At 41.9% G+C, this 144,179-nt stretch overlaps 1 protein-coding gene across 3 annotated transcripts; it reads left to right on the top strand.

Annotated features, from left to right (window-relative positions):
• The first annotated feature begins 26,173 nt into the window (after positions 1-26,173).
• Positions 26,174-138,765, top strand: TMEM131 (transmembrane protein 131). 3 transcript variants are annotated; one of them, XM_061626917.1, is made up of 42 exons: positions 26,545-26,634; positions 41,669-41,758; positions 53,842-53,903; positions 58,628-58,668; positions 72,340-72,408; positions 75,637-75,760; positions 78,741-78,857; positions 79,861-79,983; positions 81,254-81,334; positions 82,989-83,139; positions 83,230-83,286; positions 86,837-86,898; positions 100,202-100,310; positions 101,727-101,835; positions 107,036-107,189; positions 107,286-107,456; positions 108,457-108,567; positions 108,650-108,784; positions 109,143-109,247; positions 110,610-110,696; positions 112,413-112,565; positions 112,684-112,759; positions 112,845-112,962; positions 113,352-113,490; positions 113,588-113,697; positions 114,079-114,145; positions 114,988-115,139; positions 116,161-116,303; positions 116,517-116,703; positions 117,813-117,998; positions 121,726-121,884; positions 122,865-123,454; positions 125,775-125,950; positions 127,602-127,729; positions 128,181-128,305; positions 128,450-128,608; positions 131,295-131,454; positions 132,215-132,336; positions 132,426-132,522; positions 132,716-132,813; positions 137,209-137,372; positions 137,832-138,765. In XM_061626917.1, the coding sequence occupies exons 5-42, from the start codon at positions 72,347-72,349 to the stop codon at positions 138,111-138,113; spliced, it is 5,349 nt and encodes a 1,782-aa protein (XP_061482901.1). In that variant the 5' UTR covers positions 26,545-26,634; positions 41,669-41,758; positions 53,842-53,903; positions 58,628-58,668; positions 72,340-72,346; the 3' UTR covers positions 138,114-138,765. The 3 variants fall into 3 exon arrangements, with proteins under 3 accessions (XP_061482900.1, XP_061482899.1, XP_061482901.1); XM_061626916.1 differs by lacking the exon at positions 41,669-41,758 and having other exon boundaries at positions 26,174-26,634; XM_061626915.1 differs by lacking the exon at positions 41,669-41,758 and having other exon boundaries at positions 26,174-26,634; positions 58,613-58,668.
• Positions 138,766-144,179: the final 5,414 nt, after the last annotated feature.

The following is a 144,179-nucleotide window of genomic DNA, read 5'->3' as shown; positions in this document are numbered from 1 at the left end:
CACATTAGACAGTATAGGCCAGAACACTTCGTCCAGAGAGATTTCCTTGTGTAGGGATTTTATTTGTGTATGGAGAAACATTCAATAATGGATGGCCATACTAGCAGTCTGAAGTGGGGAAGGGCTGTGGCTCAGTAGCAGAGCATCTACCTTGCATGCAGAAGGTCCGGGGTCCAACCCCAGCATCTCCAGGTAGGGCTGGGAGAGATTCCCTGCCTGAAAACCTGGAGAGCCGCTGCCAGTCAGTGTGGACAATACTGAGCTAGATGGACCAATGGTCTGACTCGGTATAAGGCAGCTTCCTATGTTCACACATGCAGACATGCATCACCTTAGCTGCTTGTTTGTGAGAACTAGGCAGAGAGAGTGGTGATGAAGTAATCAGAACTGCAACATAGGAAGCTGGCTTATACTGAGTCATCCTGTTGGCCTGTCTAGCTCAGTATTGTGTGTACTGACTGGCAGTGGCAGCAGTTCTCCAGGGTTTCAGACAGGAGTGTGTCCCAGCCTTACCTGGACATACGAGGGACCTTCTGCATGCCAAGCACGTGCTCTATCACTCAACCATGGCCCTTCCCTGAGGGCGCTTGCGTTTCTTCTGCAATGGTTATGTGTTCTCTACATGTACAGAAAAACCAACAGAGGTTAGATGCAGGGTATATAATTTTGGTCATCTTTATACATGTCTGTCTACATGCACACATGCACACTCATACCTACAGATATATAGATACCTTTTTTGCTGCAGGTTTCCCTGTTGTATTGCATTATTTTACTGTAATGTTTTATTGATGTTTGTTTAATTTAATAAATAAAATGTACTGGCCTACGTTTGTATGTGTTTACGTGCAATCAACACTTGTATTTGCCATTAGTTTCATGAATGAAACAAGGGTTTCACTAATTAAATTACATACCTATGGCAGCCACTGCCTTAAACAATTAAGCGGTAAATTTTAAAGCCATTCAAAAAGATGTGTGCCTCTTGCGCAGCTCCTAGAGGCAGGAAAAAATTATGCTAATGCTAGAAGAATTACTAGCATTATTTAAATAACAAATGTGTATAGATAGAACATTTGGGGAGAAAGCATAGCGATAAGTGCTCCTCCTGAGCTACATGCATTTAGTTGGCCTTCTGTGTGGACCCTGCATATGTACAAACTGTGCACACTGGATTTTATTTTTCTTTTCATTTCATTTCTAGACTGTTCTTTGTCAAAGACCACAGGGTGGTTTATATTACACTGCTCATATATGAAGTCAGGAGTTGTGCTTTCTGCACATATGGGGAATGCATGAATGTGGGAAGCGGAACTTGGAACGTTCATCTGATATGCTTTCATCATGTGAATAGTTTCAGTGTATTTTTAAAATGCCAACTATGTAACAGCCTACACATGTCTGCAATAAGAGGAGATGGCTTCCAGGTGAAAAGGTTTGATGCTTCTACAGGCTTGAGCTCCCATTGCTTGTCCTCTTAGAAGTCTACACTGGACGGGAAATTACTAGGTGGCATGCTATGATGTTTTGTGTCAAACTGTACCCATAAGGGCTACATGGCCACAGAAGACCATTTCATAAAGCTTCATATTCCAGATAGAGTAGTTCATGTATGAAGAGACAATCCTATTTAATGTAGCTAGGGCTGTAGTCTCACTGAAAAAGCAATAATCTGTGTTCCAATCCTGAAATACCTTGGGGCAAGAATGAGGTATGACTGCACTGAGTGAGTAATTCTATTGACTGTGATGGGAATGTTTACCATTTGCCATAATTTACCATAGGTTTCAGCATAATTGTGCTTCTGCAGTTTACCCCTTGGATAGCAATATAAAGTCAAGAGCAACAGCACCAGGTATACCATTTTAGCACATTACACTGGCTGCAATACATGGACCCAACTTTGAATTTAAGAGCTAATTGAAGAATTTGCACTACTTATGAAGCTAAACAAGTAAGAGAGATTGCCGCTATAACATTTATTAATAAATTTATTTATTTTTAGAGTTCTGGATTAGTCCTGAAAGTTTAAAAAAATATTTCTAAAACAGGGTCAGTTTGGCTTTGAACAACTTGAAACAGGATAAGTATGGACATCTACAACAGTGGAGCTGCATTTTAATGCAGTAATAATTCATGCCCAGAGTTCCAGGCCTCAAGCCAAGAAAATTATCATTAAAAAAAAGACATACAAACATCACATTTTGTACATCCCTAAAAGGTACTTTGATTGCACACATTCTCTTGTACCTTACATATGCTCCACATTATCAGTGTAAGCATTGCACAAAATTACTGAGAGATCTTTGTTTAGGTCATTCCCAGATGCAAGTATTTTGTGGTATTTTTTTTTTTCCTGCAGCGCAATGATTTCGGTAAGTGGATCTGCTGAAATAGTCTTCCTGATATTAGATTGCCAGACAATGACTGTTTTAGTATCTTAACCAAACCGTTGCAGTGCAATGTTTTGACAGAGTAGTTTTGGACAGTAATACTTGCAAGGCTTTTCCTCTGCAATTCACATGCATTTGTTGTGATCTTTTGAAAAAAATGGAAATGGACTGCCTTCAAGTCAATTCCGACTTATGGTGACCCTATGAATAGGGTTTTCATGGTAAGCAGTATTTCAGAGGGGGTTTACCATTGCCTTTCTCTGAGGCTGAGAGGCAGTGACTGGCCCAAAGTCACCCAGTGAGCTTCATGGCTGTGTGGGGATTCTAACCCTGGTCTCCCAGGTCGTAGTCCAAGACCTTAATCACTACACCACACTGGCTCTCTGTGATCTTTTACATATATATAATATAGCACCTCATTTACAGGATTGTGTACACTGGCCTAATTCACACATCATATTAAACCATAGTTAACATAGACTGTGGTTTAGTATGAACAAGCAGCGTGCTAGTGTATGTTGCTCAAAAGTTTCCAGGGTGCTCCTCTCTGACTCCTGCAACATTGGAAAGGAAACAAACTATAGTCTGGTTTACTATTATGCTCATACCCAGATTTGTTTCTCTCCAAAGAAGCCACCAGCAACAGCCAACGTTTGTTCTTATCTTACAAATCATGGTTGGGGGGGGGGGAGGGACAGGTTCACATGACATGAGAAACCAGACTTAAAGGTCTTGTTTTCTGGTAGCTCAGAAGAAAGAGGAGCAGGAGAGGAATGAGATGGAAACAGTCATGTTAAAACATAAATTATTTTCACTATTGTATGGTAACATTAACATGTCATGTAAACCAGGCTACTGCCCTTTACATTTGATACTTGAACAAATATATTTCATATATGAATACCTTGTGAACCAAATATATGTTTTAATATTCATATGTACATCTTTTTAATATATTTTCTAAAAAAATGTTTTTAAATAATTGCTCTTGTATTCTATATTTCCTTCTCCAACATTAGTACTGTAAAGAAAATCAAAGTCAGTTCTTGTTAAATACTGTAGCATAGCTACTTCCTCTCTGTGGTTTTTACTTTCATATCCTCAGGCCTTTTTTCAGTGGAAAAGCTGCAGCTTGTGAATGTCAGTTCCCACCACTCCTAGGCTCCGCTATCCTGTTGGCTTACAGACCCACAGTTCCCCTCAACTCCCTTGTTTATCCATTCGCTTCCAACCAAGAGCAAATAGATCTTCCTCTACCTACACCCTCAGTGAGATTTTCTCCAGCAGTGCATTTATACTTTTGCTGCGTGTAATTTTAAATTGGATTTATATTCCTCATTAGATTATCCATGGGATGACAGCATCTGTATCAAATGGGGAAATTTTGGGTTGGCATTTTGATAAGGACAGTGTCATTGCATACATGTGTAGAAGCAAATCCACAATAGATGCTCATATTTACAAACCCCAGCTCCCCTTTTGTCCTTGGTTTCTCCTTTCACTAACAGCCTGCTAATGCCATCCCACTTTATTTAGGCTGGTGCCAGCTATATTTATCTCCTCCTCTTGTGCTTTAGCAATCTACACTCTACAACATTTCCCATCAGTTAATCTAGGGACAGCCAATGTGGTGGTCTCCAGACATTGTTGGCCTACAACTCACATTGGCCATGCTGGTTGGGGGTGAAGGAGTCCAACAACTTCTGGAGGAAACAGCGTTGGCTATCCATAATTAATATTAACTAATAGGCAAAAAACCTTGCGGTTTAAGAACATACTATAGCCAAGAGGTATTTCTATCAAACTTTAAAAAGCAGGGAAATTGCGCAGCTGTAGTGAATGCACCAGGGTAGCAGGAGACCTGACCCCCTCTCTGAGATATTGGACTGCCCTAAACAATTGTCAAAATGCAAACACAATTTGGGTTGGTCTTTCACAGTTAAACCAGTCTGGCCGCTGAAGCTCTCTCAGTGGGACAGGAGTCTCCTCTCAACACCCTTCACAAACTACACTTCCCAGGATTCTCTGAGGGAAGCCATGACTGTCTCACGTGAAATCAAAGTCTGGTGTGGGTGTGACACCCTGATTAGGCAAGTCCAGCTGCTGTGAGTCTGGTTTTTAGAACTCTGACAGTTGGTTCTTACTGAGCATGCCCAATGTTATCATAGGGTTCCAGCCAAAATTTCTTAAATTAATTAAAAATCAGCAAGGCATTTTTTAACTTTTAAACTGCAGAAGATGAAGGTCAGAGTATGGGGCAAGGTCAGTATTAGGATTACAGGTACTCTGTGAACATGGCTGATGTTTAATGAATTTCAACAGATTATGAGAACTCTCAGAAAAAAGTCCAAAAGGGCTCTGGGTTTTCTCTCTCTCTTTTTACACTTTGAACTGTCTAGTCTCTCTGACTGTTTTGTGTATTGCCATGAAAATTGACAGGGTTGTTAAGCAAGCATTTCTGAGTTCAGGACTATAAGTTTTGTAAGGTTTTGTTTTGCAATTAGCTTATGGGAAGCATCAGAATGGCATGGGGGGTATTTTCAATTTAACATTGAGGAATGTGAAAAATCCCCGCTGGCTATAGTATACAGCCACTCTCATGACTGTATAATTTTTCCCTAATCCTGGCTCAGAGTTCTCCACTCCCAGTATCGTGTGGGCCTTGCCATGGCTACACAGCTAAAGCAAATTCAGACATAAATAGAGTGTATGCTGCAGTCCTTCATCTGTGCAACTCCACTGCCTCAGAAGCTAATGGGGAGACGCCTGTTCTGGGAAAGTGTGATCTCCAGCAACCACTTTCTCCAAAGGTCAGCAATAGCGACAGGAGGAAGCCAGTGTTGGGGAGGCAATGCTGGAAAGATCCAGGCTAGCACTCGGGCAAAATGTACCATGTCTAATTCATCAACAAAGCCAGTAGCAGTTGTAGCTTGCAGAAGCCCTCATTTGAAAAGATCTGAAGCACAGAAAAGTATGTCAGAGGGAGGAAAGACTGCAGTTTCCTTTTCAGTAGTGATGGGCAGGAAGTGTAACAGAAATCCCATAACACACCAGAGCACCCACACAGGCTGAATGGGCATGAACAACAGGGAGAAACTGAAAGTTTGCAGTGAGGCACAACTTTTGTTTAGAACCAGGTGGAAGCTAGAATGTTGACTGAAGCTCCATTCATTTGGACTGGTGCCTGCAACACTAAGCCATAGTTTCCTACTTCATGAAGGCTCCTCTGGCTCCTGTACCTCCTCTGTCACAACTGCATCCACTTCCATTTTCACCCAACCACAGCTTGCTATTTCATCTGAATGGGGACAATTCATGCTGGCTGGATTAATGGGAGTTGTATTTCAAAACAGCTGGAGGGCACCAGGCTGGCAAAGCCTGGTTTACATTATGGCTTGTACAAGGAATCCAAGACCAAACTGTGGATTCTGGTCACAGATTGTTTGGAAACCATAGTTAAAACTAACTGCAGTCCCCAGTTTAGACAAAACAGCTGTGGTTTGTTGAAAATAGAAGTGGATGCCTCTGATCTCATGGCTGGGCTTGGGCCAGAGGAGGAGAGGGGAGGAATAAGCACAAGCCCATGATTTGTTCATCTAGCACTAAACTAGCACTAAAGTGTTATGTCCAAACATGGCCATTCTCTGTCCCTTTGGGAATTGATTGTCCTGTGAATAAACTGAACCTGTGGCTTTTATATTGAATGGCTTGTTAGGGTTTTCATATTATTACAGTATAATAAAATTTTACAGTCCATTATTCCCTCCCCACTCACCCCTCCCAGTTCCCCTACCTCCCTCTGCTGTCATGCCCCACCTGTTTTTCTGATGTTCAGGTGTTTAGCGTGTTATGTAGTGTTCAGGTTCATATGCTCAGATAAGGATTAAGGGAAATGAGTGTCAGTGTTCCTCTGGAGACCCAGATTGGGTTGGAGACACGGATGGCATTGTTTGCAAAGGATGATTCCTCTACTTAAAGCCACTGCAACAATGGCACCCTGAACTGAGCAGAGTCTTAAGATGTGCCTTGAGGAAATCCTGTGGTACTCTGTCCTCCTGGGCAGATGGTCCAAGGCAAGATGAGTGAATCACGTAGATAATTTGTCTCTTCCTGCCAAATTTATGCATTTTTAGGCCTGCAGACTCAACCTTACCAGCAGGGAGAGGTAAGAGTGAGACCAAATGGAGGTGGCATCATCCTTACTTTAGCCATGCTGCAGATATGACGGGAGAGAAAGTCCTTTTTCTCTTTCACACCTTATCACAGAGGGCACACCTGCCATTGCATGTGCAAATGTTTTTCCATGCTACATAATGTTTGTATTTATTTTATTGGGGTGCAGCATTTCTTGGGGTACCTGCTGCATAGGATTATCCAGAAGGTGGGGGACCTTTTTATAGCCTGAGGGTCACATTTTCCCAACCTCCCTTGTTTTTGTTTTTCAACATAAATGTAAATCCAGAGGTTGGAAAAGTTACTTTTTTGAACTACAACTCCGATCAGCCCAATCCAGTGGCCATGCTGGCTGGGGCTGATGGGAGTTGTAGTTTTAAAAAAGTAACTTTTCCAAATCACAAGGACATAGATGAAAATAAATCGGTGGCAATTTATACAATAGTTAACAAGAAGTCTTGGAAAGAGAGGGTGAGGATTTCTGGGAAATGCTGGATGAGCACTAGAACCCAGGAGGTTTGGGAAGCAAAGTGAAATCAGATGAGCGTGCAGCTTTGTAAACAGTATATCATTCTGATGGAGTTTTTTTATTGTTGTTACTTTGTGTTCAGGTGGCTGAACCAGGATGCTGAAGAAGGTCTTTGCTACAAGAAGTTGAGGTTGGTCTGAGTTCATGCCAGCCATAACTATGCATAAGGTATGGCCAGTGCCCTTGCACTGCATTTAAAATCTGTATACTGAATAAAGCTGTACCAAGTGGGAATAAATAAGTTGTGCTTCTATTGTCTGCTTGTATCCCTTAGCTTTTCAAGAAGGGCATTATTCCAAAGTTGTTGGTGCCAAATGTCCAGACTAGTCCCTTTCAGAGTCTTCCATGTCCTGCCACATTCCCTTCTGGGCAAACTTCCAGGGTCCACATGCCCATGCCAGTGCTGGGCAGGGCCAGAAGCCAAAGTGGGTGGAGCAATTAATGTGAATGTTACCTTTGTACAGTAAGCTAATGTCTACACACAGACACAGGCACACACACACCTGTCTAGCAAAGTAAGCAAGAGTCACGATCAGAGTTCAAGGACACAGTCCAGCCTGGCAAAAATATTCAAGAAGGGTGCAAACTGGGGTCAGTGAAGGGTGCAAACTGGTTTGGCCCAGGGAGAGGCAATGGAAGGGGTGTGGCCTGAGGAGTCCCGAGGCCCAGATAGAGAGGTATGGAGGGCCAGTTTTGGCCCTTGGGTCTGAAGTTTCCCACCCTGGATTGTACATATGATAATGATTCTTAAACTGTGGTCTACATTGAGTTTTCAAGTGGTCCATAAGACCTCATTGAACACAACAGAGCAAAACATAGTGATGTTAGGTCCAAACCCAACACACGAGTCGCCTCTGTCAACCCCAACTCGCTTACACCCGAGAAAGTGCGGTTCTGACCCAACAGTGATAACTGTCAAATTCAAAAGCTCTTTCTTCATTCTGATGTAGTAGTACAGGCGGGCCCTGCTTATACGGCGGGTTCCGTTCTGGACCCCCGCCGTAAAGCGGAAATCGCCGTAAAGCGGAACTCCGTTGAATATAATCGTGCCATGACGCGAAAATGTTGCGAAATGTCACAAAGGCAAAATTTGCTTTAAAAAAGTGAAATCAAAGCTGCCACATTAGCGGAACGCCGGTAAGCGAAGCACCGGTAAGCAGGGCCCTACTGTATTGAAAATACAGGATAAAGAAAATGAGGCTAGGTAGCAATAGATGTTCCTGTGTTTGCACACGTTCCATGTCACTGAGACATTTGGCAGTCAAGAGCCTGTTGTACACACCAATTCATTGCCTAACCATTACCTAGTTTTGCCCTATGCTTTCAAGGTCATTTTCACAGCCATAAGGGTCAGAGAATTTTACAGTTTGTAATATCAAAGCTGAAGTATCAGTTTTGTGCCCAGTTCTAAGTTCTGCACATTTATAGTATAATTTCAGGATCATCAGGTACACACAGACATGCCCTGTGATGGCCTCTTAAAGCCAACCCTGAGCAAGATTAAGCAGGGTTGATTGTGGAGATCCCCGGACCAAAAAATAACCATTTATAAGTTAATGTATGGGTGTTCTAACTTCATAGAATCATAAAATAGTAGAGTTGGAAGGGGCCTATAAGGCCATCAAGTCCAACCCCCCCATCAAGTCCAACTTCGTATGCTTTTCCGCAGTTACCATTTAACAAAAAGTATTCAGATGTATTTAAAGTCCTGATCACACAATATAATCAACAAATACCATGCCTCAGGAACAAAAGACACATGTACAATTAACGTTATACCAAATATGCCCAATTATGTTAGCAATGACTGCTGTTCCTTCCAGCCTTCTCATCTCATTCATTATAACCTGCTGTTGTTGTTTTACAATAATTAAACTTCTATAATGATGGGAAATTATTTAAATACTATAGTGGACGGTTCATGCATTAGGACTGTGCATTCACTCACGTTAAGTGAGCTACTGAATAATAATTATGTCAAGGAATGGTTGTACAGTACTGTCTGTAACTCTAGTCATTTGTATTAATAGCTGGAGCCCTGCAACAAAACATTGCAGTGTGGAGTGCTCCTGTTCAGGTTTCCAGCCACTCAATTCTATCCCCCTTCCTCATGTTTTTCATCCCTCCCTTGCAACAGTCAGACTGTATACCCAGCATACATTTAAAGCACATGACTTCCTCCTAATTCTGCTAATGCCTTCCCCTTGTACACGGGTGATGCCATTTGGCTACATAAGCACACTTTAAGACTTGAGAGATCAGTATTAGTCTATAGAGCTTGTTTCCAGTCTATACCCTTTGCATTGTTTGTAAACACAATATGACTTCATGCCAGTCACCTTATGTATAATGATGGGTTACATCATTCCTTTTGAAAAATGTGGAGAAGCTCTTGCCTAAACACGTGCTCAATGAATGCCTTTGAGTTGAATGTTGAAATTCCAGTTGCATAGCACCTTCCTCTGTGAGTAGTCAGCTCCAGTGCCACTGTTTGCGAAATGAGTCACCCCACTCAGCAGAACGTGTGACATTCAAAGCTAACGCTAAAGGAATGGAAATGTAAGGCATTGTGTAGATTTATAGAAAAATGACTGGATATAAAACAGTGGGGAAAGCAAACTGAAAATTAATATAATGCTTTTTTTTCAGTTAATGTGTACACTGAAAAGTGCTACAAAAGTGATGAAGTGCCTTACAATTTCCCTCTCATTTATCTTTATAGGTAGCTTAAAAAGTTTTTAATAAAGTTTTTAACCCATTTTAAAAGTTTTTAAAAATGTTTTTAATGCTGTTTTGTTTTAATGTATTTTAAGATCTGATTTTATTATGTTTTACAGTGTTTTTAGTGCTTTGTTTGCCACCCTGGGCTCCTGCTGGGAGGAAGGGCAGGATACAAATTAAATAATTAATTAATAAATAAAAATAGATCTATATCTGTATCCATAGATAGACAGATAGAGCAGTGAAGTGCCAAATTCAGAAGTGCATGGTCCCTTCATGATAGTCACACCATGCCCTCTCACAGCCACACACCTTTTGCATTTTCCCTCATCTCCCTTGCTCTCCCTGTGGTCTTCCAAGGCCACATTCCACTACAAAAGATCCCCCTAGGAGCCAGTTCAGCATGAAAAAGGAGGTCATATGTTAACTGAGCAGAGGCTTCTCAGGGGCTGTCACTCTGATTTGCTCCAATCAGTCTCTCTGATTTACTCCTTTCACTCTGATTTGCTCCGATCAGCACAAAAGGACGAGACTCTTCTCAGTGGCTAACAAGCTCCCTTGTCATGCTGATTGGCTCATACATAGGGACCTGGCTGGGAACCTGCTCCCAAAAGAGTAATGTGTGTATGATCCCCCACAACCCCCAATGACTACAGCCCTGGCTGGCTGGCTGGCTGGCTGGCAGGCAGGCAGGCACACAGAGCCCCATAAATGAGGAGCAGGACTGTTGCTCAGTGAGATAGTTTACGTTTTGCATGTAAAAAGTCCCCAGTTCAGTTCCTGGCATCTCCAGGTAAGGTTGGGAAAGTCTCCTGTCTGAAATCCTGGAGAGGCGCTACCAATCAGGATTGACAATACTAATCTACATGCACCAATAATAATACAGTTGCCTACATTTTATCACCGATGTGCATAGTGTTTAGAAGAGTAACTTTAGCAAAAAAGGTCCTTAGTATACGTTTTGACTGTGGGAGTCACAAACAACAGGGAATGGAGCAGAGTAGAAAGGGCAAGGGTAAAAAAAGGATAAATGTGAGCAAATACAGTTATATTGTGTGCTTAGATTTTGTTTCAGTTGGGGGTAACTAATACAAAGGGACTAGCAGTGCAATCCTATACATAGGATACTACCTACTACTAATCCCAATTCAAACTCAATGCCTAGTATACATGTCTACCCAAAGGTTCATCCCACTGAGTTCAATGGAGCTTATTTTCTATCTAGGAAGTGTCTATAGGATTGCAGCCTAATCCTAAACTTTCACAGAAAGGATGAATTTTCAGGAGTTATTTAAATGAAAAGAAAGATGGAGCTATATAGGTGTCTGGGGAGGGTATTCCATGCATAAGAGTAGCAGTGATAATCGAACCACTTAAGAAATATATATTGATCACACATCATTTGGTCTGTCCATTACTGACTTCAGCAGCAATAAAAGAATTTTGGCTAAAATCATAAGGATGTTGCCATTTTTGTTTAGATCAAACTGTCTCTGTGCACTATGTTACACAGCATTAAGAACGTAAGAAGAGCCCTGACCAGAGGGCCCTCTAGTCCAGCATCCTGTTCTCACAGTGGTCAACCAGATGCCTATATAAGAAGGACACAGGCAGGACATAAGCACAATAACACTCTCCCCACTCGTTCCCCTCAACAACTAGTCCTAAAGATAATACATTACTACAAGCCATAATACATTGCTACAAGGTTAACCTTCATCGAATTGTCTAATTCCCTTTTAAAGCCCCATCCAAGTTGGTGGCCAATGCAACACCTTGTGGCAGAGAATTCCACTGTTTGAAGAAGTCCTTCCTTTTGTCTGTCCTGAACCTTCCAGCATTCAGCTTCACTGGATGACCCCAGATACTACAATTCTCTGAGAGGGAGAAAAACCTCTCCCTCCTATCCCATAATGCAGAACTTCCATAGTTCAGGTAGAGCACATGCTTTGCATGCAAAAGGTCCCAGGTTCAATCTCTGGCTTCTCTAGGTAGGGCTGGGGAAAATCCCTCTTTAAAACCCTGGAAAGCTCTGCCCAGTAGTCAGTACTGAGCTAGGTGCCATGACTTGGTATATGGCAGCAGTTCCTATCTTAACATGCAAAGGAGTCCACAGCAAAACACTGCTCCTGCACAAAAGCCCTTGTGGGGGATTCTATGGGAGTTTGTGCTTGACCTCTGAAATCAAGTGGGGGCCATGGATCAGTAGTCGAGTTTGTTTTTTCGTGCAGAAGGCCCTAGGTTCAATTCCATATGCTTCCAGGTAAGTCTGGGGTAAAGACTCTGGAGAGTCTTTGAGAGTCACTCTGGAGAGTCACTCCCAGTGTTGACCTGTATAAGCCTGTCACTGTTCTCTACAGGACACAGCATTATGCTTCTCTACCTTCTCATCTGGAAGTCTATTTTGTACAATGTAGGAATCAGATCTTGTAAGTTCAGGTCTGTGGCTTCCTTTATGGAATCAATCCATCTCTTGAGGAAGGCCAAACAAGAGATGGATTGATTCCATAAAGGAAGCCACAGACCTGAACTTACAAGATCTGAACAGGGTGGTTCATGACAGATGCTCTTGGAGGTCACTGATTCATAGGGTCGCCATAAGTCGTAGTCGACTTGGAGGCACATAACAACAAAGGAATCAGGCCTTTAGTGTGCCAGCACCTACCCTTTGGAATTTCCTCCCATCCCCTTACATATCAGGAAGGCACCATCTCTATTATATTTTTGGCACCTATTGAAGAGCTTCCTTTTCCAACAAGACTTTTAAGTGGATTGTTAGAGACAAAGAGAGAGAGAGAGAGAGAGAGAGAGATTAAAATGCTTTTTATCCATGTTCTCTCTGTTTGATGTTTTTCATTGTTAATTGCTTTGGGATGTTTTATGGGAAGTGATTCAGAAATGAAATGAAATAAATACTGGGCAACACTGAGCTTTATGGAGCAATTGTCTCTCTCAGTGTCAGCAGGGCTGGCCCATAGTCACACTGAGACCTTTGTCTCAGGAGGCAGATCTGGAAGGTGGTGGATTTGTGCATCCTTCCCATGCCCAGTCATCCACCTGCCACTATTTTCCTTTCTAGGAATGATGCTGCAATTTTGCCACTGCAGCAAATCAGTCAGCCGCACTTCTGCAGGGCTCCCCAGTGGCACTGGGTCACCCAAGCCTTGGTCTAATGAGGGTTCTTATGATTTTATCCCCTAAGGAAGGGTTCTTCTGATGTGGCAGCAACAAATAAGAGGAAAGAGTGGAGGAAGGAAGGGGAAGTCAATGTATGAGGACAGCCGGGGTGGGGGCAGTGGCAGTGGCTCTGCATCACCTGGCAGAATGACTTGCACTGCCTTGAGCATAAGGCAACATTATATGTTTATCCTCAAAACCAATTACACCCCAGCTACTTTAATTTAACAGGAATGTTCAGAGTCAAATGAATATAGCATGTCTGTACTTTTAAGATTGCAGCTCTGAACACTCTTACTTGCTATAAGATTGCACTGCATGAACTGAAGGGAGAATTTCAACAAATGCAAGTTTTCTCATCTCTGCACGACCTGCCACAATTTCTTCTTCTACACAGCTATTAAAGTACAGGAGCCCAATCCTCCTTTGCCCTAAGTTTAACTGACATATAATTGATTTCTATTATATGTATGGATTTTATTTGGAGTTCAGTTTATTTGTTTTGTGACAAGATCCACATCTAGACACTGAAACGACCTCAAATTCTGTTCCTAATTACATTTCTCATGTTTTATTTGTACCCTTTATAAATGACTGAAATAACTGTACAGGTGTCAAAATTCAAAGGAACCACAGCTTGCTGCTGATAATTGGCAAGAAATTTTGTCTCATGGGCCTAGACCTTCTTACCATAATGCTTATGCACTTAAAAACAATGAATGTTATATGATAATGAATTCTCTAGTGATTCTAATCAAATTTCCTCACCATCAACATGCTCCTCAGAACATGACTAAATATGGATTGCTGTCAAGTGAGTCATTGATTGATTATACACAGACAATTATGGCATTCACCCGTAGATCAGATTATTTAACAGACACCCAGGATAAAAGCAAGCATGCATATCATGTGTCTTTTTGAAATTGTAAGATTTCAGCTTTAAATCTACTTCCCACATTTATTCATTACTTTCCTATTAATTTGATTGATTAAATGTATACTCCACTTTCTAGCTAAGAAAACCACCACTAAATGAGCTACATGGTATACATACGGGGGATAGTGAGCTGTTGTATTTATAAATGCATATACTTAAATAAAGAAGTGAATAACATGCAAGTGCCTATTTTTCTGCATGTATGTATGGTGAAACTGTGCAATCTTCACATATGATTATGTACTCACTCTTTTTAAAAAATTGTATTTCCATAATTGGAAACAAAAGGGTAGAAGATGAGCTTTCAGGCATCAAATTAGGGTTGCCAGGTGTCTGGGTTTTGCCCGGAGACTCTGGATTTTTGGGGCCCTCTCCAGGTCTCCATGTGAATCACCTTAATCTCCAGACTGTCAACTTTCATTTCAAGAAAAATTAAGGTTCTAGGTGGTCTGGTTCTCAAGATATACACCAAAATGTCAGCATACATGTGGCACTGGTAACATGGAAAGCACACTTTGAATTGGCCTGGTAGCAAATTGGCAACAAATGCTGATTTCAAAGCAGAGGTATTATGTACTGACAGGCAGGGCTGGTGCCAGGGTGGCCAGAGTGGGCCTTGGCTGAGGGCCCCTGTAGCCCAGAATGGCCCCTAATGGGGGCCCTCCTAATAGAGGGAGGGTGGTGCTCCCATTCTGTGATCTGTGGCAGCATCGGGTCCTGCAACCCAACCTTGCCATGGGTCTCAGAGAGGGAACTCCCAGCTCCCCCCAATACAGACAGCGCAAGCTTCAATAAGCCTGCACAGATGCCCCACCTACCTCTCCCATTAATGTGAATGCCGTGAATGCTGTGTCCAAGATGGTGGCAGGGGCTTCTCTAAGGGACTGATGTCCCCGGTGCCATCTTGGTTGATGGCAGGTATGTGCACTAAGCTCACATATCATTCACACAAGACAAGAGGTGGGTGGGGCAAGTGGGTGGGCTTATTAGCCCCATGCCACCTGTATGGGGGGGTGTTGGGCTATACCGCTGCGAGCCTGGGGCAGGCTGGTTCCCAAGGGCCCAGTCATGCCTGATGCCAGTCCTACTGACAGACTCTCACTTATGTCAGCAATTGTGCCACAGCATTCTGCACTAACTGCAGCTCCCGGGTCAGGTTGTGTGGCATGGGGATTTCTGTGACCTTGGTTTACTGGCTGCCAGGATATTTGTAGTTTTGGTTTTTGGTTAGGAATCTTGACTGGTTATGGGATGCTGAGTGTTCTGCCTTACTCATGGGAATTTTGTTGTGGTTGGTATGGTATTACATTTAGGAAATCATCGCTCTCTTTTGCTTTTCTTCTTCTGTTTGCATTTCATTTACCTTTAACCTCACTCCCTTACATCCATAGAAGCAACAACAGTGGTTCCATGTGCTCAGCTCAACCCCCTTTCACCCATTGATGATGCACCTTGTTGGCTGCATGATGGTTTGTTTCTTGCCCAATAATGGTAAAAGAGAATTCACATAATGGGAAGTGTGGCTACAACTGTTGTTCCCAATCTGCAGCCTGTGAAGGTAGACCAAACTATGTGTGTTTTCTCTCTGTCAATTATTATTCACTGGAATTGGGTTGGCTGTCAAAGTGAGTTTATAGCAGCCCACAGAGTAGGCAGGAAAGAGTAAATAATCTTCTTAACTCTTACTCATTTCTCAAACCTCTTTCTGAAGTGAAGGGTCAAATTTGTAAAGAAGTTTGGAGCAGCCATGTTAAAAGGTAGGGGCAGGGCATTTCAGGCAGGGGGTTGCTAACCCTGCTTTGATATGGATATCTTTGCAGAGGATTCCTAGTCACGCTTTACCAACAGCATAATCCAACCATATCTACTCAGAAGTAAGTCCTATTGAGTTCTATGGGGTTTAGTAAGTGTATTTAGCATTGCAGCCTTCAGGGGCATCCACCTTTACTCTTTGAGTGCTTTCATCTAACATCTCCATGACACTAGGCTCCTTTCTTCCTACAATGGCCTTCTGGTGACTGGCCTGGCCTGAGGGCACTTAAACCCTTCTTGCCAGAAGCAAGAAGGCTAGATTAAATGTTCCCTGCCCAGGCTCCATGTTTTAGCTAAGATTTCTTAATTTCCAATCAGAGAAACGTTGTTGTTTGACTTGTATGCTCCAAGCAACTGTGGTTGATGCTTAATGTATCCTGCTTAATGAAATCACTCAGGCCTGCCTCTGTGACATCACTAGGGCCCACCCCTGAAATCTCAGGGTTTGGGATGCTTCTGACCTGGCAACTCTAGGCATCATGCATTTTAATGAATGTCCCATTCTTGTAATCCATGGTGTGGAGAAATGGCTTGCCCTATCGTAGCACAGGACCATTAAACTATGTCTACATCACCTCCTCATCTTATGCAACAGGGAAAAGAAGGATGTGCTTCAAGGCACGAGCCCTAACCCTTGTTAAGCAGGAATGATGCTCCCAGTATTATTGAGGGCTGACACCATTTCTTCAGCCATGCAAACTGCAACCAAGCAATTGTACCAGAGGGTTGGATAGAAAAAGGGAAACACAGTGCAAACTTGGAGAACAGAGCAAGTTGAGGAAACAGGAAGTTGCCTATGTCAAACTCCTGGCTCATCTTGCTCATTATTGTCTACACTGATTGAGCAACTCTCCAGAGTTCAGATTGGGGACACTCCTAGCCCTACCTGGAGATGGTGGGGATTGAACAAAGGACCTTTTGCATGCAAAACAGACACTCTACCACTGAGCCACAGCCCTTTGCTCAAGAGTGAAGATAATGGGGACACAAAGGAGGTGTAGGTGATGAGCATGAATTAAGAGAATAGGAGACAGCTGAAAAGAATGAATAAAGAATTAAAGGAAGAAAGGAAATTCAGAATGCAAGAACAATGGTAATAAGAAAGTAACAAATGCTCCTATACTCATGTATCTGGAGGTAAGCCCTGTTAAACTAATTGGGATATATATGAGTAAACATTGTAGGATGCATTGCACATGTGGGTGATGATTGACCATATGAGGGGAAAGACTTGTATTTTCTTTCCTTCAGAAAAGGTTGTGTGCAAACATTCTGCTACTGAAAGTTTGTGAACTTGTGACATCATTTCCATCTGCCAGGTGCTGTCTGCGCTCTCATCACCATATGGTCCCTTTGAGCACTGTAGAACAGAATGGCCAGCTTTAAATTCTCATTCAGGGATTAAAGTTCACATACAGGATCATATAGAATCATCTAATTTCAGAAGGCAGGTGGGTGATAACAGAAGTGTGTTCGGTTCTTTCCCTTCTATTCCAGCGTAGTTCTGGATAATGGTACAGGGAGCCAGGATTAGAGTGCACATAGAAGGGGTGGCATATCATGATGTCAGATAGCAGGTGCCACAGCATGTGTCTTTTCAATGGGCTCATTTTTAAACATAGCACAGTTCTACGACAACCTTCAGAAAGGTAAGTTAGATATTATCCTGAGTAAACATAATGCCTAACAACCCTCTGCAGCATTTTTGTTACCATAGCAACTTCAGTGCTATGGCTACCACTACTCTGCATGCAGATCAGACAATAACTTCCTGTTTCAGTCACTATGTATAATTGCATAAAATAATGTTCATACTCCATTCCCAGCCTAAGGGCTATGTATGGTGGGGATTAAGTTAGCACACTTTGATCCCAGCACCTCTTTATTTGCCGTTGTATAGACTGATTTTGGTGTGGTTTCTCCAGACTTAGAATTTGGCCTCTGCAAGGTCCTGGTTTACAATGTGGCTGGCAGCATTATGAAACAGCTTTTTCCCCAAGGAAAGGGTGTGTCTTGGATGACTCATCATCACCTAAGTGAGTCCTGCCTCATTATGAATAAGACCTAGCTGGCTAAATATTCTTGATCAGCATTATAAAGCCAGCTAATGGGGGTTAGAAACGACAGAATTCTGTGCAGAACTAAGAAATGGTGCATGTGACAGATACAGGTGGTGAGGTGGTCAAAAATGTTTATTTTTATTTCTTTAAATCTTGGGCAGTCTGAGGCATAAAAGTTTGTCTGCCATGAATCATATCTCACAAACATAATCACACAAACATAAGCAGAACAAAGAAGTAAATTGAATGGTGCCACATCAGCATTCTAAACAAGAGGCAGCACCCGCCCTGCATTCTTCTTCCATTAGAATTTTTTTCCCCACAGCTACACAGGTTGCGCCTTTCATTGGGTTTGGTCCTATCTGGAGACCTGATTCTTTGACCTACTTCTACAATTTTCTCTCATTGTCTCAACCAAAGCTGTTGACAGCTACAATAATAATTTTTGTTGCAATTACAAGCAAAGTGATTTCAGATCTTAACCATCTCCACAAGGACCAGATGAGATGGAATATACTGAATTCTCTTATACAGAGGTAGTGACTTGCCCAAGTGAAACTAGAGGTGACTTTAAAAGCATCTTCGCATTTAACATGCAGGTTTGGTGGTGTGGTTTTTAAAAAAAATGCAAATAGCATCAGTTTTTGGAGAGCTGATAATGCGCAGCATGCATGAAGGGGTGAATTTAACCCTTTCCTTCTCCTGCTGCCCTCCTCTAGGATGCACACCTTAACATGGTGAGGGGGTTTGAGAGTGTCAAAGAAGCTGTGAGAAATGCTGTCAGGAGTCTAGACGAAGAGGCTAGACTTCTAGCAGAGGCACCCAAGGTGGAATGGTCAAAGCTAAGAAACCACACTAAAATGCATCCAGACTCAGAGGAAGGCAATGCCAAACCACCTCTGCAGGGCCAGCGCCAGGCATGACTGGGCCCTTGGACACCAGCTTGCCCTGGGCACACAGCTCCTGCCTATTTCACCTACCTCTCCCTTGTTTCCTGTTGCTGCGTGCGCTGCATGCACTGCACACACAGGGCTGCCATCAACCAAGATGGCAGCAGAGGCTTCTCTAAGGGATGTCCCTGCCACCATCTTGGTTGATGGCACACATGAGCGGTATGCTACGTGCATACATGCCTGCCAGATGGTGGTAGGAGTATCAGCCTCTTAAAAAAGCTTCCACAGCCATTTTGGTTGATGGCAATTCTGTACACAGCCTCAGAAGACAGGAGAGAGGAGTAGGTGGAGGCAGGGAGCCTGCTGCAGATCACGGAAGGGGACCACTACTCCCCCACCCTTACAAAGGGTCCTTCAGGGACCCTTGTGGACCATGGAGCCCTCGGCAGGGCCCAAGCGGGGGCCCTTTGGCGCCAGCCCTGCACCTCTGAATACCTCTTACCATGAAAACCCTATGAACAGAGTATCCCCTGCTGCAAGGAAAATCCTTCCTCTGAAGCAGAGTAGTAAGGGCCACAGCTCAGTGTCAGAGCACATGCCTTGCAAGCAGAAAGTCTCAGGTTCAGTCCCTGACATCTCCAGGTAGGGCTGGGAGAAACTCCCTGTCTGAAACCCTGGAAAGCTGCTGCCAGTCAGTGTAGACAATACTGATCTGCATGGTCCAGTGGGTCTGATGGTATTAGGCAGCCTCCTATGTTCCTATATTTGCTTAGGAGTGGGGGCAGGAGTGGAGGGAATCCCATTGACTGAATGGTGATTTGAACAGATTCAGTATTTCCTACTACAGTGCATTTATCTATGCATAGTACCTTGTGGGGAGTGCTGGAAATGAAATGAAAATTAAACTGAAAAGTGCCTTTGGTTCAAAAGGGGTCCGTGTTGTCACAGTTGCTTCTCTGCTGGGAGAAACATTGTGTGGCTTCCACCTATTTTTGTTCTCTCCTTATCCTCTTCCTTTGCAAAGAAACAATGGACACGTAAACATTATAGTTTTATTAATACGTAGCACATAAGGGCCTTACCTTGGTTCAGAAGGCATCCCTGCTGTTACAATTTTCAGTATGGGTTCATGTCACTTTACTCAGAAGTAAGCCCCATTGAATTCCATAGGGATTGCTCCCTGATAAGTATGTAAAGAATTACAGCCTGAATTGATTAGTCTTAAAGGTGCCACACAACTGTTAACAAGGGCCTTCATAAACTTCCAGACCTATGGAAAAATATTATTCCCTTTCTCCAGCTTATTTCCTTCTCCATCTTTTTTTACTCAGAATGCGAAATAAGGTGGAAGGATATTAAAAGAACTAGGACCTGGGAGACAAGGGTTAATCAGCCATGATACTCACTGTGGGCCCTTGGGCTGGTCACTATCTTTTAGCCTAACCTACCAACAGGGTTGTTGTAAGGATAATGTGGGTAATGTGGAGATCCATGAATGTCACCTTGAGCTCCGGGGGGGGGGAGGTGGAGTGGATATAAATGTAATACTGATAAATAAGGAATAATTAAAATAAAAAGTCTATCTCCAGCCTGCCTGTCCCTGATTTTGAAATAGGAGAGGGGTTGCAGGAGAGCTTTGCGCATACCATGAAAAAAGACAAATAATCGGGTGTTAGAACAGATTAAACCAGAACTGTCACTAGAAGCTAAAATGATGAAACTGAGGTTATCATACTTTGGACACATCATGAGAAGACATGATTCACTAAAAAAGACAATAATGCTGGGGAAAACAGAAGAGAGTAGAAAAAGAGGAAGACCAAACAAGAGATGGATTGATTCCATAAAGGAAGCCACAGACCTGAACTTACAAGATCTGAACAGGGTGTTTCATGACAGATGCTATTGGAGGTCGCTGATTCATAGGGTCGCTATAAGCTGTAATCGACCTGAAGGCACATAACAACAAAAAGAAACGCAAACAATATATTCAGGCCCACAACATGCAGGTCCTTGGCAAATCCAATGTCTGCTGGGACAGGCTAGCCTGGGTGGGGTGTGCAGTCAGGGTGCAATCTATGCTCCCATACTACTTATGGTCTCTTCACAGTGAGTTTGTACCTGAACCATCCTCTGCACCATCCTGCTTTTTGTAATAGCATTTTAAGTTTTCCAAAGTGATTTATAGGTTTATTGGATGGTTTGTTACAATTGGTTTTAGTGTTTTATTGTTGTTGTCAGTCACTTTGGGTTGCTTTGGAGGAAAGTGACTAAAATATAAATAATTATAATAATAACTACAGTTTTTTTATCCTCCGAACAAATGTCTGCAGGAGCCTCTCTAAGTTCAAATGGATAATGGAAGGTTGTAAGGTACGGGAAAGAGTATGGCTTTGACATGTTCAGGAAAACTTTAAAACAGTTTGCTTCACATTTCACTTGATTGTGCTAAGCCCTGCTTGCCCTAAAGAATCAGCCTCCATTGATGGCAGGATGGGGCAGGTCCTCACCTTGATAGGGTTGTTTCTTAAATTGGCATCCTCACGCCTTGGCTAGCATGATTGGATTTCAGACTTGAATAATAGCCCTTGAGAGGCAGACTATTGTACTGATAGCTGACTGATAGCTGATTAGATTTGCATTACAAAAATATAATACATATGCATATGGGTTGCTGCATCATCTCAGCTGAAGTGGAGAATTTAACCCCTTCAGTTACTTTTTTCATCAAGTGGCCTCCTTGCTTTTATTGCAAAGTGAATCAAACTAGCCATTTAAAAAAATTATATAAGAAACACTGGAGTGGTTCATATCTACTTCTTCCTTCTTCTCTCCCCCAACTCCATACTTGAGTAGATATGTATAGCATTGCATGGTTAAAAGATTCCCCCCCCAAATAACTTTACTATAAATTACCCCTAATCTCCCTTAAGCATCTACCAAATTTGCAGTGAGTAGCTAACAGGTGGGGTTTTGTCAAGTCTACTGATGAGTAGTATAGTTATCTTAGTCTTCTGTCACTGTCACCTTTTTCATGTGTGATTTTGTGTGTGTGCCTTCATTGACCCCTCTTCCTTGTTAGGTAAAGATTTACATTTCCCTCCAGACATTTGATAGACTGAGATGTCTGTTGCTAATATGCTGCCAAAGCTTTCTGTAGCTGCATGGGGGTGGTTGCTCTTTTATTATTTTGTTTTTATAGTATGATATATTTGTTTTTGTTTTTAACATTGTTATAAGTTGCTTGGAGACTTTCAGGTAGCAACTGACTAATAAATCTAAATCTAATAATAATTATAATTTATTTAAACTGGGTCAATGTGGTAGAATGCTTACCCCTTTTAAATGTACCGCCAGTCAAGGAAATATTTTTCAGAAACTTTTATACATACACACTATAAAAATGTGGATACATTTGGGATAAAAACATACCCAGAATAACATGTTACTGCCTCTCCATTCCAAATGTGCCCCCCCACAAACATACATCTACAACTTGGGTGGAGGGAAAAGGATAGTTCTCCTATACCTTTAACAGCTGTATAGAAGTGGGAATTTCAGTCAGTGTACATTGTCAAAACGTCAATCTGCTGAATTTCCTTCTCCTACATAACTATTTAAGGTGCAGGAGCACTGTCCTCTTTTATACCAGGCCACCTGGGGCAAGGCAAGATCAGTTCTGGGCAGAGCAATCTTATGTATATTTACTCAGAAGTAATGTTCACTGTGTTCAGTCTGCTTACTCCCATGTAAATGTGCATAGCATTGTAGCTTCTTATACTTACATAATTACCTGGGAGTCAGCACCACTAAACATGGTGAATCTTAATTCTGAGCAATGGGATCACACTTGAAAAGGCCTGTTGTAGAGTGCACGTTGTTGTAATGTTTTTCAGCTTCTATTACCAGGCTTTGGGCTGCTTCCTACCAGCCCCCACCCCAAAAATGTTTTTAATATGCCATAGTTCAAGGGTAGAGCATGTACTTTACATGCAGAAGGTCCCAAGTTCAATCCTTGGCATTTCCAGGTAGGGCTGGGAATGTCTCCTGTCTGAAATCCTAAAAAGCCGCTGCCCTAGTCAGACAATATTGAGCCAGCACACCAACTGTCTGACCCAGTATAAGGCAGCTTCCTATCCTGATCTTCACCTTCCTCAACTTAAATGTTTGGGGTTTTTCAGTATTGCTAGAGGCTATGAATGCTGCTGAGCTGGTCTTGGTGGCTGAAGGCTGATCCAATATATCTGATGTAGACTTGAATACAAAGTAATACAATACTTTTCTGAGTAAAAATTGGACAGATCATTCCTTTACCATGCCCATTCATGCACAAAGATGAAGCATAGGACAGAGGTTCAAAGATATCTTTTTCCTAATCTACTCACATCAGACAACAAAGAATTCCATAGGACACTATATCATGTGCTTTGCAAAGGCCTTTGGCTATATGCAATAAAGTTTGTTGTTGCTGTTGTTGTATGCACTATATCATATGAAAAGTATACCTCTGAAAGTGACTTTGAAAGTGACAAAAGACTATCCAGAATAAAATTAAACTTGGGCTTCTTAGTATAAACATTGCCATGTCTCTCTTTACTGCTATTCTCTTCCAAAAGGAATCTGTGCTTTGTTTCAGACTAGAAACAGTTCTAGACAACTGCTGCATTTTATGTTTTCAAAAATGGGGAATCAGCCATTATGTTTCTTCATTCCGATATCCTTAGGTTAACCAGAAATCTTCATAGGTCCTAGGAGAGCCCAGTTTATTCAATATGTTACCTGTTCCCACATTCCATCATAAGACTGAGACCAACATAAACGATATGGCTTTAACATCAAGCTTTGATGTTTTTTTCTCCTCCCTACCCCCCCTCCCAAGTTTGCTTAATATCCAGTCAAAGGAAGAGTTCTGAAGAATTTAAAAGCTTGCTCACTATTTGGTAACATTAGGCTTGGGAACCCTAAACCTAATAAAGCCATGAAGCTCACTGGGTGACCTTGGGCCAGTTACTGCCTCTCTTCCTCAGAGGAAGGTAATGGTAAACCCCCTCTGAATACCACTTACCATGAAAACCCTATTCATAGGGTCGCCATAAGTTGGAATTGACTTGAAGGCAGTCCATGTCCATGTCATCAATATGGCATATAAGTGGTTAGGGCATCAGGCTAGCAGTGGGAGAGGGGAGGGTCCAGGTTCAAATCCCGTAATCAGCCATAAAGCTCATGAGCTGACCTTGGGCATGTTGCCCTCTGTCAGTCTGACCTACCTCATAGATGCTATCAAGTTATGTTACATCAGGATGACATAGGTTAATTCATGATAGGGTTAATTTAGTTTGGTTTGTGTTTCCCTTAAGTAGGAAACTGGTCTACATCATATTCATGTCCTGTCAGGCCCTGTTATTTTAGGGCACTGTAAGGTGGAGTCTTCTGCTGGAGAATGGCAACTTCTAGCAAAGCTAAAGTTTGATTCTGTTTGAGCTTGAATAGAGACAATGATTTTTCCCCATTATAGTTGTTAATTTAATTAATTATGTTAAGATGGTTTATTCTATTTACAGCACTTAGAAATGCAAATGATTAAGCATTTATTTATTTTATAAATAAATATGATTGTGTTATCCTCAGTTATCTTGGGGTCATTGTTACTCTGCTTCTTTTGCATATGCTTAAGCTATGATGGGGTACTTTATGCTTTAACTGAATTGTCACAGACAACACTTTATGCATTTTATTATCATTTAATCTCTGTTTACATGTACTGGACAAATGAGGATAATACTCCACACATCCAATGAAATGGCTCTCGTCTGTGAAAGTTTTGGCCAATTTATTATTTGTTATTTGTAATTTGTTATTTTTTAAGGTACTGCAAGTTTTTCTGCTCTTTCTGCTGCAACAGACTTGCAGTGCAATCCTACTCATGTTTAATCAAACCTTAGAGCCCTCCATTTTCAGTTAAGCTTACTTCCTTATAAATGTGCATAAGACTACAGCCTAACATGATTGGACATTGTTTGAAATAGTGTTTGTATCTTACAGCACAATCCTAACATCTACTCAGAAATAAGTCCTATTGAATTCAATGGAGCTTATTTTCAGGTTAAATGCGGTTAGGATTGCAGATTTATAATACACCCAAAGCTTTGCAACAATTTTGCAACTTGTTTTGTTACAGATTAGTTTAGGGTTTTATGCCTGTCCAGACTAGACCTAATAGCATGTACTATTTCAACTGCCATTTCATTTTTATTTTCAGTGTCTAAAGAAAGCCACATATACCAACCTGTTATCCATGAAAAAATAGTCCAGGATTACACCACTAAAAGTAGTTAGGTCTGAATTCATTGGGAATGTCTCCCTAAGTCATAGAGAGTGTGACCTCACCAAAGTGGACTGGAGCTACAGGTAAAAACATGTACTTTCTTTTTATTCCTGTTTTCTGCCCTGCACCTCCCTTAATTTGACTTCATATTGTCTCCAATAGCACTTCATGGCACATAATTATCCATGTATTGTGGTATATAAGCTTTAATACACTATGAAGAGGATTCTGGCTCTGGAAAGCTTATAAAGTACTCAAAATGAATTTAGGGTGTAATCCTAAATACTCTTCCTAGAGGGCAAATCTCATCGAATTCAATGGGACTTCTAAATAAACATGTACAGGATTGCACTGTCAGTGTTTTTGCTTTGTACGTCGCTCAGAGTGGCTGGTTAATCCAGCCAGACAGGCGACTAATAAATCAAATAAATAAATAAATAAAACGCACCAATTTGGATTTTTTGTGTCCGCAATACAGGACTGATTTTATACATGGTTGCTTGGAAGTGTGCATAGGATACAAGCCTAACGCAGGTACTTTTGAACATGTCCTATATAATTTTATAGGCAATTCTCTCTTGTCTGTTTTGAGGAGATAACATGTTGCGCAACACTGATACTTCGGTCTCTGGACAAAAGTAGTAGGAGAGATAGAACGCGCAGAGTTCAAAGCATCATAGAGGTAAAATTACACACGAACTAGAGAGTCACCGCCTGGCTGTTACACCGCTCCTTACATCTAACCATCCAGTTCCGCAACTTTTCTGGAAGCGGTCGATTTCTATGGGCATTAAAAGAGGAATACTTCAGTCAGGCTCAACAGAAGAATTATTCTGTCTGACTCAGAGGGATTAAAATTGAAATGCCTATGCCCTTATGAAAGATGGTGGAATTTCTATGGTCTCAGCGCTCCCAATCTGGCTTCTGGGGGTATAAGCGGAGCCGGAGCACGCCCCTTCTCCTCTCGCTCACCGCATTCACAACAAAACAGAACACCTGTGCCTTTACCAAAGATGGTGGAATATCTACTCCTACAACTCTCCTAACCAAGCGCCGGAACCCGCCCCTGACGCTCCGCATAAAAAAAGAAACCCCATGCCCTTATTAAAGATGGCAGAATTTACATACACTTTGTTTGAGCTGCCCGGGAAGAGAGTGGGGCAGAACCACGCCCCTTCACCGCGGCGCACGGGGGGGAGGAGCGAAGAGAGCGAGAGAAGGAAGCGTGTGTGGTGTGCACGCGCCGAGTGCTCGCGCCCGCCCGATCCCGCGGCGGACTCCCGCACGCGCTCTAACGAGAGGGAGGGGAGAGACAGACACTCACACATACATATGCACACACAGACAGAGTCGTGGCGAAAACCGCCTCGCGCACCCTACGGGCCAAGTAAGGCCCTTCAGACGGATACAGAATCTCCTGTAGTCGAGGCAGTAATAATAATAATAGCGGCAACGCGATGGCGGCGTTGAAGCGGGAAGCGTCTTCTCCCTTCTCTGGGTCTTCCATTCCTGTGGCCGAGAGCCCACCGGTAGCGGCGGCCCACTGGCTCGGAGTAACCCTGCGGCTGCTGGTCGCGCTGCTTCTGAACGCGGCCCGGGCCGAGAAAGAAGGTGAGGAAGGAGCCAGTGGGAGGTGGATGGGAAGGGTCGGTGCCTCCCTCATGGGCATTATTTAGTCCGATCGACCTCCAGCATTTAACAGGAACATCGCTCTCCCTATAAGGACCCTCTCGCGTATCTTTCTGATTTTCTCAGATGCCTCCCAGCTCGTCCTTCTCCCCAGATGTTTTATTAAATGCCCAGCGCGCTTCATTCTCCGGTGCCTCCCTGACTTCTGCCTCTTCCAGCCTCCCTCATACTCCTTGCCCCGCTCCTCCGGTGAATCGTTCAGTGCCCTCTTCCTGCTTACCCTTGGGGCGGGGGGCGAGGGGATCCTTACCCATTTACCCGCTATTTTCTCGAACCACAATGTTATTGCCAGCATTAAGAATTCTCGTCGCACGCTCGCACTCGTTCAAAATAAATCAGTGGTGAAGTTTCTGAATATTTTCCTAGCATTTCTTGAGATACTTGCCTATATGGGTGCTCCTCCCCCCTTCCGCTTTCTCTAGGGTCTCCTAAGACCTCCCGTCGGATATTTCACATCCTTTCCGCCCTTCTGGTGCTCTCGCTCGGTCTCGTCCCCTCCCTGCCGGGCTGCCAACTCACTGGCCGCCCCTCAGGGCTGCCCCACCCGCCCAGCCACCGGCCGTCTCCGGCCTGGCTCTCCCGGCTTTGTGGCCGGGCACACGGCTGGAGTGTAACTGCTGAAGCCCTGCTCGTTTGGCGTTGCTCATCCTACATGCATTAGCTAGTGAGGTAAAGTTGCTGTTTTTATCCTCTTTGTTTTATGCTGGAGACGGATGGAACGCTAGTCCTGCTGGCTTAGCTGGATCCCCAAAGGCAAGAGTAGTGATTGCACCATTTACAGCCGAGATTGGACCTGGCCCTTTAAATAAACTTCTAAGATATTTCTCTTGGGCACCAGGAGCTACTGTCAGATTGCAACCTGGGGTAGTCTTGACATTTCTGAACGTTAGGACATTTTAATAAACAAACCCCCCAAATTTTGAAACCCTTTTAAAGCTTGTTGTGTGATGGCAAGGTAGCTACATCTGCTTGGCTGTATTTTTGTTTGTTTGTTTTAAATTCCCAGGATCCTGTACAGTGAGAAAATGCTTAAACTGGTTTTGGATATGGTTACTGATGCAACTTCAGAACCAAAAAAGGAGGGGAAACACATCCTCAGCCTGAAACTGGCACTCAAAAACAAAGATTTATTGTCAATAAAATTGCCGAACAAGTTTTGATAAAATCTTCAGGGCCAGTGTAAATCAGGGATAGGCAACATAATGCCCATCAGATGTTGCTGGACTCCAATTTCCACCAGCCTCAGCCAGCATGACCAGTGGTCAGAGATGATGGGAGTTGTAGTGAAACATCTGAAGGGCACCATGTTGGGTATCCTTATTATCAATCAATAACATGTTTGCATTTTGATTTAATTTTAACAGTTACATTTTATAGTGTTACACTTACAGAGCCCCGGAAGAGTATCAAAGTCAGACAATTTTGTTAAAATTTTTTTTTATTTTTGCCTGCTATTTTGAGGCTTCACCTGTCCTTCTGAAACAGCTTCAGGGCCAAATAAAATGTTTAGTTAGTGGTCTTTTGAGAGACCATTTTTGAAGCACTATCTAGGGCAGCAAAAAAGTGGCTTTAAAGTTGGGTTGTAGTCACTGAAGGAAACGGTAGCAGGCATTTTCGGAGAAGAAATATATCAATAAATTGCTAGATAGAAGTGAACCCACTTCCTTAGAAATATAGCAATTTTTACTAACTTTGTGAAAGAAATATTAAAATTAGACATTTAAACCCACACTGTGGGAAAGCAAGTAGAATTTCTGAAAATCCAATTCTTTAACTTTGGTTTGAAACAAACTTTGACCAACTGAAACCTGTAACGACCAGTTACTTTAAACATTAAAATGTCACAATGTGCAGAACTTCTTCCTTTTCTGGTTGTGTATGTTAAGAGTCCGAGGAGAATTTCCCATATCCTTTCAATGGTTTGTGTATAGACGCATTGTGTATCTTCATACATAGCTTAGAACTTGTAGGGTCAGCAAGTTAGTCTTGCAGTTATTGACAGGGCTGTTGCTTGGTTGATTTTGTTTGATGCTTTATTGTATCCAAAGGAGGTAAATGATTGTTCTGAGTATTTTTCATGGTGTTGCTATTAATGAGAACTGATATTTTTCCTTGTCTGTCTACATTTGAGTGTATGTATGCTACCTCTCCAGCATATCTATTCCTCGTTGGCGTGCTCCTAAGCTCTGACAAGGCTCCTGCATTCTCTGCATGTGTACATATGTTTACTTTGTATCGCCATTGCTTCTGACCAACTGTGCCACAGGCCCCTATTCTTCCACAAGGATGTTGAGTTTTCTGACTCCTGCTTCTATTAGTCTTTTTCCTTTCCTTCAAAAGAACACAAGAGGACTGCTCTGGCTGTATTGTGCCAATTAATGTCTTCAACCAATGTCTATGTGTTGCTATCTTCATTTCTTACCAACAGCTAGCTTATTTTCCTCAAGACATTTGCCCCTATTCTCACAGCATGACAGTTGATCCATTCCTTCCAGTCAAATTCTTGAGTGATGTCTGCTGCTGTTGGTGATTATGTAGGAACTGTCTACGTTAGGATTTAGGTTTTTAAATGTTTCAAGCAGGAGCTTTTAAGAAATTAGTAGGATTCCATTTTCAAAAAGTCTTATTTAGAGGCAATGACTCAAACCGGATTTTTTAAATTGTGCAAATGAACAGCCTAAAAGATAGTGTAAATGCAATTTCCAAGTATGTAAAGAGTGAACTTCTTAGCAGTTCCTGTTAACCTGTTAAAATATTTTACTCACTACAATATTGAACTTGCATTTCTGGTCCTATGGCTTCTTAAATGATGTGAAAAGCGGCTAAATTCTACTGCTGTCAGTATCTTTTGCACATTTTAGATTGTGCCAGTGGCTTCAAAAAGCTGAAGTTCAACCCATTTTCTCAAATTGTCTTATTAAATTACTGGATATTTTTGAAACACTTAAATTGTGCATTACTTTAAGTTGTATCACTTTCACTTTCTTTCTTGTCTTCTGAGAAACAACCTTAATTTATCTTTTCATTTTTGCAACTGTATGAAAGCTGTAGCTGTGGTTTTGACAGGCAAATGCTCATTGGTTTAGTTGTGTTGTATCTTGATAACTAATTGTTTTTTACTGGGTGTGCAGTGTAAATACTCATTCTTGTTCCAGACTGGCAGTTTGCCACTTGTCTGGCTGCCTGCATGGAATAGCATTTGCCCTAAGACAACTAGGTAGGTGGCAAGGACAGACACCTGCCTAGCTCTCTTTCTGCTGCTCATGGCACTCCCAGCAGCCGCCATAGTGTTGCTTGGTTTCCACTTCCGAGCTTGGTAAATGCAAAGGAGTATTCTAGCTGCACTTTCTCTTTTTTTTTAGAAGGGGAGAGTGAGAACATGGTATGTTGTGTTTAATAGTTGGGAGGGGAAGAACAAGTAGTTCATCTAGCGAAGGTTAATCTAGATAGGCTAGAGAAATATAGAGGTCACTCGTTGCACTTTCTTGCATATGCAGTATGAGAGGAGAAAGGGGTCGGTAACTGATTGAAATGGGGATGGGGGATGACTGTTCTTGCAAAACATATTTGCACAGCTGGTACCACATCTGTTGTGGCTTATTCTTGCTGTACCTTTTAGTGAGCAATATCTTCATAAAATATTGGATTTCAGAGAAAGCACTTCTGTTTGGTGCAATACATCCTGGAACCGGGGTAGCCAATGTGGTGCTCTCCAGATACTGTTGGACTCCAGCTCATCTCAGCCCTTGCCAGCATGGCAGTAGTCAGGAATAGGAACATAGGAAGCTGCCTTGTACCAAATCAGACCATAGGTCCATCTAGCACAGTATTATCTACACTGACTGACAGCAGCTCTCAAGTGTTTCAGGCAAGGATCTCTCCCAGCCTGGAGATGCCAGGAATTAAACCTGGAACCTTCTGCATGCAAAGCAGATACACTACCACTGAGCTACGGCCCTTTCCCAAATGGAGATGATGAGAATTGAAGTCCAATAACATCTGGAGGGCCCATGTTGGCTACCCATGCCCTAGAAGATGTTCCTGCACCATTAAATGTCCTTTCACTAAAGAAAAGACCTAATTGGAAAAACTGTATTCTTAAGAACAGTAAGCCATTCATTTGTGGCTTGCAACCATTCTGCTTCACATTCTTTGCTGTCTGAAGCCTATGGCTAAAGTTGCAAACAAACTATAAAGGAGATGCATGTGCATCAGTGCTCTGCTGCCAACAGCAGTGTTAGAAGATCACAACATGGAACAACCACTTTCCACAAAAGAAAGCAGTATCTCTTTCATTGGGAGCTTGAGATATACATGCAATCTGTATCTAGCCCACCCTGTGTGACATCTTGTTGTGCTTGTCAGTAGACTAGCAAATCTCCAAGACTTGGCTGTGGTAGTAGCTGTTTAAACAAACCTCATAGTGGCAGCAGAGAACAGTACAAACATTAGTGCTTTCAAAATTAATATTTACAGTTTTTAGTATCTATTCTATGGAAAAGATTTTTGTGTATTTTTTGTTAAATATGTCCTGTTAAGTGTAGATTGTTTGAAAAGTAGTAGTGAGGATTTCCCCCTTGAACTTCCTTATATTTTTAAGAACATAAGAAGAGCCTGCTGGATCAGGCCAGTGGCCCATCTAGTCCAGCATCCTGTTCTCACAGTGGCCAACCAGGTGCCTGGGGGAAGCCCGCAAGCAGGACCCGAGTGCAAGAACACTCTCCCCTCCTGAGGCTTCCAGCAACTGGTTTTCAGAAGCATGCTGCCTCTGACTAGGGTGGCACAGCACAGCCATCATGGCTAGTAGCCATTGATAGCCCTGTCCTCCATGAATTTGTCTAATCTTCTTTTAAAGCCATCCAAGCTGGTGGCCATTACTGCATCGTGGGAGCAAATTCCATAGTTTAACTACGCGCTGAGTAAAGAAGTACTTCCTTTTGTCTGTCCTGAATCTTCCAACATTCAGCTTCTTTGAATGTCCACGAGTTCTAGTATTATGAGAGAGGGAGAAGAACTTTCTCTATCCACTTTCTCAATGCCATGCATAATTTTATACACTTCTATCATGTCTCCTCTGACCCGCCTTTTCTCTAAACTAAAAAGCCCCAAATGCTGCAACCTTTCCTCGTAAGGGAGTCGCTCCATCCCCTTGATCATTCTGGTTGCCCTCTTCTGAATCTTTTCCAACTCTATAATATCCTTTTTGAGATGAGGCGACCAGAACTGTATACAGTATTCCAAATGCGGCCGCACCATAGATTTATACAACGGCATTATGATATTGACTGTTTTATTTTCAATACCTTTCCTAATTATCGCTAGCATGGAATTTGCCTTTTTCACAGCTGCCGCACACTGGGTCGACATTTTCATCGTGCTATCCACTACAACCCCGAGGTCTCTCTCCTGGTCGGTCACCGCCAGTTCAGACCCCATGAGCGTATATGTGAAATTAAGATTTTTTGCTCCAATATGCATAATTTTACACTTGTTTATATTGAATTGCATTTGCCATTTTTCCGCCCATTCACTCAGTTTGGAGAGATCTTTTTGGAGCTCTTTGCAATCCCTTTTTGTTTTAACAACCCTGAACAATTTAGTGTCGTCAGCAAACTTGGCCACTTCACTGCTCACTCCTAATTCTAGGTCATTAATGAACAAGTTGAAAAGTACAGGTCCCAATACCGATCCTTGAGGGACTCCACTTTCTACAGCCCTCCATTGGGAGAACTGTCCGTTTATTCCTACTCTCTGCTTTCTGCTTCTTAACCAATTCCTTATCCACAAGAGGACCTCTCCTCTTATTCCATGACTGCTAAGCTTCCTCAGAAGCCTTTGGTGAGGTACCTTGTCAAACGCTTTTTGAAAGTCTAAGTACACTATGTCCACTGGATCACCTCTATCTATATGCTTGTTGACACTCTCAAAGAATTCTAATAGGTTACTGAGACAGGACTTTCCCTTGCAGAAGCCATGCTGGCTCTGCTTTAGCAAGGCTTGTTCTTCTATGTGCTTAGTTAATCTAGCTTTAATCATACTTTCTACCAGTTTTCCAGGGACAGAAGTTAAGCTAACTGGCCTGTAATTTCCGGGATCCCCTCTGGATCCCTTTTTGAAGATTGGCGTTACATTTGCCACTTTCCAGTCCTCAGGCACGGAGGAGGACCCAAGGGACAAGTTACATATTTTAGTTAGCAGATCAGCAATTTCACGTTTGAGTTCTTTGAGAACTCTCGGGTGGATGCCATCCGGGCCCGGTGATTTGTCAGTTTTTATATTGTCCATTAAGCTTAGAACTTCCTCTCTCGTTACCACTATTTGTCTCAGTTCCTCGGAATCCCTTCCTGCAAATGTTAGTTCAGGTTCAGAGATCTGCCCTATATCTTCCACTGTGAAGACAGATGCAAAGAATTCATTTAGCTTCTCTGCAATCTCCTTATCGTTCTTTAGTACACCTTTGACTCCCTTATCATCCAAGGGTCCAATCGTCTCCCTAGATGGTCTCCTGCTTTGAATGTATTTATAGAATTTTTTGTTGTTGGTTTTTATGTTCTTAGCAATGTGCTCCTCAAATTCTTTTTTAGCATCCTTTATTGTCTTCTTGCATTTCTTTTGCCAGAGTTTGTGTTCTTTTTTATTTTCTTCATTCGGACAAGACTTCCATTTTCTGAAGGAAGCCTTTTTGCCTCTAAGAGCTTCCTTGACTTTGCTCGTTAACCATGCTGGCATCTTCTTGGCCCTGGCGGTACCTTTTCTGATCTGCGGTATGCACTCCAGTTGAGCTTCTAATATAGTGTTTTTAAACAACTTCCAAGCATTTTCGAGTGATGTGACCCTCTGGACTTTGTTTTTCAGCTTTCTTTTTACCAATCCCCTCATTTTTGTGAAGTTTCCTCTTTTGAAGTCAAATGTGACTGTGTTGGATTTTCTTGGCAATTGGCCATTTACATGTATGTTTAATTTAATAGCACTATGGTCACTGCTCCCAATCGGTTCAACAACACTTACATCTCGCACCAGGTCCCGGTCCCCACTGAGGATTAAGTCCAGGGTTGCCGTCCCTCTGGTCGGTTCCATGACCAACTGGTCTAGGGAATAGTCATTTAGAATATCTAGAAACTTTGCTTCTTTGTCATGACTGGAACACATATGCAGCCAGTCTATGTCCGGGTAGTTGAAGTCACCCATTACTACCACATTTCCTAGTTTGGATGCTTCCTCAATTTCATATCTCATCTCAAGGTCTCCCTGAGCATTTTGATCAGGGGGACGATAGATCATTCCCAGTATTAAATCCCTCCTGGGGCATGGTACCACCACCTACAACAATTCTGTGGAGGAGTCCGCCTCTTTTGGGGTTTTGAGCTTGCTGGATTCAATGCCTTCTTTCACGTATAGAGCGACTCCGCCACCAATACGTCCTTCCCTGTCCTTCCGATATAGTTTATATCCAGGGATAACCGTATCCCACTGGTTTTCTCCATTCCACCAGGTCTCCGTTATGCTCACTATATCAATGCTCTCCTTTAAGACCAAGCACTCCAGTTCTCCCATCTTGGTTCGGAGGCTCCTAGCATTAGCGTACAGGCACTTGTAAGCAGTGTCTCTCTTCAAGTGTCTTTGGCACTTGTGGTTAGGCCTGTGGTAATTTTGCTCTTCTGAATTGATATCCTGTGCCCCTGCTCTCACAATGCCTACTTCTAGGCCTACCCCTTTTAACATTTCATCATTTCTTTGGTTTTTATCCCAGGGGGGAGGTTTATTCCGAACCGGACCTTTCTCAGCTCCTGTCGGGTTTCCCCCCTCAGTCAGTTTAAAAGCTGCTCTGCTACCTTTTTAATTTTAAGTGCCAGCAGTCTGGTTCCATTCTGGTTCAAGTGGAGCCCGTCCCTTTTGTACAGGCCCGGCTTGTCCCAAAATGTTCCCCAGTGCCTAACAAATCCAAACCCTTCCACCCGACACCATCGTCTCATCCACACATTGAGACTGCGAAGCTGGGCCTGTCTGGCTGGTCCTGCACGTGGAACCGGTAGCATTTCAGAGAAAGCCACCTTGGAGGTCCTGGCTTTCAGCATCCTACCTAGCAACCTAAATTTTTCTGGGTTAGAAATCTAATAGTACCTAAAAAGAGTAACGGTAGCTGTGTTGGGCCATAAGAAAAAAATCCAAAATTCATAGTGTGGCATTCCCTTTATTGGGCTAACCAAAATGTCACAAGATAATGAGGAAGATTTTGAGTTTTCCATATCTCTGGGGTGGGGGCTTGGCTTGTTACAGCCATAAAGTCTGTTTTGGTCTTAAACCTAGAATGTAGGAAGAGGTAACACACTTATAGATTAGACTCTCTCAGGTGTTATGCAGGTTTCAGGTTACACTTAGGGATACCGAAATACACAGGATGGTGTATCCAATTAAATAAATCAACTAGTGCAAGGAACTTCCCCTCCATCTCTTCTCTCTGTGTCCCTTAAATCAGTTTTGGGGTTTTCCCCAACCATCTGGTACAAATTTGGGGAGAGTGCAGGGTGCATGTGAGGAGTGGAGAAAGGGGGGAAGTTCTTTTGTATAAGTGCAAATTCTTACACTAGTGAATCTATTTAGTTGGATCGTGCTCAAAATGATTCCCCATTTTTGAAAATGGAAAATCCAGCAGTTCTTCAGATCGATTTCCTAAAGACACTTCTATTTATAGCAGGTGAATCAAGCGAGGTATCCAGACCACAGCCTTGTCCCGATTTTTTGGATGAGTTTCAGTTGGTACAGCTTGAGGACATTGACAAGGTGCTTGGACAGGTTCGTGCAACCACTTCTGTGCTGGATCCTTGCCCTTCTTGGCTACTAAAAGCTAGCAGGGATGGAACAGCCAGCTGGGCCAGGGAAGTGATTAATGCCTCTCTGTGAGAGGGGGTGGTCCCTGGCTGCCCGAAAGAGGCGGTAGTGAGACCACTCCTGAAGAGACCTTCCCTGGACCCAGAAAATCTTAATAATTATAGGGTGGTGGCAAATGTTCCATTCCTGGGCAAGGTCCTGGAACGAGTGGTGGCAGGCCAGCTCCAGACACTCTAGGATAAGATCGATTATCTGGATCCATTTCAGTCAGGTTTCAGGCCCGGTTTTGGCATGGAAACAGCCTTGGTCGCCCTGTATGATGACCTCTGTCGGGAGAGAGACAGGGGGAGTGTGACTCTGTTGATTCTTCTTGATCTCTCAGCAGCTTTCGATACCATCGACCATGGTATCCTTCTGGGAAGACTGGCTGAGTTGGGAGTGGGAGGGACTGCATGGCTGTGGTTCCGCTCCTACTTGGTGGGTTGGCTCCAGAAGGTGGTGCTTGGGGAGTATTGCTCGGTACACTGGACTCTCCAGTATGGGGTTCCGCAGGGGTCAGTTGTGTCCCCCATGCTGTTCAACATCTATATGAAACCGTTGGGTGCGGTCATCCGGAGCTTTGGAGTGCATTGCCATCAGTATGCTGATGACACGCAGCTCTATTTCTCCTTTTCATCTTCTTCAGGTGAGGCTGTCAATGTGCTGAACCAGTGTCTGACTGCGACAATGGCCTGGATGAGGGCTAATAAACTGAGGCGCAATCCAGACAAGACTGAGATGCTGCTAGTGGGTGGTTCTTCTGACCGGATGGTGGATGTCCAACCTGTCCTGGATGGGGTTGAACTCCCCCTGAAGGAGCAGGTTCGTAGCTTAGGGGTTCTCTTAGAACCGTCTCTGTCACTTAAGGCTCAGGTAGCCCCAGCATGGAGTGATATTGTAGTGTTTACTGAAAGATCACCCCACTGTCTGGTGACATGAGAATTTAATGAACATGCCGCAACACAGTTATGAAAATAATGGATGCTTAGGCATTGTTTGACACTTCATATGCTAATATATTTGTAAAGAGAAAGGAGTGAGGGGAAAACCTGTTTAGAAAGTGAATGCTGGTTTAAAACTCATTAAATAAAGAATCTTTACTATGTCTGTTGAGACAACTTAGAGTTACTCACCGTTAACATACTGATACAAACATACCTGTATTAGTCTTGATATTTTTAGCTTTGATAGCAACTTTGCTACTGAATGGTTTTCAGCAAGAAATCTTATAAACCACTATAGTTCTGAAATACCATCTGACACTAAAGGAAACATAATGGGTTTGGATCTATGACATGTTCACTTGAAACAGTTCATGGAAGGAAAGGTTCCCATGCATTCACACCTCCCCATTGTTGCCACTTGTGCCTTTTGAAAAAGCTCTCCAGAGGGTCTGGAGAAACCCCTCCATAATGAATGTGAGATGAGGCATTGGGGGCTGTTGGGGAGGGAGTAACTCAAAATTAGACTTGCTAAGGTTAGAAAACTAATGGAAGGAAAGTTCTCATTCCCTTCCTCCCCTCATCCTATATTGGGCAAGAGGCTCCCCAACCCTCCAGCCTCTGCTTTGAGGGGGTTGCAGCAGAAAGGAGAGAATGCTAATCTTTCCTTCTGTGAACCTCTCTCAGTAGCTTTTTCTAGGATCCAAGCCATAACATTGCATTAAGTATCGCCTTACACACATTTCTACTCTTAGGTGACTTTTGTGTGCTGTTATAATTTCTACAAGCTTGTCATGGATCTGTTCATGTTAGAATCCAGGATGTGTTGAGGTTGTCATTAAATGCATTAAACATCCCAGCCTTGTGTGTTTTTCTTAGTATTACAAACACCTTTCAGTTTTCTTCTGCCTCTTTTACTTTTGCCCATTTTCTGAGTCACCTTGATTGTACCACCCCATTGTTTTTGTCTTCTCTTCTTGCATCCATATATTAGGTATATTCTAGTTAGTGGAGTATATATCTAATATGCGTGTTGGATTAATATATGGATACACTAATAAAAAAAAAACCCTTGTGGTTTAAGAATGTACCTATAGCCAACAGATATTTCTATCAAACTTTAAAAAGCAGGGAAATTGGGCAGCTATAGTGAATGCACCAGGGGAGCAGGAGACTTGACCTCCTCTCTGAGATATTGTACTGCCCTGAAGGAGTTGCAAAATATTCACAAATTTATCAGGGCATCCAGTTTTCAGAAGGATGGTCCAGAGAGCGGTTCGATTCACAGTATCAAAGGCCTTAGTCAGATCAATAAACGCCATATATAAAGGTCGATTAGAGCGATCCATTCAGTTGGATCAGGTGTAAAACAGGGATGTGTCATTGCTCCTACCTTATTTGCTATCTTCATTGCTATGATTCTACACCTTATTGAGGGGAAACTTCCTGCTGGTGTGGAAATCATATATCGAACAGATGGAGAGTTTTTTAATCTCAGTAGGCTGAAAGCAAAAAGTAAGGTAATTACAACCTCTGTCGTAGAACTTCAATATGCCGATGATAATGTAGTCTCCACACATTCAGAGAAAGATGTTCAGACTATCCTAAATGTCTTTGCAGAAGCATATGGAAAGCTTGGGCTCTCACTTAATATTAAAAAAAAACAAAGTGCTTCATTAACAGGTGCGAACTAGTCCCTCTGTAGCACCATCAATCCAGCTTAATGGTGTGACACTGGAGAACGTTGATCACTTCCCCCATCTCTGTAAAAGCTAACATCGATGCTGAAATTCAAAATCGTCTGAGCTCTGCAAGTGCCGCATTCTCCCGAATGAAGCATAGAGTGTTCAAGGATTGGGATATTTGCAGGGAGACCGAAATGCTTATTTACAAAGCCATTATACTACTGACCTTACTGTATGCCTGTGAAACATGGACCATTTATAAACGCCACTCCCAACTTCTTGAAAGATTACACCGACACTGCCTCTGGAAAATCCTGCAAATTACTTGGGATGACAGACCGACTAATGTTAGCGTTTTGGAAGAAGCAAAGACTAGCAGTGTTGAAACAATGATCCTTCATCAACCGTTGGACAGGCCATGTTGTTTGAATGCCTAATCACCGTCTTCCAAAGCAGCTACTTTACTCCCAGCTTAAGGATGGAAAATGGAATATCGGTGGACGGCAAAAGAGGTTTAAAGATGTTCTTAAAGCAAATCTAAAAAAATGTAACATGAACATAGAGAACTGAGAAGTCTTGGCCCATTCGTGTCCCAAATGAAGGTCAGGTGTTATCAAAGGTGCTATGGACTTCAAAGAAGCACACATACAGGGCGAACGGGACAAATGAGCTAAGCGGAAGGCACGTCAAACAAATCCTCCTCGCAACCATCTTCCATTTGGAAACCTTACTCAGCCATAAGTGATTGTCAAAGAAGAATGAATGAATGATTTTTACAAATTTGTAAAAATGCAAACACAATTTGGATTGGTCTTTCACAGTCCAATCCACTTCGTGTGTAGCTTGAAAGAATTTGGTAACTTGTGCCTCTGAGTATATGGTGAGTGATTGCAACACCTGTTGGCTATAAGTACTTTCTTAAACTGCAAGGGTTTTTTTGCCTATTAGTGAATTTCTCTGCTTTTTAATCTGGGAGGTAAGAAATAGGATCCTGTGCAAATTTGCTGAGAATGGATTGATTTGTATGTTTATTGAGTTGAATGGGATTTACTCCCCTGCAATCATGCTTATGATAAAACTGACTGCTGGGAGGGGGACAAGGAAAGGCAGAGGGGAGGAGGAAGGAGGGGAGCAGGTGGGAGGAGGGGAGCAGGTTTGATATTTGCATGCTTATTGAGTTCAGTGGGATTTACTACCATGCAATCATGCTTAGGATAGATGAACCTGACCACGGTGGGGGGAAGGGCTGGAATGGGCAGAGGAAGAGAAAGAAGGGAGGGGGAGGGGAAGGGATGGAGGAGAGGGGGAGGGGAAAGGCCGGTCTGATTATTGTCATTCTCATTGAGTTCAGTGGGATTTACTCCTGTGCAATCATGCTTAGGAAAGGTGAAACTGACCACAGGGGACGAGAAGTGGGAAGGAGGGAGGGTAGAGGAAAGAGGAAGAGATTGGAATGGGAGGGGGGAAGGAAGGGGGAAGGGACGGAGGGAGGGGATAGTAAGAAGGAGAAGGTTAGGGTAGGTTTGATCATTTGCATAGTTATTGAGTTCAGTGGGATTTACTCCTGTGCAATCATGCTTAGGTTAGATGAAACTGACCTGGAGAGGGGCAGAGAGAGGGAAGAGGGGGGAGGAGCAGGGAGGGAGGGGAGAAGATTGGGTGGATGGGCACTGGGTCTTTTCATTCCAAAAAGGAAAACATTGTGACAATATAATTCATCAGGGTTTTCCTCACCTTTTTATTCTATATCAGCTACATGTAGTCTCCCACCCACATTTAAACCAAAGCTGTCCCTGGCCACATCCACACCAGACATTTATTCCAATTTATACAGTCACAGCTTCCCTCAAAGGATCCTGGGAAGTGTAGTTTGTGAAGGGTGCTGAAAGTTGTTAGAAGATACCCTATTCCCCTTGCAGAGCTACAATCCCCAGAGCAGGGGTTGACTGTTAAACTACTCTGGCCACTGGAGCTCTGTCAGGGGAATAGGAGTGTCCTAACAACTCTCAGCACCCTTCACAAACTGTACTTCCCCAGATTCTTTAAGGGCCATGACTGTTTAAAGTGGAAAAAAAATGTCTGGCGTGGGTGTGGTTCCCCGATTAGCTAAACCAAACACCTGTTAGTCTGGCTTTTACACTGACAGTTGGTTCTTACTGAGTATGCCTACACTATTATAGACTCCAATGTTAAATTTCTTAAATTAATTAAAAATCAGCCATGTGTTTTTTTAAACTTTTAAACTGCAGAAGATGAAGGTCAGAGCATGGGGCAATCCTATCAGTAATAGGATTACAGGTACTCTGTGAACATGGCTGATTTTTAATTAATTTCAACAAATTATGAGACCACTGACAGAAAAAAGTCCAGCAGGGACCTGGATTTTTTTTCTTTTGTTTTACGCTTTGAACTCTAGATTCTCGCCATGAAAACTTAAGAGGGTTGTTAAGCAAGCACTTCTGAGTTCAGGACTATTACGTTTTGTAAGATTGTGTTTTGAAATGAGTTATGGGAAGCAGCTGAATGGCATGGGGGTATTTTCAGGTAAACATGGCAAAATGTAAAAAATCCATGCTGGCTATAGTGTACATGTATAATTTAACAGATGTGGCTGCTTTTATTCCCTTCTGATTTAAATATTTTATTACATTTATATCCTGTCTTCCTCTAAGGGGCTGAAGGTAGTATATGTGGTTCTCCCCTTAGAACAACCCTGTGAGATAGGTTAGTTTGAGAGAATGAGAGCCATATGAACTTCATGGCTGAGTGAAGATCTGAACTGGGCTTTTTCCATCCACCAGTGTCTTGTATTTAATTACATGTATTTCAGTTGGGTGTCTCTGATCATGAATTAGATGGATATCACTTTATGCCTGAATAATAGCTGAATACATTTAATCTTCCTTCTTTACTGCATTCTCATATTTTAATGTTCAGGTAGCCCCAGCCTATGTATATTTATTCACATGTAAGTTCCAGTGAGTTCATTGATACTGTGTCCTAGATAAACATGCATAAGATACAGCTTTAATTTCTTCTAAGTACATAAGAGCCTGCTGGATCAGGCCAATGGCCCATCTAGTCCAGCATCCTGTTCTCACAGCGGCAAACGAGATGCCTATGGGAAGCCTGCAAGCAGGATTTGAGTGCAAGAGCAATGGGTTTTTGTTGCTTGTAATTAAAAAAAACAGCAACACCCTGTTTATTAAAACTTAGACTTTTAATTACTTGTATATAGGACTGTATAATATCGTTATTGGAATTTAACTAAAAAGCAAAGCTCCATGTGCCCCACCCATTTGTGTGTGAACTGGCAGGCACTGAGATAACTCGGGAAATGGTCAAATACCCAAATTACTTGACTAGAATGTGGTGATCGAGGGAAGAGGTGTAGTAGAAAATAACTCATTAATGTGGATTTCTCCTCTTACCCCAACCTCTTTTATTTTTATCTATTACTAGAGAGCTGGCGCACTACAACATTACTTTTTTGGTTCTGTTTGGGTCAGGTCTGTTCTCATTAGAGTGACAAACTGGAGCAAGACATTACAGGTAACTGGTCATAAGCTAATGGCAGTGTTCCATTGTCAAGGAGGGAGATCTTTTCAGTATATTACAAGCCATGGGGGATTCTTTTTTTAGCCTCTGCATTCTGCAAAGGCTACTATTTATATATAGTAATTCATTTATATCCCACCTTTCCTCCAAGGAGCTCAAGTTGTTGTTCATGGTTCTCCCCCTCTCCATTTTACACTCACAACACCCTGTCAGGAAGACTAGGGTGAGAGATTGTGACTGGCCAAGTGAATTTCATGGCAGAGTAGGGATTTATGTTTTTATGTTTTATAATAATTCTTAGAGTGCTACATTTTCCTATGTGTATCTACTCAGGTGTAAGCCCCATTAAGTTTGGGCTTACTCCCAGTAAAGTGTGTATAGGATTGCAATCCTGGACACGCTTACAAGTAAGTGCCGTTGAAGACAAAGGAACTTGCTTCTGTCTAGGTGTGCATAGGATTTCATTCCGTGTCCTTGTCTTATAATGCAGCATCCCACCCATCCCCCACCTCCACATGTTCAACACACTTTCCACAAATTCTAAGTAGTCTAATACTACAGATAGGGTGGGGCACTAGCCTGAAAGTTATATGAAAAACAAAGGTTATTTTGGTGTCTTTCTGGCTGAGTTCTCAGAATGGAACAAATGACTTATTCATGGCCATTGTATGTTAAATTTAACTTGCATAGCTTGTTAAGATGACTATGACACTTTTAAATAGTCTTGTAGAGCATTGATGCCCAACCTTTTTTGCAGGCATGCTTCAAGACCAGGAGGACTTTACAACAATGATGGAAGAAAAGGCAGTAACAGATGGCTACATAGCTTTGTTTTGTAGGTTCTTGGGGCCCTGTAGCTCCTGTAAGCATGTCTCAAAGAAGTGACTTTGAGCCATGTTGAGATCTTAGCATGCCCAGCCACTCGTGAACTGTATCTGGGCTATTTGTGGCTGGTGAAAACTTTAAAAAGTTACGCTTGTTCTTGACCAGGTTAGAAACACTTATATTTAGGATAGCCTTGTGAGCAAATTTGTGATTTTATAGACCCTCTCTGAGCAACTTATTGTCCCGTTTCAACTTCCTTATTTTGGAGCGGAAAGTTGTTGAATGTGTAGTTGCTATCTGATTCATGAGTTTCTGCAAGTCTGGCACTTTACTGGAGTGTTTAATTTGAATATGTAGACTTGGAGGATCTTTTAATTCAAAATGGGTTAGTTGTATGCCACTAACTTATCTTCTATCTGTAAGGGCTGGTATTGTGGAAGTTTGGAGTAACCTGCTTTTATTGTGCAGGTGACCTCTTCCATCACAAGTCATGAAGTCAGTGGTATGAATTGAATGGGGGAGGGCAGGAGACAAGCTGGCTAAAGTTTAATCCAAAGAATTATTGTGTGTCTTGGGATGGGGAATAGGAGCTCCCATCATATATAAGATTCTTCACTGCCATTTTTCTGTCTTATATTTTCGGATTAATTGTTTTTGGAAGGTATACTTCAGTTAGTCAGATGTGTCCCTCAAGAAATGCAGGCAGGGAGTTGTCCTGACTCAGTTAGGGATTGGATGTACCTTTCTCATAAATACAAGTACCTGCTAAGAATGAAGCCCTACCCGTTAGCATGTGTGCCTTGCAGTGTTTCTCTGTTAAATGTGTTAATCAAGCACACACATCTTCTAATGCTTGCTAAACTTTCCTGTGAACTCAGCTACATGATATGCAGAAACTTGCCTTGTTGCTGAAGATATTCATCTGAGCTATCCTAGAATTTTAAAAAATTGGCTGATTTTCATCTTAACTATTCTACACTTGTAGGAACATATTACCGTATATTCCGGAGTATAAGACGACTTTTTAACCCTGGAAAATCTTCTCCAAAGTCGGGGGTCGTCTTATACGCCGGGTGTCGTCTCATTAGGGTTGCCATATTGCCCGGATAGCCGGGTTTTACCCGGATTCTAAGCATGCCACCCGGCGCCCGGCTAGCCCCTTAGGTGGCCCGGATTCTCAGCTTTCATTTAAAAAAAAAATTAAGTTTCTAGGTGGTGCAGTTCTCGAGATATATATAAAAACATCAGGCACCCCCCCCCGGTTAAATCTTTTTTTAAACTACTGTATAGCACTTCGTAGCTTTAACCCCGCCCGTTCAGGATTTCAGCCAATCAGTGAAGTGTTTGTTTGGTGGCAGTGTGTGCAAAACTTCATTGCGAGGCCAGAAAATGGTGGTTTCCCCTCCTGTTTATCTGAAAATCTCATAAATTGGGTAGGTATATACATTTCAGTTTTTCCCCCTGTTGTGTGTAGGAGTCAGATCCTGGGCAGTGTTTTGAAAACCTTCCCAATAGTTGCTTTTGGGGGTAAAAACAGTGCTAATCCCATATGTCCAGAGTAAATCCTATTGAATTCAGTAGGAATTACTTTTGAGTAGACATGATTATGAATGTGCTGAAAATCAATGGGACTTTGGAGTGAATGTAAAAAAGAATTGTGTTTGTGTTCTCTTTCTGCCCCCCCCAGTCCTATTTTAAAGCAAGTAGGCAGGGCTTACTTAGGTATTGCAGTTTTTATTCTGTAGGAAACTAATACTGATTTTTAAAAAAACTAATACTGATTTTTCTGCAATGACCAATTGGTTTGACAATAAACTATTATATGGGCTGTATGTATTTATACATCTGCAGTGTGTGCGTGTGTGTATGGAGTCTTTCCAACACCCCTGTGAGGTAGGGTTGGAAACCAAGGCAGCTCACAACAAGAAATAAAGCCATTTAAAATCCAATAACAATAAAAACAAGTATAAACAGTTGCAAAACAGTGTAAAGTGGCATGATTCGGAATTTTGGGTTGTGTGAATGAAGTTGCTTATCACTTGAGGTTGCATTTCTGTCCCTGTTTGAGTAAGCCCCATTGAATACGCTGGGACTTGCTTCTGAATAAATAAATTTAGGATTGCACTATAAATATCTTTACAGTTTGTGTAAATAATAAATATATTTGATAGTTATGCTTATATAAATATTTCTTCATTTATCATATTTTTGGTTTTTGGTTAGGAATCCTGACTGGTTGTGAGATGCTTAGTTTTTTGCCTTATAGGAATCTTGTTGTGGTTGGTATGGTATTACATTTAGGAAAGTGTTACTGCCTTCTGTATTTTTTTTTCCTATTTGCATTTCACTTATCTTTAACCTCACTCCGTTACAGCCATAGAAGCAACAGCAGCATATGCAAGATAATTAACTCCCATTAGTGATAAGAACAAGAATTTATAATTATTATTTCAATTAAAACAAGAGGCTTATCAATACTTTGAAGAGGACCAGATATTTATTTTGTTTCTGAGCCCAGGACTGGGTCTTTCATGATGCCCGGTGTGTGTGTGTGGGGGGGGGGGAGCAGGAGAGTAGTCGATAAGACAGACATCCTGGCATTGATAATCGAATTAGCAAGGTATGTGTGGGGTTGTTGTACACTTCCAGGCTCAGTTTCATTTTGAGTATGGAGGTGGAACCTGTGTAGATGTGGTTATCAAAGGGAGAAGAAATTTTGAGTTAAGCAAAGCTCTGCTTTTATAAAACCTAAGAAACATACAGTACTTTGAATGTCTGAGTGCCTGCACCAGTGGAATGCTGGAGGAACTTGTAAAACTTGCTGCAACAGTATTTAGAACTGAGCATGTGGTGTGAAAGACTCCTTTTCCTAACGTTTTGGCTTGTTTTTCTCTGATTGTGTATTTTTATTGTTTTTACTATATTTGTAAGCTGTGCTGAGCTCTGTTTTTAACAGCAAAAGGGCAGGATATAAATTCTCTTAATCAATCAATAAATACTCCATAGTGTTGGAAACTAGAGTCTAGGCATTTAATGTTGCTTTTAAAAAAAAGATTTCTCACATCTTTCCCCAGTTTTTGGTGGTAATTCCTAGGCACAAAAACAAAACAGCTGGACAATCCAAATATTAATATTTATAAGTGACAGTTTTCCTGCTAAGTACCTGCATGTCATAAGCAGGGGTAGTCTTATACGGTGAGTATATTTATTTATTTATTTATTTTTATTTAGTTGCATTTCTAAACCGCCCTATAGCTAGCAGCTCCCAGGGCGGTATACAACATGATAAAACCACAATATTTAAAATACAGCAAGTGTGTATTGCGCAAACAATATAAAACATTAAATAAACAAAGTAAAAGAAAACTAGAAATAAAATAAGTAAGATTAAAAGCATAAAATACATTAAAATGCCTGGGTGAAGAGGTGGGTTTTTACCTGGCGCCGGAAAGATGACAGGGAAGGCGCCAGGCGTATCTCATCTGGGAGGGCATTCCATAATTCGGGGGCCACCACCGAAAAGGCCCTAGATCTTGTTACTGTTCTCCGGGCCTCTGTATGGGTTGGGACCCGGAGAAGGGCCTTAGACGTCAAGCGGAGTGAACGGGTAGGAACATAGCGAGAGAGGCGTTCCATCAGATATTGCGGTCCAGTGCCGTTAAGGGGTTTATAGGTAAGGACCAACACTTTGAATCTGGCCCGGAAACATATTGGAAGCCAGTGCAGTTGGGCCAGAATAGGTGTTATGTGGTCGAATTTCTTCGTCCCAGTAAGAACTCTGGCCGCAGCATTCTGCATTAGCTGAAGTTTCCGAATCATTTTCAAAGGTAACCCTACGTAGAGAGCATTACAGTAATCCATTCTAGAGGTTACCAGAGCATGAATAACTGAGGCTAGGTTCTCCCTGTCCAGATAGGGTCGTAGTTGGGCTACCAGCCAAAGCTGGTAAAACGCATTTCGTGCCACCGAGGCTACCTGAGCCTCAAGTGACAGAAGCGGATCTAATAAGATCCCCAAACTACGGACCTGTTCCTTTAGGGGGAGTGTAACCCCATCTAGGGCAGGTCTGACATCAACCATCTGAGCAGAGGGCCCTCCAACTAACAGCATCTCAGTCTTGTCAGGATTGAGTTTTAGTTTGTTCGCTCTCATCCAGTCCATTATTGCGGCCAGGCAGCGGTTCAGTACAGCAACAGCCTTACCTGAAGAAGATGAAAAGGAGAAATAGAGCTGCGTATCATCAGCATATTGCTGGAAACGCACTCCATAACTCCTGATGACCTCACCCAGCGGCTTCATATAGATATTAAAAAGCATGGGGGACAGAACTGAGCCCTGCGGGACCCCATACTGGAGCACCCAGGGACTTGAGTAATGTTCCCCAAGCATCACCTTCTGGAGACGATTCCCAAGATAGGAGCACAGCCACCGCCAAGCAGTGCCTCCAACTCCTAAATCCGCGAGTCGCCCCAGAAGGATACCATGGTCGATGGTATCAAAAGCCGCCGAGAGATCAAGGAGAACCAACAGAGTTACACTCCCTCTGTCTTTCTCCTGACAGAGGTCATCATACAGGGCGACCAAGGCTGTTTCTGTACCAAAACCCGGCCGATAGCCGGATTGAAATGGATCCAGATAATCAGTTTCATCCAAGAGAGCCTGGAGTTGGCGAGCGACCACGTGCTCTAGAACCTTGCCCAGAAATGGAACATTTGCTACCGGCCTATAGTTGTTAGCGTTATCAGGGTCCAAGGAGGGCTTTTTTAGGAGCGGTCTCACTATCGCCTGTTTCAGGCAAGGTGGGACCACTCCCTCTCGTAACGAGGCATTAATCACCTCCTTGGCCCAGCCGGCCGTTCCATTTCTGCTAGCGTATATCCCAAACTCTATATTTTAACTGGAAAAGTTGGGGGTCGTCTTATACGCCCAGTCGTCTTATACGCCGGAATATACGGTAAGTATCTGCTGTAAGGCTCAAAGCTTCAATTAAGTCATAGCATTACAAAATTAACAAGAATTAGTTTTTGTAGATTTCTTATTAAGAACTGTAGCATAGGTGTACAACAACCATACAGAAATGGAATCTGAGGCCTTCAGTGATTCATGACGTCGTTATTGAGATATTTCTATTCCACTCTTCAACGCAAAATGGGTCTACAAAGCAGCAACTATGATAAAAAAATAATAGCAATCAAACCAACAAAACAGGTTCAAAAAAAAAAAAGGGCACAAAGAGCCAACAGAAACACCAGCAGTTAAACATTAATTCAGGGATTGCCAATGTGGTGCTTGCGTCCTCAGTGGCCTCTAGTGCCCACAGGGCTTCCTCTCCCACTGAAATTAGGCTTGAAAAAATTGGAGTCAATTGAATAGGCTACCGTATGTGCTGGTTGCAGTGTGTATATGTGCGTATATGTTTATATGTGTGTATATGTGGTGCCCATGACAGTTTCTTCAGTTTGCAGATGTGCCCACGGGCCCAAGAAGGTTAGCTGCCCCTCTATTAATTATCCACTAACATAAAACTGAGCAGAGCCATATTAGGTCATAGGAACAACATAAGAAGACCAAATCATACAATTGTTCCATCTAGCTCACTATTGTCGACACTGGCCAGCATCTGCTCCCCAGGGCTAAAAAGAAGGCCTGCCATTTTTACACAGTAATGTTAAATTTTACCAAGCCCTTGCACTAGGTAATGCTCTTTGGAGGGCTGGGCAGGGGCAGTGCTATTTATGGTTATGGAGAATTTGCAATAATGAGAGCTGGGAGAGGACTACATAGTTGCTGTTGTCACCCCCAGTACTTCAGCAGCCTCTGATACCATCTGCCATGTGAGACCTAGAATACTCAAACGAACTTCCAGTATTTGGACGAGACCAGAAGATAACACTAAAGAAGGGATGGGGAGCCTGTGGTCCTCCAGATGTTGTTGGATACACCTTCCATCATCCCTGATGTTTGGGACTGATGGAAGCTGGTGTTTAAGGACATCTGGAGGGCTGTTCTAGATCTGGTCAGTGCCTGGGTGGGTGACTACCTGGAACCACATGTACATGCCTTGGGTACCATGAGAGAGAAAAATGCAGAGTATAAACGTAAGAAAATAAACAAAGTTTTTATTTGTTGTCAAAGCACTTTTTAAACTTTTTGATAAAAGCTGATGTTTAAATATTATCAGTAAATTAAAATACCTAACATATACCTACATGTCTGAAACTTGAAGGTGCAGGAGTGCTTTTCACTGGCTGTGTCCAGAAAGAACACAATTGCTTGTCTTGATGCATACAAACATCTGCCCTTCCCGGCACTTGCAGATGTGTATTTCTCTCTCTCCTCCACCACCAGTTATTACTGGGAATTAAACTTTCAAAACTGAAATTGCAGGAAAACATGAAATGTCTGCCTTTATAGATTTTTATAGGTGAAGGAAGGGTATGTGGGAAACTTTGGGTATTGTAAAAACTTTTGTGAAGTTGAAAAAAACCTTGAAGATAGATATGTTCAGAGTTTATTAAGATATGGTGGTGCCAAGTGTAAATTATAGGTTGCATCCAGCTAAGTTTTACTCATAGATCCATGAAGTTAATCATGTCCATTAATTTCAAATGGTGAATATGGCTACCATTAGATACGACTCTGTCAAAAAGAGCTTAATTTAGAACTATTTCTGGTGACTCCACATGGGTGACAGAATCCTGCTGCCGCTATTTGCACATGGTCTCTGCAGGGCTCTCTTCCCTGTCGTCCTCCACTCTGTCTCAATCTCAGAAAGGGCCGTGCTCGGATGTGTGTGTGTCCTTCCTCAGGAGGACATGCTTTGGGATATCATCCTCTAACAGAAACTTTGTGTTTTGTGGTTCTTAAATAAATCAGTACTGCGTCTTCTGATGGACAGTGCTGAAGTTAACAATGATAATGTCACTAACTGGACTACTGGAATTTAGATCTGATGGTTAGGAAGAAGAAAAATGTATTTTCTGTCTTTGGTTGAGATCAGGGAAAGAAAGTGAGAGCTTAAATCCACAGAGCAAGCCTGCTGGAGTTGGGACTCGCCACTGCTTTGCAATGTGTGCCACGTTACTATCTATAATTTGGGCAGAAGTTGTGGGTGGGTGTTGAAAGTTTGTTCCCTGGGATTTGACATGTGTGAAGTTTGCAGGCATCGCATGCTGTTTGGGTAGGCAGACAGTGATCATGGTGTACATAACACCAACAGCATTTTGAAACTAACTGGTCATGAAGTCTTCAAAAACACAAATTTATATTTGTAGGTGAGATGTTGGAAATCAGGACCTGCAAGATAGTATTTTCAGACATATTACGTGTTAATGTCCAGGGCCAGCTACACAGGCAGAAGTGTAGGGCTTCAATGCATGGTTAAGAAGTGGGTGTCAGAAGAAAGGGCTTAGATTTGCTAGACACTCACTAATGTTTTGGTACAAGTTTCATCTGTATAAGAGAGATGGTTCCATTTTGATTCTAGTAGAGCCCGATTGCTAGCACTTAAAGTAAAAAAAGATCACAGAGAATCTCTGAAACAGAATGGTCGAGGAAAGGTGACATAAGCTGAGAAGTGCCTGGTTTGGGGTAACTCATATCTGGGCTGTGGATAGAGAATGGTCTAAATATTTTATGCCCTCTAACTCAAGACAGAAGTTGATAGCCATGCAGACACAATGGCAAGTCAATCAAAGTTACCATGAAAAACACTCAAAGCAAAAAAAGACACCCACAAAATATATAGGTATTTGTGTGCTAATTCCAGAAGCCAAGATGTGGGAACTGGTATGTTGGGTGCTGAATGAAAAAATGTAACAGGAATATCAGAAGCCTGTTTATCATCATTTCAGTGATGATACTCAATGGGAGACAATTACCACTAGGTATAAAATGTTGGAAAATTGGTTGCACTGGTTTTGCTTTATATGTCAAATAGGTCATTGACTGTAATAAATTAGGAACCTTAAACAAATCCAGTCACAGAATAATTAAGACACCAAGGAAAGGAAAGTAATACTGGGGACATCTTAGGATTTCCTTTATCAAAACTGGAAGTGGAGATAGAAAGGGGAGAGGGGAGGGCATCCAAAAGGAAATGTTATGATAATGGGTGTGATCAGTTATCCTCATATTGGCTTTGTTTGCATGTAACATGAAGCCACTAACTGTAGTTAGATTAGCTTGTGCTTGAACTGCATGCTGATGCACACAGTCCAAGCACCCCCAGTTTGCTCCCTCCCTTAGTGGATAATTAAACCACGGGGTAACTGGGTCATAGTTTGTTTGGAAAGAAATAAACTGATTCCGATGTAATGGCTAAGTGAACTGCTCTGTGGTTTGTTGCTCTACTCGAGAGGGAGGAGTGAACCAGGGAATGCTGAGCTGTATGCACCACGTAATTGGATTAACTGTAATCCATGGTCAACTGTGAATGCAAACACAGCAGGTCTGATAAATGTATATTCAAATACTGGCAACGTTACCATGTAAAACATTTATATGTTCTGAAAACGATCTTGTTCCAGAGATCCTTTGGGAGGGACTGAGGGTAGAGCCTGACACTGACTTTATGCCTTCTATGTTACTTTTTACCTCTGTAGTCCCTTCAGTACCACTCCGTATATATATGTGTGTATATATATATTGAATTTTATGTATTTTAATTACATTTTATGTATTTTAATTTATTTTAATGTTTTTGTGATCTTTACTGTGTACAATTTTTATTATGTACATGTTCAATTTTATTGTAAGCAGCCCTGAGTGCCCTATTAGAGGGTAGAAAGGCGGGATAGAATATTTTAAATAAATAAAAAAAATAAAAGTAGCCGTTATTTGGCACTACCTAGACAAGCCTCAAGACAGCATAGCTGTTAAAGGAGTACTGGTAGGGAAATTGCAGATAGGCTGCATAAATTATTTGTATTCCTGAACCACTTTTTTGGGGGGAGTGCACCTGCAGAACTAAGTTAAATAGATATGGGAGCATAACATTCTAAAACTAACTGACAAACTAACAGATCACTAATACTAGTTGTCATTTACCTGAGTGTTTAACTCAAATGTGAATTTATTTGAATCTTTAATGATATGCAACTTGCCATTAAAGTTGACCTCTTTATGGGAGGCTAGAAAGTAGCCAATGTAACATCAGTTTTTTAAGGAATCTAGGGGATGGAGAAGGAGTTAAGAAATTCCAGTCTTTTCAGCCCAATTTCTGTCCCAATTGATAGGTGTTATTAAAGTTGAACTTATAGAAGAGTAAACTTTGTTCAGGGTGAACCAAAATGATATCTGCAAAGGCAAGTCCTGAGCTGCTGACTTTTTGAAATGCCAGCAAGCATATATAGGGATGATGCAGCTGTCATTGTATACATGTACTCCAAAAGGTTTTTCACTAAGGCTGTAGCCCTGTACATGCATGCTAAGGAGTAAGCTCCATTGAGCACAGTGAGACATGCTTCTAAGTAAATATGCATAGGGTTGGACTTAAAGGTGCCTACATAAATGTTGTAGTCTTAAGATAAGCAGTCAAGTCCCGTTATAGACTGGTATCCAATTAAAAAACAGAACACAGAGGATGGGAGTAAATGGACATCTCTTACAATGGAGGGAAGTATTAGTGGGGTGTCCCAAGGATTGGAACAGGTGTATTTATTCATACATTATCTGGAATCAGTAATGTAGCCAACTTTGTGAACATCACCAGACTCTTCATGTTGGTGAAAACTCAAGGAGACTGCAAAGAGTTCCAAAAGAGTATCTCCAAACTGGGTGAATGTGCAATGAAATAGTAACTGAGCTACAGTATAAACAAGGGTAAAAGGAGATACATTGTTGCAAAAGTTTCTAACCTGACCTATAGGCCTGGTTTGGATGTGAAATTAAGCCATAGAATTTTTAGTTTTAAAAAAGTTGAAAACCATAGATTATTTTAAGATGGTTTATTGAACAAGCAAGGATTCAGCTCTCAGATGTTCAAAGAGCCTTTAATTTGTTTTGCCTAATATGGATTTGTTAGTGCTTCTGTAAATACCTACCTACTATCTGAAGTCCTTTTGATTGCCCAAAAACTAGCAGTATACCACTGAAGCATCAATTTTCTTACCATTGACTGGATTCAGAAATGGAGTGGGAAAGACAAAACTCCTCTTCTCCCCCTTCCCAACATATCTGGGCAAAAAAAAGTCCTAAAGCGTGTCTCTTCCCCCATTTCTAGACACTCCCTGGGAAGGCTCACTAGCCTTTTTTGTTAACACTTCCCACCCTACCGAACATACGTTCTTCCTGCTTTAATCGTGAGAGGGAGGCTTTATATTAATATTAAAACTTTACTTGTGAGCAAGCAGAGGAAGAGGAGTTAGCATAGTTTAGGTTTTAAGATATAGAAGGGATGGGTGGATGGTTTCTAAAGCAGTTTAGTAGGAATTAAATATGTGATGGTGGTTGGGGGAGGTCAGTCTGTATTTACATGTGTTCAGAGTTTGATACAGTTTGCTAAGAGCAAAGATTTGTGTTTAACATATACCCTTCATTAGATAAGGAGAAAAACTCCCTATGGTCACTTTAGATTTTGGGTAGGAGAGTCTTGCCAGTAGGGAAGTGGTTGGGGAAAGGAGTTTATTGCTGAACAGATTGAGGAAGGAGAAAGATCTATGAAAGTGCCAGTATCTTTTAGCCATGTAAGCACTTCTGCTTTTTAGCTGCTCTTTCCTCTGATCTCTAGTCAGGCAGGGAAGATGCATTTCTCTTCCATAGCTGCAGCAGAGATGGAGAGGGGATGGGGAACATGCAAGCTCAAGGCTTATTGTGACTTGTTCCTGTCACAATTATAAATCATAGTTCATCATGACATCTAATGCTGCCAGTACATGGTGATGGTCACTAACATATATGACTTTTTAAAAGTGTTAGAGCTATCTCTCATGAATTTGTACATGAACAGTTTTAGCCATGATAGCTAAATATGTTTGGAGGCCATCCAAATAGCAGATGCTGGGGTCTCATAGCAGGGAGAGTCCTGTTGAATAGGCTTTGTGGTAGCATCTAACTTGCAACTGTTGGAAATCAGATGTTGTACTAGATGTCAACTTCTTCTAAACTCCTTACTTTTATGTTCTAGACAAACGTTAAGTTGACAAGTTGTTTTGATTTTAAATGTTAGTGGATAGGAGTCTGGAAGACTGCATCTCATCTCTCTCTAAATGGACAGCAGTAGTTGATCTGAATTTTGTATGTTTATTTTACAGCTTTCATCCAGTCAGATAACATAATAGAAGTTCTGCGCTTTGATGAAGGAGGCTTATTACAGGTAAATCCCTTCTGTTCCAAAGAAACGAGCCTGTCCTGTATTGCTTATATATTAAGTAAAATTGCTTTAAATAGTGTACTGTACCCACTGCAGTGCTTCTTTGATATCTCTTAATGAAGAAAAAAATTAGGTTGGAACTTCAAGTCACACTTGACTCCCTCATCCTTTCCACCAGACCCCATATTTTGGGCTGATTCCAATTCTGCATACTAAGCAAGATAATTTACTTGAAAGCTGAGGCTGCAATCCTATGCATGCTCAATTCTATGAGTTAAGAGGAGGCTTAAAAATAGGAGTACAAGATTATATGTGCTGAGTGGGTGATCCTGGTAAAATACGGTATAGCATCTTCTTTGTGATTGTGATGACTTGCAAATCCTTGGCCTAGTAGAGAGTTCACAATAATAAATGCATGTTGTCACTTATATTCTTAACTTCTTCAGTAAGCCTGATGTTTTCCCTTTACAGTTCTCTTTTACATAGAAATTTAATCTTTTCACTGCTTGCCAGATGGTTATGTTCAGTTTTAAGAGATAAGCATAAGTTTTAGAATTCTTGTTGGACTTTCTTTTAAACACATAAAACAACCAAACTTGAAAGGTGTCTTTAAAAATCAAAGATTTTTATTTCACCATGCCTGGTATATTGACCTTTTTTTTAATTTACTGAGTGTATTCCTGCCAAGGAGCCCTATACAGCCATACCATAGTTCTTCCTCATGCATCTTCTGTATAGTTGGCCTCAAGGAAATGTAACAGAAAAAGAGGCCACTTTAGCCTGAAACTTTCCTGATTGCTTTCCTTTCAACTTCCTTATTCAAATTCTCACCAGCACCTCTTTCTGAGTTGCTATATACAGATAGCAGCAAACTGGTGTTTATGGAGGTTGGGAGGGGCTTGTGTGTATGAAAGTGAGAAAAAAGAAAATATTGGTATGACCCACAGCACAATTTGTAGATTGCAACATGGTGTTTAGAAATGGTTTCCTATTATGAGATTAAATTTAAATACTTCTACACCTTAATGTACAATTTATTCTAATTATGGTAAATTATGAAATTAGTACTGCTGATATAGATCTCAGTTTAGCATTACATATAAATCAGAGATTCTGATTTAGAGCAAATTCTAGCAAGTTGAATAAGCTAGCTTCATAACCCATGGTTTGAGCTTGGTTTATTGTGAAATGAGTTTGTTATAGAACAGGAGCCATGATTTGTATGTAACACTATTCCGAGAGCCTTTAAAACAAACTTAAAACTCAGTAGAATTCTCCTCCCAGCTGTGTAGAAGGAGGAGAGGGAGGAATGAGCTAAACCATGGTTTAGTGTTATGTCTGAATGCAGCTATTGTGTCTCTTGTTCCTCATTTTTTGTGTGTGTTACTCTTTATGTAAGTACATACCTACATAGAACAGCTGAGACATAATGAGGGACAAAAGATAAACACACACCAATTTGTCTCTTAAAAGTTAAAGTAGTATATTTAATAAGTAAACAATTCTCAAGAGGTATTTCAGCTTGCTGTTTTAAGTGGAAAATTTGAAAGGGACAATGGTCTGACATTACTGGTAACATTGCAAGAAAATTGGTGCAACATGAGATACTGATTTCCTGGGGCAACCTGACAGCAGACATCAAATTGGGGACATTTCCTGGTGTTCCTAGTGCAATCTAAGGATATTGTGCGAAATTGATGTAAAATAGTCCAAGATCCAAAGTGCTTCTTTAGGGACATCAGTGAGGCTTTTTTCTTTGTGGAACAGGCTTCCATGTTGTATTGTGAACAGCTTGTGAATCTTGGTTTTAAAAACTATTGGCCAGGTACCATATAATGTCCACTGTGTGCGTGACAGAAATCCCAAGTTCCCGTGAACATGTGGCATTTAGTAGCATAGTTCTGTGCATCCTAGCTGTAATTTCATTTTTCAGACTGATGTAGAATCATGTAGGCATTGCATTTGATTTTTGGGTTCAAGCAGATGTAAAATGATGTGGTGCTGGAAATGTCAGTTCATGTGCTTTTTACTTAGCCACAAGGAATACATCTGAAAAGGTACTTGCTCAGTTAAATAATCTTGTTGAGGTGCAGTGTCTAATATTTTGTTGTCATCTTTTAACAGAAGCTAGATTAACTGCATAATTCTAACTTATATCACTCGCTAACAAGTAAGAATAAGTGGTTATAGAACACCAGAGGAGTTGCCAGTGTGGTGTAGTGGTTAAGGTGTTGGACTATGACCTGGGACACCAGGGTTCGAATCCCCACACAGCCATGAAGCTCACTGGGTGACCTTGGTAGCCTCATGAAAACCCTATTCATAGGGTCGCCATAAGTCGGAATCGACTTGAAGGCAGTACAATACTGTAAATTGTGAAATGTGCAGGAGAATTTTCTAAGCTCTTTCAAGGGTGGTTTCTTTTATATTTGGTCCATATATTCTCAATATACATTTGAGCATGCTGTCTAAGCTTTCATCGAAAATTGTCAAGTACTTCTTTATTAGGAGTCTGTGCATAAACTTTATAGGACAGCTTGTTACGTAAGATCTTGTGATTACTGCAAACACTAGTGAGATTATGAAATTCATAACATCAGAGAGGAGGTTGGAATTTGGCTGTGTCACAACTGCAAGCAAAAAGCTGGTGTATATGACAGTGCTCTGATAAGGTCAGTCTTAAAATTCTGGGCTAAGAGCTTCGTTTATTGATTTCTTCTGTGAAGGGCTTAGTTTAGAGTTGCATGTTGGCATTTGTCATCTTTACAGCAAAACCATATACAATTGGCAGCAGGGTGTAATTTGTGTATATTACATCCAGATCTTCAATCATAGGTGTGGTATTTTCTGGGCTTGAGATAGTAATGGACTTTCCAGCAGAGATACAGAGGATCTGTTGCAAGGGGGTACTTCAGATTTTACAATTTTGCTCTACAATCATTCCTCCTTCTGTTCGATCTCCTGCTTTTGATGGTGGTGATAGCGTCTTGAGTAGGCTTTCCTCAAGATGGGCTTGCACACACACACATACACAAATTGGGATGTCAGAATTCCAAAGGAAATGGGGGCAGGAATTCTTGATGTTCAATTATTTTGTCCCATGCCCAGAATGGAAATCAATAGAGTGAATACGATCTCTATTGGTGGCGGCTGTTTTCAGTCAGTAAATGATACCTAATTTATGACTACCCCCCCATTTGCATTGCATTTCCTTTGTGTTAAAATGAATGGTGTGGAATAATAATAATGTAATAAATTATGTAATCACATAAATTCTGCCAGAGCAGACAATGAGATGAATAATGTAGTTTTTGTCGCAAGTTGAACTGCAGCAGATTGGAAGGGAAACATGGGTTGGAAGGGAAATTAATGCCTTCTTACTACATTGCTATACGCACACACACTTGCCGAGTTGTATACATGCGTTCATGGAAATAACTGTTAGAGTAGCTTCCGATCACATTACTCAAATACTGAAAAACTATCAGCTCCAATTTGAGTTGCAGGTAATAACCAGGACCACATTCACACCATACATTTATTTCATTATTATTCCACTTTGAACAGTCATGGCTTCCCAAAAGAATCCAGGGAAGTGTAGTTTGTTAAGGGTGCTGCTAGTTATTAGGCGACCCCTGTTCCCCCCCCAGAGTGACAATTCCCAGAGTTGTTTGACAGTTCATGTCTCTTCCCAGGGAACTGTAGCTCTGTGAGTGGCATAGGGGTCTCCTGACAACTCTCAGCACCCTTAACAAACTGCAGATCCCAGGATTCTTTGGGGGAAGCCATGACTGTAAGGTGGAATAAATGTATGGTGATAATGTGGCCCAGGAAAGCCCTAAATGGTGATGCAATATTCTTTTCATTACATATTTGCATATCACTGTCTTTCGAGATGAAACAGAAATTTAACAATGAGTCATTGTGGAAGGCGCCACATCACATTCCCTTTGGTTTAGTTATGCAATAATTCGGTTATGCTGGGATGAGATTGCTTTGTCATTCTGTCTTGATTCACATTGGTTTAAAAAGCAATTAGGTATTTGATTGTCAAATATCTACTTCATTCATACATTGTGATAGAAGCACACATCTAGGATTAATCTTGCATTTGCTTAAGTTTCTGCTTTCTTGTTGATTTTACATTAATGTAATGTTCTACAACCAAGGAACAGCTTCAAGTTGATTCTCTGCTTTTTGAAATTGCTGAATGCACCAATTCCAATTGGTTTGAAATACTTAGCGGTTGCTTTGGGTGGTATTCAATGCTAGTTCTACTCAGAGTAGACCCATGAAGATGATAGACATGACCAACTTTAGGTTCATTAGTGTCAGTGGGTCTACTTAAAATACAATATGTAGATATTCATAATGCTTAATTAAGCTTGCAGTCCTGTGCATACTTGGGTGTAAGTTGAACTAAATAATACTTCAGTGTAAAGATGCATAGAACTGTGCTATAAATTAGCATATGGGAAACTGGGGAACTGTGCTTCTTTATAAGAGTCCTTGACTAGAACCAATAGGTTTTTAATAATTGGGAGCTGATATTTTAGGCTGCAATCCTAACTCTACATACCTGGGAGTAAGCCCCACTGAATTCAATAGCTCTTACTTTTGAGTAGACATAATTAGGATTGTGCTGTCAAGCAACTGTGTATTCTGATCACATATCAACTTCTAAGAACATATTTTCATACTGAAATGTGCAGTTCTTTTCTTTTCAGACTGAGACAACCATTGGCCTCAGTTCATATCAACAGAAAAGGTAAGATTTTCTATAGTACATTCGTTTCGTTTAATTCTAAGCTTAGAATTATCGTCCTATATTTTGAAAATATTTGACTGCTTTGGTTATGAGACACATATATCTAAGTAACACTACTAACTTAATCGAAGACATTACTTTATTCCTTTTAGAGAATTGCTATCCCTCCTTTCAATTCAGTTGTCCAAGAAGGACAACAACAATTATGAATTTATGTATATTGTTATGATATCTTGTGTGAAATGTGTATTATGGATCAGATATTGGCAATACTTTTCTCATACGAACATAGTGTGTTGTTGGTAGAGGCAAGAGGCAAGGCTGTCAAGTCCAACGTTAGAGGCTTTTAAGCCACCTCAAATAATCCTATGAACTGGCCTTGGTAATGTCGAAAGCCATGAAAGTGTCCTGCCAATCATCTGGATATCAAAATGTTACATAGGTTTCTATCAGTTAAAATATCTCCAGCCCAGGTATCCACAAATATTGGATGGCAAGTCTTCTCTTCTTTCCTCAAGTCCAGAAATATATTCTGAGAACTGTGGGAAAGGGTATGTGTGTATGCTATTGTGCTAAAGTTGGACTCTTGCAGAAGGTATAAGCAGCATGCTACAGCTTCTGTAACAAAAGGATAGAAGTCACTCCTTTTCTCCATTGAAAATGGAGAAAGAAAGAAGAGGTGGTTTTTATCCCATAAGCAGGGCAGAAAGTGCTGAGGCATTCACTTGATGGTGCAGGTAACTTGGCACCAGCAAACACGTGAGTGAACTATTGGAACCGTGCTTTTATTTGACAGGATGGCTTCAGTAAAATGTGGGCCTAAACAGTTTTCCTCCAACCCCTGTTGGAGTATCAGGCAGTTGGGCACAATAAATAGATTTACAAGGGTATATCTTCAAAAAGAGGAATGTGTGTTGAGTACAGCTGTATGTTATGTAATTTTTACTGTACAGAATTACCATTGTAAGATCCACCTATCAGTAGGTGGAGGTGGATCACATTTTGACTTAGCAATGTGTTGCTTTTTATAAAGGTTTAAAACTAGGTCAGGAGGGTGATGACCTCAGTATGATTTAGTCCAATCAAATGGCATGATTCCCAATATCCAAACATTCTTTACAATCACTTCATATTAGAATGCAGCCTCTGGTCATCAGCTTTAGTGTGCCCCAAAAAATACAACCAGCTACCCGGACACCAGCTTTGGTGTGCCCCAAGAAATAATAACAACCATCTATGGCATCAGGATGTTCTGGAGAAAAGAGTGATAATTCATGATTGGAAGATTGCTGGAGGAAAGGAATGTAGAATAATGTAGAGATGAAATTCAAGTATACTTTGTGCCTGGGATAGCCAGCATTCCTTGGCATTTCTGTCTGTTTCTCAAATGTATTTTATACCTTCTGAGCACTAGAGCTTCTATAGTACTTGTAAGGTTGCTTCCAAGTAGTTGTCTTCCTGTATTTCTTTATCTTGAATCAATTTACAATAAGACAAGGACTCTAAAACATAGAATAAAACAATATGCACATATAAATAAATTAAATAACTAGCATATAAAATAATAAAAAAAGAAAAAACTCAAATATACAGACAATAAAATACTAAAAATAATAAGCAGTACAATCCAGCAATCAACAGTTGTGACATGCCCAGACAAAATTAATGAGTTTTCAGTAAGTATTGTCAGTATTTGAAACACGCTACAGGTGGTGCCTTCCAGATGACTGGGGGGCAGGGAGATCATTCCAGAAAAAATGCGCCTTTGTAGAGAAACAGGTTTCTGTATTGCTGCTAGATTTGTTTATTAAAAATTATATGCCACTTAATATAATAAAGTTTTATAATAAATATATAATGTTTATTATATAATATAATAAAGTTTTAGATTGCTTTTTAAAACTGTGTTTTTTAAATTTGTGTATTGTTTTTAATGTTTTAATTGTTGTAAACTGCCCAGAGAGCTTTGGCTATGGGGCGGTATATAAATGCAATAAATAATAATAAAGATCTCTAAAAGTTTGCATAAAAACATTAAAAATGCATCAACATTTTAAAAAATTCCTAATATAACAGTCTGCAGGTTGTGGCACCAATCACAACACACGTGATTGCATGGAAATCTGCTAGAATAACCTGATTCCAAGCTCTACAAGATTTTATATGTTATAATCAGAGCTTGAAAGTAATTAGTTTTGAGGAAGAAGTGGGTAATTCCTTTACAGTTTGATTGTAATAGAACTAGGAGTAATTTTATTACTTTTGTGGAGTAATTGTAACGTTTCCAGCATTACTTTTGGGCATTACTTGGGGGGGCAGGGGAAGTTTTCTGCTTCTCTGATTTGTGGATGAAAATCATGTGCCTCAAACTGGGCTTCTGTGCAGCATCACTCTTCCCTCATGCTCTGTGGGTGGGTAGGAGGCAACGAGGGAGGAGGTGGAGAGTGAGACGGGGTAGAGTGGAGAAAACAATTGTTTAAAAAAATGGATGGTGGTGGTGAAGAATGGAGTGGAGGGAAAAAGGAGCCAGAGGAGGCAGCAGCAGAATGGAGATAAAGAACTGTGGAGGAGAAAGATGACGTGTGTGTGTGAGTGAGAGAGTGAGAGAGAGAATAAATATACTGTGTTTGCACTTGGCACACAAAGTGGCCCCCACCACCCTTTCTGGCTACTGTGCTGCATTTGCAGTATTTTAACTTTTTTGCATCTCAGGTGAAAATGTTTGTTTGGATGAGTGTCCCTTAGTTGGTGGCAGGGCAGGGTCAGGGAAGTGGTTAAGTGAGAGAGATTATGCTTGCTGGCTGAGGAGGGGGGGTTGCACTTAGTTTGACGTGCAAAGATCTTAGTAGTGGCCTCTGCCTCTCTCTCCACCTCTTACCAGCAGAAAGACCACCATTACTATCTCATGGAAGAATTATTCTACCACCTCTGCATGTGTGTTTTTAATGTTGTTTTAGGCTACTTAGATGTGCAGCAGCCAAGGCCAGCATCTTGTAGGCTTTTTAAAAAAAGTAACTGAAATGTATTTGCAGTGATTACTTTTGAGAAAAAGTAATCATTACTTTCAGAGCAATTATAATGGTAATTGCTACTTTTTTGGGCCATGTAATTGTAACTGTAATTTATTACTTCTTAAAAGTAATCTTCCAAGCTCTGGTTATAATAAGACCTGGAATGTGGTTCGGTAGTTAATAGGCAGCCAGTGAAGTTTTTAGCACTAGTGTAATGTGTGCATGACCAGGTACCCTAGTCAGCATCCCAAGTGCCTCATTCTGCACTAGCTGCAGCTTTTAAACCATGTTCAAGTGTAGTTCCGCAGAGTGTGTTACAGTAATCCAGTCATGAGATTGTTGATGTGTGGACCTAGTGGACAAGCGATCACTGTCCAAGAAAGGGCCAGTACCAGTCAAAACTGATTGTAGGAGCTCCTTGTCACTGAGGTCACCTGGGCATCTAATGACAATGATGGATCCAAAGGCATCCCCAAATGACACATCCGTTTTTTCAGAGGAAGTGCAACCACGTCCACTACAAGCAAGTTTTCTAATTCTTGGGCCTGCAAACCACTAAGTCAAAGAACACCCATCTTATCAGGATTCAGTTTCAGTTTATTAGACCTCATCTAACCTATCACTTCATCCAGGCATTGATTCAGATATTGCATGGCCTCTTCTAATTCAGATATTACAGAGAAATAGAGCTGGGTATCATCAGCATATTGATGATGCTGTGCTCCACATCTCCTACTGATAGCTCCCAGTGGCTTTATATAGACATTAAATAGCATTGAGGATAAGATGCTATCCTGTGGCACCCCAGAATAAGCCTACCAGGGTGTGGAGATGGAATCACCCAGTGCTGTTCTCTGAGACCTGTCCCATAAGTAGAAGCTGAATCACTGTAACGTGTAAGGTTACCTGAATGGATTAAAAAGGCAGGAGGGCTTATAGAGCATCCAACTATGTTTTACTTAACTTTAGCTTTCACTAATTACCAGGAGCCGAGATCTCAGTGTTTATTTTTATGCATTGCCAGTTCTCTAGCCTGGTTCATTTCATCAAAGTTTACCAGATATTCCTTTATATTGGAGCTTCCCCGGATCCTACAAGTTTATTGTTAGTTGTCATCATTATAACCTCCCTAAACCACATATAACTGGATAAAAAGTCAAATACATCTCCATACTGTTGTTACCGTGACACAGATAGCTCTGGCAGCTATCTTGACTGTCACTAAATACTTGTCAGTATCCATTAAAACATTGTGCTATTCACACTGAGCCCTAGACTCCATAGTTTTACTACTGCTGCTATCTTCCTAGTCCCTAGGTAGCCAAAAACAGCGATAACAGAAAAACCACAAAATACCTCAAACACATTGCAGACACTGGTGGCTATTTAGAGCAAGGGTAGGAAATCTCTTTCAGCTCAAGGCCTTATTCCCTAGTGGGGAACCTTCTGGGAGCCATGTGCCAGTGGTGGGTGGGGCAATGGATGTGACTGTTACCTTTGTACAATAGGTACAGTCCAGCCACACAACAGCCAGAGGTTTCTACACAAATATTAACTTAGCTGCTGCACTCATTGCACTTCCTGTCTACTTTTAAATGGCTGATTCAACATATCTCAGGAAGGCATATAAACAACAATTAAACAAACACAAAACCCCCCAGAAACATTCAACCGCTTAACTTGATACCTAAACAGTGATGACTTGATACCACCTCTTTTGCATCGAATTTTATTTTAAGAACTGCACGTCTTCAGTCGCGTCTGTTGAATAATTGCTAAACAATAAAAGAAGAAGTACAGTCAGGTCAATGAATATATGCAAATTGTTGTGAAGCAAATTTACACTTACCAGATTTGAAGGGGATGATACTATGGAGTACATAATCTACTGGTATTCAATATATTAAGAACCTAAGGCTACAATCCTATACTCACTTCAACTCCTGACAGGACAGAATAGAATTACCTGTAAACCTTTATTCAAATTTTAACTTACTGTTTGTACATTTTGTACTCCACTGCCTTCAAATTCAACAGTCTCTGAAAAGAGCAAGGGAAAAGTTCATTATAGGTCTATGGCAAATTAACACTATAACTTTAGAGATGCAGCATCTAAAGGAAAACTGGGGGTTGTGATATAAACCTACATAATCCAAAATAGCCAGTAATCCTCTAAACAATTATCCCAGTGTAATCTTCCTACTTCTCTAAGGCCAACTCTGCTGAGGTGGAAAGAACTCCCTGTCTCAGATGTGATGAGAGGTGTACTTGAGAGGACTTCTCATCACCTCTGTCACCCATTAGACCACGGGTGGGGAACTTGAGTCAAGATGTTTATTACAGTCACAGACCAATAAAAAGGACTGGGGAACTGTATCTGGCTCACTGGCATCCCCATGGCCTATGGACCACCTGTCAATTACCTTGACGTCACAATGACATTGGGAGGCCTGTTTTCACTCCATACAATGTTTGCCACTTTGAAGGCCCAACAGTCACCTAATAATCTGGGCTCCAAAGTGTAATGCAAGGCTCCCTTGCAGGCACCAATGATCAGCTGATCATCAGTACCTGCAAACCCCGTTTTGGTCCAGCTGCAACTTTATCTATCCCATGCCTGACATCGTATATGACATTAGGTGTCTGATAGGTGGGTGTAGCTTGGGCAAAACTGCCTCACAAGCCAAATGGGGAGACCTGGCAGGCCTAATTAGTCCCCCCCAGTTGGAGTTTTCCCACCACTGCGTTAGACAGTCAAAATTATTTGCTAAATACATTGGTTTTCACAAAACTACAAACAATTAGGTTGGGCGATGAATTTTAACATAGATGGTCCCCAGCACATTGGACTTACTTTATATGATAATTTTTTGTCTGATTCATTGGGCTGCTGGAACAAACACAGAAAGCTTACATGTAGCATTTTTATCCGTATCACCCAGTAAATAACATTTCCCCCCCTCTGGTTCAAAAAGGAAACTGTTTGAAGAATTTTTCAAAAACTTACCCCTAGAGAAATTATACAGTATAATACTTATAGAGCAATATCTTCTACCTCTCCTTGGCCACAAATGCATAAACAGCAATTTACAGGTATATCTCCCAATATATACTGTGGATATAGTTTGGAATCTGAAAATAGTAAATGCTTTCTTCATCACACCAACAGATAATTAAAAAAGTAATCTTGAAAACCATGATCAGATTTGACAGAATATTAAAATATTGATAATTTCATAGTTTGAAGATAACATTAGGTTAGAAAAGGCTTCTGTTCTTTAACTTTATTTTTGATACATTGTCTTAAAGCTATCTTGAGGAATGAAAAATTCACTGTTTCTGTTTTTCATTGAGAGGATTGGACCTGCCCACTCTTCCATTGAATTAATCTGTAGTGAACAATGAAGGAGTTTGGATCTGATCCTCTCAATGAGATCTCAATTCAGAGCAGGAATTTACTGTGTGCAGCCCCCTCTCCCAACTTTCCTCACATGCAATTTAATATTTCTGGGGTTTGTTAAATCACAGTGTCCAAAACCGGGGAACTGTGGCTTCAAACTAGTACTCGAACATTAACTTTTGGGCAAATATATAGTACATTCCAATATACATGGGAGGACCCACAACTCAGTGGTAGAGCACATACTTTGCATGCAAAAGGTCCCAGGTTCAATCCTTGGCAAATATCCCCTTTAGGAAAGGTGGTGGAAAGAGTTGTCTTAGGGTAACTGCTGGCATTCTTGGATGATACAGCTTATCTAGACCCATTCCAGTCTGGGTTCAGGCCTGACCTTGGGACCAAATTAGTCTTGGTCTCATTGAGAATAGGACAAGAGGAATGCAACCTTGCTCCTTCTTTATATCTCTGTGGCTTTTGATAATGTTGACTGTGTCATCTTTGGACTGGCTCCATGGGATGGATATTGGGGTAGAGTCCAGGGAGTAGCACTGGGAGAATGCTTTTCACATCCCTGGGAGTTATACTTTGAAGTGCTGCAGGTTTATTTCCATTGCTATTTAACATCTATATGAAGCCAATGGGAATGATTATTAGGAGATTTGGGGTATACTAGTATCAGCTCTTTTTCTCCACAACATCTGAATTGTCAGAGGCCATGCAGACTGTGAAACAGTGCCTGGATGCAGTGGTGGGCTGATTGCTGGAAAATAAACTGATCTTGAAGCCTGACAAGACAGGTGCTGTGGGTGAGTGGTTCTCGTGTCCAAGAAATTGACCAATTGCCTGCACTGGACAGGGTTGCACTCCATCTAAGGGAACAGGTGCACAGTCTGAGGGTGTTCCTGGATCCAGTTTTGTTGCTTGAGGCTCAGGTGCCCTTGGTGGGTAGTTGGACTACTGCAATGTACTCTTTGTAGTGCTTCTCCTGTGGTTGATCCTGAACCTGCAGTACAGAACGCTGTAGCACAATTGATGACAGAAGTGAAATCCTATCAGCATATTACACTTCTCAAAGATCTACATCGGCTGCCAATTTGTTACCAGGCAAAGTTTAATAAAGTTTTACTATTAGTATATAAAGCCCTTAACAGCATGTGACCAGCCTACTTGACGTCTTCAATCTGCAGAACACACAAGTTCCATACCATGTTCATTCCACATCTTTGAGAAGCCTGACTTTTAATGTGGCAGTACATATGCTTTGGAACTCGCTGCCTATTTACATTAGGCAAGCACCCTCACTATACTGTTTTAGAGAGAGACCCAGAGAGGTGTTGCCAGCCAGTGTAGTAGATAGTACTGAGCTAGATGGGCCATTAGTCTTAACTTAGTATAATGTACCCAGTATTTCTATGTTGGCTTGTTAGTGTAGGGCAGAGATGGGCAACTTGAAGCCCTCAGCCTAATTTTATGGTGGTAGCCCGAAGAGAGAGGAGGAGGATGGGAGTGGGGGAAAGGAGGGAAAAGAGAGACAGATGGAGTGATGAAGGGAGATGGGAGGGGAAGCCCTCTGTAAGCAATTGCTTCAGACCTCTGGCAAGAGCAATCTGCCCCTTCCTCAGCAGCATGCTGGGAAGGAGAAAGAAGAGTGGTGACTGCTCATTGACCCTGCCCACTGCTGGTGTGTGGCCCCAACAAATTGTCCCCAAGGGGATGTGACCCTCAGCAGAACAAATGTTCCCCACTCCAAGGCTAAGAGTATGATTCTCTCTTCGGGTACAAGAGTTCTCGAGTTCAAATGTTTGAAAAGCTTTGCTCAGAGAGGGAAGGCTGGCTGTAATTTTGGGAACTGAAGTATTAACTACATTCACACAAGTACCATTCCTCATTAGCTGGCTTGCTATAGTTCTTGTATATCTTTAGATCCATGCCAGGTAAACAGTTATGATATGTTAGTACCCATCTGAAGATGTTTGAACACCTGTGAGTGCTGCATTCAGATGCTGATTCAGAGGTAGGTGGGGACCTCTAAAAGTTTGTACTGAACAGATGCCCTGGCTTAAAAGGACCTGTATCACACAAGGAACACAGTCTTGCCAAAAGGAGGGAGGGAGTGAAAAAGGTCATGTTTGACTACTATAATAATAAAGTTCTTTCAGAAAAACTGTAGGTGGTAATAGTTTGATTTTCTTGGCAAAATTCCCAGTCTTCTGCATGCAGCAAAGTAATGAGTATTTTCTTTAAATGCGTGTGTATTGCAAGTAGTTACAATGAATGACTGGTGTGTTAGAACAGTGACCACATTTATAAGGAAGACAATGCAGATATATTAACAGCTGCTTATTTCACCATCCAGACTTCATCTTCACATCTAACCAACGAGTCTCTTCGTCAGAAGAGCTGGAAGTAGACTGCAATTTTACTGTTATCTCTAGGAATGCCTTAATATGCACATCTTGGATAATGTTGCAAACTCATGATTGTGTGCAAATGAAAAAAAGACTCTAAACTTACCCTCTTCAGACCTGCTGACACAGTCTGTATATACAGGGAGTCTGGCAACCATAATATGCATAGTCTGCAGCCTAACGGGGTGGGGAACTGTCCACCTGTCAATCAACCTTAAACTTGCAGCTGCAGTGCACTTTTGAGTGCACTCCTGATTCTGTTCCTTTCCAGCTTTAATTGAAAGCCTTTTTTCTGTTGCAGTAAACACCAAATTCAAGCAGGGACTAGAAAGGAATAATTGGGAATGCACTCTTTATTATTTCTTTTGAATTTAGCACTGTGGCTTGACCTGTCTCCAGTGGTGTGAGATGATAATTAGATGAGTGTGGCTCGGGGCAAACCATGTTGGAGTCCAAATAGGGCACATATTATTATTTTTTATCAAAAGTGGGTCATAGCTGTAGTCATGCTGCTGCTCTACAAATTGGATCAGCAACATTAGAATTCTCAAACTTAAACTTTGGAGAACTTTCTGAATAGTGATAGATGAGAAAATAACATAGGAAAATTGTGGGATGCCATATAAGAATAGAAGGTCCAGGACTAAAGGTTGTGCAGAGCTTTGCGGTGTATGTTTGTTTGATCAGAAGAGGGCGGGGGAAAACCCATCCCTTGAGAACTGAAGATGAGGCCTCTGTTTAGTAAACACTTTTAAAAAAATGCTGGCTCTGCTCTTTCCTTAGGAATATAGGAAGCTGCCTTATAACAACTGGGCCGTTGTCTACGTAGCTCAGTACTGTCCACATTGGGTGGCAGTGGCTTTCCAGGGTTTCAGACAAGGGACATTCCCAACCCTATATGGATACGCCAGGGATTGACTTTACCATTTGAGCTGTAGTCCTGCCACAATTAGCCTCAAACCCTAGAGGTGTTACTCTTAAGAAGGTTGATTAAAATGTGTTTTTTGACACCCAAGTTAATTATCACACCTTCACTAATAATATCTTAACCCTTTTCTTGCCTCTGCTCTGTAAGGAGAAAGGTGAAGAGGTGTGTGCGCCATATTCAGTATTTTAGAAACCAAAAAGCATTATTCTCTGATCTATAGCATGTTGATTAAACTTTCTAGACCCTCTAAAATTGAGAAGGATTATTGTAGGGAATTTGGGAACAGGCCTCAATTGTATCAGCTTCCACCTCAGCTTTTTCACTGTTCATAGAATACCCCGTGGAAGTATCCCACATTCATTTGATGTGAATGTCCTTTTATTCTGTGTTTTAAACCTTGAAAGGTCAAAAATCAGCCAGCGCTCAGGCCTCCAGATGCTGCTCCTAAATGCCAGATCAGTGCATAATAAGATCTCCCTCATTCATGATTTAATAGTGGATGAGGCAGCCAACCTGGCATGTATAACCGAGACCTGGGTGGGTGAGCAGGGGGGAGTCAGCCTCTCCCAGCTCTGCCAGCCAAGGTACCTGGTTCAGCATCAGGGTAGACCTGAGGGCCGGGGAGGGGGGGTTGCTGTGGTCTATAGGAGCTCCATCGCCCTCTGCAAGCACCCTGTCCATGTGACTACTGGTCTGGAGTGTTTGCACCTTATGTTGGGTCAGCGGGATAGACTGGGGATTATGTTGGTGTACCGCCCACCCCGCTGCCCAACAGACTCCCTAGCTGAGGTGATGGAGGTGGTCTCGGGTGTACTGTTGAGATCCCCCAGACTGTTGGTTCTGGGGGATGTCAACATCCATGCCGAGGCCACCTTATCCAGGGCGGTTTAGGATTTCATGGTCTCCATGACAACCATGGGACTGTCCCAATATGCCATTGGCCCAATACATGTAGCAGGGCATACTCTAGATTTGGTTTTTGCAACTGGACATGCAGTTGGTGATCTGAATGTGGGGGGCCTTGCATCAGTCCCTCTGTCATGGACAGATCACTGCTTGCTGAAGTTTAGACTTACAACGGCTTTTCCCCTCTGCAAGGGTGGGGGACTTATGATCTGGATGGTTTCTAAAGGCTCTGGGGAGTTCTCCGGTTGATTGGGCTGGCACTCCTGTCGAAACCCTGGTTGAACTGTGGAATACAGAAATGACCCGGGCGGTAGACATGATTGCTCCTGAGCACCCTCTCCTGTGTAGAGCTCGTACGGCTCCATGGTATACCCCAGAGCTGAGAGCAATGAAACAATATAGGAGACGGCTTGAGTGCAGATGGAGACTAACTCCTAGTGGATGCAGTTATACACTGGTAAGTGCCTATGGTAAGCTGTATTTAGGGCAGTGAGGGCAGTAAAAAAACAATATTTTGCTGCCACTATCAAATCATCACTCTGCCACCCAGCGGAGCTCTTCAGAATTGTCCAGGGGCTATTACACTCTGGCCCCAGGGACATGGTAGGACCATCTGAGGCGCGCTGTAATGAATTTGGTAGGCACTTCCAGGATAAAATCTTTAGCATCTGCCAGGACTTAGGTGAATCTGCCAGGACTTAGGTGAATCAAGCAAAGTATCCAGAGCACAGCTTTGTCCTGATTTCTTGGACGAGTTTCAGTTGGTACAGCTTGAGGACGTTGACAAGGTGCTTGGACAGGTTCGTACAACCACTTCTGTGCTGGATCCTTGCCGTTCTTGGCTATTAAAAGCTAGCAGGGATGGAACAGCCAGCTGGGCCAGGGAAGTGATTAATGCCTCTCTGCGAGAGGAGGTTGTCCCTGGCTGCCTGAAAGAGGCAGTAGTGAGACCATTCCTGAAGAGGCCCTCCCTGGACCCAGAAAATCTTAATAACTATAGGCCGGTAGCAAATGTTCCATTGCTAGGCAAGGTCCTTGAACGAGTGGTTGCGGGCCAGCTCCAGACACTCTTGGATGAGACCGATTATCTGGATCCATTTCAGTCGGGTTTCAGGCCTGCTTTTGGCACAGAAACAGCCTTGGTCGCCCTGTATGATGACATTTGTCGAGAGAGAGACAGGGGGAGTGTGACTCTGTTGATTCTTCTTGATCTCTCAGTGGCTTTTTAAACCATTGACCATGGTATCCTTCTGGGAAGACTGGCTGAGTTGGGAGTGGGAGGGACTGCATGGTGGTGGTTCCGCTCCTACTTTGCAGGTCGGCTCGAGAAGGTGGTGCTTGGGGAACATTGTTCGGCACCCTGGATTCTCCAGTATTGGGTTCCGCAGGGGTCAGTTGTGTCCCCCATGCTGTTCAAAATCTACATGAAACCGTTGGGTTCGGTCATCCGGAGCTTTGGAGTGCGTTGGCATCAGTATGCTGATGACACGCAGCTCTATTTCTCCTTTTCATCTTCTTCAGGTGAGGCTGTCAATGTGCTGAACCGGTGCCTGGCTGCGACAATGGCCTGGATGAGGGCTAATAAACTGAGGCTCAATCCAGACAAGACTGAGATGCTGCTAGTGGGGGGTTCTTCTGACCGGATGGTGGATGTCCAACCTGTCCTGGATGGGGTTGCACTCCCCCTGAAGGAGCAGGTTTGTAGCTTGGGGGTTCTCCTAGAACCATCTCTGTCACTTGAGGCTCAGCTAGCTTCTGTGGCACGGAGTGCCTTCTACCAACTTTGGTTGGTGGCCCAGCTGCGCCGCTATCTGGACAGGAATAACCTGGCTTCAGTTGTCCATGCTCTGGTAACCTCCAAGTTAGATTACTGCAATGTGCTCTACGTGGGGCTGCCTTTGAAGAGGGTTCGGAAACTGCAGCTTGTGCAAAATGCAGTGGCCAGATTGGTAACAGGGACCAGATGGTCCGAACATATAAAACCAATTCTGGCCTGCTTGCATTGGCTGCCTGTGTGTTTCCGAGCTCGATTCAAGGTGCTGGTTTTAACCTATAAAGCCTTACACGGCTTGGGACCACAATACCTGATGGAATGCCTCTCCTGATACAAACCCACCCGTACACTACGCTCAACATCAAAGGCCCTCCTCCAGGTGCCTACTCCGAGGGAAGCTCGGAGGGTGGCAACAAGGGAGACGGCCTTCTCATTGATGGCCCCCAAATTATGGAATGATGTTTTTGACGAGGTGCGCCTGGCGCCATCACTGTTATCTTTTCAGCACCAGCTCAAGACTTTCCTCTTCTCCCAGGCATTTTAGCATGCGTTTTTTAAAATTGTTTTAAATTTTTTAAATTGTGTTTTAAATTGTTTTTAAAAGATGTGTTTTAAACTTGTATATTTGTTTTTAATGTTTTTAGTTACTGTAAACTGCCCAGACAGCTTCGGCTGCTAACAGCCCTGAGTGGGGGGGGGGAGCCACCGCTGTAAAAAGAGAGGCGGCACAAGCAGTCCCCACTGTCCCAAAAAACAAAAGAGAAGCAGGTAGGGCAGGAGAAAGTGAAGGGGGGGGACAACTGAGAACGACCACCCCAACCAGCCCAACTTTCTTCGAAAAGGTAAAAGAGAAAGAGAAGGGAGAAAAACTGGGAAACAAAAACCCCAACAACAACACTCCCTCAAACACACTCTCACACAAAATGTTCACACGCAGTTAACTTAGACTCAATTCTCACAGTACACGTGCATATAAGTGCCTCATAGGAAGGCAAGAATGAACTGGAGTGGGAGGGGCATGTATGCCCCAGGTCTTGACTTCGGTACATTCTTGTCTTCAGACGCTAGATGGTGCCATTACCCACTTGATGGCACGCTACTGCTGTATTAGCAGAACGCCGAAAAGTGGGGCCCTACTGTAGTAGAATTTCCAGTGCTGGTGAAATATGTTTGGAAGACACTGGATGTGAATTAAAAACTTGAGTATCATCTAAATTTGTTCTCTTGTCATTTCTCCCCAACAGTGTATCTATGTATCGAGGGAATTGCAGACCTATTCGGTTTGAACCACCAATGCTAGATTTCCACGAACAGTAAGTTGGGACCACTCTGACTAGTATTCTAAGTAGAATGCATCCAGAAATTAATAGCTGCCTGAGAAAGCTATGTATACAGAAGGCAAACCTGATGATATGTTAATGTTAGATGGCCAGAACCATAGCTACCCAGCACCACACATTTTATACATATCCGACTCTAAATGTGCTGGCTCACCCTAAGTGAATGAATAGTAATGATGGCTCACACTTCAAGAAATTAGAATCTATTTTGCTTCAGCCATATCGCATAGCTGAAGAGGAGAAGGTGGAAGTATTAAGAGGCAGGGATGAACAAAGTTAATATTTTTGGGGTGTGTGTGAATGAACAGCATAAGGGTTTTGTTGTTGTTTGAGTCTGCTTACTGAAGAATAGTTTCTTTGATTGAAATTTTTTCTCTCCTGATAATGCCAATAGCTAAGTTGTTAACCTATGCGTATGTTTTTCATGCAGCACCAGTACTTTGCAGTACTTTGGTATGGCGATAGTTTTTATTCTAGTACAGAAAAAACTCTACTCTGCTTTGCTAGTGTGTTTTGCTTCTATCCTAGCTATGATGTAACTGAAGCCACTTCCTCAGCAGCCAGTCAGATTGGTGAAGTATAGTGCTTTGATCCTGCTTCAACAGCCTGATCACTTGCTTGAAGAGAATTCCACACATGTCAAGTGATTAAAAATGAGAATAAAGCACTATGCAGTCATTGATCAGCTGCCTTGTTTCAGACAAACAGAAGAAAAGAGAAGTCAGAGTCCATTGTTTATAAGCTTGCTCTTCTCTCTCCTGATACTACGTATCTAGGAACATCCCTCAACAGTATATAGTTGTCCTTATTCTTTTCAATTACAACTCTTATGTACAATTATTTCAAGTTTTGGTATAGTTTAGCATTATCCCATTTTGTGTTCTTCTGCAAATCTTTACTGAAGAGGGAGAGAGGACTGAAAATCTTCATGCATGTGCAAGTGATTACCTTCTCATGCAGATGCAGGATTATTTTTTCTCTAGATCTTTTTGTTGGGGCTGCCTGGGCTCCTACTGGAAGGAAGGGCAGGATAGAAATCTAATAAATAAGTAAAATCAGTCTGTGTGAATAGAAAAGCAACATTGTCTTGGTTTTTATTTATGGCTTGAATGGACCTGATTGAGAGCATTTCACCCTCTGAGCTGCCCATCCCATAAAAATGCTCATTGCAGTCTTTTGGGTAGTTGTAGAGATCAGGCAATCTGTTCAGGACATGTTATTTCACAGAGCTATCACGTAGTAAAATTCTACATTCAATATATTGCTTGTATATCACTGTTCAGCTGCCATGATTTCACCCTCTTATTGTCTGATACCTGTAGAGTTTCCCTGGAACCTGGAAATATGAATACAAACATTTCTGAACCAGTACTTCTAGATATTCTTTTTTGTATAGTAGTTTACTATTTACCCATTTTGAATAACGCATAAATGAGAAGCAAATGAAGTTGTTTGGTCAAACTATTGCAAAAGTTTATGTGCTATAAATTCTTTTTTTAAAAAGAGCAAAAACGATAGGTTGGAATTGAACTAGTTTTTTGCCAAAATTAATAATTCTGTGGCTCAGAATATGAACCTCAGTGACTAGTAATGATAATCTTCAATCCAGGATGGCCATTAGAACCGCTTGGTTCTTTGCCAATTTGGATTGCTCACATCTTCCCCTGCCTTTCCTTCCCCTTACCTAGCTGTGAAAGAAGATAGGTCCTTCTTTACAGTCTGTGGATTGCTGGTATTACAATGCCCATGTGCCAGAGATCTTGGGGGAAATTGCATTACCTCTGCCCCTTCCCCAGCTGTAGGAGTGGCAGGCAGACAATTCCATTGCTGCTGTGCTTCCTGGACAGTAGTGCCTTGTGTGCCAGGGACCCCTGGAAAATTGCATTCTCAGGATCCCTGGCATGTGAGATGCTTCTCTAGTACCAAAGGGGAACTAACCTGCTGCCTCAGCAGCCAGGTAAGGAGCACTGTGTGGAGGCAACTGGACCATGTTGTGCTCCAAATTACATAATTGATAGTGTGATGGGATCTGAAAGTGACTTGGACATAACCAAACTATTATCTGACTTCCTAGGAAGGTAGCTTGGTTAGCTGAGTCAAACTCTGTATCATGGTGGGAGTGGAGGAATGTTGTTCATCACTAGTTGAAATGTGTGGAGTTGTATAATTTTAGCTTTTGAATGTTAATGTATTCTGCTGACAGATTTATGGGTTGCACTATATTTCCTGTACCAGAAAGAAACAGTTCTTACTCCTTTCTTGTCATTAGTCTTTCAGGTCATGGGAACACAGTCATGAGGGCAGTAGATATAATGCTGCATTTCCCCAGAGTTATTAATGCAGCAGTGCTACAGTGGCTGCATACGGATGCTGCATCTCTCTGGATTAAGGCCAGAACAGAAAATTATTTAGCTGGAGTTTTAGTCCCCTCCATTGATCAGCTGAAAGGCAGGATAAAAATAACTTGGCAGAACTTGTTTATGCTTGACTTTTCTTTAAAGTCTATAAATAAAGTACAGATGTCAAATTATGCAACAAACATCAACTTTAAAATAGTTCTTTCAGCTTATTGAGGCAATTAGACATTGTATCTTGAGTAATACAAGTGTTTGGAATAAAAGTAATAACACAAGCAACAAGGAGTCCAGTGGCACCTTAAAGACTAACAAATTTATGATGGCATAAGGTTATATAGACAGTCATCAGATTCATGAAGTGTCACCCTGAGATGCAAGTTTGTGTGTGTACATATATAAACACACAGTTTTGGGCAGAGGGTTGTAAATGGGAAAGGTCAGCAGAAAATGAAATGTGGAAAAGTACAGTTGGTAATAATTACATTATCTATAGTAGCCATTCACAAAATCCAGTTGTGTTGATAATAAAGACAGCCTGGTGTTGGTAGCAAATGTAGCTTGATAAATATTCATTGTCAGTTCAGTCCAAAAGTGATAGCATCGAACCTCTTGATGAATTGTAATTCAGAAGTTTTGCATTGCAGTCTTCCTTTGAATTTTCTCATAGGAAAATTTTTAAAGATTCAGAGTGTATTTTGGGGGGGGGGAAGGAGAAACTGAAGCAACCTTCAGTTCTTGAACTGAACTGTCTTCTTCCTTGCAACCATAAAACTATAAAAATTCTGAGGTGGTAGGCAATTGAGAAAAGAGTCTAATTGCTTTTTCCTGTTTTCTTTTAATACAGGCCAGTTGGAATGCCAAAAATGGAAAAAGTTTACTTGCACAATCCCAGTTCAGAAGAAACTATTATATTAGTATCAATATCTGCAACAACCTCACATTTTCATGCATCATTTTTTCAAAACAGGGTGAGTCAGCTGTGCTTTTTGAAGTTAGTGTTATTATGTAAGCTGGATTCACTTCGGCAAAACAAAATTTACTTTAAACTATATCTCAGTGACTAAAATAACCTCTTTAAATGTAAGCATAACAAAATTATGTTACATACAATTCACTGTAAAGGAATATACATGGAAAGTAAATGTCAGTGGGACTTCTTCACCTAGGGCAGTGGTGGTGAACTTCTGACCCACAGCTTTAGTGTTCCCAAGAATATAAAATATATAGCTCAGAAATTAATTCTAATCAGAAGTAGCTGTGTTTAGTTCATTAGAAAAATTTCCCCATACCAGGATAACTTTTAGTTGGACACATCTTCCCTGAAGCAAATTCACAAAATTAATGTGTAAGCTTTCAGGTTCATCTCAATTTTTTTGTGCGACATTCATCCTGAAGAAAAGTGCTGCTGATATATTTTTACTCTCCTAATATAGAATGGCATTGACACTAGTATATTTGGAGAAACAATTCAAAACCAAGAACGTGGTTGGAAGAATCTTCTAAGCTAATCCAAGATTCTAAGAAGTTATAGCCTACGTACTCATAAGTAGTTGCCAATAACCTGTTGCAGCCTCTTTGGAATTGATTCCACCATTTTTATGCATGCATCTAGGAGCTACTAAAATAACTTGTATATTCAGTACTGTTTCTTTTAGCATACTTTTGTAAAAACTTCTACTAACCAAGTGCCTAAAATATGTGAAAAGAGCTCCAAATAACGCTCCATTTAACAAGGAGCTTGACAAAGCAAATAACAGCAAAATGCATTTAAGATAAGGATTTCTATCTCTACCACTGTCAGGGTTACAATTAGCATTAAGTGAAAGCTGAAATTATTATTGATCTTTTTTTGGTCCTGTTCTTCTAGAAGCATGTTTTAATTAGCATGAGTGTGTATTTCTTTATTGCCACTTGAAAGAATCTTCTGAAGCTAAAACCCAAGGAATAATATCTTTTGGGGATGGGGGAGGGATTATGGAGAGCTTGTACATTTAGACTCCTCTCTAGGTCCCAATAGAAGACTTACCCTGACCACACATCTTCCCTGAAGCTATTGGCATAAGAAATTTCTTACTGCAGGAATTCTCCATAATGGCTTGGAACTGGAAACTTTTCAAATTAAAATGGTGTTCTGATACAATAGATGGACTTCAGATTGTGAACTTCAACCCAATTCATATTTCTGCTTTATACTCTGGTTAGATGATACACAATTGAGCTTTACAACTTTCCTACTTCTTTAGGAAGAGTAGATGGCATAAAGCTCTAAATATAATGAAAATATTTAACTTTGGGAGGGTAAATTTAGTTTTCAGTTACTACATTCTGTGGAGCAGTTCCTATGTAAGGACAGTGAAATAAGTGAGGCAGGCAGCCAGTCAACAGTGCTTATGTGAAAATTGAGACAGTTGACCAGAACTTGGACCTTTGTCAGTTTTGCATAGCAGAATACTTTTATCAGTTTGACATGGTTTACCTTACCATCAAATCTTCCTTAAAGCAATATTTTGTTTAAAGTGAAAGTTTCATATATGGAAAGCAGCTGCAGAATATTCAGTCAGTTGCACCTGAGCCCCTCCACTTCGAAACTACTCGGGGCTATGCTGTGACAACATGGAGGTCTCTTTCAGTAGTACTGCAGATCAACACTGGCCTGCATCATCATGTGGATGGGGTGGGAAACTGCTGGCTGCTGGGCTGAATCTGGGCTCTGAAGGGTCCTCATCTAGCTTATTGCTTCTCCTCCCCTGTAAGCTTCTGGAAGCATAGAAAAAAAAGTTCCGTGTTCATTCCTTACAGTTCCTTTAAGCAATGAAGGAAGCCCTCCAAGTCCTCTCATTCCAGTGGATCTTCAGGTGTAAAGGGAGTAGGGAGGACAACAGCAACTGCTGATATCTCCAGAGCTACTTGAAATCCCTCAACCTGAGGGGGTAAGAGCAAACTACAGCATCCAAGCTCTGAAAAAGAGCAATGCAAAAGAATTAATGTAAAATGAAGAGAGGGTGGGGAGAGAAAATGGGACAGCAGAGAACGAAAGAAGGGGTGGCAGAATGGGGGGGAGGGAGTGTGTGGATGGATAGATTTGTGTGACTTGGATATGGATTTGGTCCCACCCACTTTTAACTTTGGCCATGCCCACCCTGGTTTGTGGCCCTCAGAAGATTACCCATGATGGAATGTGGCTCTGAGACTGAAAAAAGTTCCTCACCCTGGCACACAGAGAAACAAAGTCTTGATTATGGATATAAACTAATTATTACCCTGTACTCATTGATTCAGGTGAGTATGGGTGTTGTAAGGCGGTTTAACAAAACAAAGGATACAAAAGTAAGATACAACCTTGTTTCCTGAAGAGTCTGTTCAATCATGAGTTGACAGGGCTTTATTTTTCTTCGGGGGGGGTAATGCTCTGGGCAGATAGTGCTTCTGTGCTTTACAGCTAATTGAGGAGGATGTGCCATATTAGCAACTTGTAAGAGTAGGGCACTTATGCACACCAATATGACGTTTGGGGTGTAGAATGGAACTTGAGAGACTTGGGGCAATGTGCTTAGCCAACTATACAATAAGAAGTTCAGTGTTGTTTCACATCTTGAATATTGCAGTAATGTTTAAAAAAAGTCTGCTTATTATTTTGCAACAATATAGTATCAACCAAACAAAAAGTTAGAGAATCTTGGAAGCAACTTTTGTAAGGTAATTAAAGGTGATGGCTGAAAATAAGTTTTTTTATTCTAGTTTTATTTATATTTTAGTTGACATTTCCAAAGAAAGGGCTTTGGGAATCCTTCAGCAAACTCTACAACAGCACACAGTTTGCTTGTCTCAGTGGTGTTCACACACAGCTTCTAAACATCAACATCCTTTGAATGCCTAATTACATCCTTGAAACACTACACTTTTAAGGTGAACAGCATGTCATATTACGTATGGTGTTGTGTTTTTCAGAAAATCCTCCCAGGAGGGAACACATCATTTGATGTGGTTTTTCTTGCAAGAATGGTGGGAAACGTAGAAAATACTTTATTTATTAATACATCTAATCATGGGGTATTTACTTACCAGGTAAGTGGAAAAAGCATTTTAGCACTTCATAAATGATTGAGAGCAGAAGTAAAACACATTGCAGTATGCACTGGGCACCATTCTGAACAATGTGCGACTGCTTCGTAGTTCAGCCTTTGTCTCTAAAGTTAAGGGTTTCAATTGAAACTTTTTCAGTTGAATTTATTCTAAACTCAGTGGCATTCCTGCTGTCTAGTGGGAATTTGTCTGCAATATATTAATAGGGTTTTATATTATATTACCGCTATATACTATCACCATTATATAATATTACAAAACCTCCAACTTGTACATTAATCGAGGACAATAAAAACTACTCATTATTAAAATGCATCATTGATTTCTGTTGATTTTAGATAGTAATAGTGATCGTTGATGATACGTTTGAAATTAATAGATTGATTCAAGCAGCTTATAATTTTAGAGGAAGAAGGACATTTAAATGGCAAAGTAGCTTTTTCAGGAACAAAATTACATATGGTGGAAAAATTATAAAGGCATGATAAATTTTGGGATGCCATTTTTTAATAGTGCTCATCTCCATGTGCATAATCACAGTGATTTAATACTTGTGGTACTCTAAAGTACTGTGATTTGGAAATAGAGAATATGTTGAAAGGTTATATATGACTAAGTCCCACTCAGAGTAGATCCATTGAAATTATTGACCTTAATTTAAACAGCTCAGTGTTTTTTTAAAACCCTCTCTATTGTGTAAAAAAGTTGTATCCAGTATCTGGATACAAAACAAAAATTGTAGTTTGAGAGAAACTTGGTCTGTAATTTATCACTAATGTGGATGGTTAAAGGCAGAAAAAGGTATGTATTTTTCTTGTATCCTGAGGCATTTAAATATTACTAGAGACTACATTACTTTAAAATAATCCTAAACAAGTTGAGAAGGAGGTAGAGTGTCATTAATTGTGTGCATTTTAAAGATAGAAAACAGACGATAAGTGCAGATGCTGGGTTACTATTTTTTCTTCTTCCCCCTCTTAAACAGGTATTTGGTGTAGGAGTACCAAACCCTTATAGACTCCGTCCTTTTATAGGAGCAAAGGTTCCTGTAAATAGCAGTTTTTCTCCTATTATAAATATACACAATCCCCATAGTGAGCCTTTGCAGGTAAGTAGTGCAGTGTTCATATTTACAATTACTTGTTAAAATATTTGCATGATTTTTCTTTTAAGATAAATAGAAGACAGTGCAATATAGCTTAGCAAACTAAATGGTAAGTAAATAAATATTTGAATTTTATCAGATATATAATATCTAAGAAAGATATAAATAAACCAATCTATGCCAGTTACAGTAGGGCCCCACTCACACAGTGGGTTACGTTCCAGACCCCCGCCGAAGAGCGAAAACTGCTGGTAAGTGGGATATAGCCCGAAGTCTGCTGCTGCTCCGGCAGGATCAGGTGTACAGTACAGCTGATCGCGCTGTACAGCTAATCACTGTCAGCTGGAGCGCGGTGGTTGGATCAGCTGGAGCGCAGGGAGCTCCAGCCACTTGGCAGCGCTTGGCCCCTGAAGCTCCCCTCGCCATAGCTGATCACCCCGCTGGCGCCATATTAGCGGAATGCTGAAAAGCGGGGCCCTGCTGTACTTCATTAGATTCATAAACACCTCACAATTTTCCCAACAATATGTATGGATTTATATTTTCTTACATCTTGTTACACCAGTAAATGATCAAACTACTTTATTTTTCAACAAAAAGATCATAAGACTCTACTCTCTGACTATGATCATATTGTTAAGTTTAACCATATATACTATATCCCACAAATATTTGTATTTTAATAACATACTAAGTTATTTCAGATGCTTTTGTAAACTTAGATTCTATTCCCCTACTTTCAATTAGTGAAATATACAGATGATAATACAAACCTTACAGTATTTGTCTTAGTTGTAATTTTGAGAAGCTATTTTCACAAAATTAAAGGCTTACATTTAAGGGTTGACTTAGCAAATGCAGAAACTTCACAAGTGTAGCTGATTTTTTTTAAATGGTGGGCATATTTTATCAGCTATGGGAATTTAATGGAATCTCTTGTATGTGTGATCTTTTTTCTGAAGAGGGAATAAAATAGAAATCAAAAAATATTTAAGACCTTTTGCTATCAAAGTATTTTTGTGTTGTAAATTCTGAAAGACACACAGACACACGCTCTCTCTTAAGCAAAAGGAAGCACAGAGAAAAAATGTTGACGCCTTACTTCAAATGATTCCTCATTTCAAAACCAGGAAATTCCTCTGGCAGTCTGGGGCTTCTGCATTCTTGTTCATAAGGAATGTTTCTTCTAAGCTGATAACTATTAAGAGTATATCTAGTTAATACTTGAGCTCTAACATTATCAATTATTATTTATTTTTGGCTATCCTCACAGGTGGTAGAAATGTATTCAAGTGGAGGTGATCTCCACCTAGAGCTTCCAACTGGCCAACAAGGGGGTACAAGAAAATTATGGGTGAGTGGTACAAATACTAGTTAATTCACTTAAAGGTTTTAGTATATTGACATTTATTTTTAGTCTTTCTCAGTAGCAGTGATTACATAATTGGGTTATTGCATGAAAATGTCAACCTACAGGCCCATTTTTCATATTCATATATAGTTAATATGTTCTATATCATTTTAAAGATAATATTCCAAAGTTTCATTATCTGGCAACAGTTTTTCAAAATGGCATTTTACACATGAGTAAAATAGCCAGAATCGTGGCATGAAAGATGACTCATAATTTCTTATGAGAAAGCAAAACTACCAATACAATAAAGGGTCATTAACCTATTGTCTATTTTCCTGGAGAGATCTAAAACTGAAGATTGGGGGGGGGAAACAGAGAAATTCTGTGTTAGGAACAAAATTAGATGAGTTTAGGATGAAAAACCTTTTGTTAGTTGAACATGTTACGTTGGTCACAGAAACACATACTTTTTTCCTCCTCAACAAATGAAAAGAAAAATCTTTTAAGTTTTCACTTTATTCTCTTCTTTGAGTTTGTAAGCATTAAGAAAATGTGATGAGATATTAACTGAAATGTTCACCTGCAACAGCTCTTGTGACCAACATAACACCACAATGTGCAATTTACATAGCATAAATGTGTTGTTGTGTATGTCATTAAAACTCATTTTAAGGACTGTCATAATTCTTTCCCTGATAATTTATTAATTATCAGACATATTATTTGTACCATAATATCAGTGTAGTGCATCTTGCAGAGTTTTAACAAAAAGAAACAGGTCCCTGTCCTCAAGAAGCTTACACTCTGAAAGACAAGTCACACAAGGGCAGGGAGGACATACATTATTGCTTTTAGAAGAAAGATAATATAATTATGTTAATATATTGCATTCAGATAACTTTTTAGGTTAATTATCAGCAAACATCAACAATCAAGGTGTAGTTTTCAAAAATGTAGAGCTGCTATTTCATGCAATTAATGAACTGGATTTGATGAGGAGATAGGATAATTTTTATTCCAACTATGTCTGACTTTTTTTAAAAGGGCCCTGAATTGGACAATAAATCATATCTTTGGATAGAAAGCATTGGTTCCTTGTAGCCTCTTTAGGGCTTCTGCAAGCTGTGGCCCTTCCATCTTATCCCACCTAACAATGAGCAAATTGTGAGTTTAGCCTAGTTAATCCTGCTCTCTTTGGTATAATTAGATTAAGGATTTTCAGAAATTTTGAATGTACAGGAGGAAAAAACACTATGACTTAATCTGTTGTAGAAGTAGGGGGCATCCCTGGGCTGGGTTGGTACTAACAGAAATATCTGTAAGTTAGGTGTTTATCTAAAATATTGGTAATATCACCAAATGTATTTCTTATACTAGTTTCTTACAACAAAACAAGTCTTATATACTTTGGAAAAGGCCAGCATAACAAACTGTTACTTGTCAAGTTTACCCATGTCTGAAAAAATCTACAAGTGATGATTCTGAACTTTTCATGCAGTGGTTTTTGAGGCTGGTTAAAGCTTCCATCTCAATATTAAGTTAGTTCATTACCTAAAAACAATTATACGACATATTCCACTTCTATTTTAATTAGTATTGTGGACCTTGTATTATAGTGACTTCTATAATTTTGCATGATTGTCTGTTTCAATAGGAAATTCCTCCCTATGAAACTAAAGGAGTTATGAGAGCCAGTTTTTCTTCAAGAGAAGCAGATAATTACACAGCCTTCATTCGAATAAAAACAAATGCCTCAGACAGCACAGAGTTCATTATTCTTCCAGTAGAAGTAGAAGTCACAACAGGTTTGTCAAAATGTAATTTTTAATCTGCTTCATGTATTTTCCAATTGCAATAAAGAAAAAAGGCTCATTTTGTTTTGTCCTCTCTTGAAGCCCCAGGAATTTATTCATCAACAGAAATGCTAGATTTTGGTACATTAAGGACACAAGGTGAGTCCTATAATATTTCACTGTTTCAGATTAAGTAGACATGTCTTATTTTTCAAGGGGTGCATATTATCAGTTTTATATGTTTTCTTCCTTAGATTTTGCATGTAAGAAACTGGAGGCCTTCAAATATATTGGGTTGCATCCAGGCAGGTCCTGCTGTATATGGAAAGGGTTCTTCCATTTACAAGGGGGGGGAATCACCAGGGTTCTGCTGGACGAAGGGGGTGGGAAGGTGATTTTTGAGTATTTCCCCTGCTATTCCAGGGGGTCATCCAACCTTCCAAAGTAGCTTTTCATGGGCTACAGGGAGAAGGAGAAATGGACAAATATGGTCTCTTCCCCTCCCCTTCTTCCGGCAAAGTGTTGTATGAATGAAATCTTGTCTCCACAAGTCTTAGTCCAACTAACTTATACTTTATGCCTGGGATATGTGGCTTTAGAAATACTGTATAAAGTAAAATGAAATGTAATACTGCAGTTGTCAACAGAACTTCTCATGAGAGCAGTCTTCCGTTATATTTCTTCCAAATGACCGCACAGGTACATCTGATTTCAATGATAGCTGTCTCACCATAAATGATCATACCAGTGAATCCTTAGATAACTTATAAAATAAACAATTATAAATCAACTCTGGATTCAAACCTCATATCATTTACAATGTGTTGCCTCTGTTCCCAAGCAGTGGCATGTTATTTTTTGGGACAATGTATTTTTGAAGGCTTGTATGACTGAAGAAATTATTCTTGGACATAATTGCTATATTCTAGCAAATCTTCATACCATAGTTTGGAGCAGCCTTCCCCAACCTGATGCCCTCAGATATTTTAGACTACAATTCCCATCATTCCTGACCACTGGCCATGCTGGAAGGGGCTGATGGTAATTGTAGTCCAAAACATCTAAGAACATAAGAACATAAGAAAAGCCTGCTGGATCAGGCCAGTGGCCCATCTAGTCCAGCATCCTGTTCTCACAGTGGCCAACCAGGTGCCTGGGGGAAGCCCGCAAGCAGGACCCGGGTGCAAGAACACTCTCCCCTCCTGAGGCTTCCGGCAACTGGTTTTCAGAAGCATGCTGCCTCTGACTAGGGTGGCACAGCACAGCCATCATGGCTAGTAGCCATTGATAGCCCTGTCCTCCATGAATTTGTCTAATCTTCTTTTAAAGCCATCCAAGCTGGTGGCCATTACTGCATCTTGTGGGAGCAAATTCCATGGTTTAACTATGCGCTGAGTAAAGAAGTACTTCCTTTTGTCTGTCCTGAATCTTCCAACATTCAGCTTCTTTGAATGTCCACGAGTTCTAGTATTATGAGAGAGGGAGAAGAACTTTTCTCTATCCACTTTCTCAATGCCATGCATAATTTTATACACTTCTATCATGTCTCCTCTGACCCGCCTTTTCTCTAAACTAAAAAGGCCCAAATGCTGCAACCTTTCCTCGTAAGGGAGTCGCTCCATCCCCTTGATCATTCTGGTTGCCCTCTTCTGAACCTTTTCCAACTCTATAATATCCTTTTTGAGATGAGGCGACCAGAACTGTACACAGTATTCCAAATGCGGCCGCACCATAGATTTATACAAGGGCATTATGATATCGGCTGTTTTATTTTCAATACCTTTCCTAATTATTGCTAGCATGGAATTTGCCTTTTTCACAGCTGCCGCACACTGGGTCGACATTTTCATCGTGCTGTCCACTACAACCCCGAGGTCTCTCTCCTGGTCGGTCACCGCCAGTTCAGACCCCATGGGCGTATATGTGAAATTCAGATTTTTTGCTCCAATATGCATAATTTTACACTTGTTTATATTGAATTGCATTTGCCATTTTTCCGCCCATTCACTCAGTTTGGAGAGGTCTTTTTGGAGCTCTTCGCAATCCCTTTTTGTTTTAACAACCCTGAACAATTTAGTGTCGTCAGCAAACTTGGCCACTTCACTGCTCACTCCTAATTCTAGGTCATTAATGAACAAGTTGAAAAGTACAGGTCCCAATACCGATCCTTGAGGGACTCCACTTTCTACAGCCCTCCATTGGGAGAACTGTCCGTTTATTCCTACTCTCTGCTTTCTGCTTCTTAACCAATTCCTTATCCACAAGAGGACCTCTCCTCTTATTCCATGACTGCTAAGCTTCCTCAGAAGCCTTTGGTGAGGTACCTTGTCAAACGCTTTTTGAAAGTCTAAGTACACTATGTCCACTGGATCACCTCTATCTATATGCTTGTTGACACTCTCAAAGAATTCTAATAGGTTACTGAGACAGGACTTTCCCTTGCAGAAGCCATGCTGGCTCTGCTTTAGCAAGGCTTGTTCTTCTATGTGCTTAGTTAATCTAGCTTTAATCATACTTTCTACCAGTTTTCCAGGGACAGAAGTTAAGCTAACTGGCCTGTAATTTCCGGGATCCCCTCTGGATCCCTTTTTGAAGATTGGCGTTACATTTGCCACTTTCCAGTCCTCAGGCACAGAGGAGGACCCGAGGGACAAGTTACATATTTTAGTTAGCAGATCAGCAATTTCACCTTTGAGTTCTTTGAGAACTCTCGGGTGGATGCCATCCGGGCCCGGTGATTTGTCAGTTTTTATATTGTCCATTAAGCTTAGAACTTCCTCTCTCGTTACCACTATTTGTCTTAGTTCCTCAGAATCCCTTCCTGCAAATGTTAGTTCAGGTTCAGGGATCTGCCCTATATCTTCCACTGTGAAGACAGATGCAAAGAATTCATTTAGCTTCTCTGCAATCTCCTTATCGTTCTTTAGTACACCTTTGACTCCCTTATCATCCAAGGGTCCAATTGTCTCCCTAGATGGTCTCCTGCTTTGAATGTATTTATAGAATTTTTTGTTGTTGGTTTTTATGTTCTTAGCAATGTGCTCCTCAAATTCTTTTTTAGCATCCCTTATTGTCTTCTTGCATTTCTTTTGCCAGAGTTTGTGTTCTTTTTTATTTTCTTCATTCGGACAAGACTTCCATTTTCTGAAGGAAGCCTTTTTGCCTCTAAGAGCTTCCTTGACTTTGCTCGTTAACCATGCTGGCATCTTCTTGGCCCTGGCGGTACCTTTTCTGATCTGCGGTATGCACTCCAGTTGAGCTTCTAATATAGGGGACCAGGCTGGGGAAGGCTGGTTTTGGAGGATCAGGAATTAGGAGTGGGAAACTTTATGGTCATATACTCTGTCCTCCCATGGGGAGGAGATGAGAAGCTTAGACTTCTGATCTGCAACAAACCATAGTTTGCTGGAGGGGGTTCAAATGTGATAAACTTTGATTTGCATAAGCCATAGTTTGCCTCCACACCAGGACCTCAACTCCTATTGGATCCTGATTTGAGAACAAATTAGTTTGCATACAAACCATAGTTTGCTGCAGTTGGATAAGATGTCAAACTATAGTTTACTGCAAATTTGGAGCACTCTTTTAATATCATCCCCTCACATGATGGAGAAGGGAAATCCTCAGGAATAAGTATGCAGCTTACTTGACATTAATTTTCTTTTGTGCAATTGAGCCTTAGTGCCTTTTTATAATTGGGTTTCAACAGATCTGCCGAAAATCTTAAATCTACACTTATTAAATTCAGGAACAAAAGATGTGCCAATAACAGTGAGTATTACCTTTTCAGTTTCACAATCTCAGTATTTTTTTCTATACATCTAAATAATATGAGCCCATGAGGAGTCAAAATTTGAGTTCTGTTGGTTTGATCGCCTTCTTTCTCTCTCCCCACTCCACTCACAATCTGATCCAACCTATGCTTCATGGCTGGTGCTTCCTTTTCCAAATGGACTCAACCAAGAGCTTCTTTTGATGAAGTGTTAGCAGCTTTCAACAGTGTATCCTGTCAGTGTTGCCTGATGTGAGGCCATCAGAAGTCAATGTGGACAAAGTTAAAATGACTAGTTACTACGTAGTCAGTCTTAAGTAAAACTTCCCAGCTTCTCCCCCCCCGCCGCCATATCCCCGGATTTCTTTTAACTTTCTACTCAAGACTAAGACTATGGATGGATATTTTCAAGGTTTATTTGGTTGCTTGTTTGTCCACCAGGCTTTGATTTTCAGTGTCATCCATTAATACATAAAGCTTGCAATTACACAACTCCTTAAATTGCTGTTATGGTGTTGCATTAAAATGAAAAGCAGCAGGATTTCCAACAAGCACGTGGAAATGTATTTAATAAATTCCCTATTGTTTACAACTGAGCAATTCAGCATAAATGGCTTGAAAAGTGTACAGACAACTTGTATGTACACTCTTACATGATTTTGCACAATTACATAAGGTAATCTCATTCAAGGAAACCTGCCATTCAGTATGACAATTACAAAATAAAAATGCAAACAAAACTTGAAGGTTCTTATGTAGCTGGTATTTCACAACAACTTCACTTCTAGAAGTAGTTAATATCTCCTTTCAATAGATGTTGGTTGTAACCACTGTAAAGAAAGCAGTTTTGAGACCTCCATCTGAAGAGGCCTGTCCCAGACCCTGAAAGTTATTCAGTTACTGGATGGTCACAAATACTCTGTTTTGGACCAAGGTGCTTGAGCTGGTGTAATTTGTCAGTGCTGAAATGCCTGGTTCTGTACTTTTGTAATCTGTGCTTTTGTAATCTAGCAGTCTCTCATTGTCTTAAACCCTTTCCTAAGCCACTATTCTAGATTGTGCAGCATGGGAGATGAGTAGTATTATGCTAGTTATTGCTATGTTTTTGAAATGTATCTTTATCTCTTGTAGTGTAGCTATTTTCCATATGAGTTCGGCCATCAGTGCGGGTATTAGCTCCACCTATCGTGCGAAGGCAAGAATGTTCTTTGAAGTCAAGACCAGGGGCGCCAAGCCCCTCCCATTCTACAGTTCATTCTTGCCTTCGTACGAACAAGATTGATATTCGGATAGCGTAGTTTTAGCTAAGTCTCTGTGTGTTTCGTTGCTGTATTTGTCTGACAGGGTGTGGAGGTTGGCTGTGTGTGTGTCTCCCACGTTCCTTCCTTCCCTCTGTCTTGTGTTTAACACTGTCTTTTTCGTATTTCTGGCGAATCCAATTTAATTTTCCCAGGTTTTAGCCCAAAGACCCTGTTAAAGACCGCGGCTGCGGTTCTTTTGTTTTTTCTCAGGCGGGAGCTTGCGACTGCAGCTCCCGCGCTCTCCCTTGTCCGGGTCAATTTCATTTACCCAGGTTTTCGCCCACGGCTCTGCAAAGACCGCGGCTGCGATTCTTTCGTTCTCCCCAGGTGGGAGCTTGCGGCGGCAGCTCCCTGCCTGTCTCAAAAGAGCCAGCCCTTGCGGCGCTCTTTGGTTTTAGTGCCTGGCCATCTGGGTTGCCGCGTGCCTCGTACGGCCGCGGCGTTTATCATCGCGGTTCCTTTTCGGCCGGGAGACTGCGGCTGCAGATCTCCTTTCCCCTGAACTGCTCTGACTACTGACTTGCCGCCGCAGCTTAAAGCGCGCCGTGACGGTCTCTCTGTCAGCGGCTTTTGCTTGTTTCCCTACTCTCTCTCAGCTGCTACGGTCCTTCCCCGGCCGTTCTGCCTCCCCTACTGAGTCTCACCTGCCTGGCTTTTACAGCCGCGATTCTCTTCCTCGCAGCTGTAGCACGCTTCGGCGTCCGTTACTGGCAGTCCATTTTTGCTGCCCCCTCAGTGCCCGCCGTTGCTCCTTCTCCGTAGCCGCCATTTTTGATTGCATTGTTTTCCCGCTCTTTTTTGTGGGCGCCATTTTGTCTGTCTCCCTTTCCTGTCCTTTATACTTAGCCTACCCTATACTGAATAAAGGGGGCTTAGCTGGCAAGGGCTCCCTGTACGTACGTGTAAGATAGGATTCCTTAGCTCTTTGGACTCCTCTATCACACGACTACTGCTGCGGCTTCTCACAACTAGCTGACAGCTAGCACCTGTACTTCGGTGGCTGCCTCATTATCGCTGTGACTGTGCTTTAGACTTTTGAACCTTGCTGGCTCTGGCGCTAGGTGCACAACTTGTTGACCTGTACATTCTGCCCCATCTGTGGCCGTGTGCTAAGACTGTGATGCTGTGCACAAGCTGTTGAACCGTACATTCTGCCCCCTCTGTGGCCGTGTACCAAGCCTGAAGTCTATACTGTACATTCTGCCCCCTCTGTGGCCGTGTACCAAGCCTGAAGTCTATACTGTACATTCTGCCCCCTCTGTGGCCGTGTACCAAGCCTGAAGTCTATACTGTACATTCTGCCCCCTCTGTGGCCGTGTACCAAGCCTGAAATCTAGTCTGCATTATATTGACGGTGCTCCCATAGTGCATTCTGCCCCCTCTGTGGCCGTGTACTTAGCCATCTGCCAGTGCATTCTACCCCCTCTGTGGTCGTGTACTGTGCCTGTTTGGGTCTCTACATTCTGCCCCCGCTGTGGCCGTGTACTGCACCCATAGTGAATATAAGATGGCGGAACAGCCAGACATGTCTCAGACAGCCAAGCCACAACCATCTAAGGCAACTAAGACTAAGCATGCCAAAGCACTGGCTAAGACTAAACATCTTTCCAGCCACAGCAAACCCAAGCGTCCACGCTATGTCTCTGGGCCGACCCCCACCACAGCAGCTCAGGAACAGCTAACGGATATATTTCATTCCCCCGCTGCTTCCTCTGACGAGGAGGACTTTGCTAGCTTTCCTACTCAGCTAACACTTAGCCAGCCTCCTTCCATGTTGCCACCCAGGGCTTATCCTCCGGCTCAACCCACTGAGCCACCTACTCAGCCACAACCATCTGCTTCAATGGGGCTGCAGCTGTCCCATTATTTTCTTTCACAACTTCAGGGCATGCTGTCATATTTTACTCAAATGCAGTCACCACCACAAGTTCCCGCCATACCTCAACGCACTATGGACCAACGTGTGTGTCACGAGGCAAACCCTTCCTGCTCCCCAAATCCCTTTGACGTAGCTAGAGGCAGATGTATCGATGAAGCCTCGTATGGGGAGCAGTCAACCTTTGCTGATCACCCTGAAGGAGATGACTGGAGTGATTATTCGGAACATGAGGAGGATACATCGTATCGCTTGTTTAATGCCTCTGATTATCAGCCTCTAGCGTGCAGGGTAGTTAACGTCCTTGGTCTCCAAGCTGCGCCCCCAACAACTACCGCTCCAGCTATTAAAGGGGCCAGGGTTCTCAAATCCCCTGCACCAACTGAGCACTACATCCCGGTGCCGGATCCCATTGACAAACTGGCCACCGAAGAATGGTCTCATCCATTCCAAACGCGCCGCTTCAACAACCTGGCTGACAAACTTTACTCCCTAGCTCCTGACTTTGCCACCAAGCTAGCCGTCCCCGGCATAGACGAACCGATCGCTAGCCTAGTTTCACGATCTCTTTTGCCTAGGGAAGGAGAATCCCAACTAAAGGATGCTACTGAGCGAAGATTGGATTTCGCTCTCCGCAAAAATCATGAGGCCACTGCTTTCTCCATGCGTGCCTCCGCATCAGCTTCCGTGTTGTCCAGAGCGGCAATGATGTGGCTGGATGATCTTCTAGAGGACCCTAACCCTGATCCTGTCTCTCTCAGAAGGTCACTGATAAAGTTGCGCAAGACAGCGGCGTTCGTAGCTGATGACACTTTGGATGCCACTCAACTGGGGGCACGAGCCATGACGGCTCAGATAGTTGCTGAATGGACCCTCTGGCTTCACCACTGGCAAGCTGACTCTACGGCCAGAGTGAATCTTTCTAGGGCTCCTTACTCCGGATCTTTGCTGTTCAGCGAGGAAGCTCTAAAGGCAGTGCTGGTTGATCCCAAAGACGCGCACAAACCGGTTTTGGCCACTGTTAAGAACATTGATCATAGACCTTTCAGGCGATTTCTCCCCTTCCGCACTAACCAGCCCTTTCGAGGAACGCGGCCAGGAGGACGAGGCCGCGACTTCAGATCATATGACTCCAATTCCTTCAGGGGATCCTGGAACCGGCGTTTCCAGGGCAGAGGTCAGTACCAAGGGCGCAGGGGTACCTCATCGTCCTCATATAGGGGAGGGTCTCGCCAACGCAAGCGGTACTAATGCACTACCTGTTGGGGGCAGACTACTTATGTTTAGACACCAGTGGCTGCGTCTGACTACGGTCGCCTGGATCAGGGACCTTTTTTGTTATGGCTATGCTATAGAGTTTTGGGCGACCCCACCAGACAAATTCCATCCATCTCCTGGTCCCAGAGCACCAGCCAGGCACAGCATCATGCAGACAGCTATACATCACCTCTTGGACATAGCGGCGATAGAGCCAGTCCCCACAACAGAGAGGTCGGAAGGGGTGTACTCCCTCCTATTTGCTGTGCCCAAACGAGATTTGTCATGGAGGGCGGTATTGGACCTCAAGTTCGTCAACCGCTTTGTAACATATCGCAGGTTCAAAATGGAATCCCTCCACTCAATTACAGAAAGCCTGCATGAAGGAGACTTCCTGGCTTCTATCGACCTAAAGGAAGCGTATCTCCATGTCCCTATTTGCATAGCCCACAGAAAGTTTCTTCGGTTTGCCTTTGGCCACCAGCACTTTCAATATAGAGCAATGCCATTCGGCCTCTTGTCTGCTCCGAGAGTATTTACCAAAGTGCTACTTATTTTAGTGGCTTATCTCCGGACTCCAGGGGTCCATCTCTACCCATATCTGGACGATCTTTTAATACGGGCAGGTTCTGAGGAGCTGGCTCATCGTCATTTAACGCTCACCCTCAATGTCTTGCAGGCCTACGGCTGGCTTGTCAACTTCGACAAAAGCCATCTTCAACCTACCCAATGCCTACTACATCTAGGGGCGACGTTGGACACCCTGCAGGCAATGGTGTTTCTGTCCCCAGATCGCATCACTGCCATTACAAACATCGCAAGGTCCCTGATGCAACAAACATCCGCAGACGTCATGCTTCTAGCCAGGGTGCTCGGAATGTTCATCTCTACCATCCATATTGTGCCATGGGCTCGAGCCCACACTCGACACCTTCAGTGGGCTTTGTTGCCTTTTCAACAGGACATTGCCAGCTCCAATCATCGCAAAGTTCCCTTGAGCCCCGCACTGCACCTTTCATTCCGCTGGTGGACGAGGGTCCAACATCTTTCCAAGGGCACTCCGTTCAGAGAACCCCGCAGGACTGTTGTCACCACAGATGCCAGTCTCATCGGCTGGGGAGCACACTGCAACTCCCAGTACGTTCAGGGGGTTTGGTCCACCGCAGAGCAGACTCAGAGCATCAATTGGCTGGAGCTAAAGGCTGTCCACTTAGCTCTACTTCATTTTCAGTCTCTGCAGACAACAGGTTTTTCCGGGAGAATGGAGGCTTCATCCAACCGTTTTCCATTGTCTTCAGTGTCAGTTCGGCGTCTTCTCAATCGACCTGTTTGCTTCCAGTCGCAATTGCCAACTTCCCAGGTACTTTGCCCGATACCTGGACGCAACAGCGGAAGCAGTGGATGTGCTGTCAACACCGTGGCCAGACGGCCTTCCCTCCGATACCATTGTTAGCCATAACCTTGAGGAAGGCGCAAAGCGAGAGGGCACAGTTGGTTCTGATAGCACCATATTGGCCACGCCGACCGTGGTTCTCGGATCTTCTTGCTATGTCAGTGATGGATCCTTGGACACTTCCAGTCAGGCCAGACCTTCTATCCCAGGGTCCAGTATGGCACCAGGACCCCACTTGGCTCAATCTAACAGTGTGGCTTTTGAACGGGGATATTTGAGGTCGGCTGGCCTGTCTGACGCTGTTATTGATATTATCTTGGCCTCGAGAAGACCATCTACCACTTGTGTTTATCAACATACTTGGGTGGCTTTCTCTAAGTGGTGCCAGTCCCACCACCACGATCCATCCCAGGCTACCATGCAACAGGTGCTGCAATATCTCCATAGCGGCTTTTTGATGGGACTCAGACCCAACACTTTACGTCGACATGCCTCAACTTTGTAGTCTATCCTCTCGGTGTCTTCTTCTGGTGCGACTATTGCCTCACATCCATTCATCAAACGCTTTCTGAGGGGAGTCGCTCTACAATCCCCGGCTGTTGTTCACCAGTTTCCCTCATGGAGTTTGTCGAAGGTTCTGCAGGCTTTGCAACGTCCTCTGTTTGAACCCATCAGGACTGTGTCTCTACGTCTGCTGTCCTTCATGGTCTTGTTCCTGATCGCGATCACCTCTGCGAGACGAGTTTCGGAACTGGGTGCATTGTCTTCTGCTCGCCATCTCTGTGTCTTCCATAAGGACTCTGTTGTACTGAAGACTGATCCTTCCTTCCGTCCCAAGGTCAACTCAGTTTTCCATTGCAATCAGGACATTGTTCTTCCTTCATTTTTTCCAAATCCTACACATCCTCTTGAGAAGGCTTGGCATTCGTTGGATGTTTGGAGGGCTCTCAAGACATACCTGTCTAGGACCCAGGAGATTCGACGAATGGAGTCTCTATTTGTATCCTTTAATCCACGCTCTATGGGGCATAAAGTAGCTAATTCCACCTTATCCCGCTGGTTGCGGGCATGTATTGCCTTAGCTTATGAATCCCTTAAGCTTCCAGTGCCAGCTACCATAACTGCTCATTCAATCAGGTCAGCTGCTACTACGGCTGCTTTTGCTACCAACGCTCCTGTTGCTGATATTTGCAGGGCTGCCGTTTGGTCTACCCCACACTTGTTTATAAGGCATTATAAAATAGATTGTTATGCCTCTGCTGACGCCTCTTTTGGCAGATGAGTGTTGCAACAGGTTCTTAATGAGGATTAGCATGTGGGTGGTCCCTCCCTGTATGGGCTGCTTTGGTACATCCCGCAGTGATGGCCGGACTCATATGGAAAATGGACCATTGGTCTCACCTGAAGGGTGATTTTCATATGAGTACGGCCATCGTGACCCTCCCAGTTGGAGGATGACTAGATATTTTTTAATGTGTTATATATTTCTGTTACACTATTATATTTAAATTTTCTAGTGAAGTCAAGACTGCTAGCTCTGTTATATCGCTATGTTAGAGTCACGTTATTATGCATGTTATTTTCCTGCTGGCAGGCCTGTTGGCCCTGTTCTTGTATTTTTAGATTTTTCTCTATAGACTCGCTGCGAATGAACTGGAGAGTGGGAGGGGCTTGGCGCCCCTGGTCTTGACTTCAAAGAACATTCTTGCCTTCGCACGATAGGTGGAGCTAATACCCGCAGTGATGGCCGTACTCATATGAAAATCACCCTTCAGGTGAGACCAATGGTCCATCTCTTGTCTCTTCCTATATACAGAGAGAAATTATGATCACTGAATATCTATGACCAGAAATTATGGCTGTTAATAGCTTATATATATACTATTACTCTAAAGGTTTTTTCCTGTCTAACTTGCTAACAGTACTAGCGATATGAAGAGCTGTTATCATTATAAATATGCTCCATGGCCAAACTCGGAGGCACAGAAGTGAACTCGTAGGTCTGGCTTGTTCCACACCCTCTGTGTTATAAATATGGAATATGAGTGTATATTTTTTAACTCGCATACCACAGGGTTAGTGGCAGAAAGGCTACCTGCAGTAAGTGAACAAAAAACTAAAATCACAGATTTTAATCAAGTTCTTCAGGAGAAAGAATGGTTTGCCTTATGGCTTCCTCTTTAGCCTCTGATAGTGAGGTTGGTAAGTGTTAAACTACTGAGCAGGGGATTATATAGCCAGCTTTCTGAGTCATTATATTTTAAAGACTCATTATCTAATGTTTTGTCCTCATTCCTGTATATTGGCTATACAACTTTGGGAGATAGTCCTGTTGTTTTGCCACTACTCAGTTTCTGCTACCATCTTAGATATTAAGTGAACTGGGGAAGTGTTAAATACTATCAAGCATATCTTAGAGGCTAAAATATTTGCTCGTACTTCCATGTAAACATTGTGGTGGGGGGAGGGCAGGGACATGTGTCTCCTGGAGTTCTGACAGTTTGGAAGCAAGGAAGAAACTGGTTTCAGACTTCATGCTAATGTCATGTGAAAAGGCCAAGACTATATTTAGCAGAAATTTAAACTAGATACTTATAGAAGTAAATTTCTTCAAGACACTCTAATAGTATTGTTGCCAGTACTATAGTCATGAAGAGCTCTTACCTTTGCTAACCCTTTATATTGAAACCTGTGGAACAGAACAAAGTGTCATGTACTTATTTATAGCATTGCTTTTTCTAAGCCAGAAGACCATGTATTTACTGTTGTCTGTGAGCAGCCCTTATATTTAGCTGAGTTACATAAATATAGCTGTTTGTCTTCCATTACAACACTTAAAATTACTGTTGTTTAGTAACACAGTTTCATATCCAAGCTGAAATTGTTCATGTTGGAAGTTTGACTAAGATGTGTGTTATGTTGTCAAAGTATGTAAGAACTAGCTAATATTTTTAAAAAATATTTTATTGATAACAAATCAACAAGAACAACTTTTTTTTTAAAAAAAAGCCCAGCTGGTGGTGAGAGATAGTATACTTCCTCCCCACTTGGAATCATTGGCTTACCTGCACCAGCTGAATGCATTCAGGCAGTGTTCTTTCAAAAAAACCCTCCCCCTTTCTGACCCCCAGTTTTTAGTATATATGACATATGTAGCTTAATACTTAACAGTAAACTATAAAAATGTTAGAACTTGGTTGAAACATGAGCATCCCTGTATATCTATAAATCATAGATGTTCATCCTCTATTGTTCTTGGATAGAGGTGTCTTCTTGATATTCTTCTACATTGGTCACCCTTCTAAATGTGGGGCTTCCTTGCTGTTGTCTGTCTGCTCTACTCTGGCATATTTTAAGAATCTGATCTTGTGTCTTATCTTTCACCTGAGTTCTTTTCCTCTGGTGCAAGATCTAGTATGGAAAGCATTTTTTTTGCCTCCTTGTGTGATGTAATCACATGGGGTGTTTCCTTGGAGTTCTAGTAACTTGAATCAAAATCTGCCCTCAAAATGTCCTCCTTCACAGAATAGTGTGTGAATCTCATGATTTTCCATATGAGGCCGGCCATCACTGCGGGTACTAGCTCCACCTATCGTGCGAAGGCAAGAATGTTTTTGAAGTCAAGACTAGGGGCGTCAAGCCCCTCCCACTCTCCAGTTCATTCTTGCCTTCGTATGAACAAGATTGAGATTTCTGTAGCGTAGCATTTAGCTAAGTCTGTTGTTTGTTTGTGTATTTGTTTGACAGGGTGTGAGGGTATTGTCGTTTGTGTGTATCCAAGTGCTTCCCTTCCCTCTGTCTTGTATTTAACACTGTCTGTTTGAAATTCCTGGGGAATTCCCTTGGGGGGGGGGTTCTCCCTTGCCCGGGCCGTTTCTCTACACGGCTTTTTAGCTTTAGATCTCAGAGAGACCGCGGCTGCAGTTCTCTCCATCCTTAGCAGGAGCTTGCGGCTGCGACTCCCTGCTTTGCCCCTCGTTTGTGTCGTGCCTTCACGATTCACTCTTCCCCTAGGAGGTCGTTTGTTTTGCTGCCGCCCCGAGCTCTGCCGCGGCGTTTTGCCTCGCAGACGTACCTTTAAAATTCACTCCGGGAGCCTGTGGCTGCGGCTCTCACCTTGGAGATTTTTATCCGTTGCACTGCTTCTGAGTCCCGGCTGTCGCACCCAGACTTGTGGCTTTAAGTTCTCGCCGCGAAAGCCTCTGTAGTCGGTGGCAGCGGCTGCTTCCACTACCGCTCCCTTATCTGCTACGGTGCTCACTATTACGAGCTGCGATTGTGCCTTTCAGACTCGGCTATCGCACGTTCTTGAGACTGCGCTAGGCAGTCCTTCGGTCAGTTCGCTGTTGCACCTCAGCGTCCGCCATTACTCCTCTTTCTCCGCCATTTTAAGTGTTCTTCCCGCTCCCTTTACGGGCGCCATCTTGTTTGTCCCATTTTTTCCCCGCCCTTTTTGTTTTCGTCTTTCCTCAACTAAACAAAGGGGGTTTCTTACCTTGTGAAGGCTTTCTTGTATGTGAGTTTTCAGATAGGACTAGTTAACTCTACAAGAGTTCCTCTCTCACTGGCTTATACGGCTACCTATTGCAACATTGGCCCTCTGCAGCTACTGAACATACCTCCGCTGCTGTTTGATCTACATGTTCTGCCCAACTCGTAGCCATCGCCCAGCCAGTTGCTCCTGTACAAAAAACAACTTATTTGAACTGTACATTCTGCCCCCTCCATGGCCGTGTACCAAGGCGCTCTATACTGTACATTCTGCCCCCTCTGTGGCCGTGTACAAAGCCTGAAGTCTAGTCTGCATTATATTGACACTGTTACCATCGTACATTCTCCCCCTCCCTGGCCGTGTATCAAGCCCGAAGTCTAGTCTGCATTATATTGACGCTGTTACCATCGTACATTCTGCCCCCGCTGTGGCCGTGTACTTAGCCATCTGCCAGTGCATTCAACCCCCTCTGTGGTCGTGTACTGCGCCTGTTCGGGTCTCTACATTCTGCCCCCGCTGTGGCCGTGTACTGCACCCATAGTGAATATAAGATGGCGGAACAGCCAGACATGTCTCAGACAGCCAAGCCACAACCATCTAAGGCAACTAAGACTTAAGCATGCCAAAGCACTGGCTAAGACTAAACATCTTTCCAGCCACAGCAAACCCAAGCGTCCACGCTATGTCTCTGGGCCGACCCCCACCACAGCAGCTCAGGAACAGCTAACGGATATATTTCATTCCCCCGCTGCTTCCTCTGACGAGGAGGACTTTGCTAGCTTTCCTACTCAGCTAACACTTAGCCAGCCTCCTTCCATGTTGCCACCCAGGGCTTATCCTCCGGCTCAACCCACTGAGCCACCTACTCAGCCACAACCATCTACTTCAACGGGGCTGCAGCTGTCCCATTATTTTCTTTCACAACTTCAGGGCATGCTGTCATATTTTACTCAAATGCAGTCACCACCACAAGTTCCCGCCATACCTCAACGCACTATGGACCAACGTGTGTGTCACGAGGCAAATCCTTCCTGCTCCCCAAATCCTTTTGATGTAGCTAGAGGCAGATGTATTGATGACACTTCATATGGGGAGGAGTCACCCTTTGCTGATCATGCTGAAGGAGACGACTGGAGTGACTCTTCGGAACATGAGGAGGATACATCGTATTGCTTGTTTAATGCCTCAGACTATCAGCCTCTAGCTCGCAGGGTAGTTAACACCCTTGGTCTCCAAGCTGTGCCCCCAACAGCTGCCGCTCCAGCTATTAAAGGGGCCAGGGTTCTCCCCTGCACCTACTGAGCATTACATCCCGGTGCCGGATCCCATCGCTAAACTGGCCACCGAAGAATGGTCTCATCCATTCCAAACTCGCAGATTCAAAAACCTGGCTGACAAACTGTACTCTCTAGCTCCTGACTTTGCCACCAAGCTGGCCGTTCCCTGCATAGACGAGCTGATCGCTAGCCTAGTTTCGCGATCTCTTTTGCCTAGGGAAGGAGAATCCCAACTAAAGGACGCTACTGAGCGAAAATTAGACTTCGCTCTCCGCAAAAATCATGAGGCCACTGCTTTCTCCATGCGAGCCTCCGCATCAGCTTCCGTCTTCTCCAGGGCAGCAATGATGTGGCTGGATGATCTTCTAGAAGACCGTAACCCTGATCCTGTTTCTCTCAGAAGGTCACTGATAAAGTTGCACAAGACAGCGGCGTTCGTAGCTGATGCCACTTTGGATGCCACTCAACTGGGGGCATGAGCCATGACGGCTCAGATAGTCGCTCGACAGACCCCCTGGATTCGCCACTGGCAAGCTGACTCTATGGCCAGAGTGAATCTTTCTAGGGCTCCTTACTCCGGATCTTTGCTGTTCAGCGAGGAAGCTCTAAAGGCAGTGCTGGTTGATCCCAAAGACGCTCACAAACCGGTTTTGGCCACTGTCAAGAACATCGATCATAGGCCGTTCAGGCGATTTTCCTCCTTCCGCACTAACCAGCCCTTTCGAGGGACGCGGCCAGGAGGACGAGGCCGTGACTTCTGATCCTATGATTCCAGTCCCTTCAGGGGAACCTGGAACCGATGTTTCCAGGGCAGAGGTCAGTACCAAGGGCGCAGAGGTACCTCTTCATCCTCATATAGGGGAGGGTCTCGCCAGCGCAAACAGTACTAATGCACTACCTGTTGGGGGCAGACTGCTTATGTTTGGAGGCCAGTGGCTGCGTTTGACTAAGGTCGCCTGGATCAGGGACCTTTTTTAAACTAAAATAATACAATAATGTTGTATTCTGTCTTGCATAGGGTCTCCAAACAAATGTTCTGTGTGTTCTAATACAGGGACAACCTCAAGTATCACTCCTGTAAAAGCTGAGATTGAAATGTAGCAGTATTCTCCTTGATGGTATACAGTTTTAGGCACATGCTAAAGACACACCTCTTTCCCCTGATCTTTGACATCTGAGACGTGTTTTTAGGACCCACCCTATTTTGGGATTTCAGGTTGTTTGTAAATTGTTTTTAATGTTGTATCTTAAAACTGTTGTAACCTGCCGTGGGTCCTTTGGATGAAGGGCAGGTAATAAAACATAGGAGGAAAAAAAAGAGAGAGAGACTTGTGCACTATTATTAATAAAAGCAATATGGATTATTGTGATGTTCTTTTGGTGTACTAGCACTGAGGGTTTTTTTGGTGTAGTAGCACTGACAGGCATTTTTAGCACACACACACACCCCAGTAAATACCAATGTTTTCTAGGTAAAATGAAGCAAACCTAGTAAATGTGTTGGAGTTCCACAGTTGTTTCTGCTGTGAATTATATATTTTAAAAAAATGTTCCTGACATGTTATTCTAATGACATGTATCGACATTTTTGTAACGGTTGCAATAAGCAACAGAAGATTTTCAGATCAGTAGTTGAAGGAAAACATAAAAGTTACTGTATTTTTTTGTAATAGTTTAGTAATTAACACTTTTGTTATGTTTTCCAGAGTGTTAGACCCACACCACAAAATGAAGCTATCACAGTCCATTTCAAGCCAATTACATTGCGAGCTTCTGAAAGTAAATATACCAAAGTTGCAAGTATTAGTTTTGATGGTAAGTAAAATCAATTCTGAAAACTTAAATGTCACTCATTCAGGGGATGGGAAGCTTTTTGTCAGCGTAGCTGAATATGTTGCTTAGTTCTGGGTCCTCATTTGCTTTTCTTTTAGACATAGGAATTGGTTAGACTAATTTAAATAACTCTGCCAGGGATATATATTGCTTCAGTTGTGGAAGGTGCCTTTTCCTGATTTCCAGGGTACTCCCACAACTCTCAGGAGAGGCTTTTGGGGATACTTTTTGGGATACTCCCCTAGCTCTTTTCTCTGGGTCCAGCCCCATGTGTTTAATCTTGCTACTTAGTGCACACACAGAAAGAAGAGCGTAGAGAGCTTCATGGTAACATTCTGCTGAAGTCTCCATTTTTCCTTTTTGGCTTAAAAGGGGAACCTGTGGCCCTCAAATTTTGGACTACAACTCCTAGTAACCAGGACTATGGAGTCATTACGCCAAACCTTCGACTCCGACTCCTTTATTATTCTACTGTCCAACTCTGACTCCGACTCCACTCAAAATTGCTTCCGACTCCACAGCCCTGGAAAGGGCTGTAAATGTCTTTTTAAGTTGGAAGCTGTCGTAGGAGCATTTTTATTGCTGCCTGAATATCAGGGCTGGGGAGTCAGAGTCGGGTAGTCGGAGTCGGGAGCAATTTTGGGTGGAGTCGGAGTCAGTAGAAATGCACCGACTCCAACTTCCAAATAAATTTTGATTGACAAGAAGCAATTTTGGGTGAAGTCGGAGTCGGACAGTGGAAAATAGAGGAGTTGGAGTCGAAGGTTTGGCATACCGACTCCACAGCCCTGCTGAATATGCGCTGATCTTGGTATCACAGCATTTGTCTGCATCTGGGTCTTGTGTCATACACTGACACACAAAATGTTTTCCATCTTGAGTTATTGTGAAATGCTCAACTACAGCTGACTTCAAGGGAAGCTTCTTTGACATTTTGAATTTATATTTTAAAAAATTTGTCAATCAAAATTTATTTTGAAGTTGGAGTCAGTACATTTCTACCGACTCCAACTCCACCCAGAATTGCTTCCGACTCCACAGCCCTGCTAGTAACCCCAACCAGCATTGCCCTTGGTTAGGAATGATGAGTGTTGACCAGCAATTTCTGCTCCTGGGCAAAAAGATGATGAAAGGGTGTTGCTGCGCTCCTCCCCTTTGATGCTAATGTCTTAAAGCAGCATCACACCCAAGTTTTACAGCTAAACAGTTACTGCATCCTAATATATTAGCTCAGTAGCTTGGTTAGAAACAAATCACAATGGATTATGATACTTCATAGTCAACCAAAGCTTTAACAGTGATAGTTTTACTGCAGTAAAAATAATTGTGCTTTTTGTGTGTATAGATAATAGCAACACCGTTTCTTTTATGATTCTTTTTTTTTCTATGTGTATATAGCATCAAAAGCAAAACGACCTCCACAGTTTTCAGGAAAAATAACAGTTAAAGCAAAAGAGAAGAGTTACTCAAAACTTGAAATTCCATATCAAGCAGAAGTATTAGATGGGTAAGATTGCATCAAATAACATTGTCGTTAACTCACACATCATACCTGTACACATGTAACGTGCCACTTGTATGGCTTCCTGTAGCAACTAAATTGCTTCCAGATGAATCAGTCTTCTAACAGGGACACAAGAGTTTAATACAGGGTTATTATGTGGGTACTGTGCTGGGCTTTTGTGTTTTCCTTCCTGCATATAGAGCTACAGATTGAATGGGAACTCAAGAGTCAGTTCAGGGTGCAGCTGCCCTAGCAGACCCCTATTTCAACACAAGGACACACTATGAAGACTATGACTGAATACTGGCAACTTGCAACTAGATACCTTTATTTGCAGTTGCAACAGGTGTTAGAAAGGCAGATTGGACAGGGCTGAGCATTGGGTACACAATTGCTTTCTAATTTTTTCTAACTTGTGTATTTATAAGCTATGCTCTGGACAAGAGGCTACTATAAGGACAGAATATGGAGAAACCGATTGGTTAGCAATCGGAAAGGGTGTGAAACATGGGTGTATTTTATCACTCTACTTGTTTAATCTATATGCTGAACATATCATATGGAAAGTGGGATTGGACCAAAATGAAGGAGGTGTAAACATTTATTTATTTTATTTATTATCATTATTTTTACCCCGCCCTTTTTCCAAAACTGGAACTCACGGTGGCTTCCAAATAAAAGCACACATATAATTAAAAACATACAAAAGTTTAGATTAAAATCAAATTAAACAATTTACAGTATTAAAACCATTCATACATACAGTTAAAATAATTCAAACTCAGTTTAAAATAATACAATTAGGCAACAGCAATGCAGCACGCTTCAAGACCTGTCCTTAACAGCTTTCAGTTCCAAAGGCTTGTTGAAATAAAAAAGTCTTTGCTTGCTGACGGAGGACTGCAAGGAGGGGGACATTCTTGCTTCCCTAGGAAGGGAGTTCCAAAGCCTCGGGGCAGCCACCAAAAAGGCCCTATCTTGCGTCCCCACTAGTTGTGCTTGTGAGGACATAGATATTGAGAGAAGGGCCTCTCCTGAGGATCTCAGGGCCCGGGCAGGCTCATATAGGGAGATACGGTCTGACAGATAGCCTGGACCTAAGCCATATAGGGCTTTATAGATCATCACCAGCACTTTGAATTGTGTCCGGAAACAGAGTGGCAACCAGTGGAGCTTTTGTAACGGGAGTTGTATGGTCCCTGTAACCAGCCCCCGTTAACATTTTGGCTGCAGCACGTTGCACCAACTGAAGTTTCTGAACAGTGTTCAGAGGCAGCCCCATGTAGAGCGCGTTACAGTAATCTAAACGGGATGTAACTAAGGCATGTGTCACCGTGGCCAGATCAGATGGCTCAAGGAACGGGCGCAGTTGGCGCACTAATCTTAATTGTGCAAAAGCACTCCTGGCCACCGCAGAAACCTGGGCCTCCAAATTTAAAGCTGAGTGCAGGAGTACACCCAAACTGCGAACCTGCGTCTTCAGGGGGAGTGTAACCCCATCCAGCACAGGCTGAATCCCTATTCCCTGATTTGCCTTTCGACTGACCAGGAGCACCTCTGTCTTGTCTGGATTAAGCTTCAATTTGTTCGCCCTCATCCAGTCCACCACTGATGACAGACACTGGTTTAAAACCAAGACAGCTTCCTTGGAGTTAGGTGGAAAGGAGAAGTAGAGTTGGGTGTCATCAGCATACTGATGGCACCGAACCCCAAACCCCCGGACAACCTCTCCCAGTGGTTTCATGTAGATGTTAAATAGCATGGGGGACAAAACTGAGCCCTGAGGGACCCCACAGGCCAACGGCCAGGGAGTCGAACAGGAATCCCCCAGCACCACTTTCTGAGTTCGTCCCTCCAGGAAGGAACCGAGCCACTGTAAAACAGTGCCCCCAAGTCCCATCCCAGCAAGGCGGCCCAGAAGGATACCATGGTCGATGGTATCGAAAGCCGCTGAGAGGTCCAGCAGAACCAGCAGGGACACACTCCCCCTGTCCAGTTCTCTGCGTAGGTCGTCCACCAAGGCGACCAAAGCCGTCTCTGTCCCATAACCAGGCCTGAAACCAGACTGAAATGGATCTAGATACTCAGTTTCATCCAGGAATCCCTGGAGCTGGGAGGCCACCACACGCTCTATTACCTTGCCCAAAAATGGAGGGATCCAGGGAGGGCTTTTTCAACAAAGGCCTTACAACTGCCTCCTTTAGGCACACTGGAACTCTGCCTTGTTGTAAGGAGGCATTGATCACTCCCTTCACCCACTCAGCCAGTCCCTCTCTGGTGCATTTAATGAGCCAGGAAGGGCAGGGGTCTAGAAGACATGTGGTGGCTCTCACCTCTCCAAGGATCCTGTCCACATCCTTGGGCTGTACAAATTGAAAAGAATCCATTATTATTGGACAGGCAGAAGCCAAAGTTACATCCACTGAGACTATAGCATCCAAGTCGGAACAAATCTGAGTGATTTTATCTGCAAAGTGCCGTGCAAATTCTTGGCAGCGGTCTGTTGAATGGTGTATATTATCCCTACGGGGGCCAAGATGTAAAAGACTGCTGACCACTCGAAACAGCTGCGCTGGACGGCTCCCCGCAGACACAATAGTGGCAGAAAAGAATGCTTTCTTTGCTGCCCGTACTGCCACGGAGTAGGCCTTCAAATAGGCTCTAGCCCATGTTCGATCAGACTCACTCCGAGTCTTCCGCCAACGTCGCTCTAGTCTCTGTCTCGTTCGTTTCATCACCGCCAGCTCCTTGGTAAACCAGGGGGCTGGTCTGGCTCCACTTCGTGAGAGGGGACGCTCAGGAGCGATCGTGTCCACCGCCCTGGCCATTTCCCCATTCCAGAGATCAACCAGAGCTTCGACAGAATCGCCTGCCGAGGTGACAGGAAAATCCCCAAGAGCCATCAGGAAACCATCTGGATCCATCAGCCTCATGGGGCGGACCATCCTAATCGGTCCCCCACCCCTGCAGAGGTTCTAAGTCCCAGTGAGTCTAAACCCAACCAGGTAGCGGTGTGTCCATGATAACGGAACTACAGAAAGTTCCTCCACACCAAGATCACCATCATCCCCCTCCACACAGAAAACAAGGTCCAGGGTGTGGCAGCAACATGAGTGGGGCCAGATATTACTTGGGACAGACCCATGGCTGTCATGGAGGCCATAAAGTCCTGAGCCACTCCAGACAGGGCGGCCTCGGCATGGATGTTGAAGTCCCCTAGCACCACAAGCCGAGGAGACTGCAACATCAACCCCGAGACCACCCCGGCTAGCTCAGGAAGGCTGTTGAGCTGCGGGGTGGGCGGTACACCAACAGAATCCCTATTCTGTCCCGACCACTCAACTTCAGATACACACACTCGAACCCTGGATACTGTGGGATAGGGCACCTGGTCAGGGAAATGGTATCACGATAGACCACTACAACTCCACCTCCCCGCCCCCCAAGTCTCGCCTGCTGCTGCACAGAGAAACCTGGCGGGCACAGCTGAGAGAGATTAACCCCCCCAGCTTCATCCAACCAGGTCTCTGTAATACAAGCCAGGTTGGCATGCTCATCCAGGATCAAGTCTTGAATGGCCATTGTTTTACCATTCACCGACCTGGCATTCACGAGCAGCAATTTCAACCCAGGGGGACTGTCACCAAGGCTATCCAGGCTATTTGCAAGGGGAGACAGTTTGGGGGCAACCAGCACCCTGTTGCATTCCCATCTCCCCTGCTAACATAACTGCCTCCCCATTCCGTATCTCCCTCTGCCCTCTACAACATTAATGGCAGCCCCCTGGATCCCCCTCCTTACTTCTTATGTTGAAAACACATCCTTCTGCTATAGGCAAACAAAAACAAACATTGGAGGGAGAAATATCAATAATTTAAGATATGCAGAAGATACCATACTCTTAGCAGAAACCAGTAATGATTCGAAGCGAATGCTGATGAAAGTTAAAGAGGAAAGCACAGAAGCAGGACTACAGCTGAACGTCGAGAAGACTAAAGTAATGACAACAGAAGATTTGTGTAACTTTACAGTTCACAATGAGGACATTGAATTTGTCAAGGATTATCAATACCTTGGCACAGTCATTAACTAAAATGGAGACAAGAGTCAAGAAATCAGAAGAAGGCTAGGATTGGGGAGGGCAGCTATGAGAGAACTAGAAAAGGTCCTCAAATGCAAAGATGTATCATGAACACCAAAGTCAGGATCATTCAGACTATGGTATTCCCGATCTCTATGTGTGGATGTGAAAGTTGGTCAGTGAAAAAGGTGGATAAGAGAAAAATCAACTCATTTGAAATGTGGTACTGGAGGAGACCTTTGCGCATACCATGGACTGCGAAAAAGACAAATACTTGGGTGTTAAACAAATTAAACCAGAACTGTCACTAGAAGCTAAAATGATGAAACTGAGGTTACCATACTTTGGACACATCATGAGAAGACATGATTCATTAGAAAAGACAATAATGCTGGGGAAAACAGAAGAGAGTAGAAAAAGAGGAAGGCCAAACAAGAGATGTATTGATTCCATAAAGGAAGCCACAGACCTGAACTTACAAGATCTGAACAGGGTGTTTCATGACAGATGCTATTGGAGGTCGCTGATTCATAGGGTCGCCATAAGTCATAATCGACTTGCAGGCACATAACAACAACAACAATATCATGCACATTTAAAGTGTTGGTTATAACTTGATTTGTTGGGTAATGTGCTTTGTTTCAGACTTACTTACTGCTTAATGGAACCAATGTAGACATTCTTCAGGACATTATATTTCCCAGTTCTTTTTTTTAAGCCTTGCAGGAAATAGTTATGTATTTGAATTAATTACATTCCTGGCTTGGGCAGGTTATGATACCAGGGCAAGGGGACTGAATCTGGGTCCTTTGGGTGAATTTGAACTTGCTGATAAGTGAAATCAGGAATGTCTTTCAGGCATTCATGACGCTTAGTCTGCATAGTTGGCTGCAGAACCTGTAGCCCTCCAGAGGTTGCTGTACTCCAGCAACCACCATCCCTGACCATTGGTAATGCTTGATGAGGCTGAGGGAGTTGGAGTCCAACAATGTTTGGAGGGCTCAGGTTCCTAACCTCTGTTATGTAAGATTGCCTGTAGTGGGGAAGGGGTTGTACATTGTGAATTGTTATTATAGAAAATTGTCCGAATCTCTACTTCTTTATTTTCTTATTTTGGAACAGGTACTTAGGATTTGATCATGCAGCTACATTGTTTCATATCCGTGACAGTCCAGCAGACTCTGTTGAAAGACCAATTTATTTAACAAACATGTTCAGTTTTGCAGTCCTCATTCATGATGTAACGCTTCCTGACGAAATTAAAGCAATGTTTAAAGTAAGCCCAATTACATGCAACACTATTTTATTTCTATTTAATGTTACATGAATTATATTCACTGTTAACCTGGACTATATTTTTTCATTAAACTAGGTTCACAACTTCAGCAAACCAGTTTTAATTCTTCCAAATGAATCCAGATATATTTTCACACTTTATTTTATGGCTTCCTTGTCATCTCTTCACATTGATAACAATATTTTGCTCATTACCAATGCCTCTAAATTTCATCTACCTGTGAGAGCATACACTGGATTTTTAGATGTAAGTATAGCACTCTTTAAAAACTTTTTCTATGTTTAAAGTAAAATACGTTGAATGGAGTTTCTTTGTGTTTCTGCATAGTATGTGTTCAGTACGTTGAGCCAAACCTGGATCCAAATTTAAGTGGTTCAGAGTTGTTGTTTTTCATGAACCAGAAGCTAGAAACACTTGCCTTGAATCAGAACCAGAATCCCTAAACACAATAACTGGTAGTGGTTCAATATCTGCAAATTCATGCTGGATTAGACTCATGGATGGAATCCATTCTGTTCTCTCGTCACATTTTGCAGGATGTAATATTAGTGCATGTAAGGAATATATTTGTAGGTTTAAATGTTTTTTTGAATGTGTTTTATAGGAATTATACCACAATTGTAAAAAACAAAATGACATTAAACCTGAACTCAGATTTTTGATGGGTTGACTCCCTAGAGTTCAGTTACCGATACTGCCAACTAAAACATCTTGGCAGCCCCCTTCACTAATTAATACAGGGGCATACGTCACTTAAAAGTTCTCTTGCATAGGCCCATTAAAACTAATGGAAGCCCTACAAGATCCTGAGGTGTCTTTCGCATAGCCCTTTCATCTCACTGGGATTTCTACTGGAGAAGACAACTTAGTAGTAGATTGTGCCCCATTTGTGAGATCTGTCTCTTTTTCCCACTCGGTCATCTTTAGCTGTACCTAGCCACCTTACCTTGCCTCATGGTAGGGCAGCCTCTAGTTTCCCAGTGGAATAGATAAAAGGTAAGTGCTTGTACATATTAGCTATTCCCAGCAATTGTAGCACTTTTTGTGTAATCAGCAGACTGGATATCTGAAAGCCAAATGTGAATTCTACAATCCAAGACCTTATTTGCTACTCGTGTAGGTGGTCAGCACGGCAAGAGCAAGAACCAACAAGTTAAAACTGGTAACAGTACCTCTGAGCCCCTGTAATAACAGATGTGTGAGCTTTCCTGTTCCTAATAAAGTCAATGCTCTTCTGTTTTTCTAGTATTTTGTATTGCCCCCAAAACCTGAGGAACAGATAATAGATTTTGGTATATTGAGTGCCACGGAAACAAGTAGCATTTTGTTTGCAATCATTAACAGCAATCCAATTCAGGTAAGAAACAATTCATTTTTTTATTTTTCTTAAATGGTGTATCAGTTTTATTTATAACTAAAATTATTGTACCTTTTTCAAGTTGGCTATAAAAAGCTGGCATGTGATAGGTGATGGCTTGACCATAGAACTCCTAGCTGCTGAAAAAGGCAACAAGACTACAATAATTGCAAGGCTTCCAGACTTAGAAAAGGCCAATGCATTGGATGAGACTTCAGTAAGTAACACATTCTCACTTACTACAGCTGTATGTAGCATATGGACAAAATATGTAAATCTTATCACTAAGTAAATAAATAAATAAATAAATAAAAATCACATCTGCATCCATTTCTGGAGAAGAAAAAGTAAATAACTGACAGCTACCTCTGTGAGAGATCAACTGATAAAAATAAAGATTGGAGAGCGTTTTGCACTTAAATGCTGGATAAAAGATTGTTTTATGTATTTCAGCATGGAACCTTTTCCGATAACTGTTTAGGTGAAGTTTTGTTAAAGTGAACCCCTTTTTTGTTACATGTTGGAAGAATGTGAGATTAAAGCAGATGAAGCAACTATATATTTCTGTTTTACAGGTAACATTGATGCCTGGTTCGTATACTGTATTCAAAGTAAGGTTATTACCAAAAGAACTAGAAGGGATTCATGATGGGGCAATACAAATCACAACAGATTATGAGGTACTCCTACATTTACTGCTTAGAGATTTTTTTAAAAAAAGTATTAAGTGGCATATAAATGTTTTAAATAAATACATATTGGTCCTAAAAGTGATACTGCATGCAAACAAATAAGAAGCAAATTAAAGAAGAAAATCTGGCATTTAGCTGTTGTGATAGCAGCTCCCAGTTTGTTTGTTTGCTTTGTTTTTACCCTCGGCCAGTATATTTGGCACTTGGTAGTTTGCTTCAGAATTTTTATATATATCTATATATATATCTATGAGAGCCAGTGTGGTGTAGTGGTTAGAGTGTCTGACCACGACCTGAAAGACCAGGGTTCAAATCCCCACACAGCCAGAAGCTTCCACCTCTGAATACCGCATACCATGAAGACCCTATTCATAGGGTTGCCATAGGTCAGGATTGACCTGAAGGCAGTTCATTTTCAAACTTTTGAGAAATTTTAAAACAGGAGGCCTTTTGTTTTTCATATGGTATGCCCATCATGCTTGATCGCCTAGTATACTCTATATTCCATCCATAGAAGGATGCAAAACCACTTTAAGAGTAATACAGATCAGACCAAAGCTAAAAGATATTATAACCATAATCATAATTGGGTTTCTTTGTCGCTTACCATGTGAATAAAAATATGATTATAAAGGTAGGTAACCTAACCTATTTTCTTCAGTAGTGACTGCCTTTATTATAGTTTGCCTATTTTATGATACTCATTGTATAGGCTAGCTTTTAGCCAAGGTGAAGTTTCACTTTGAGAATAAGTTGAGATTTTCATATAATCATAAGGACAACTTCAGCACTTTGGGTCTACATGTTCATCTTATACAAAGTGGTTTTCAAAAATTAAAAGGTCTTTGCAGAAGCATGCTGGTAAAAACCTAGGCTTGTGTCCAGTGGTGGCTTTGTGTAAGTGGAACCACTTCTGCTTGTGCAAGGCAGGGCAACCAATTTTTGTTGAGCCCTTCTACCCAATGCAGCCTTCCCCTGTCCCCCAAAAAACTTTTTCCTGAGAGTTAAGGGATAATTATTTATAACATTTATACCCCACGTTTCTTTCATCATAGAACCCGAGGTAGCATACATGTGGTTCCTAGGTGGTCTTCCATCCAGGCACTGAACAGATTCAGACCTACTTAGCTTCAGCAAAGTGGCGGCCTCATGTGCCTTAAGAACATAGCCTGGGACTATTGAAGGCTGTGATTGGGGGGGGGGGAGACTGGTGAAAATAGAGTGCTTCCAATAATAAGTGCTTCTGCTAGTGTAAAGCCACCATTGGATGCAACTCCTAATCTAAAGTTTAGATGAGAGCCAACTTGAGTGTTGTGTTTAAGCCACTCTTTTTCTTTCTCCTTTCTGCAGATTTTAACAATACCTGTGAAGGCTGTAATTGCCGTAGGCTCCTTGACTTGCTCCCCGAAACACATTCTTCTTCCACTTTCCTTTCCAGTAAGATAATATATTTTGAAGAAATTCTAACAGTTCCTGCTTGCTATTTAACTATCCTTATGGGAAAGGGAACAAAGTGGATTGACAATTTTACCCACCCTACAGGAATTGATTCTACCACTGGGAAGACAATTTGACCTCAGATTGTCTTGTTTTTCATGGAGCTTGGGATGTTCCCCAAACTTTGTCTCTCATTGCTACATATCCATGGAGTAATCGAATCAGTCTTGGTGCTAAGAACTAGGGATTGTGAACTCCATCAATTCATATGTCTGAAATCATGAACAACTGCTGCTGAAATATGAGACATTTTTTTTCTTAAGGAGGTTGGCTCCTGTGTTGATTCAGTATAGTTCTCAGCACAAGAAAGGATAGATCTAGGTGTCAAGTAGTCCTTGGTTGCTACTTGTGCAGTCCATCAGAATAACAGACCATGTAGTAGTTCCCTTGGAGTATTTTCTTTGCAAGGCCTCTGTTTGAGGATTTAAAATGTAAATGATGGGCAATCAGTTTTTGAGCTCATTGAAAACAATATATTTCCAGGTTGCTACCCATTGAGAAATGGAATACTTGTGTGTTAATAATCTTTCCTTCCCTGGTTTTGAATGGTGTCGCGATGGACACTTTAAATTTTGCAATTGTATTTGTGGTATCTTTAGAATTCCTTTTTAATAACAAACAAAAAAGAGTATTTGGAAAGAGAACTCAGTTCACAGGTTTATGCATGTGGGAATTTTTTATATAGCCTTCCCAGCCTTCTCATTTTAATAGTCCACTGCAGAGAAGTGTAAAAGCGAGGGGAAAGACATTTTCCCCATATAGAACACTTAGTGTAGCTGTAAAATACATTACTATTTTCAGACCATGGTAGTTTCATGGGGCAGAAGAAGCATTTTAGTATTTCCTGGGACTAAAGCCTGCAGCTATATTTCAGTCTTCCTACTGTATTTTCTATTATGAACTGGGATAGAAAGTGAGAGAAAGTAGTTGAGCCTCATTGAGGCATTTTAATTTAGCCTAATTTCTCAGAAACACTTAATATTCTAGATCTAGAATTTTATATATTCAGCTCTTCCTCAATGCAGTCACTCTCTCTAATTTTAAGTAATTGAATTTTCCTCTCTTTAGTACTAGTTTATAGGAATAATTTGTGGCAACTGTTGAGTGTTGAATGTAAGAAATACAAATTAACCAGGTAATAAGATTTTATGAACTTTTAATACAATGGGAGAAAATAAGCAAATTAGACAGGTTTAATATAACAGCACGATGCCATTTGATAATACTGCCTTTGCAGGAGTGGCATTAGTAAATATTATTTCTGCATTGGAAATAAGCAATTACCTAGCCTACTCAACCATGGAAGGAGTACTAGTTTCTAACTAGTTTCTAAATTGTAATTTTGAAAGACATTTAAAGTTTTTATTAGTTATACTCCTTCAATATATACCTTTTTCTGGCATTTCTGTAAAAAATTAACTGGTTCACATGGAGTGCATGATTATTTTTCTTCACCTGTGAACTTGTATAGCACAGTGTCCTCTAAACTGGAAATGCTTGAATGAGAAAGTTAAAGGAAAATATTGTAATGTAGGTGTTCCTAAACTCTCAGAGCGACTAAAAATTTTAGTCTGTATTACCAGGTGTGCTAAAAATTTGCAGTCATGGGCACAAATATGTATACAGAAAACAATTGTATATACTTTCTTTTTAAAGGGCAAGACAGTTCATCACAGTTTGAGTATTATGAGCTCTTTCTCACAGAAGGTAAAAATACAACAGATCCGCTCGCTATCAGAAGATGTTCGGTTTTATTACAAGAGATTACGAAGTAACAAGGAAGATCTAGAGCCAGGAAAAAAATCGAAGGTTTGAGCACTGAACTTTACTCAAAATTAACTGTGTTTAAACATATAGATTGTTCAGTTTTTCATTCCCAACAGATTTTTTTTTAAAGTTCTCCCTTTCTGCTGGTTATATTTTTCAGATAGCAAATATTTACTTTGACCCTAGTTTACAGTGTGGGAATCACTGTTACGTGGGATTGCCCTTTCTGGGTAAATGTAAGTAATTTTAGTATTTATTAAACACTCATAACATTCTAGATATTAAAGGTATTTGGATGAAATTTATGTTTCTCTTTTCTAGCTGAATCAAAATTACAACACAGTATATCTATGCAAGAAGATGTATGGGATTCGGACTGGGATTTGCATGATAATCTCTTCAGAGAATGGATTGGAATAAGAGATCACTCAGGCAATCAGTGAGTTTTTTTTCCAAATTTAGTAGCTTTCTAGTTGGTTACTGATCTTTAAGGAATCTCAAGCTCATTAAATTGCTTGAGATGTATTGCACTCATCAATAAATGGGCAAGAAATATAGAAGAAAAACCAGTTTTTCTTACACTGAACAATGCTTTATTAGTTTCCAAATGCAGCTAGTAAACTTGTAAAGGAACTTCAGGCTACCACAAGGATGCTGAAGACATTATCTTAGTTCATTGCAATTATTATTTCTAAGTAGCTTATTATGTAGAATTATAAAACTGATGAATTGTAGTTCCTGTTTGTAAGTGAATTCCATGAAATATTATTTTTTTATTTTTGAAGTCCTAATGCTTTTTCTTAATGCTAAATTACATTTCTGGTCTAGATTAAGTGCTGTATTTGAAGTGGATACAGATCTTCAGAAGGCCGTGACATCCAAAATCACAGCAGAATTGACATGGCCTTCTTTACTCGGCTCACTGCGCCATTTGGATTTTTCACTTACCAACACCAACAGTTCATCTGTAAGTCGTGACATTGTTAATGCAGTGCTAATAAAAAAAAATTTTTAATGATTTCCTTTGCTACTTTGGGGCAATAAATCTAAACTTGTTCCACTAGGAGGAAGAAATTCTTGTAGAAAATCCAGCAGATGTTCCTGTTTTTGTTCAGTTCCTTCCAATAGCACTATACTCCAACCCATCCGTGTTTGTAGATAAGCTAATAGATCGGTAAGTGGTGATAAGAAGAGGGAGTTGCAAGGGGATACGCCGGGGCTGGGTTCAGGACTCATCACTTGCCTTCCACCTTTGTTCTTAAAATAGGGCCACTGGTATGCCACTTTCTACGTGACTGAGGCAGATTTGCATTTGAAATATGCGGCTGCTCTGATAAAATCATGTAGCTTCACTCTTCAGATATTTTCTGTCTTGTAATATATGATGTTATATCTAGTATTAATAATAGGTTTGTTGTATGATAACAAATATAATCTCAACAAGCAGTTTCCACAGAATAGAAATTATACATGCAATTTATTATTTCTTCTTAAAGTGAATTTAAATATTATTCCAGAGTACATAAATACATCTAACTATGTGGGGTTTTTTTAGGTTTAACTTCAGTAAGCCATCAAACTTCAATTTGAGGACGCTAGAATTTCAGGTCTCTAGAAACTGTGTAAGTAATCCTTTGTTCTTAAACCCAATTTTGTTTTATCCAGATCTTAACACAGAGCTCCTGTAGTATAGTAGTAAAGAGTATGAGCTGTAAATGAGTATGGTTTGCATTCTTGGTTTGGGGAAGAGTCACAAACCACAGTTTGCCATTACGTTCAGACCAGTAAGTTATGGTTTACACTACAAAGTAATTCATTGAATTGGAGCATAGACAGGAAGGAGACCAGGAGCACAAGACTTAGTTTTTGTAGTGCCAAACCATAGTTTGATGTTAGGTTCAGACCAACCCATAGTGTTGCTGAACCTAACTAGAATTGCATTGTGCACAAAGTCAGGTGCTGGATAGAGCTTTGTAAATGTTTGAAACTGCTTACACTTTAACCCAGTGTTGCCCAATCATACAGATTGAATTTGGGCCTGTACCTATTGCTTTTAGATTAGGATTCATCTCCGTGAAAGAACCTTTGCTTTTATAATTGGCTACAATAGCAAATTCACTTGTTAACCTTGCCTTTCTGTTTACTTGTCACTGTCCAGTGATTCAGACATTAGGATGCTTTCTGACTGTATTAAGATTTCTGTGCTACATTGTTGCCTTAGCCCCTCCCTCCCCCTTTAAATTTAGATTTGTAAACTCCATTTAGTAGGTACCTATCTTTTTTTTAATAAAGTTGTTATGTGCAAAGACTTCTCTACATAGATAATAATCAGGCACAAAGATTTGCAAATATTTAAAATGAGAGTTTTTAAATATGCAGCGTTTTACTGAGCTACAAGCCAGGTTCAGGTGAAAATTATACAAACTTTCTAACCTCTAAATTTGATTTGTCTCCCTGTTTCAAGGGCCAAGCGTTGCAGAGCTCCACAGGATTTACAGAGGGGTTGTCTCGGCAGTTAGTTTTAAATGTAATTTTAAAGCCTGGTGAAAGAAAATCTGTCAAAGTAAAATTTACACCAGTTCTTAATAAGACAGTTTCATCACTAATAATTATCAGGTATAGTAGATCTTCAGTATTGTTTAATGCGAGTATCTCATTTGAATTTTGCTACTCTTTTCTAGATGTCCAGAGTACATGTTGACTGATTGCTTTCAAGATGAACTATAGTGGCAGTTTGGTTATGTCAGAGAGGTTCTATACAAATGAATACAGTGTTATTTAAAATATATATGTACATGAGACCTAAGGCCAGTTCATACCACCCAGCTGTCCCTACAGGATCACCAAGATGCTTCTGTATCACAGACTCTGATTGTTCTTACTCAGCCACAAAATCATCTCCATGGGTATGTTGAGCCAGAAGCAGGATAACAGCCTAAGACTGTATGGAGGGCCCAATTGTATCAACAGACACACCCACATTTTGATTGGACACATGGCCACACTGACATGCATTGTCATGGCCCCTTTTCCAAGGCGCTGTGATGGCACAAATGGCACTATTGTTCGAATTAATGTGGCAGCTGTGCAGGAGCCACCAGTTGTATGAACTAGACTTGGATTTATTCAAAAATTAGCCAAATGGTTAAAGATGTTCAGCAAAGTTTAGGCTAGAATCCAAAGTGCTGCTGCAGGTGTGCCCAAACTCTTGTAGTGCCCAGTAGGAGTGTTGACAGGTTTCTTGGAACAGCAGACCCCAATGAAGCATCTCAGACTGCTTTGGGACTCTCATAAATTTCCAGAAGTAGTTTGTAATATAGATGCTGCTGTTCAGAAAACTGAACTGTTGCTCAGTGGCTCCTGGCCTTCATCTCCATAGTTAATGCGTGATATTTTACATTACATTTAATGATGTGAGGAAATCAGTATTATGGCTTTTATCCAAAGTAGCATTTCTTGTAATGAGTAATTTAGGATTAAGTTTATATTTGTGGGATAGGGAATGAAAATGTGTTTTGTAAAATTGATTTTATAAAACTTGTTAACAGCTTTTCATAGTGAAATAATCCCATTATGGTTAGAAACAGTAGCATTCTTTATTATTTCATAATGATTCCTTTGGCTTTTTCTTCTACAGAAATAATTTGACTGTAATAGAAGCTTTAATGGTTAAAGGACAAGGAACAACTGAGAGCATGAGGATTGCAGGCAAACCACCTGGGCTAGGCAGTTCTTTACGCTTTAAAATCACAGAAGCATTGCTAAAAGACTGTACCGAAAGTGAGTATTCTATGGTGAAGCCAAACATCAAATCCCATGCAACAGTGTGTGAGATAGAAACTAGACAGTCTTTCTCATATCACTTTTTAAAAGCAAAATTAAAAGAGGCGAAAGTAACCATAATGGTTTTATAAAACCATTTGAGCGATATGCGGATGTCTTTGCTTGTTAAATATTAATCTAATCTTAACTGCTTTGTGCTCTTTATTCCAGAAACTAAATTAAAGGAACCAAATTTTACATTGAAAAGAACATTCAAAGTGGAGAATACAGGGCAGCTTCAAGTTAATATAAAATCCATGGAAATCAGTGGATATTTATGTGAAGGATATGGATTTAAAGTAGTCAACTGTCAAGAATTTGCACTACATTCCAATGCCTCTAAAGACATTGTCATATTGTAAGTTCACTTATGTTGAAGACTGGTGCCATTTTCAACATATGGAGGAAGCAGGTGGCTGGATTCTCTGTACCTAGTATTGTATGTAAACATGTAGTAGAAAATACTGTTTGCATAGTTCTCCAGAGGCTTCCGGAGAGCACTGAGCACCTCCAGAGGGTGTTGAACACCTTCGGTCTTTGTAAAAAAAACAACACTCTGTAGTTTTCTTCTGCATAAATGAAACCTGTGAAGACTGTTTTTCTCCTTCAGAGCAGATAAGTTTATGTAATCATTGGTTGTGCTCAAATCTCTCTTAATAAGCTAAGTTATGAATGATGTTGATGCCCCCAGCTTCTTTCCCCATTTGCCTGAAGGGAGGAGCAAAGGGGCTGGATGTGAAGCTCATGCATGTCTTGGTTTATTAATGTACCCAGTGGCTCTAACTGAGGGATGGGGAGCCAACAGCTTACAGGCCAGAGGCAACCTGTGGAGCTACCCCATCGGGCCCATAACATCTCTTCCTTGCTCCTTCCTAACAACAATTACACTTGAAAAAAGTCTTCTGTTGGAGCCAGGTGAATATGGTAATGACCTCCGTTGCTTTACACTTAGCTGTATTTGTCATGAAACACTAACCACATCATCATATTCCTATATACCATATCTTTTTTTCTAGGAAGATGCACTCTGTTTGTACACTCAATTCTGGCATGTGCAGAACTATTAAATGCACAGGTCATAAAAATCTAATTGCAGTGTTAAAATCTACAGAAGGTTGGACCAAGATTTAATCATCTTTAGAGAAGCCTCATTGAAATCAATGAGTCTGGGCGTAACTCAAAATATTTTTGGCAGGAAGGGGGTTGAAAGACAGAAATTCACATGTGAGTTCCTCTCCCCCTTTCAAGATCTTTGTATCACTACTTTAATCTGAATTCAAGCTATAACTGATATTAGATGCTTATTTGATTGCTATCCAACTATGGAAAGTGATGCTGAATCCTAAATTGGCTATATTGTTATTCGATCATGTGAATGCAAAGGAGTATAAAAGCGAGGGGAAAGACATGTGAATGTAAATAGTATAATCTGGATAAACCCTAACAATCCTTCTTTACTCTCAACAGGTTTACACCGGATTTCACTACTTCCAGAGTCATTCGTGAACTGAAGCTAACTACAACAGGAGGCTCTGAATTTATATTCATATTAAATGCATCCCTTCCCTATCATATGTTAGCAACCTGTGCAGAAGCCCTGCCCAGGCCCAACTGGGAGTTGGCACTGTACATAATAGTCTCAGGAATAATGAGGTACTGTGCATAATTTTTAGCATTTTATTTATATCATGTTATGCTTATTTCTGATCTCATAAATCAAAGATGCTGTCAATCTGTTTTGATTAAACATAAATAAGAAATCTAAATAACAGATGATGATCATTACTATTGTCCTAGTGCTTCTGCCATGATATGCACAGAAGCTGATATTCTTTTCCACAATACTGAAGCAGACAGTTTTGAATTTACTCCAGTTTTAATCTGGAAACAGATATTAAGCATCCACACACACACTGCTTTCAGTCCCAGTGTTCTCCCTTGCATGTCAGATGATCTCAGGTAGGACTTGAGCTCCACCTTGTGGTCAAATACAGAATAGTACACTTTGATTTTGAAAGCTCCTGTAGCCCCCTCTCATGTAGAAAGGACAGCCCTTATTCTGCCTTTCACCAACCGTGATCATCTCTGAACTCTCCTTGTCGCTGTGGTTCAGACCTGTATATTGCTGTGTATTTGGTGCCTTTCTGTGGGTTCCTGCTCCTTTACCTTGTCATTCTCAAGATTCAGAAAGCTATTCGCTCCATCCTTGCACATACCTCAGTTGACCTCCTGATTCTAGAAGCTGTCCTAGGTCTCATGGTCTCTGCATTTCAAATAACTTCATGGGCAAGACATCATTCTCGTGCTCTGCAGTGGACGCTACTTCCTTTCCAACATGACATCCCAGCAGGGCATTGCCTGTGGGTCTTTATCCCCCACTCTGTCCACCGTTCTTTGCTCTGGTGGTTTACCGGAGGGCAACCTTCTCAAGGGGACTACCTCGGATGATAATCACCACAGCCGCCAGTCTTATCAGGTATAGTTGCTAGAAGAAACCCTGCTTTGGATCAGTCTTCTGGAACTTCGGGCGATCCACTTAGCACTGCAATACTTTCTCCATGTGTTGTCACAGTCCTGGTCAGAAAGGACAACATGACTTTAAAAGCCCACATGAATTGGCAGGGTGGCACACAAGTTGCCATCCCTTCAGGAGGAAGCCTCCAAACGTCTGTGTTGTGCAAGGAACACCAAGTCTCCCTTATGGTGGAATACCTGAGGAGAGGACAATGTCCAGGTGGACCAGTTCAGCTGGCAATGCTTTCATCAAGCGGAATGGAAGTTATATCCAGACGTGTTCCGGGCCTCCATGTCCTGCTTCAGGAAGGTCAATGTGGACCATCTTCCATTGGAACCATCAGGTGAAGAGGTATTTTTCCTGGTACGCAGACCTTGCAGCAGAAGCAGTGGATGCCCTCAACTCCCCATGGCTGCAGGGGATACTGTATGCCTTCCCTCCAATACCAGTTTTGTCCAGGGTTCTCCTCAGGATCCAAGATGAGAGGGCGAAAGTCCTGCTGGTGGCTCTCTATTGGCCATACAGATTGTGGTTTTCAGAGATCTTCAACCTAGCCATGGGTCATTCGTGGAGATTACCTCGGAGAGAAGCCTGCGAGCCTAGGGACTACTTCAAGACCAAGCGTGCCTGGATTTTTATATATGGCTATTGACAGGAAAAGGTCATTATGGGTGGGCCTTTCTCCTTCAGCTGTTTCTACTATATTGGCCTCTTTGTGGTCATCTACTCTACGTATCAATGAAAGCACTTGGAGAGTGTTCTCTTCATAGTGTGCTCAGAGGCATGTCACTCTGTTAAAGGCAGATGTTAAGGATGTCTTGTCGTTTCTCCAAGATGGCATCTCAGTGGGACTTCATCCAAATACTTTGAAGTGTCAAGCCTCGGCCCTGTCATCTATTCTTTCCAAGTCTACAGAGATGCCCTTGTGTACACATCCATTCATGAAAAGTTTTCCTAAAAGAGCCACATTATCTGCAGCCCCAACACAACGCAAGTGTTCATTGTAGGATTTACATAAGGTGTTGTTACAACGGCCTCCTTTTAAGCCACTATGCTGGTCTTGCTTTGAATTTTCTTCAACGTACTGTTCCTCATTGCAATCACTTTGACCCAGACGGTATCCGAACTTTGTGCTCTCTCAGTGGACAAATCATGCTGTACCTTTCACAAAGACAAAGTGGTATTTTGCATTATTCCTTCTTTCCAAACAAAAGTCTTATCTTTCCACTGTCAGCAGGAACTCATGCTCTTGTCTTTCTGTCCTCCTGTTCATCCTTCTGAAAAGGCCTGGCACTCGTTACATGTGCAAAGGGCATTCAAGATATATATTGCCAGAACCAAACCAATGTTTGCGTCCTTCCCTCCCTCAGGGAAGAAAGTATCTTCTTCCATCTTATCCAGGTGGATTAAGGCTTACATAGCCTTGGCTTACTATTCTTTACATCTCATGCGACTCTCCAAAATTTTGGCTCACTCCATCAGGGTAGTGGCTACCACTGCAGCCTTCTTCCTCAATTGGTGTCTTGAGGTATATAAGGGAGATACCAGGGCCAGACCAAATACATTTATTAAACATCATTGGATCAGTGATGCAATTACACATCGGCCAAGGCTGCATTTGGGAGATGAGTGCTACAGCATAGTTTCCACTCCAGTAGCAGCTCTGGTTTATAGTTTTTCATGTTCCCACCCTACATGAGTGAGCTCTGACATGCCCCACCTGAGATCATTTTGCATGCATGGGAAAAGAGAACTTTGTTCTTACTGTGAAACAGTCTTCTGTGTGCATGTAAAGATGATCTCAGGGCCACTCTATCTGAACTGTGTTGCATATTCTTCAGGATGTATGTTGCCTAGCAGAGAGTGCAGTGTTGTGTCTGTTCATTTCTCTGCTTATTCCTTTGTTTATTCTCTTTGGCTTGGTAAGGAAGAGCTGTTCTCTCTACATAAGGGAGGGTTAGAGGAGCCTGCAAAATCAAACAATGTGTTATTCTGCCTTTGACCACAAGGTAGAGCTCAAGTCCCACCTGAGATTATCTTTACATGGACATAGAAGACCGTTTCACGGTACGACTAAAGGTCTCTTCTCTATAATTGCACTTGCTGTTGTACCCCAGAAAAACAGCAGAAAGCAAGCAATTAACATGGATGAAAGTCATGTTTTATCTGAATAAACTCATTCACCCCTGTGACATAACCATCTGTACTTAAATCTAATAACTAAAAAAACCCCATGCCTCTTTAAACCTTGTGAACATGGGAATTTGTAGATGTATATAATATACCAGTAACAGTACTAAATTCTGTTCAGAGTGCATATGCCAAGCACTGAGTCACATAGTAGTTGATCTCAGAAACAGATAGATAGATGTTTTGTTACTTGAATAACTTTTTACAGATGATGTAGAAGCAGTTGAGACAAGTGTGAGTCAGTTTCTTACTGCATATCCCATTTCAGCAGACACGGTAAACTGGAAAACTCCTGGGAGAAACAGGTCCTAAATCCGGGCATGACCTGCTGGATGATAACATTTTCTCTGCTACGAGTTCCTCGTTTAGGAATTCAACTTTTGAGGCAGCTTGGCAGTATTCTAGGCTTAATAATTCACAAGTTGTATTTATTTTTCCTACCAGATTTATTCTTGTTTTTTGAGGACCAGTGCCTAAGCCTGTTTCAATAATAGGTTCATATACACGTATTGATTATATAATATGTGTTACTGAAATTTGGTGGAAGGTGTGATTTGGGTGGGTGGGATTAATTGTTTCTCTTCATTTGTCAACAAGAGATGGACTTGCCTTGTATCTTCCTGTTTTTCAATAATAAGATGGCAAGAACACTGATGGTTAACTTGTCTGTTTTAGTGTACTCTTCCTTTTGGTAATTGGAACAGCCTATTTAGAAGCTCAAGGAATTTGGGAGCCATTCAGACGACGCTTGTCCTTTGAGGCATCCAATCCTCCCTTTGATATGGGAAGACCATTTGATCTCAGGAGAATAGTTGGAATTTCATCTGATGGAAAGTAAGCTCTTATGAATTGGATGTTTGCAATGTAGCATTTCTTATCAGTGTAAGGTTGTCTTGTAAAGGAGGCTGCTAGTGTCACAACTTGAGCAGATCACAGGTGCAGCAAGAATATCTGTGGAATTTAAAACAACTGATGCAGAATGGTCTTTCAGGCTATATTGTCTTGGCAAATATATATGATGAGGCAGTGAATAGTTACCTTAAAATTAGAACATCAGTTGCAAGCAAAAGTTTAAAAATATTCTCAAAATCTGGATAGACAGCTTCTTTTGCTTTTGCACTCAGGAGCAGTCTGAGTAGGAAATGCATGAGCATAACACTAATAAATAGCGTGCATGCTGGTAAATTTCAGGTTCTGGTTGCAAAAGCCACAGTTTATGCAATAATGTGCCATCCAGTGATACAGATCACATCTGTTGTGTAGTTAAGTATAATACAATAAGTAAAGTATGGAAGCAGTCCTTGGATAATTGCCTAATTCTGTGGAAGCTGCTATATAATACTGCCTAAAGGGAAGAAAATACATAGTCATATAATTTATAATATAATATATCAGTTATCCAGACATAGAAAATATGTAAACAGAAAAGGGTAAAGAAATTGTGATATAAGAGTGTCTAAGAGGAAGAAAATAGGGGCTAGGAAGGTGCCTATGTGAAATGGTGTATAGATGACTATTTAACATTTTAAAATAGGAATTAATATAATTTTTGTTGGTATCTGTAGTAAGGAGCTATTCTTTGATGAAAAGGCTTGTTAATGTTTCATTCTAAAAATAACCATTTTGTCTCTTGAACAAGTTTTTAGGCCTAATTTAGCATTGTGCTTGCTACACAGAAATGTTTCCTGATGCTGTATTATGTTAAGTCAGCCCCTTAGATGGTACCTAGAAATGTTAAGAACTGGTTGGTAAGTGTGTAGCTACATCTTATTAAATATTTATGAGAAGTTTAAATACATTTGATCTGCTTCCAGCTTGAATGCACTTGGATCAGATTCTAACAGCTCTTCCAGAGGAGTCTATGGACCAGGAAGTTCCTCATCACGATCCAACGCAGGAAGTCATAAACAATGCAATTCAACAATAAACCTGCACAGCAATAGAAATTCAGTTGAAGTTGAAAACATGAAGTATAAAAACAGTTCAAGTGTTGCTAGCAGGACTTCTATGCAGGCAGGTTCTGCACAGTCAACGAATAGAGCAGGTACCCTCTTCCTGGACTCTAGTGCAGCAACTCAGAATCACACAGCAGGCAGAAAGTCCAGGGGAGCAAAGCAAAATCAGCAATCAAGCCAGCAGCACACTCCAGTCTTACTAGAGCAACATTTGTCACAGCCACCAGCAGTGCCTCACCAACAAGAGCAGCAGACTGAAAATTCCCTGCCACAGTCTCAGCTTCCTACTCCTTCACATTCAGAATGTGCCAGCAACACAAGGCACAGCTCAGAGGACTCTGACATTGCAGCTCTTATAGAAACCATGGACAAAGACTTTGATCATCCAGAATCCCCTTCCCCAGATGTGTTTATAGAGCAGCCCCCATCTCCAGTAGGAAAAAACAAAGGTAATAAACTCCTACATCACCTGATTTTAACTCTGTTACAAAGAAATGTAAGATCCTCCGTGGCGCAGAGTGGTAAGCGGCGGTAACGCAGCCAACGCTCTGCTCACGGCCGGAGTTCGATTCCAACGGAAGGAGGAAGTCGAATCTCCGGTAAAAGGGGTCGAGGTCCACTCAGCCTTCCATCCATCCATGGTCGGTAAAATGAGTACCCGGCATATGCTGGGGGGTAAAGAAAGGCCGGGGAAGGAACTGGCAGTCCCACCCCATATATACGGTCTGCCTAGTAAACGTTGCAAGACATCACCCTAAGAGTCGGAAACGACTTACACTACAAGTGCGGGGACACCTTTACCTTTTTACAAAGAAATGTAAGTATGTACATCTAAAGTTGTAGATGCTTGATGAAAGAACTCCCTAACATATGCAAGGCAAGGCACTCTAACATCTATTCCTCTTCTTTAAAACTGAGACAACTCTCTGATCAAAGCTTACCCTTTGTGCCATTCCTATGTGAGATTAATAACTTTTTATTAGATAGTATTCAGTAAAAGCTTTTGAAATTACCATACGTCTGCCCTATTCCCTGATAATAGTTATTATTTGAAGAGGAGTTACAGCTACTTGAAAAAGTTAGGAGCTGTGTAGGAGAACTCCAGCTGGGCTGTACTCATGCAGTGTGGTGGTGGTGGTGAATTTCCTTTCTTCATGCTAATGGTCCTCTTATTTGTTACACTTGTGTCAAAAAATTAATAGTAGCTCAACATTTTATGAAGCAATCATGTTTGCCGCAACTACATCAATGTTGACCTTTTTTTGTTTAATTTTTAAAGGTGTAGCCCCAAATGACTTTTTAAGACTGAAGTGTATGCCAGAAAGTCAATGAGGCATTATCTAGAGTTGTCTAGAGAGCAGTTACAGACAGAATAATTGTAAATAAAGCAACACTGTTGTTAGATGTGGAATATAAATATTTTCCTTTAGGTGAGCGTGTAAGCTGTAATTACCAGCAGTGCCAGCACTGAAAAGTTTATTTTCTGATTTTGGGTCTGGGTTTCTCATATCCTGGTCCATATTTCTCTTTTTGTAAGTATCTTGATCATAAATATCTGCTTTGAAGTCTTAAATGAAAACCAGTTAGCTTCCTCCCTCTTTACTTTGGAGTTTTGCATTTGCAAACAGAGCATCTCCCAATGACCTCAGAAATGGGCAGGTTCATATGATGAAAGGTATCATGGTGCTGTTTGCACTGCTTACTCTTAGGAAGGGGGCAGCAGCAGAGGAGGAAGAAACTTCTAAGAAAGCTCCTGAGTGCCTTTGTGTTACTTTTTAATATTCTTTGTCGACTCCTATGGATTATATTGTTAATATCCATTTTTTGGTAATGCTGCACATAGATAATGGGAAGAAATATTTGGAAAATGAACCCTGACGAAGCATTTAATCTTGGCCTTAAAAAAAAAGGCAGTTTATCAAAACAATATGAGCATATTACACAATATTGAAGAACTCTAATATGTGGATAAACATGAAGGGTTGTATCCAGCAATGTCCACTTGTGAGCAGAACAGGCTTCTACTTGCACAGTTCAGCTTCACTTTCTCCTCCTCCCCCTGCGCCCCTGATATACCTTCAAACTCTGCTCTAGAGAGGTGGGAGGAGAGGAAGGTGAACTCTTGCAAGAGCAGAAGTCTGCTCACACAATGCTGGATTCTGTCCATAGAAACTTAGAAAATGTATTGTGCAGCAGCCAGTCAACCCTGTACCACTGTTTTATACTGAATGCTTATAACTAAAGCCTGTTTATTAGTATTAATGGAAAATATAAGATTTCTCAAGAAAAGAGAAATGATGTTGACACTTAGAACCTATGCAAATTGTACAGTGGCATGCATTTAACAGTAGTTGGGGCGGTGGGGAGGAATTAATATTCAAAATTTTGGTTTCTTCAAAGTTGTATTTCCTAGCACTTGGGAAAACTGCATATGTCAATGACTTGTATCTGTAAAACACAATAAAGTGTGTGAAATCCCTTACCCTTACTTGATGTGTTACCACTGACATTAGAGTTTGAAAGTGGTTCTAAACCAAATTGCATATTGTATAACAGAATACAATTGACCTGAAGCACAATACATGAGTAATTTTTCTCAGTGAGCTCCATTAAAGCTTACTAGTGCAATTCCTGTTTGCTTGGTTCATGTGTAGGTGACATTCATAGTGGACTTTGTCCTAGGAAAATCAAGGTGATGAAAGAGTGTTGTTCTCTACAGTTGTCACAGATCACAGCAGTTGCTAATTGAAAGCTGCCTTTATACCCCAGGGAAAGGAAAACAATTTCAGCGCAAATCTAAGCCCCAGAAGAAGCGGGAAGAAAAGGAACGAAGGGGAAAGGGAAAGCAACAAGAGGATGAACTTAAGGATTCTCTAGCAGATGATGACAGTTCTTCAACTACCACGGAAACGTCCAACCCAGACACAGAAGCACTTCTGAAAGAGGTAGATAATTTTTTAAAGGTATAGCAGATGAGAATGGATAGTGCTTTAAATCTGTATTTATTCATTAAGATGTGTCTGCTCCACCTTTTCTTTAGCACAAAGTGCCACCAGCAAAGCAGCACACAACAATAATTAAAAACTCAGTAATAAAAATAACACAAAACTTGCAGCAGCAGAAAAAAACAATGTATCTAACCAAACTCCAAAATATATTAGAAAACACCATCACCTAATATGTAAAACCAAAAGTGCAGTGAAAAAATACTCCATTTACTAAACACTGAATTAATAGATGAAGCCAAGCAAGCCTCCCAAGCAAGAGTCAGTGGCTAAGTTCCTTTTTTTTTGCCCAAAGGAGTCGCAAGAGGATTCTTCTCTTTTAACTGCTATTTCTTTTATGTTGTGCTTTTATATTTCTGTATCTTAACCATTCTGACGTTTTATTGACTATTTTATTTGAATGGGTCTGTGACTGTATATTAATAAACAAACAAGCCTCCTGGAGCAGGAAGCTCCACAGTTGGGTTGGAAAGGTCCTGCATCACAGGCAGTGAGGGCAGTGGGATGCCGAACAAGATCTCTGTAGAAAACCTCAATGAACAATGAAAAACACATGGAGAAGATGGCCTTTCTCAAAGCACCTGGTCCCAAATCAGTTAGAAACCTTAAGGTGATAATCAGTACATTAAATCAAGCTTGGAAACGAAACTACGAGCCAGTGGAAACTGAACAAAAGTAGAGTTCCATGTTCCTGATACTGGACTCAAGTCAGTACAAAAGTAGCAACATTTTACCAGCTAGATTTTCTGATTGATTTTCAAATGCAGCCTTAAATAATGCACACTGCAGTTATCCAACCTAGATGTGGCCAGGGCCTGTGTTGGGTGGCCAGATTTGTCTTCTGTAGGAAGGGGACACAAAAGCTGAAACTGTGCGAAAGCATTTCTGACGATCTAGGAGAAGGCCACAAAACAGTACCTCCCTATACCAGGTGTGGGGAACCTTTGGCCCTCCTGTTGCTATAACTACCACTCCCGTTACTTCAGCAAGCATGGTTAAGGTCAGGGATGCTGGGTGTTGTAGTTCAGCAACATCTGGAGGGCCAAATGTTCCCCACACCTGCCCTAGATACATCCCTGCTAGGTGGTCTAGAAGGAAATGATTAATGTATAATTAGTTCATGAAATTACAGGCCTGCTATTTGATTAAAAAATGGAAACATGAACGTTTGGGGCCAAAGTAAATGAGATACCAAATGTGTTATCAACTACATCTGAGGGTTTTTTAAAAAAAAAATAATACTAGGCATTGTGAAGGGAGACACAATTTTCATTGAGGCTACAGCATGTGGGGATGTTTAATCCTTCCCTCCCTGGATACAATCCTGGTGAATATTGCCCCTTACTCTACATCTGTTTTTAGGGGGGAAAGCTCCCATTGGTAACCCCTATGTCTACTAGCTAACAATTCATTAAGCATCATCTCTAGATTGCCCTTTTGTTATCCTTAAATAATTGTTAAATTTCCTATATTCTAGCTCCTTTGTAGCATAGTAAAATGAATTCATAGTCTCAGTTGAGTAGCTTAGAGGAAAAGCCAAGTGTAAGTGTTTACTTAATATTTTTCGTTGAGTTTGTTTTGCTGTTTGCAGGAGCCGGAAAAGCAGAAGGGAAAACAGCCAATAGAAGAAAAACAGGAAAATGAAATCCGAGTAAAACAGAGAAGCAAAAAACTATCAATGAATATCAAGAAAGAAATCCCAGCAGATGTGAAGTCCAGGTAACAATAGAACCATGATAGTACCATCCAAACTCCATTGCCTTCCTAACTAGATAAGGGAAATGGAGTGCCTGTCAGCAGACCTCAAGTGTCAGTCAACTTAGCCTTAGAGAAATACATCACAAGCTGCACTAATTATAATTTCCTCTGTGTTAGTGCAGCTGAAGAAAAGGAAGTGGTAGTGCATGGGCACAATAAGAATGATAGATAATCAAAGGTGAACAGAGGGCAAACTTAGTAAATATGGAGAGGAGTGCTTATTGTAAGGAAGAGGTTAGATAAATAGATTTGGAGAGAGACTTCTCCATATGTGCGTTCTAACAGTTAAGACTAAAGGGATCATCTTAGAGGTAAGAGAGAGCTGTTTCTCTGCCATGCACTTTATATATGCAAGATTTTATTTTAATGATCAAAAGACTAACTATTTTATGCAATCCTGCTGTTGTTATAGTTCCTATGAGATGTCATGTCCTTTGTCACTGGAAAATAAGCAGCACAAAACTTTTTCCTCCAAGTTGTCTGCTCAGCATACGTTCACAAATGGGTTCAAACCAAGAAACCTCCAAAAACCAAAAGGTATGCTTTGACAGTTCTGATACTGATCAAGAGTTACTGCTGAAACGTTAGTTGTCTTAGATGTTCCTCATTGGCCGTACTAGTTGGGCCAAAGTACTGTGCCTTACAAACTGCAGGTTTATTTTTTAATTTTGTTCTCTGTAGGTGTAAATACAAAGCTGATGGATAGCAGGCCATCTTCACTAGCAAAGTTTTTCTCCAGTGGCTCTGTTCAGGAGCTAGGCAATACCAGCAGCTCGGAAGGAGAAAAAGATTCTCCACCACCAGAGTGGGACTCCGTGCCAATTCACAAGGCAGGCAGTTGTAAGTATTCAGTGCATTAATGTGCATGATAAGAATGATAAGCTTATCGGCAGAGAATAAAAGTGCAAGTTCAGTGACAAAGGATCTGATTCCTTTTTTTGAGCTCAGTTCTTTGTGCTCAGCAGCAGAACAGCATATGATTGGCACAAAGGGAAAACAGGGCTTGTTTGGATAAGGTCCCTCTGCTCTCCTCTATCCCTTGAACTCTTCTCAAGGTTTTCTTGGGAGACACAATGCATTTCCTACTCCTTACTGTGAGAAAAGGTGAATGCCCAAACTACAAGATTCTGTGGTTTAGACACACATGCAATCTCCCATTCCCGTGGTAGAGAATGTTTGAATCAGTACAAGCCTAAACCCTCCTCTCAGTCTCTTCCTGGCCTAATCTGTCTTTGAGGAGGGAAGGGAGAACTAATGTCTAAACTGACCCTTAAGGATCTCCAGTAAATTGGTCTGTAGATGTTGCTATAGCAGAGTGGACAAAAAGCCGCCATGGAGGGAAAGAGCACTCCACAAAGGACCTTTTTTCGGTGGAGAGGCCACCTAAGATTCCCTAGTAATATAACGTAAGATGCCTGGAAATAATCTTTCTCTTCCCCCATTCCCTCTTCAGCACTGTCAGACACCTGTCCTGGCAAGGTATTTTAGTAATGGGGTAAGGCAGAGAGTTGGGAGTAGGAGTTGTTTTATTTTTAAAGGTTAGTAGTGCAGAACTGCACAACCCCACCTAATTTGCCTTGTAATCATAGAATAGTAGAGTTGGAAGGGGCCTATAAGGCCATCGAGTCCACCACCTGCTCAGTATAGGAATCCAAGTTAAAGCATACCTGACAGCTGCCTTTGAATGCCTCCAGTGTTGGAGAGACTACCACCTTCCTAGGTAATTAGTTCCATTGTTGTACCACTCTCACAGTAAAGAAGCTTTTCCTGATGTTCAGCCGAAATCTGGCTTCCTGTAACTTGAGCCCATTATTCAGTGTCCTGCACTCTGGGATGATTGAGAAGAGATCCTGGCCCTCCTCTGTGTGGTGATCTTGCAAGTACTTGCAGAGTGCCTCATATCTGTTGACGTGTGTGCGTTGTTGCGTGAAACAGCATACATTACGTTGGAGTTAAGTTGAGCAAGAAACTTCTTCAGAGCATTAGATCATGTTAAGAGTCTTTATTAAGACATTACGGCCAAAGGCTTAAGAGTAAATACATGTAGAGTTTCTTCAGTCACCCCCCTTCTGGTACATCTCTCTCCAAAGGTAAACACAGAAGACAACCTCTCAGTTCAGAGGCAATACACAGAAGACTCAGCTTAACACAGATAGCTGCTAGAACTTTTCCCAGTCTATCGCGATGGTTACCATAGCAACGGCCTTGGCTGTCTGTTCCCAGACTGGGCAAAGACATAACTCCCCCTAGCTACAGTTTTTCAGACTTGATGGAAAACAAACTCAGTGACAGTGCGGTTCAATGGTCAACAATATCTTCCCTCAGTCTTCCCTTCTCAAGGCTAGACATGCCCAGTTCTTTCAGTCTCTCCTCATAGGGCTTTGTTTCCAGTCTCCTGATCATCCTTGTTGCCCCCCTTTGAACCTGTTCCAGTTTGTCTGCATCCTTCTTAAAGTGCAGTGTCCAGAACTAGATGCGGTACTCAAGATGAGGCCTAACCAGTGCTGAATACAGGAAACTAATACTTCACATGATTTAGAAGCTATTATTCTGTTAATAGCACTTGCCTTTTTTGCAGTCACATTGCACTGTTGGTTCATATTCAGCTTGTGATCAACAACAATTCCAAGATCCTTCTCACATGTAGTATTGCTGAGCCAAGTATTCCCCCGTCTTATAACTGTGCCTTTGGTTTCTTTTTCCTAGATGTAGAACTTTGCACTTATCCCCATTAAATTTCATTCTGTTATTTTCAGCCCAGTGCCTGTCAAGATCACTATGAATTTTGTTTCGGTCTCCAGGGTATTAGCTATCTCTCCCAATTTCATATCATATACATATTTGACAAGCTTTCCCCATACCCCTCATCCAAGTCATTAATGAAAATGTTTAAGAGCACTGGGCCCAGGACCGAGCCCATCCATACCTTGCTTGTTACCTTCCCCCCCAATCTGAGAAGAAATCATTGATAAGCACTCTTTTGAGTACGATACTGTAGCCAACTGTGGATCCACCTGATAGTTGTTCCATCCAGCCCATATTTAGCTAGCTTGCTAATCAGAATATATGAAGTCCCTTTAGGTGCTGGAGAGTATCTATCTTATTGGACACTGAACTGAAGCTTGTAGATGTTTAAAACATTATCAGACTTGGAATATGTTAATGCTATGAAAGTCTGTGCTTTCTCTGTGTAAGATTTAATTTGTGACTGAATAAATTGTGCGGCTTTTAAAAAAAATTAAAGTTCATGGGCTGTCTCTGCTGGTGCAAGGGACTTCTGTGCTCACAACATAACTTCCTCTCTAGCCTGCCCCCCCACATGCACCCTCAAAAGCAGCTCCAGAGAGTTGGGAGACCCTTCAGAGCAGATTTGGGAGGGGTGGGGGGGGGAGGTGAGGAAACTGAAGTCCTGTTGTGCCAGTGGAACCCTGCTGGCACAGCACTGCATGCAACCCCATGTAACTGCTTAAGACTGACGTTGTGCTATGAAGTCATCAAAATAAGATCTTTCTTGTTCTGGTCTCAGCTACTGACAACCTTTATAAGCTCTCCCTGCAAACCCTCAGTGCAGATGCTTTCTTGAAACAACGACAGACCTCACCAACTCCTGCCTCTTCGTCTCCACCTCCTGCATCATTGGCCTTTGTGCCCCGAAGCACTTATAGCAGTATTGTGAACAACTGCAAGTAAGTTCAGATGGCTACTGCAATAAACAAGGTCAAAATCTGAAGGCAAGAAACTTTTGTCATTTAAAGAAATGCTTTTTAAAAAAAGCGTGTTGCCTTTTTGAGTTCTAACTTTAAACAAAAATAATGAGTTTTGACTTTTTTGCCCCCAAGTTTATGAAGCCGTCTATTGGGATTGAGTCTGTAGAATTTCCGTAGAGGCCTGAGATCTAAACCTGGGTCCAACAATCAGGAGCTAATATGCTAACAACAATCAGGAGCAAAGGCAACAAATATAAACAGAATGAATTGTAGTAAGGACAAGACTCTTTTGATATGCTGAAAAATACAAACTGAGAAGAGTTGTATTTTTGGAGAGGCCAACAGAAGCTGAATTCAAGCAGAATTTCTTATTTTCTTGGAAAGACCGCTGTATCCAAACTCTCCTCTGCTTCTGCAGGAGAAGCAATCCTAGCTCACAGGTTGGTTTTGACTAGAACTAAGTGGTGGACATGGTGAATCAAAAATGTGGATGTTTTTCCTATTCAAAATTTAAAAGAAAAATAGGCTCCAAGACACATGTGCAGCACCCCTTAGTTAGGCAGTATCTGAATTGGCCTACAGCCTGCACATCAGTATGAAACACATCAATCACAGACAATATCTCAAACAGGTCATCAGATGGTATCGGATCACTGCCTTGAAACAGCCAAACCCTACATGTCATTTGTCCAGTGTACATAAGCTCTTACAAATATCTCCCTTGCTTTTTTAATTTTAGTGAACCGAAAAGCAAGGTGCTCAGTGGTGCCAAACATAAGGTGGCAAAGGCAGCCTCTCTCCCTGGCAGGAATGGAAACCCTACGTTTGCTGCTGTAGCTGCTGGTTATGACAAGAGCCCAGGTAATGCACAGGCCTCAAAAAGCTATTGCTGTCAGATTGTACAATTGCATTGCTATCTTCCTATGCTCATTTGAACTCCATTGTTACAGGTGGCAGTGGCCTAGCAAAGCCTTCACCAGTCATAACTGAGACTTCTGGCTGCATGAACATTTCACACACAGCTGTTGATAGTGATGGCTCTGACAGGTAACTTGAATTAAACCTTTGAAAACAGTGGCTAAACAGTTGTGGATATGAGAAGCAGCTAGTATTTTTTGCCAAAATTGACAGTGTATGAGAATTATTATTTGTGATCCATATAATGTTTGACTGTGTTTTAGTTGTCTTCACTCTGAAGTGACTTTATTAATGAAAACCTCTTCTCTTCTGCTATATTTAGTTCTGGTTTGTGGAGTCCTATAAGCAATCCAAGCAGCCCAGATTTCACACCCCTCAACTCCTTCTCAGCATTTGGAAACTCTTTTAATTTAACTGGAGGTGAGTGATATGTTACAATATAAAAAAAGTCAGAACAGTATGCCATATTTCTTGATGGATTTAACTGGTTAATCTTCTCTATTGGAATAGGGTTCACTTCCTTGTTGAGAATGTTTTTGATGCTAAAGTGTCCCTGAAATACAGAATGAAAGAAAACATTATAGATGGCATTTCAACAATAAGTGATCATTTTTCTTAATTATAAACATAATCACATATTTCCTTCAATATCTCTTATGTGTGTATATATACAATGTCTCGTGTGTGTATGTATAGATATATTTTATTTATTTATTTATTTATTATTTTATTTATATCCCGCCCTTCCAGCAGGAGCCTGGGGTGGCAAACAAAAGCACTAAAAACACATCAAAACATCATAAAAATAGACTTTAAAATACATTAAAACAAAACAGACTTTAAAAATATTTTTTAAAAAAGCTTTAAAAACATATTTTAAAAAGGGTTAAAACCACCACATATTAAAAGCAATTCCAACACAGACGCAGACTGGGATAGGTCTCAACTTAAAAGGCTTGTTGAAAGAGGAAAGTCTTCAAAAGGCACCAAAAAGATAACAGAGATGGCGCCTGCCCAATATTTAAGGGGAGGGAATTCCACAGGGTAGGTGCCGCCACACTAAAGGTCTGTTTCCTATGTTGTGCAGAACGGATCTCCTGATAAGATAGTGTCTGCAGGAGGGCCTCACCTGAAGAGTGCAGTGATCGGCTGGGTATATAAGGGATAAAACTGTCTTTTAGGTATCCTGGTCCCAAGCTGTATAGGGGTTTATACACCAAAACTAGAACCTTGAACTTGGCCTGGTAGCAAATGGGCAGCCAGTGCAATTCTTTCAGCAGCGGGGTGACATGTTGGTGATACCCTGCCCCAGTGAGCAGTCTCGCTGCCGCTTTTTGCATCAGCTGCAGCTTCCGGGCCAACCTCAAGGGCAGCCCCACATAGAGCTCATTACAGTTGGAGGTTACTAGTGCATGGAAAACAGTGGTCAGGCAATCCCGGTCCAGAAACGGCCGCAGCTGTCTTACCAGCCAAAGCTGGTAAAAGGCACTCGTAGCCATGGAGGTCACCTGGGCCTCTAGTGACAAAAATGGATCCGGAAGCACCCCCAGACTATGGACCTGCTGTTTCAGAGGGAGTACAACCCTATCCAAAGCAGGCAACTGACCAATTATCTGAACTCTGGAACCACCAACCCACAGTGCCTGTGTCTTGCTAGGATTCAGACTCAGTTTATTGGCCCTCATTCAGCCCACCACAGAGTCCAGGCAGCGGTCAAGCGCTTGCATGGCCTCTCCCAATTCAGATGCTACGGAGGAATAGAGCTGGGTATCATCAGCATACTGCTGACACCTCACCCCAAATTTCCTGATGACTGCTCCCAAGGGCTTCATATAGATGTTAAACAGCATGGGGGACAAGATGGTACCCTGCGGCACCCCACAGCACAACTGCCAGTGGGTCGAAAGACAGTCACCCAATGCTATTCTCTGAGGGCGACCCTGGAGATAGGATCAAAACCACTGTAAAACAGTGCCTCCAATACCCATCTCACCAAGTCGGCCCAGAAGGATACCATGGTCAATGGTATCAAAAGCCGCTGAGAGATCAAGTAAGAACAACAGGGTCACACTCCCCCTGTCCTTCTCCCGATAAAGGTCATTCATCAGGGCGACCAAGGCTGATTCAGTCCCATAACCAGGCCTGAACCCAGACTGGGATGGGTCAAGATAATCTGTTTCATCCAAGAGTACTTGCAACTGCTGTGCCACAACCCTCTCAATCACCTTCGCTAAAAGGGGGTATTTGCAACTGGTTGGTAGTTGTCACAAACCAATGGGTCCAGGGTGGGCTTTTTCAGGAGTGGTTGGATCATTGCCTCTTTCAAGGCGGCTGGAACCACTCCCTCCCGCAATGATGCATTGACTACACCCTGGATCCATTCAGTCAAACCCCTCGGCAAGCTTTAATAAACCAAGAAGGGCAAGGGTCGAGAAGACACGTTGCTGGCCGCATCATCGCAAGCACCTTGTCTACATCATCAGGCCACATCAACCGAAACCGTTCCAAAGAAGTTGCAGCAGATGTTGCACTGGACACCTCATTGGGGATTATGTCAATGGGGCATCAAGACTGCTACGGAGGCGAGCAACTTTACCCTTAAAGTGCCTTGCAAACAGTTCACAGTGGACCTCCGGAGGGTCTAAAACTCCATTTCTTGGAGTTGATGTTGTAGATATAATGTATGATATGTATGATATAGATATAATGTATGTATATATCAGGTCCTGGTGACATGCTAACATTCAGATCTGTCAATCTATCTGGTTAAAAGGCAGATGGTGGATGAACTCAAATTTCTTTGTTATGTTAGAACCCCAACTTTTTGGTACATAGATTGGGCTGAGAGATAGTCACTTGCCCAAGACAACCCAATCAACTTCATTACTGTGTCGCGATTTGATCCTAGGCTTGCAGCACTCAATGCAACTATTGGGAACATCTCCACCCATCTTTCCACTTCACTTGTGGGGATTTGAACCTGGGGTCTTAGGTAAATGGACGTACCTATGAGTAAGCACCACTGAACACAGTGGAACTTAATTCTGAGTAGACATATATAGGCTTAGATTGTGGGACTCTGACCTTGCACTGTGTCTCTGCCAGAGGTTGGGGACAGACCACTCCTCTTTGTCAGCTCCAGATCTGGAGGTAGGCAAGGCCCCTGCAGTTGGCTGGGCAGCAGAGTGCTTCAGAAGGCCAGTGCAGCTGTGGGAACCCTTCCTGTCCCTATTTCCACCTCCAGCTGGGTGAGGAGAGAAGGGGGTAATTTTGCTGCTAAACAGATGAAGCAGCACCTTTCCTGCCCAAATGAGTTCCATCTTTTCTGGTTCTGGAGAGAGAGGCTGAGGCTTGTTTGTGTGGTTGGCAGCAGTTGCATACCATGGAGCACCTCCATGACCCAGCTCCACCCTTCCTCACTGGTACAGGAGGGAAAGGCCCAGGCTATAGGTTTGGAGAGTAGAGATGCTTTCAGAGCACCTCTGTCAGTCACCATGCAAACAGCCAGCTCCTGCTTCCTATCCAACCTTGAAGTGGAGAGTTGGGTGAGAATCTGCCCAATAGTTGCATTGAGTATCAGAACACTTGAATTTGAACACAATGGAGAGGAATGTCTCCGTCCTCTCTCCAGCTCTCTGTAGGAGAGGAGAGGAGGTATCCAGTCATCACCCTGCCAGAGGGAAGTGGATTACCCATCATGACAAGGTGGGCAGCAGGATAGGGCATTGATAGAACAGTGAGAATAGGCTGAATGGAGATGTATGAAATAGCGACTCTATGTGTCTAAAAAATTACTTTTCTGTAACAGGCATCAAAGCGCAGTGTCTGTCCCAAGTATTGTAACTTTACGTTTGGAGTCTATATTTAGTGATGTTGGTCCCACAGAACAAAAAGTATGGAACAAGTAAGCTTTGTTGCAGCAGCTAATATTTGAAGCAAACTCTCAAATTAGATTAATTATTCTGTAGATGTGGGTACCCAAAACAAAAAATAAAAAGGCTGACTTCAGAAATGATCTAGTAATTGCAGTCCTTCACATGAAGGTCAGAGCAAACACTGGTTGATTAAAATGGATTGGTCTAGGTACAGCTCTGTCTAACTTGGTTATAGTAAAGGTATCGTCTTGCCTAGCACAAATCAGTGGTCTGGTCTGACATCTTGCAAAGTCAAATATTGGCTTTGAGTGAGTGTGTGAGCATACAGGCTCCTAAAGAGGAATTTGCAGGCACTTTACTCCTCCGTGGCCCTTTTCCCTGCCATGCTGCACTGAGCTAAGCCAGGGTTTCACTGTGTGTTGTCTGAGCCCAGGCTCATAGTTAAGCTCCCTGCAGACTAACCGTGAGCTCTAACCAAGGTTTATTGTTGGTTAAAGCTTGTGGTTGGTCTGGGGATTGCCTAACCAGAGGCCTGGGTACAGATAACACATTAAGCCAGATCTTGATTTTGTCTAAAGTGGTGCAACAGCAAAAAGGACCAAGGAGGAGTGAAGTACCTGTGAGCTCACTCCTCTCCATAGGTCTGTGCATGTGCACTAAACCATGGTTTGCTTTAGCATGAAGTGCAATTCTGTTCACACCCTATTCAAACACACTTTCTTGACTATGACTTGATAAAATCTCTTCTATGTGGGAAATCCCATTTCCTGTTGTGTGTGTCATTGTAAAGCTATTTAATTTTACCTAGTTGTAAGTTTTTTGGAGACCTTTGGATAACAAGCAACTAATAAACTTATTAATCGTCATCATCTATGGAAATCATAATTTGTCAAGACAAAATGTAACATGGACTTGTGTTTTATCCTTTCTTTCTACTTAGAAGTTTTCAGCAAACTTGGGCTGTCACAGTCTGTTTATGGTCAGGATGCTCAGCGAAACCGGACTGAACTAAGTAATGTTCCTTCATCCATCTGGGACTCTTCAGCTACAGATTTGATACCTCCCTGGCCCACAAGTTCAGGATCCCCGACTCACACAACTTCAGTAAGTATATGATTGTCTTATATTTCATATAATCTCTCTGTTCCTACTCTTGCTAGAATGACTGAAGAGAAATACAGAGGCTCTTAGAGCTGTTAATTACTTCTAAATGTTGGTCCAGTTGAATTGTAGGGGTTTGTCAGGCAAGGAGCATCTTAAAAAATGAAGATCTAGCCACATTAAATTGTCTCTGCATGTGTAAATTATACTTCCAATACCACTATGTTTAAGCATCTGTGATTATTATTTACACATGATGAATGCTAAACACTCAACACACTTGCCTTGGACAGTTCTGCCAGGTGGAGGCAATTGTTCAGGTTGATAAACACTGCATCTTAACAAACATTTCCCTTTAACACATATTGCCATCTTTAACTGAGAGTTGAACAAGTGATTTTTTTCCTGATGGTTATGATTACTTGTGTGTTACAGTTTTTGTTTTCGTTTTTAATAATGTAGTCTATCCTTGGGAACCCAAGTGCCCTGTGGTCTACCACCACCACTCCATTCAGCAGTTCCATTTGGTCAAGTAATCTGAACAACACTCTTCCTTTCAACACTCCAGCTAACACGTTGTCAGGTATTGATCTCGGGAGTGAAAATACCCCTCCAACAGCTCCAACAGTTAGCAGTCCTGAAGACTTGGGACAAGCATATAACCCTTGGCTAATTTGGAGCCCTGCTATTGGAAGAAGAAGCTCAGATCCTTGGCCTAATGTGCATTACCCACCTGAAAACTGAAATTAAGAAGGGACTGTTGTCCCGATCAGATCATGGTAAATTCTGTAATATGCCTGGAACATAATTTGCAAGCAGTTTGCTGCCATTCCTACCCAGTCCCCAACATCGTTATAATCTAGTCATACATTAAAGTCTGTCTTGAGATTATGGTAGTATGAAATTGCTGATCAGCTTGGAAAAGTTTAGACGTGGTTAAAAAAAAAAGCAAGACCACAGTCCTTTTTTCTTTTTTTAACCATCTGGCCTTTGTTTTTTTAAACCCTGGTAAGTTCCAAAATGCAGTGAATTTTTTAACTACCATGCTTGGTTTTTAATCTCTCCCCCCCCCCCCAGTATTATGCTCTCAAACATAATTTTTAAGAGCACCTTGTGCTAAAAATGCAGAGTATTTTTTTAAAAATAGGGCTGTCTTTGTTAAAGGCTCTACGAATGTAAAAACCTTGGGAGCAAAAATGGCTGAATGTAAGCGCATTCTGTTCAAACTATACATTTTGTGTTGTTTGTACATTTGTAAACCTGAATGCATTTTTAAGTTGAACTGAAATGTGCATAGCCAATACTTGTGGATGAAACGAGATTACTTGTGCTTTTCTTACCAATACAACTTGGAGTTGTACTTGAAAAATAAAATAATGCTTTTTTTTTCCATTTCTGTGGCATGTCTTTCTGTGGCCTTTTGTGGGATGTTTGAATTTCAAACGTTTGACAGCCTTTCTGGAAGAGTTTTTGGTATGCTAATGGCAATCTTAGGGCAGGCTTTCTTTCAGTCTATAGTTTTGTTCATGGGAACACAGTCCACCCTAAGCAAATTTGTCACAAAAATAGTTGGACTATAATGAACTCTGAAAGTCAGCTGCACAGGAAAACATTGTATAAAAATAGCCATGCCATGTAATCGTCTCTTAAATAGCAGCTACAGTGAGCTTGCTGGCAGTAGGCTTGGTGACAGCTGGTGGAGCACATCTAATCTCTGCTGAGTCACCAAAGAGAAATTGCAGACATATCCTCTTTTTACACCCACCACACAATCTGATTCTTTGTCTTCTTAATGTGATGCATTGTGCCCAGAGTAGTGGTTACATGCTGAACTATGCCAAAGTGCTTGGATATACTGTCATAACTGGGAAATATGGGCATCAATATATGGAAAAAGAAATGATTAAAAAAAATAAGAGTTTATCTTCTAGAACAAACTTTTACACTGGAAGTATCTGGTGAGGGATGTCTGTTTGGGTACACTTTTAATATTTTCATTAGTTACATAGCCGAGTTAGAAGCTATTCAGGTAATCTTCTGATAAAACTAAGGACTTTTTTTGCTACAAATTCAGTGTGTGGGATTCTCCAAGGTTGAACTCTGGTAATTGAAATAGAATTAAATACAATAAATTTGGAGTATAAAATAATGTATATGACCTGGTAATTAAGAATTACTTGTAAGACATGAATACCTAATTTTCTAAACTGTATCCAGATTTGGCAACTTATTCCTCAGGAAGGATGAAGTTGAAGGTGGTACAGGTGTAGTGCCCACAGTGACGGTGCACACACATGGAGAGTCAGCCTTAGAACACTGGTTTTTAAAGGCTAGAGCTGTCTAGATTTTCTGCCTTGACGAATGCAAGGACAGTATCTACTAAGCAAAGTGGAATTTTAGGAACAAACTTGAAGCCTGCAGTGAACATCTTGACTGATATATCAGTGTGTCTACTTAAAGCCTTCTGCACCCCACTTTCCCTAGATGCCAGTCCAACACATGGGTAATCCTGCCACCTGGTGTCCAAGGACAGGAAATGCACTATAGCATTGAGGTAGCAGTCAGCCATCGCTGGCTTGGCCAGTTCATTTCCTGGCCTGGTCCAAGGCAGATTTCTCAGGCTGTTTTCACACATGGGGCTGATTGTGTTAGTTTAACGGATTAAAAAGGCAGCGCTTCTGTCCTGATTTCTAAAATCCCTTTCACACTGCAGTACCTGTTGCGTTAAGGAACAGCAGCTTTTTCAGCCGATACACGCAACTGTCTTTCACATGGCTTGTTTTCGTCCCTCACCCATGCACACTGTTCCTCACTGTGTAGGAGGTCTAAGATCTCATCCCGTCGTCATGAAAGCCCTCTCCCTTTAGGGTCTGACTTTTTTCATTGTTTTAGTTGTATCAAGACAGGGGTATGTGTGGGAAATGCTGCTGCTATTTGCACCAATGCTGGAATACAGGTACAAGGTTCATCATGCAAAAAAAAAAAAAAAAACACCCACGCGACTAAAGGGCGGGAACGCACTGCATGCTGGGATGCCTGTCACATGAGCGGCTGCAGCTAGCAATAAACTCCTGCAATATTCCGGGTTCCCAGCCTTGCTAACGGATTATTTCTGGTATCATTTATCACGGCAATTAGTGCTAAACTTCCACTACATTCCACTAGAATTCTGGAGCTAGCTTGTGCGTCGTGTGAAAGATCGAATATAATGCACAAATTACCAGGCAAGAAATCATCAGAATAATGGAATAAAGTGCCGTGTGAAATCAGCCTTAGTTCTGGCTCCCACACCTTCTACTGTGTGAATTCTAAATTGCTTTTTTCCTCTTTTCTCTCTTCCTCGACTTTTATTTAGACTGAGTATTTAATATATAAATAAATAAACAAGGACACACCCCCTTTTCTACCTTGTCGGTCTTTTTCTCCGGGGTGTGTGTGTGCGTGTGGTTTTTTCCTTGCCTTCACCAAAAAAAAGACTTGTTTAATCCCCAGAGATGATTCTTGTTAGCTCCCAGTCCCTTTGTTCTCAGGGACCGGCACAGCAAGATTGCCTGAGGCTCCCGCCTTTTTGAAAGGCAACCAGGAGGCAGTTGAACTGAGTCTATTCAAATCCTACTTTTCCTGCCCCTTTCTCTCCCTGCTGCTGCCCCTCCAGCCCTCACCTGCTTGCTCAGAGAGGGCAGCAGTTCCAGCAGCCAGCAAGCAGCAGTTTAAATGTGTTTTCCTTTCCTGCGCTCCCGCCCAGCCACAGACAACCTTTCTGGGGGGATTTCTTCCCACAGCTAGACCCAGCAACACCACAGGGAGCCCTGCTTCTTTTCTTTGCATTTCAGAAGTTTCTTCTACTGTGTTTTCTTTGCCCTCAACAGCTGCTTGTCCCCAAGAGGCAAAGCAATAACGTTTTGGATTATTTTGCCTCTGCCTTTTTTTTTCCCTTTCCTCTGGCATTTTGCCTGGCTAATTCCATTACAACAGAAGGCCCAGGGCTGCAGCATTCCTGTTGGTGAGCCTTTTACCTACATAATGTTCGTGGTGGTGGGGCTCTATGTCACCTCCTACTTTCTTTTCCTTTGATTGTTCTCATTGCCTCAGACAGGCTAGAGAGAGTACAGAGCCCCCATAGAGGGTAGCCATTCATCAAGGACCCAGAAGGGCATATGCTGCAAGCTCTTCAGGAACAACTGTACCCCTCTTTTCACTGTCCCCCTTCCCAGCGTTCAGTCTCTGCTGGGAAGTCAGGCCCCCTGCCCCATTCCTCTTATCGAATTCCCCCACAGGGAGGCTCAGGCCACATGGGCCCATTCCATTACCACAGGAGGCTGTGGCACCCCCTACTGGTGAACCATTTTTGATCACTATGATTACTAATATTCATTCATTGGTGATCACTTGTGGCTGAATAAGATTGTCTTCCAGGGTAAGGTCTTTAACAATGGGTTTGTAAGTGACTGTGGAGGCCAATTCTAGATCCACACAGCCTCCTACAGTGAGGACATAGGTGGAAGGACATAGATGGAAGATGGTCACGATGAGGATTTGCCTGACGTGCCTTCCGCTTAGCTCGTTTGTCCCTTTCGCCCTGTACTCATGTTTCTTCAAAGTCCATTGCACCTTTAATAATGGCCAACCTCCAATTGGGACGCTCATGGGCCAAGACTTCCCAGTTCTCGATGCTCATGTTGCATATTTTAAGATTAGCTTTGAGAACATCTTTAAACCTCTTTTGCTGTCCACCGATATTCCGTTTTCCATCCTTAAGCTGGGAGTAAAGTAGCTGCTTTGGAAGACAGTGATCAGGCGTTTGAACAACATGGCCAGTCCAGCGAAGTTGATGTTGGAGGATCATTGTTTCAACACTGGTGGTCTTTGCTTCTTCCAATACGCTAACATTAGGCTGCCTATCTTCCCAAGTAATTTGCAGAATTTTCCGGAGGCAGCATTGGTGGAATCTTTCAAGAAGCTGGGAATGGCGTTTTTAGATGGTCCATGTTTCACAGACGTACAGTAAGGTTGGTAGTACAATGGCTTTGTAAATAAGCATTTTGGTCTCCCTGCAGATATTCCGATCCTCGAACACTCTACGCTTCATTTGGGAGAATGTGGCACTCGCAGAGCTCAGACGATGCTGAATTCCAGCGTCAATGTCAGCTTTTACAGAGAGATGGCTGCCAAAATAAGAAAAGTGACCAACATTACTAATAGTACTATTATTATTACTACCTAAGGAAGCAGTTCAAAGCTAATCATCCCTACTATAGGGGGCACTCTATCCTCTGTCTCCCTCTCTACTTCCTCTTCTTCCCCTTGCCTCATACAGGGTTAAGAGAGAAATTGCTGAATTATCATGTGAAATTGCCTTCATTCTATTTGAGCTTTCAGTATATGATGCTGAAATAACAGAGGTACAGCCCTTCCACTTTAAATCTTTCTCTTGGTTAGCAGCAGAAGGACCATTGCTCAGTGACAGAGCAACTGCTGTGCATGCAGAGGGCCCAGGGTCAATCCTCAACATGTCTAGGCAGGCCGGGAGAGATCCCTGTCTGAACCCTTGGAGATGGCTTACTGAACAGCCAGATCTGGATGCAAACATGTGAGGGGGAGAGAGTCTTCCCTCCCACAGCTGCATTGCACTACTCTTGCCTTATATTAACTATGTGTCAGATGAAAGCTCCAAAGAGGGGCACCTGTTGCACATACATCACGTCCTTCAGGCTTCATAACCAGTTCATACACTTTAGCACTGACCACAATGTGTAGAGCCCTTAGTGTTCATCAATAGCTCAAATGGTCCTAGGCCTGCTAATCCAGAAGTAGTGTGGTACAGGTATAGTTGGAATCCCTAGTTGGAAGAGACTTTGTGGCAGCTAAAATTACTCTCTTTTCATTGTCGGGCAGAGAAGTGCAAATGGCATCACACAATCCCAGCCAAGCCGTGGCCATGTGGTACTCTGTACAGAGATAAGTTGATAAAAATCCAAAGGTATACGCTGCCTTGTTGACATTGATCCAGCAAACACACCTTTTTAATTAGTATTTCCAATAACCTCAGAGGGGCGTATTTGCCGCTTCTTCTGACACCAAGCATGAATGAGTGCTTGAAACACCATTGTTTAAAGGCTTGCTTAGCCTCAATGGTTTGTGGATGTCTAAACAACAGCAAATATATTACTGCATCAAATGCAATCAGCTACCATTTACAGTATGACCTGTTGGTTGGGCATGGAAGTCATAAGCATCATCTTTGCATCTCACATCCTCTCCACCCCTGCATCTGCCACAGGTACCGGGCAACCCTCAGAACCAGACCCTGTCTTTGTCCCCAAGGTGAATATGAGCTTCCACAGGGAGCAGGAGCTATGCTTACCACTCTCCTGCCCAAACCCAGCACACTAGTTGAAGAAGGATCTGCACTGCCTGGATGTCAGACAGGCCTCCAAGGCCTATCTCAACTGGACCAAGTCCCTCCGGGACTACAGAAGCCTTCTTTGTCTCAGTCCACACCAGATCACTAGGCAAGAAGGCACCAGCAGTGACTGTGGCCTAATGGCTAAGAATATGCATCCAGTTGGCATACGAAGCCCTTATCCTTCTGCCACCTGAAGGAGTCAAGGCGCACTCAACAAGGTTGGCTTTGACCATGGCCACCTTGATGGACATTTGTAGAGCAGCTAACTGGTCCTCTCCAACTTTCATCAGACACTACAAGATAGACCACCAAGTATCCGCAGAGACCTCCTTTGGAAGGAGGATACTGTATCAGGCAGAACCATTTATTTGGCTGACTTGCCCTGACCCATCCGGCTGGGACAG

This window comes from Rhineura floridana, chromosome 5 (assembly GCF_030035675.1).
Source record: "Rhineura floridana isolate rRhiFlo1 chromosome 5, rRhiFlo1.hap2, whole genome shotgun sequence".
Lineage (NCBI taxonomy): Eukaryota > Metazoa > Chordata > Lepidosauria > Squamata > Rhineuridae > Rhineura > Rhineura floridana.
This window is presented reverse-complemented; position numbering and strand designations above follow the sequence as displayed.

Excerpts from the sequence above, each read along its gene's own strand:
- TMEM131 (XM_061626915.1), top strand. The coding sequence starts at position 26,481 with ATGGCGGCGTTGAAGCGGGAAGCGTCTTCTCCCTTCTCTGGGTCTTCC. Across the intron at positions 110,697-112,412 it reads TTCTTCCACTTTCCTTTCCA|GGCAAGACAGTTCATCACAG; the intron begins GTAAGATAATAT and ends TTCTTTTTAAAG. Across the intron at positions 115,140-116,160 it reads TCATCACTAATAATTATCAG|AAATAATTTGACTGTAATAG; the intron begins GTATAGTAGATC and ends TTTCTTCTACAG.